Below are 136,046 nucleotides of genomic sequence, written 5' to 3'. Positions count from 1 at the left end.
ACATTTTAATATTTCTTAATACATTCCTTTTTTACTTTACTTTGTACTTTATACTTTTTACCTTAATGATGAGTATGTTAATACTTGAGTCCTTTTTTTCTGTTAATGTTTCATATGTACTGTTAACGGATGCACTTTTTATATGTATCGTATCTTGTGCTGACCCCGCACATCTGTCAAATTTTTAAAGTCAATGTGGCCCCCCGGGTCCAAAAGTTTGCCCACCCCTGGTCTAAACCTTGTAATTACCTGTGCAGGATTCTCCCATTTCTTTAGGAAATCTTCTTTGGCTTTGGCAAGAAATTCCTTCACTGTGATGGGGACACAAAGAACACAAATTGGGTAAGTCAAGCAGAGCACTTGCACTTATTTATTACCTTGAGGTCCAAGACACACCCCCAACGTGACACCACACACAATCTATATGCAGAGGTACATTTTTCTACACTCCTTATCTTTATGAGCCGAATCTCAGCTCTCTATGGCAACAAACTTGCCAATAACCAGTCCTTCCTCATTCCATTTGAGCATGTTTAAAAATAGTGGATGGACACATTGTTGGTTTTCATTGTCAAGATGAGGAAGAAAATCATCAAGGCATCAAAAGGACAACAGAAATATGTTTTGGCAGAGCACAAAGTGCTTAAGTAAAGTAGCGGAAAGCTACAGCGCATCGAGCATTTCAGGATCATGTGGGATTGTCGGAATAATCGATGTTGAACAACAGCCGGCGGCCAAATGGGCGCGCACAGCCTGTCAGGGGCACTTTCCAACTTTTCAACCATTGGTAAACACAGCCCATTTTTGACTCTCAAACTGCCAGGCTAAAGACAATTTGGGTAAATCCAAGTACAGTAATCCCTCAATTATCACTGCTTCACTACATAATGTTTTTTTCCCACTGGAGTTATTTTTTTTGTTAATTACCATATTTTTACAACTATAAGGCGCACCTTCAATGAATGACACATTTAAAAAATGTCCAAGTCCATAAAAATATGAAAATCCATGCTCAAATTCAGAAGCCACTCCCCTCTCCTCCACTTGGTACTAAGACCCAGCACTAAAGTAAAAAAAAAATGTATATATATATATATAGATAGATTTTTTTTCAATATGGGTGACCCTACTTTGCTGTTTTTCATTTATCGCCACCATGTCTGGTCTACATTAACCACGATAATCGAGGCATTACTGTAAAAATCCCTAGTCAAACCCTCCCAAGAGCAACTGTTGCCACATCGAAAAGACAAAATGGATTACATAAACAAGTTGAAAGCAAAACAAGCAGATGGTAAACAAAGAGCAGTCATTTCTCTGGAAAGTTGCTCAATTTCCTGACACAAATCGAATAGTTCCCCTCCAAATTTCTCACCATCCGGGATAACTACAGGCACCTCGGCGGAGTCCGCGGATCGCGAGGCGGATTCGGAGGAGCGCGATGACTCCTTCTTGCTAGCGTGCCTCCTGGAGCTCTTCCGGTCACACATGAGTGCGGCCGTCCAACGTCTCCAGGATGGCGGCGTCTCCGTTTAATCTCTTTTGATGGCGTTTGTTAACGTCGTTCGCGTGAATTAACTGGACCCTCTGCTGGGTGCGTATCAATATTTATTCTGGACACCACGTTCTCCCCCCCGCTGTTCTCTCTCGCATCAAACGAGCATGGATCCGTATTGATCTACGCAGAACCATTGGGCGGGGGGAGGGGCCTATTTGGTATACAGAAAAAAAAATCAAAGCAGTGTATTAGTGGACGAAATGGTTCAAAATCAAAATAAAGCTTTTGGGACGCGAACAATTAACATTTAATGAGGGAGGACGCTTACTAAGTTGCAGAGAAAGTATGTGGGGAAGCATATTAAACTTTATGCCATTTATATGAAAGAATATTGAAAAAAATGGAAATTTCATAACCAATTTTTGTTTTGGATTTATGTATGTGAATTCTTAGTTACATATATATCAATGTGGTTAAAGATCACGATGTAATGCTATGAATTTGACTTGACAACAATAAATAAGCATAATTGCAATAACTTTCCATTAAACAATAAAAGTGTCCACCACAAAAAAAAAATGATCTTAACACTTGAACAGATTTCGATAAGATTCTAAAAATAAAGTGAAGTACATTAATTAAAAGGGTTTAAACAGGTGCATTTTTTTGTAATCAAAATCAGCTGCGGCCTAATCGTCAGTGTAAGAACTCTGCCCGGCAACAAATTGCGACCCCCAACCACCACTTAACAGTATCTTATGTTATTCCAGTTATCAGATGAAAGACAAACCTAAAAAGGGAACATTCAAAATCACTAATCACTTGCCCACTTAAAAAAAAATGAACAAAATTTCTGAAGGGATAGCTAAAATATTTTTAAAAATAATAAAAAAATAAAAAATCCCAAATGAATCGGCCCCCCTCCACTAGGAAGCTTAGGGTTGAACTTGCCTGCTCTTTCACTTCCTGTAGCCGATCAGTTTCTTCCTGTGGGCCCAGCCTCTGTTTTCCCGTGACTGGTCTTATTCAAGCATGGAGGACGTCTTTCTACAAACCTTCACCACACTATTTTGCACTCAAACAAAATGGAACACCACAAATGTCCCCTTTCTCTTATATAAGACTAAAAAAATCAAGAGCCTATTGTATTAAAATGTTATGACCTTGGGTAGAATTTGATTACAAAACTACCAATGCTTTGACTCGACCACAAGTAACAAGAAATGTGTTGTCATGGGGTAAATTTTCATTTTGCACTACTGTTAATACTAATGGAGGATATTTTTGTATTTACCTTGGCCTGCCAACCTGCCATTGACTATATTAAATGTCCATATTATTTGTTTTAACTTTGCCAAAAAGTATGAGTACGCAAATGACAACTTCATGAATATAAAATGACGACCGCCATTTTTATTTACACATACAAACCTTCTTTGTTTGGCTTGAATCCAAATTTTGCACTCATATCAATTTACATGTCATTTTCCCCAAATTTGACAAAGTAAACAGGTAAAGGAATATAAAAATCCCGTCAGTTACGAGGGTGCCGTTGCCAAGTGTTTCAGATGTGGACCGGCGGCGAGCGTTCTTTCGCACGTACGCTCGAGCAGCAACTTGAAGTCGCTGCTCATTTCGCAGCTAGCTCTTCTCACTTGCGCGTCACTCGTGGTGTTATGAATAAAAACATAACACCGAGTTCTCTACGGCCTTCACCGGGGACCCGTGAACCGTGTCGCTATAGCAGAAGACCAGTGTCAGCTTCACAGGGTTCAAATCCCGGTCAGTTCACCTGTGTTGCGTTTGCTCGTTCTCCCCAGGCCTGTGTGGGTTTTCTCCAGGTACTCCGGTTTCCTCCCACATTCCAAAGACATCCATGGTAGGCTGATTGGACACTAAATGGCACTGAGTGTGAATGGTTGTCCATCTCCTGCAGCTCTACGATTGGCTAACCATCAGGGTGTCCTGTAGTTACCTCGGATTGACTCCAGCACCCCCCACACGTTTCAGAAAACGAATGAACGTATACTTACTCTGTTTTACTGCTAATTTTTACATTTTGATGAGACTATTGGAGAATGTTTAAATAAGAAAGAAAAATCATGCCTTTTATTGGTTTTGTACCAACCTCAGGTTGTCAATATGTTTGCTTACCTTATTGTTTATTTTATTCCCTTTTAATTTTATTCATACACCACAGGTTTGGGTCATGTGGTGACTTAGGACACTGTTTTTTCTTCTTCTTCTTTACAAATTCCTTGTGGCTTTTCTAGTGGTCTAGTAACAAAGTCAGCATTCACATAGTAAATGCCAAAAGTGACAATAGAAAATGTACTGATGTTCTCGCGGTATTCCAACTGACCTGCATGGCTGTGAATACTCACAAAGGGAATATTTGAGATATATATAACAGAAAAGACCTATGGAATGATGAAGTTAGACTAACAATTTTGTCTTTGAGAGTAGCCTGGATGGCATAAACAAGCACCCTTGTTCTTGAACATGTTTCATCACATGATGTTCAAGAGACTCCTTAGCTTCCAACTTTTGTGCCCGTGGAGAATCAGTGCACCGGCATCATATGACAACAATGTCCTATTCGTTGCAATCCAAACCCCACTTTTTTAACTCAAATTTTGCCATTCTACAAGACAAATGACCCCCGACTCTCAGATTAGTAGGTTTAATGATTAGCCTAGGCTCGACTTTCACAACAACGTGGAGGCCAAGTCAATGAAGGCTACTTGTCTTGTCATGAGTGCTACCCCTGAATGCACCTCGGGACCATTTTATCACGGGGTTTTAGCCACATAAATCTGCTGAGAACAAAATTCAAATCATCTTCTGTTCAATGGGAGGTGAGAATGAACAAATAGGTCACAATGACATTTAAATGACATATAAATATGGGGGTAAAATGGACTCACCACTCTCCATCTCATTGCCCTTCTTTGCGGTGGGCGTGTTGCCCATGATGGCAGCCTGTCAAGCGGACTCCTGGAGGTTCGGTAGAAACTTCGGGAGCTTTGTTAACCCAAAACCGACACTCGGCAGGGCTAAAAAAAAAATAAAGAACTGTCGGTCGCCCTTTAGCTGACGGTTTTCATTCTCAATGAACGTCTCGTAATATGTTTCCTCTTTTCCGACGTTTACTTTTTTCAGGAAAACTCTCACCGAGTCTTATGCTACACTTGGTGAATGCTAGCACGCTAGTAGGCTAGCAGGAGCGGCGAATGCGTGTTATCTAAGGTTGCTTGTGAAATATGTAATATTCAGCATGAAAAAATACGACTGTTCGTTTTGCTTAAAGTTATTCCGGAAAAATGAAACGTATTCAAAAGAATTACGTTGACGTTAAAAGGGTCGCTTTTTTCCAGTTTATGTGACAATCTGTTAGCGTCCCCCGTAGTCGTACAGTGGCCTATGAAAGCAGGCACTGTGTGGGCAGGCCCCTTCTTCTAGGCAGAAAAACAAAGATATCCAGGTTAATTCTTCGTTTCGCCCGCTGTCTTCTTTCTTATCCCCCCTCGTTCAGAAGCCAGCCTGGCCGAGTGCGACGGTTCCCCCGGAGCCGACCGTCTTACGGACAATTCCCAAATCGACAGAGCCTTTCCATTAATCTTTTAGAACGCAAGGGAAACTCCGGTCGCCTATCCAGTTAGCACAGCCCCCTACGGCTTCCAATTGGCCGATGTAGATGACAGGCGTAGTGATCCAAGCGCTGATTGGACACTAATTGACAGTGGAAGTCTTTACGTATTTCTGATTGGACAGTCCGTCACTTTTGTTAAGGCTTGTCTGTAGCCAATAGACGCACCGATTGTTACGGTGGCTGTTGTTTTTCCACCTTTTGTGTTAACTTAGCATATGTTGAAAATAATCATTCACAAGTCAAACATTTGATGAATAAACGTGTTAGGTGGTAAAATAACTCTATTGTTGTGAATGGTGATTTTGTGGAAGCATTTTGGAGTCAAAACAGCAACTGTTGCACTATCTGTCTGTGACTGGGCGTGACGTTGACACATTCTATTTTTGGCAACATGTGAAAACATACGGTATTACTCATACGTTGTTAAAAAATCGTAGTTTTCGGTGTGAAAAAAATGCTAAACACTTAAAGACAAAAACATGAGTCACAACACCCACACGCATAAATACAAATACATAGTTTTAATTGGAAAACAAAATCGCAAACATTAGAAAATCAACAAATGGAGGAAGTGACTTTTCATATTTTTCCACATCTGTCAGTTCAAGTGCCATCTTTGCATGGCAAATATTGCCATATATAAATGCATTTCGCCTCAGTTCTGAAATGAACGTGGTCCAAATCCAAAATGCGAGTGGTGGGAAGAGAATTTGAACCACAGCCAATTCTACAAAAAAAGAAATTGTAGGGTCAGAAGAGCAGTTGTAAGGCAAATGAGTCTGTACAGTTATGACATTGCAACCCACACCCCCACAAAAACAAAAAAATCCTCAGGACGTCTCTATAAGCAGTCCATTGAGTTGTCTGGTAGTATTCCCAAGGGTGGGGCTTTGCCGGGAAGACAAGACGGCGGGAGCATAGAGTTGGACGACGGGTCCACGTTCTCAGAGTCCTCCATACGCTCGGCGCAGCCTTCCCAATTGATGTGAAACCGGGTGACACGTGGGTTGGATGCCAGGATATTCCTCTGGAGCTGCAAACACACCAAGGAACATCAATTCTGGGTCCAATTTGGTGAAATGTGGAAAGGGGAGAGAGTTAAAAGTAAAACTTGGTCAGACCTGCGCGTAGTCTGGTTTGATGGGTGGATTCTCACGAAGCTCCTGGTCTGTATACTCATTGTTGACGTAGTAACCGATGCGGATGAATTCCTGACCTCGGTATGTGCAGGTGATAAGCACAACGGTGACGCCCACGGCGTCGCTTTCGGGAATCAGGCCCGTGTTTGGAGCATCTGCCTGTAAAGAGGAAGAAAATATAGTGGGAAAGGGAATTCTGGTTAATTGAGGATAGTAGTATGAACCAATTGAAAGTGCTCCAGTGACTATGAATAAAAGCTCTAGTGGGTTTTAATATTTTTTAAGCTCTTTGTTTTGCTGCTGTTTATTTGTAAGTGTTTTTAATAAACAAATTGTTCTAATACTCTAGCTTAAAATACAATTTGACAGCTGAACATCACCTGGAAGACAAACATATGCCGTCCAGCAGGGACAGGTCCTACTAGGACAGAGTCAAGGACTTGATCGTATTCCTCACTTTCTGCTGAACCCACATAAATGATCTTCCACTCCAGGTCTGTAAAAGCACAAAAAGGGTGTTATGTCAACAAGAAATTAGGCAATAACAAGTTAGTCTTGTATGAAAAATGTAAACAAAACATTAGAAATTACTAAAAAATTATTCAAAATACTTTTTGGTTTCTTAACTAATTGCCTGCCATTGACGTTGAGAGACGTTAAATTCAGTTTGCCTAGTGGAAGGAACTAATATTTTGTTTTGTGATGTAATTTCAAATTATTTTATGATATATATTTTTTTAATTACGGGCATTAGCTTCTTACTAATCGTTCGACTATACACCATCGGATACATTATTATTTTAACCGCCTCTTCGCTTGAATTCACCACTCGGGACAACAATCCTAAACAAAAGGTGACCCAGTCGAAAGTAGGCGACGTTAGCGGTTATGTGAACAACATGTCCGACAAAAACGGTGCTCACCTTCGGGCAGGTCCTCCATACACTCAAAGGTAATTTCGAACTGAAACGGGTTGCCGAAAGGACTCGGGTTATCCAGAACGGCCACATTTAACACCTGTACCTTCGCCATGATTGTAGTCGTTGGGCTTGTTTTGTTAGCACGGCGATGCTAAGCACAAAAACTCCTCAAAGTGAAACCCCTTTTCCCGGGGATTCCTTCAAAAGCTCGCTTCGTCGGCAAGCAAACGCAGTCACGACCGGATTTTCAAACAATGAAGGGTTTAGTTAAAAAAAACAGAATATGTTCAGTTCGGTCGCATAGTAGAAAAGCGAAGTTACTTTTTTGTGGAAATAAATAAAATGAATACAAATGTTTTGAGTGTGTTCTCTCCCGCCGCTTTGACAGCCGAACCCAAGATCCCCTGCGCTTAACCGGAAAACAAGGTAAGCTTCCGGTCACTTGTTACAGAGAAGCGCCACTCTGTGGTGAAGGTCAATAATGCACTTTAAGAGGTAATTAGTAGGCGAAAAAATACCATCAATTAAAAATGATTTGATTTGTTTTATATGATCTAAATTTTGTGTACATCATCATAAAATATGTATATGTATGTGTGTATATTTGATTTTGATTTGATATTCTTGCAGATTATTAGACCTTAATTGCCTTCTTTTCTAGTTGTTTTCCCTCCATAGAGATTAAATGTGGATTAGAGCACCGTGGTCTTGCTTGGCTGCAGTTTTTCATCCCAATAAATATTTCAGGAATGTCGCCATCCATTTTTTGGGTGGGCTGATGTAAGACAAACATCCACCTAGTAGGGGCGCTGTTTCCCACAAGTCAATTATTATAAAGAGGCAGGTTGCTAGGTGGTAAGGTCCAAAAGCAAAGTGGGAGTCGGACCTTACGCTTACAAACCTTGAAAGAAAAACATAGACTGGCCCCATAACTATATATTAGTTTTAATATTTCAAACCAAATCGTCAGAGTAGTGTTTTTTTTTAGCGAAACTAACCGGAATCTACACCGTTTTAAGTGGACTTTGCACAAAGGACGATCTGTGCTGGTGTATGAAGAAGGAAGGTGCGTTCAGGTAACGTTACACCGAGCAGGGTCACGTGATCGACGCTTCAAACTGCTTTCCCTAAAGAGGAAACCGCTTGTTCCCAAAGCAGGTGCGTTTCTTTTTTTTTCCTTTTTCGCCTTATTTTTATTAACATCGTGCTGAATGTGTTTGACTATTTGATGGTGAGTTTTGATAGTAGGAGACTGAAAGCAGCCTAATGTATTAGACGTCTATCTCTGTCACTGGCAGCCAATACCTTACCTTATTTATATAGCTTTTGTGTGTAAAGGATCTTTTTAATACAGAGGGGTGCCATAATTAACCCAGGAATCGTCGATTTATAATTGATAACTATTTTTGATAGTGGATGAATTGTTTAGGAAGCATTGTAATAAGTTTCCCTATTGGAAAAAGTGTTAAATGTTATTTTTCAACAAAAACAAACATGTAAATAATTATTACCGTTCTATTGAATGTTATAAGAATTTTATTACTTTTCCTTACAGTTACCTGACTACTTTATATTCATAGTCAGTAAAATACCACCAAACAATGTGATTTACTCCTTAATTAACATTCAACTCATCATTCCCAGACTTAACCTGCTGTATATTTTCCAAATTTTCTTCAATTTTGGTCATCTTCCATATTAGCAACCTTATGAAAAATATGCACACATTGATTTTGTGAATGAACAACCTTTAATCTGTCACATTACGACCAAATCAGCCACTCACCCAAAACCTGCTGTTACAGATGGACTTATCTTTGGTGTTTTTTTGCGGTGATTAAGCTTGACTCACTGTTTGTTCCTTGTCCCTGTTTAAAATAGTCACTAAGAGAACACTTCTTTTTGCTTCTCAAAGGAGGATTTAACCTAAAATGGATGCTAGCTGATGCTAACTAGCTAGCTACACGCCCGCACACCTTCAAGAAATGGACGGGTGGCCTCGCTCCCCTGGCGTTACGCAATGGAGGATCCTTATTCTTCTTCTGCTGGTTCTTGGCGTAAACTGCATACGAGGTGAGTCAACAAAATGTGAATGAAGTCAGCTGGGATAAGCTCCAGCACCCCTCGCGAACCTTATGAAGATAAGCGATTGAGAAAGATGAATGAAAGAATAAATGTGATAGGTATGGAAAGTTAAAAAAAATTGAAAGAAGTCTGCTGAGATAGGCTCCAGCACCCCCGCGAACCTTGTGAGGATAAGCGGTTGGGAAAGAAAAATGAAGGAATAAATGTGATGGGTGTGGAAAGTAAAAAAAAAAAAAAAAAGAATGTTGATGTGAATGCGGGAAAATGGGAATTGATGACAGCTGTAGGTCAAAGGTCAAGTTTTGGTCAAATGGTAGAAATGGGAATAATATGGTGAGTATTAGTATAGGGAAATAGTGTAATGGTAGTAGTAGTACACAATATGAATGTGAAAGAATGATGTCAAATGAGCCCATGATGATGAATGGAGATTTTTGGGGGGGATCAAAATGTGGCCTTTTGACAAATTTACAGAAAGTAGATGCATTTTAAAAGTATTCTCCCGGAAAATAGTATCCATTTGTTCTCTCGAATGTTTGGAAAAATGCCGAAAAACACATTTGACTTGAAACAAAGTAGCTTATCAAGCCTTAATTAAATTCATAAGGCCTTCTTGGTTTCTGTTCACTCCCTACATGCTTATCATGTTGCACTTTTGTCCATACTAACTTGACTAGTATTTACCCTGGTGAATTATTGACTACAGATTTAGCCGTGTGTGTGGTTTTGTTGTTGTAGTTGTTCTCCCATTTCCCCCCCAAAAAGTCCCTATTGTAGCAATTACTAGCTGCTGATCCCACAAAATGGATAAACTTTAGCTGTTTAATGTTGTTTTAGTCGTCTCATATCTGAGTTTGTGTTGGATTCAGAGGAGTGTGCAGTGATGCGGTGGTGGTGGCGGCGGCGTAGTCCACATTCCTAAGCCTCTTACTCCTCCTCTTCAAAGAGGTTACCGTGTCGTTTCGTGATGTCACCGAGTCATCACATGACTGCTCAAACGGATAAAAAAAATGCGGTATCAGTGAGCAGAATGTTCAGGACTCTCCTCTGTTGGGAGATAAAATCCTGCCAACAGTGCACATGCACTATTTGCACACTTGTAAGGGAAAATATATATTTATATATATTTGATTTTCATAACAATTGAGGATGCTATTACAGTCATACCTCTACTTATGAATGCCTCTAAGTGCAAAAGTTTCAGGTTATAAATGAGTTTTTATGCACATTTTTTTAAATTTCAAGACATTACTAAATTGACAAAAATATTTTTTCTCTTATTTTTGTGTTTCCTCACATATTTCATACAAAATTGGGACACTTTGACCAATTTTAAAGGGTTTAGTTGGTAGTTGTGTGAGGACCATTGAATGAATTAGACAATTTCTACTTATGAAATTTTCAACATGGAACCAATGCATTTTTAAGTAGATGTACGACTGTATTTTGATTGTTAACTAACCATGAATTATAAGTGAGAATCTTCTGTAATTTGATCAAATTAGATGAATTTTGCTTATATTAATGATGACTTTATCTTTTCTCTCTGCAGGGAATAGCACTGTATCCCGTGACTTCCGATCTCACAATGCTACAGTAAGTGAGAAACATGACTTTCAATGCCTAAATGACGAGAAAATCTTAATAAATGTGCTCCAAAATCAATTCTACAATTTACATTTCTCGAGCAAAATGTATAAATAAATTCATAACCTGATTCTTTTGCACCTAGAGCCATTTGTAAGTAGAGGTATGTATGCCTGTATTCTCAAACCTGATTCTCTGCCCGCAGGGGTCCGACCTGGCGGCCATTGTAGCCCCCACCGTCACATTGGGCCTCCTGGCCGTGGTGTCTGCCGCCGTGGGAGGATGGCTGCTGTGCGTAGTGAAGAGGAAGCGCCAAACAGAAGGCGCGTACCGGCCCAGCGCCGAGGAACAACGTGGAACTCATGCCACAACCGCCACCGACGTGCTCAAGCTCCCTAAGGAAGAAAGACTTATTTGAGGAGCCCTTTTTTGGGTGGCATCCCACTTGGATGACAACACATCGGCGTGCCAGTATTTTCTCGCCACCAGAACTTTTCCTCAAGTGGCTTTAATATGCTTTTATTGAGCACAGTTTAGTCAATTATGAGCACTTCCTATTTTTTACATAATTAGCGTGGGTCCATAAGTTGTATTACATGTCATTTCAAGGATATATTTTAATGTGGTTCTATTTTTCAAGTTAATTTATGCTTGTTGATCAATAAAAGGAACTTTTATTGAGGAAATTTTCAAGGTGAATGACGCAATAGGACACAATGTGACCTTTGAATTAAATGTTTTATTAATTCACAGTAAAACTTAGTTGCTAGGAAACAATGGCAAATGTGAGGGTGAATTTAGTTCGTTTACAACCACAAGCAAAATCTTCACTCGTTCGGAATCACTCATTTTAGCGTTTTGTCGGAATGATCAATAAATTTGATAGTTATACGTCTGTATTTCAGAAAAAAATACTGTACTGACTTATATTTATGTTTTTTTAACACATTGACAGCCACAGGATTGTTATGTTTTATTTTTTGGGCTATTTTTAATGTAAAGAAATCTCCACATTGTCAATGTGGTAGTCAAACATGCTGACTACTGAGCTAAAAGCTAGTTTGTAGCTCTAGAAAATTTAGAGTAACATTTAGAGTTATTGAAACAAAAATAATATTTCAACATGAGATGCCAGTGTAGATTTTTAATTGAACAGCTTGGTTTCAAAATAGAACTTTTTTTTAGCGTGTGCTCTGAAATAGTATTATGAATTTTAGTAGCTCGAATGAACGATTCCGAACGAAGCTAACATCGTGAAAATGGAGGGCCGAGGTGAGATGGTAGCCGCCATTGTCGGGGGAGGTTCTCAGTTTCCTTCTTCCTCGCCTTCCTCCTCGAACTCGCCCTCCTCGGCGGTGGCGTCTTGGTACTGCTGGTACTCGGACACCAGGTCGTTCATGTTGCTCTCGGCTTCGGTGAACTCCATCTCGTCCATTCCTTCGCCCGTGTACCAATGGAGGAAAGCCTTGCGTCGGAACATGGCTGTAAACTGCTCGGAGATACGCTTGAACAGCTCTTGGATGGCGGTACTGTTGCCAATGAAGGTAGCGGCCATCTTCAGACCACGTGGCGGGATATCGCACACGGCCGTCTTGACATTGTTGGGGATCCATTCCACGAAGTAGCTGCTATTCTTGTTCTGCACATTCAGCATCTGCTCATCCACCTCCTTCATGGACATGCGACCGCGGAAAACCGCCGCTACGGTCAGATAGCGGCCATGGCGTGGGTCGCAGGCCGCCATCATGTTCTTGGCATCGAACATTTGCTGGGTGAGCTCGGGAACTGACAAGGCGCGGTACTGCTGGCTCCCCCTGCTGGTCAAGGGGGCGAATCCCGGCATGAAGAAGTGCAGGCGAGGGAAGGGTACCATGTTGACGGCTAGCTTGCGCAAATCGGCGTTGAGTTGGCCGGGGAAACGCAGACAGGTGGTTACGCCGCTCATGGTGGCCGACACCAAGTGGTTGAGATCACCATAAGTGGGCGTGGTCAACTTCAGTGTACGGAAGCAGATGTCGTAGAGGGCCTCGTTATCGATGCAGTAGGTCTCGTCAGTGTTCTCAACCAGCTGGTGAACCGACAAGGTGGCGTTGTATGGTTCCACCACTGTGTCAGAGACTTTGGGTGAGGGTACCACGCTGAAGGTGTTCATGATGCGGTCCGGGTACTCTTCACGGATCTTGCTGATGAGGAGCGTGCCCATACCCGAGCCGGTTCCCCCGCCTAGAGAGTGGGTCAGCTGGAAGCCCTGCAGGCAATCACAACTCTCCGCCTCCTTCCTCACTACGTCCATGACCGAGTCTACAAGCTCCGCCCCCTCCGTGTAGTGGCCCTTGGCCCAGTTGTTGCCGGCACCACTCTGACCTGGAAAAGGGAAATCGAGGATGACGCCATGACGCCACCATGTCGAGGATTTTGGGGCGGGGCTTACCGAAAACAAAGTTGTCAGGTCTGAAGATCTGACCAAAAGGTCCGGACCTGACCGAGTCCATGGTTCCGGGCTCCAGATCCACCAGGATGGCACGGGGGACGTACTTTCCACCTGGTGGACAATTTAGGAAAAAGTTAAAACCACTTGAAATGTATATTTTGATCAAAAAATGAAGCACGCACACAGTATATTTAACTTTTTTTTTTAATTTAAAGGTATTTTTCAATGAAAAAGCAAGACACAGAAGACCAAGGGCGTCTAGAGTATTGTGTAAATGATTAATTATTAATTCTGGGGTACATTGCTTGTTTTTTTGTCTCATAATTGACTAATTGATTCATTTACCAGAGGCCTCATTGTAGTAGACGCTGATTCGGTCCAGCTGCAGGTCGCTGTCGCCATGGTAAGATCCGGTGGGATCAATACCGTGCTCGTCGCTGATCACCTCCCAGAACTTGGAAACAATGAGAAAATATGGATGACAATGAGCATCACTTCAAAAAAAAAAGCATTTTTAGCCCTTAAATCAATTGCATCAATTACAGAAAGAAATTCAACCTTTTGATATGGGATAATAAAACCAATGAAAACAGATTTGACGTTTAGGTGTGCATTTTTCAGAGAAAAAAAATACTTTTTAAAAAGAAAAATAGGTCATTAAAAAGAAGAGGGGGAAGGGCTCCATTCTGTGATTGAAGGTGATAGACTGAATTGAAATAAAAAATAGTTTTAATCAAGCAAAATGACCACAAAATGTTTGTTTTAGCAGCCATTTTGATTTTATGATTTAAATGAATAATGCATGCCAAAAAAGGCGTTATTCTAGAACATTCTGCAAGGATGGCTTCCACGAATGAACCAATGCACGCACGCACGCGCACGCGCAAGCACGCAGTAATCTGGGTGCGCCTAAAAATAGCTTGAAAAGGCGTGCAGCTTTACCTTAGCACCGATTTGGTTTCCGCACTGGCCGGCTTGCAGGTGGACAATTTCACGCATTTTGGGATGCGGATGATGGACAGGTCAGCTTGGAGAAGATGGAGAAAGAGGACACGGTGGTGGGAAGCGAAGATGGCTGTCTGGTGGTTTGCTGGATGACTGCAGAAGATTCTCTCCGTTCTCTCTCAGCACCTCCCACTCGGAACGCTTCTACTGGGCTGAAACGGTGGCGCAAGCTGACGTCATTACCATGGCAACCAAAGAGCGGAACCGAAGGGGGGCGTGGCTTCTGCATGAGATTGGATGCTGTTATTGTCTTCTCACGCACTCTACGAACTCTCTTCTTTTTTGTTATGGGGGGGAATTGTCAATATATAAATAAAGTAATCACGTGATTGACCTATTAAAAAATAGAACGCCTCGTTGTTTTTCAATTGCTATTTTTGGACTGCGTCACTTCTGAATTTTAATGGCCGCCGTTATCCATCTTCAATTTGGAAAAGCAATCATTGTCATGATAAAACCAGGTTGGTCTTTGTGTATGGATTTTGCATCTTAGCCCCGGGCTTGCGTGGGTTTTCTCCGGGTACTCCAGTTTCTGACTACATTCCAAAAACATCCATGGTAAGGCTTTTTGGACACTGTAAATAGGCCCGAGATATGAATTTGAGCCTGATTGGTTGGCCGACCTAACCCGCACTTGGTGCACGGAATACGCTCCAGCACCCCTGCGAACCTTGTGAAAATAAATGATTCCGAATATAAATGAATGAGTATATTATTAAATTTAAGCCGCATGTGGCTCCCGAGCCATAGGTTCCCATACTCTAAACTACTACACTACCATATTTGGGCATTGCTGCCCTAAAAAACTATTTTTGGAGTCATTAAATTCATTCCCAGCCTTTAAAATTCATTTGTATCAACCTTGCAGCAAAATATTGATGTTTCAAAGGGAGTGTGCAATAAATCAAACGTTTTGCCACGCGTGAAAACCTTAATGAGCATCCTGCGCGATCGCATTCCAAAGTTGTGCAAAGTAACCAGAAGGCAAGCAGCCAATGACGCTTCACTTCCTGCTTCTCAATAGCAGACACATTTTTGTATTGTCGTCCAACTCGGCGACACCCACGCCACTACCAGGCAGCGTAACCAAGTTCCCACAGGGTCCTGACCATGGGAGATTTTTAAAAGGCGGCTCCTAAAGTGGACCATGTCACTCTCGGAAGAGGACTTGACGTGCCCCATCTGCTGTGAGATCTTCACCGACCCGGTGGTGTTGTCGTGTAGTCACAGTTTTTGCAGGAAATGCCAAGAACGCTGTTGGAAGAAGGGTCTTTTGGAGTGCCCCATTTGCCGTAAGAAGAGCTCCAAGTCCGATTGCTACCCCAGTTTGACGTTGAAGAACATCTGCCAGGCTGTCTTGCAGACCCGAGAACTGGAGGAGACGCTGTTGTGTCCAAAACATGGAGAGAAGTTTAAACTTTTCTGTCTGGTGGAAAAGGAGCCCATTTGTGTGGTGTGTCAGTGCTCCAAGGACCACAAGGACCATCAATGCTTACCTGTGGAGGAGGCCGCACTCGACTGCCAGGTAAAAGGCCTTGAGAAGTTGACACTAAAAAATAGGATTTTTTTTTAAATGGCCAGTTCTGGGGTTCTGGGTTCAAATCCCGGTCATGTCCAATTGTGTGGAGTTTGCATTTTTGCTGTGTGGGTTAATCCGGGTACTCCAGGTTCCTCCCACATTGCAAAAACATGCATTGGGCACTTTAAATTGCCCCTAGCTAAGAGTGATTGGTTGTTTGTCTTCTTCTGCTCTGTGATTGGCTGGCTACTGATTGAGGGTGACCCCCACCTCTGGCTAGAAGTCAGCTGGGATAGGCTCCAGCACCCCTTGTGACCTTAGTGAGGATAAATTGGTTCAGGAAATTAAGTTATCTAATCTAATCTAAATTAATTTTCTCTGTGAAGACAAATATGACTAAGTTGAATGTATAGTATTTCCATAGACATTTTTTACAGTGGACTTTCTGACACAAATGTCCTCCTTTTTGAATCCATATTTGAAACTCATCCTCATTTTCTGTAAATTCACGTAGGCAGGCAAACACCCGCTCGTAGAATGTGGCTCATCTCGTCCATCCGTCCGTCATTACGTGTCTTGAAACATGTCCAAATGTTTGCTTTTACCTTTCAGGCTAAGCTGAACCAGTCCCTCAAGAGCCTAAAAGACAAATTGGACAAGCAAAAAAACACCCACAAGACCTCCGCCGACATTTTCCAGCACATCCAAGTGAGTCACGTTGCTCATATCTCCATTTGAACTGAGGATTCGAACCCAGAACCTCGCTTGTCCAGGAACAAGCGACAGAGACGCGACGTCTGATCCGGGTCCACTTCGAGGAGCTCCGTCAAATGCTGAGCCGGGACGAGGAGGCCCGATTGGCGGCGGTCGAGAGGGAAGAGAAGGAGAAAATGGCCGCCGCCAAGCGCAAGTTCGAAGACGTGGCGGCCGAGGCGCTCGTGCTGGCGGAGAGCGTAGCCGTGATTCATCAGCTCCTCGAGAAAGATGGCATCATAATGTTAAAGGTTAGCTCGCACTGGAAAAAAACTGAATTTCAGCATTAAATAAACAGAACAAAACCCTCATTTTTACCATCAAATGCTCTCTGCGGCAGTCAAGCATGCTGACTACTGAGGCAATAGCCTAGCATGCTAACATATACAGTTCTCATGCATAGCACTTAGCCCAACCTGTTTTAAATTAGGTCATCAGTCAGCATGCTCAATGCTATGGAAGGAAAATGCATAATAATGTCATTTTATATGTACAAAACTCATAATTGGATGTTTTTTTTTGTACCATTTCATCATAACTCCATTCTGCAATTCTGGTTGTGACATCACAACCAAAATGGATGATCATACCTGTCAACTGGTACGTTCTCGCCGTAATTGGTACAACTGAAAGCCCATTTTTATATTGGTACGCTGTACACATGAAAATGGTACGCTAAACGGTGATTTTGAGAAAAAAAAATAAATTAAGGCACTTTCTAGCCATTTTTCACCATCCGCCATTGTTTCTTCCCGGAAACGCATGTCTGCCAAGTGATATATGTACCGGCGCCTCTGATTGGCTAAAAAAAAAAGATCATGATAAACATTTCGTTTTGTAACACTTTCACCATGTGATTTCCGTTTCCTGTTCCCTTGTTTATGTTTACTTTCATTTTCACTTGTTGTTCGTGATTTTTTACAAAAAAGTAAAGTGGTAAGATTTTCCATGTATTTATACATATATGTAAGGGCGAAAACAAAATTTGGTAAGATCACAAATGGTTCGAGGTTGACAGGTATGGATGATCATTTCTAGCCTCTTAGAACTTGAACTTAAAAAACTATGAATAGTAGCATGCTAAAAATCTACAGCTCATTCCAAGTATGTCCATTTTTTTTCTTAGTGGGTGTGGCCAAGAAAACAACATTCTTTTAACATGTTTAACATTCAAATGTCTTTTCTTTACAGGAGTTTAAAGCTCATCAACACAGGTACAACATATTTTTTCACAAGTTGAACTGACATATGACTAAAACAGGTATGTGTTGATGACAGTAATCCAGAACTGGACTCGAACAACATGTGGGGGGTCCTCATGGACGTCAGCGGCCATCTTTCTAATCTCAAATATAGAGTATGGGAGAAAATATTAGAAAATATTGATTACAGTAAGTGTCAGGAAAGATGGTGGATGTGAGTTGGTGTATTTAAAGAGACATACACCCAATTTCCTGCCTTTCAGCCCCCGTGACCTTGGACCCCAACACGGCGCACCCGTGCCTCATCCTGTCCGACGACTTGACTTCCTTCCGCTATAACGACCAGATGAAGTGTTACCCCGACAACCCGGAGCGCTTCCATATGAGCGCCGAAGTAGCGGGCGCCGGCGTGCTTGGCCCCGGACGCCATCGCTGGGTGGTCGGCACACGCGGGAATCGGGATTGGCTACTGGGCGTGGCCTCGTCTTCCGTCCCCAGGGACGCTGAAGTCAACGCCAGGCCTGAAAATGGATTCTGGACGTTGTGTTTTAGGGATGGTCAAGTCAAGGCCATGACCTCGCCTCCGACCCCGCTACAGACGCGGGGGGTGCTAGAGCGGGTCGTAGTGGAGGTGGACTATGAGAGGGGAGAAGTGGCGTTCTGGGATGGCGAAGAGGACGCGCCGCTTTTTGTGTACAGGCAGGATTTTGAGGAAAAGTTGCTTCCGTATTTTTATACGCAGAGTAGCCAGCCGTTGACAATTTTGCCGGAAAGAGTTCATCTCGCTGTGCTTAATTCGTGAGTTGTTATTTAGCAAATGCATAACTCAAAAGATTTTTGTCTTTTGAGTGTGTTAACTTCTGGGAACTGCTTCATCGCACTTTATCAGCACTTTTTGAGAATATTTTGGGGGCTAAAAATGAATAAAAACAATTATAGGGCATTTTTTTCGGTTAAAATGAGCTAATTTGGGGTTCAAATCATCCAGGATTGGTCAATTTTCCAATAAAGAAAATGACCTTCATATGATAAGCAAGCAAATATATAATTATATAACACTAATACACAGGTACAAAAAAATAAACAGTCATTTGTCCATGATATTCCATTTATAAGCATAGGTTAACAAACAAATGAAATACAAATAGAAAAGTACAAACCTTGCATTAAAGGTCATCTATAAAAAAAAACAGAATATAAAATGATTTGCTAATCACATTCAGTGGACCTACAGTGAAGAAACATCACGTTACAAAGTAAGAATAGGCAAAAAAATCCAATGATATTCATGCTCTTTTCTGGTCGGACCCATTTGACCCCGGCTTAGTTTTGGCTTTAACCTCAGCGGCGCAGGGGCAACACTTGCGTACCCACTCATCCGGTAGAAATGGGACCTTCTCCAGTCGTGACAGGTAGACTAGTGGTTGAATAGTGCTGCTAATATTGAGGAAAGCGAAACCCACCGGCTGCACATAACAGCGAAAGACATCTGGCGAGTAGTAGTCCTCAAAGGGGAAGAGAGCTACGGGTGGTAAGTAGTTAACCACGATGATACAGAGGATGGACAGCACGATTTTGAAGGCCTTCCTCTTCATGGGGTGCATCTCGTCTTTACCCACGCCGCTGGACTTCTTTAGCGCCCACAGAATGCTGGCATTGCACACCACCATCCAAGTGAAGGTAGCCAAGATCTCGCCAGTGAAAACCTTCTCGAAATCTGGAAGGCCGCCGACTGTCTTAGCGGCCGAGTAGGCGAACGTCAACCCGAAGACCAGCACGGTCAGAGCCAGACGTTGTTTGAGCCCGTTAAGGCGGCCGAATGCTAACGGGAAGACGACGGCTACGAAGCGGTCCAAGCAGATGCAGGAGAGGAAGAGCGGCCCACTGGTGTCTTTTACACCGTAGGAGAATTTGAGGGCGGACCAGACCTCCTTGCTCTGCCAGTGGTAAAGGTTGAGGAAGCTGATAGGGGTCATGGAACCAAAATAGGCATCCATAAAGGCAAGTGAGCCAAGGTAGATGTCGGAGGTGGACGGGTCTTTGCGGTTGCGGGCCAGGATGGCGATGACCAGGATGTTGGCGGGGATCCCTACCGCTACGTTGATGCATTGCAGTGTCAGGTCGAAGAGGATGCCCTCTACTTGAGAGTCGCAGCCGTCAAAGACGCTAAAGGCTTTGGTCGTGGTGTTGTCCCACGCCGTTGTGTTCATTCGCCAGCTGGACATGGCGCCGCTTTCTGATTTTTAGGACACAAATGACTCAAAATGTTCAACTGTGAGAGTCAAAATTTAAGGCAAAAGCAGCTTAAAAACATTCCAATATGCCAAATTATCTGTTTTTAATGGGCCCTAATGAATTTGAGTGTGGTTTAGGACAGAATATTAATAAGAATGAAGTATACAAAATATGATAAGAAGCAAAGAGATGTATTTATTTTGGCTGGGAGCCGCATGAGGCTCAAGAGCCACGTGTTTGCCATCCCTATATAAGGAGAAGAGTGCAGGTGTATAAGGGGGGAGGCTATAATATCCATAACTCTTATTAATATCTGACTAAGGGGTGAATAAATATTTGAAAATAGTAACACTTGCTATTTGGAATAGTCATTTATTCCACTTTGTCCATAGGGGATCACTATCCTAGTCTATTTGGATGGAATTGTGAACAATTCTGAAATAGCAGTTATTGTTAGCCCACATTTTTGAAGTGGCTTTTGTAAACTGTTCCTAGCAAGTGACCCAAATTCAATAAATATGGACTTTTGTATTGACTGTATTGCCTTAATGAATTGGAATATAAAATAAGTAATAAATAGCAAGATTTGACTCCACAATGGCGAAATGTGGCGTTGAGAATAAACACTTTCCAAACACGGCGAGGGCTTCTGGCCTCGGGCTGTTATCTTGTTATTGTGACTGACACCGGCCCTCCTTTGGAGACCCGGAGACCTGTTTTCAGGGACGTCCTCGCCCCCGGGGACGACCTCTACGTCAAACTACGCCCATTTGGAAAGGAATAAAAGGGCCGCCGTCAACCACACGGATGGCGACGTTACACGTTTTGAAGACGGATTTGGATGGCATGGGTTTCCATGTTGGATTTTTTGGGACAATGAAGAACAAAAATTAATATGTTTCTTTTGATTTCTAAGAAATGTAAGAAATTGGCTCCACCCACTAGATTATTTCTACGTTCCCTTGATGGATGGTGGGTCCTCAAGTTGGCTTATTACGTCTCTCGTGGGACCAATCACGTCGAAGGATGATCCCCAAAGACGATATAAGGACTCAATTGTCATTTTAAGGATAAAGAAAAACTGAAAATGCCATATTTTTATGATAATGTAATGTTGCATTTTTCTGTTTTCTTTTATTTAGAATTATACTTTATTCCAGAACTTTTGACTTTACCTGAATGGGATTCTGTTTTTTTTTTTTTTTGATAATTCAAATAAATGACATTTGTGCCATCAAATATTATTTTGAAATCACATTTGAAGTACTATTTTACATAGTGTATTAAATATTGTGTATTATTTTGGCAATAGCGACTATGATTAAATAAACTTTTAAAGGCATGAAACATATGTACACAATGGTCCTGTTTTACTTTTCTCCATTAAGAACAATGTTAAATACTAATATCAATCATTTAGTATTTGTGTAAAATAATTTGTAGCCAATCAAGAAGTACTTTGAATTTTCAGATATGTGAGTCCATATTAGTATTACTAATTTTCCAGTTCATAATTTAGAACAATTAAAATAAACATACTATGAGTAAAACTTGATTATTCTTAAAAACAATAAAAAATGAGACACGAATAGACGCATTAAGTATTCATTCGCCTGAAAGAGAAGGAAAAAAAACTACAAAACTGTAATTATTTTTAGTGTTATATTTTAAGTTTATACTCACCGATTTGAACTGGAGTCGTTTGCGGACTGCAAAATTGTCCTCCAATGTCTCGGGGTTTCCTCCCTCTTATAAAGGGTGAGGGTCAGGGAGGATCTTGAATGTCACCTATTTTACAAACAGCCTTGTGTCAACATGTTTCGCTGCCATTGACGACAATACATGTTTAATTGACATAGATAAAATACTTTGGTTTTTATTGAAATGAATTGAAATCGATGCCTTTATTGTCATTAAGCAAGTGTAATGAGATTAAAAGATTCACCATGAAGTGCACACATACATTATCAATAAATATAAAAAAATATAAAAATTTGTAGTAGTAGTAGTGAAAGTAGTAGTAGTAATAGTAGTAGTAGTGGTAGTAGTGGTAGTAGTGGTATTAGTGGTAGTAGTGGTAGTAGTGGTAGTAGTGGTGTTAGTGGTAGTAGTGGTAGTAGTGGTAGTAGTAGTGGTATTAGTAGTAGTAGTGGTATTAGTAGTCGTAGTAGTAGTAGTAATAGTAGTAGTAGTAGAAGTAGTAGAAGTAGTAGAAGTAGTAGAAGTAGTAGAAGTAGTAGAAGTAGTAGTAGTAGTAGTAGTAGTAGTAGTAGTACCTAAATGAAATAAAAAGTGGAAGAAAATTAACATCAGTACAATTGGAGTGAATAATAAGTAGACAAAAAATGTTTTAGAATGAAAATCAAGAGGAATTTTGTTTTTATTTTTGAAATGTGAGAATTACACCTAATTGTTGTAATCGCACGTTTTCTGGCACGTGAGCCTTTCGATTGTTTTAGGGCCGGCCAAAAGCTGGCTAATTGGCAAATAATGGGACGGGCAGCCTGAGTGTGGACTTTGCCATCGTTTTATGGCTGTGAGCGCAGCTGACATACCGACCGACGCCCTGGCTCTGCTCACTGCGAAGAATTAGCAATACAGGACGGCCATGTCTCGATACCATAAAGCGGCCATCGATGGTTACTTGGATCTTTTAAAGGAGGCCACTAGGAAAGACTTGAACTCTCCGGACGAAGATGGCATGACGCCCACCCTGTTGGCCGCCTTTCACGGACACGTGGACGCGTTACAGCTCATTTGCAGCAGAGGGTGAATATTCTACCTTTTTTAAACCATGAATACTCTTTACAAGAACGTCATTGGCTAATTTGAGAAAACGCTCAAAACCAAGCAAACCTAATTAACGATTAATTGTAACCCCGGCTTGATTTGATTCTAGGAATTTGTCCATTGGCTTCAATGGAAAAATGTATCCGACATTTATGGAAGCTCTCCGTGGAAAAAAAACAAAACAATAGACCCTTTCTCTCATGACTGAATCACCCCCATCTCCAACCCTCATTGAACACCACAAAAGAGCCTGGTCACTAACTAGCACACATTTTTTTCTCTCACTCATTATCTTCCCATAGATGGTTAGCAAGGCTTGCTACTACAATCATTTGGTCATAAATAATTGGCACTTTTCGTTTATGACTTTTATTGCCGGGACACACCTTTAGAGGACTTTACATCTTAATGCCTTACTTATTAGTACTTATCTTACTCTCTTATGTGTATGCTTTGTGAATTTAAACAAAATTGCCTAAAGAAGTGCACTAAAAAAGCAGAAAAACACAAAAAGCTTACTGTTAAATTCAAAAATACTGCATAGCTTACCAACCATTGTGAAAGGTATATACTATATTAATAACATAATATATTTCTTACCTTCCAAATAGGATTCAAATTGTCACTGTGGCAGTCAAACGTGTTAACCGCTGAGCTAACTGTCCAATGTAGTTTCAGATGCCAAAATTTAAGTTTTCCTGACTTTCCAAAAGCTGATTTCCTTCAACTAACTTAATTAGCTCGGTAGTTAGTATGCTTGACTGCCATTTGAAAATAGCTACATGCTAACGCCATGGTTAGCCACTCATCCACTGCGTCCTGGTGCGTATTTTTATGATATTTTATTTTTATTCAACAGGGGGGATCCCAACAGAAGCGACATTTGGGGAAACACGCCACTCCACCACGCCGCCGCCAACGGTCACATGCACATCCTCAGTTTCCTAGTTAGCTTTGACGCTAACCTGTTCTCATTGGACAATGACTCCCACACAGCTATGGACGTGGCCGCCTCTCGAGACCGTATGGATTGCGTTCGATTCCTGGACGCCGCCGCTTCGCAACAGACCAACCAAAACCCCAAGAAGGTTGCCAGGTTGAGAAAAGAAGCCGGAAAGGAAGCAGAGAAACGAGTGAAACATTGCGAGAAGGTGAAGAAGCGACATCAAAATAAGATGGATAAGATGTACCGTGGTCCGGATGCGACCGGTTCGGAGGCTGGCGATTCGTCGATTTCGTCCGGCACGGTGAGGAGCGTCAACGAACAGTTCTCCAAACTCATCGCATCGGAGAAATCTGGCTCCCTGACCTCCAGGGTCAAAGGGACGTTGCAGATGAAGCTGGGGAAGAAGGATAAGGGAACCATGCAAAAATCTGCTGGGGACAATAACGTCATTTTCCTTAAGCCGGAGAACGCTGCGTCGGGAAATCCCGAGTTTTTGGATGTTTTCAACGAGCAGGATGAGAAGACCCTGGAAGAAGAAGTAGAAGAAGAAGAAGAAAATGAGGTCCATGACGGAGGTCTTGGCGAATCGGGCCTTGTCAAGCAGTCCATCTTCAACAGACCTGGCTTGGGTGGGCTTACCTTCATGAAGAGAATGAGCCTGGAGACGGAAGACGTCCTGAACGACGAAAACCTGGACTATCTTGTTCAGAACAAAAACCTGGAGGCAGAAGAAGACCTCTCGGCTTTAGCGGAGAATGCTAATGTGCCATGGGAGCAAGATGACCTGGGCTTGGATGACGATGAGGAAGAAACGTCTCCTCTGGAGGGCTTCTTGGCGTCCATCTCTTTGTTTGAGTTTGCTATGGCGTTCACTAAGGAGCACCTGGACCTGGAGGCGCTTACGCTCTGCTCAGATGAAGACCTGAAGGGTATTCGTATTCAGTTGGGACCTCGGAAGAAGATCTTGGATGCTGTTGCGCGTCGGAAAAAAGCGTTGGAGAGCCCAGGTGCGATGGGAGAGACCTCCTTGTGATAACATCAACAGAAGATGACTAAAAACCTGTAAACCTAGTTTCAAACTATAGAAAAATGTTGTTTCTGGTGTTTTGTGACTTGATCAATGAAGAATACATATTAGGGGGAACTTTGCATGAAATAAAATGTCAATTATGTGAGTCAAATGTTTTTACTTTCCATATAGAAACGATTTTCAGCAGTTTAATTAATTTTTAGCTCTTAATAGCAATTAAGTCATGAACATTGTGCATTGTCAACATCAAAATTCATTAAAAAAACAAATAACAATAATAAAAGTAAGTCATATTACCCAGCACTACTAAAATTTAATGAATTAATCTGTTAGTAATTTTTAATACATTTTCAATGCAAAATATTGTGTAGCACTATCTTTTTCGACCGCTAGGTCGCAGTATTAACTCGCCCAACAACACTATAAAACGAACAAGAAACAGGACGAAGCTTTGGAGTTCACCTGTGACGATTAAAAGTATTGTTTATCACTATTCTGCCTACTATGCCAACAGGTAATTACACTCTTGTTTTTAAATTCGCAATGTCACCACTCTCGTCTCCATTAAACTCTCAGGTAATCAATAACTAGTTCGTTCAACCCGCTGTTGAACTCTTACGGTTCCTCTGCTAATTTAAACCCAATTAGTGAGCCTTCTACATTAGCCAATTTGTTGTCGTCGCCCTTTTCGCTCTTAAAATGGAACATTTCTCGTAAATACAACGAGTTTACACCATTGACGAGTTTGTTTTCTTTTCTAACTATCTCGTTTGGACTCGCAGCTTTCATTGCCGGCTTCGTAAATGTCTGAATTTGTGGCTGCCGACAATGAGGATGAGACCAACTGTCTCTCCGCCCCGACGTCATCAGGTGGAGAAGACTACTTGTTTGTAGAATCCCGACACCCAAACACAGTCCTGCAGGGTCTCAACGCCCTGAGACTCGACAACTCCTTCTGTGATGTGACCCTGTGCTGTGGTGGACAGGAGTTTCCCTGCCACCGCCTTGTCCTGGCATCCTTCAGCACTTACTTTCAGGTACACATTTGTAAAAAAAAAAAAAAAAAAAAAACACATAGCCATTTTGGCTCTAATCCGGATAGTCTTGGTCACTGGTAGCAGATAAAAACGTACCGCCTTACTAACCATATTTTTTTGGGTACAACCAGGCCATGTTTAAAACAAACCTAAAGGAGTCCAAGCAGGATCGTGTAGCTATTAATGGTGAGCCACAGATGATTGGCATGTTGGTTAGCTACGCCTACACGTCGGAGGTCTTTATCACTAAAACAAATGTCCAGGTAGGTTTTCACCTTATACCTTTTTAAAAATATTTTTTTTTACTTGATGTAACTTGCAGGATTGCTAATGAGCTTCTTTTGGGCAGGCAATGTTGGCCACAGCTAATCTTTTGGACGTGAGGGCCGTGCGAGATGCCTGCTGTTGTTTTATGGAACGTCAAATGGATGAGACCAATTGTGTGGGGATCCACTGCTTTGCTGAGGCCCATTCCTGTAACCTCCTGGAGAAAAATAGCATGGATTACATCTTGAAGCATTTTAGCACTGTTTGTCTTCAGGTACAAGGCTGATGCTAGATGTATGTAGCGTGCAGTTGAGTAATTTAAATTCCACTAGAATTTATGTTTAACATATTTCCTACAGGAGGAGTTCTTGACCTTGTGTGCGGACAAGCTCATTGAAATCCTGGATAGCGACCATCTCAATGTGGCCAAAGAGGAGTTGGTGTTTGAAGCCGTCATGCTGTGGCTAAATAAATGTCCGACCCGCAATAAAAACTTTGAGAAGGTCAGATTTGGCCACATTGACTTTAAAAATTGGACAGATGGGCGGTGTCAGCACAAGATACGATACATATAAAAAAGTGTATCCGTTAACACTACATATGAAACATAAACTGAAAAAAGGACTAAAGGATTAACATACTCATCACTCATCATTAAAGTAAAAAGTATAAAGTACAATGTAAAGTAAAAAGGAATGTATTAAGAAATATTAAAATGTCATTTGAAAAAAGATAGGGCAATTTTTTTTTTAATCTGTTTTCAGGTCTTGGCGTACATCCGCCTGCCCCTCATCTGCCCCTACTACCTCCATGATGTAATTGAGTCTCACCATGTGGTAAAGGACAACCCAGTATGCCAGAATCTCATCTCCGAGGCCAAAGACTACTTGCTGCTAAAGGACCGTCGAAGGGAGCTCTACAGCTCCCGGGTACGGCCGCGCCGATCCACGGGTCAGTTTTGGATTATTTAAGACGTCATTGGGAGTTATTTCCCATTTGGAATTGAATTAATTGTACCCTGTTCCCCGCAGAGACATTGGAAGTCATCATAACAGTCGGAGGGGAGGACGATAAAGTGGTGTTGCGCAACGTGCAGAGCTTCAATCCCTTGACCAATGAGTGGCGAGAACACGCTCTCCTGCCGTTTGCTGTGAGCAAACACGGTCTGGTGGTGTCAGGTGGGCTGAGGAAATTGTCCTCAAATTTAATTTTTTTTAAGCGTAAATAGTCATCATGGTCAATGGCGAGTACTTGCACATTTAATTCTAACCCCGATTTCACCATGCCATATTATAATGTGGTTTCTTGTCTCGCCCGTAGACTCCATTTTGTATTTAGGCGGAGGCCAATTTCCCGACGGCTCGACAAGCAATGAAATGTGGCGATACGACCCGTGTTTCGACAGCTGGATGGAAATGGCTCCCATGATCTATCCCCGTTCTGAACTCGGTGCGTCCTGAGGTCGGGATGTCATGGACTTCTCGCACATACGCCACACACAGACGTTTCATTGTAGCGTATTTGTGATTACATCTATTTTTATATAACTTAACTCTTTCCTTGCAGGCCTGGTGATGCTAGACGGTTTAATTTACGCCGTGGGCGGCTGGGAAGGTGGCTCTCGTCTTGCCGAAGTAGAGTGCTACAACCCTCACACAAATACCTGGGAGTACACTGGGTCTGTCAAGATGGGCGTCACAAGTCCCGCTGTTGTGGCACTGGACGGTCTTCTTTTCGTTACCGGTAGGAAAAATCACGGATAGACCAAAAGACTGAACTAAACCTCTTCAAAATAAATGGTCCAACATGTGCGTTTTTCTCTTTTTAGGGGGCGCGGGTATGGATGACGGCGATGGGTCCGATCTTACACAAGTATTCAACCCTAAAACGAATCAGTGGACGGATGTGGCGCCCATGCAGATTCCCCGTTCTGGTTCGGCAGCTTGTACACTGAAGGGCAAGATATATGTCATAGGTACAGCGGAAACAGCGGATAAGACGTCTATATTGCCATCGATAGAATTTCCAATAATTCCCTGTTCAAATGCTTTTGACTTCAGGTGGATGGCACGCCACGAAGGAAAACACCAACAAGGTGGAGTGCTATGATCCCAAGACTAACCAGTGGACCATGTGCGCCCCCATGAAAGAACGACGTTACAGACCGGGCGTCGCCGTGGTGGATGGAAAGATCTACGTTCTGGGAGGAGAGGAAGGATGGGATAGGTAAGGCCTAAAAAACAAAAAAACAAATAATAAATCGATGCCACCGTCGCTTTCTGTAATGCCAGTATAACACCCGGCCGCCCTGTTTAGATATCACGACACGATCGAGAGGTTCTGCGACGTCACCGACACGTGGGAAATTGTCGGTGAGATGCCCACCAGTCGCAGCTGGCTCGGATGTGCGTCTCTAATGCTGAGGAAAAACTTTATAGCGCAGTCACCAAGTATGTCAAAAAGTAGCCCAGGCATGTGAGGATTGACTGAATGACCTCAGAGATGTTTATTTTTGAGCTTGGTGACCTAGATATTTCAATTGTCATACTGTTGGGATGGCCTGCTGAAATTGTATGTTGGGAACAAGATGCTGTATTTTTCCAACTGTGAAAAGGCTTTGCTGATGTTTCCATGCCCAGGATGTGGAATATACTTTGTATTGAAAATTGATTAGAAGTTTTGTACATTAACTTCATGTTGACTTTATATTTTCTAATGTCTCAAATGAATATAATAAAAGTTTAATTATATTTGGGAAGATATATCCTAACTTTTTCTACATCCCAAACAATTTAAGAGATATATTATAGGGGGGTGAAATCACTCTATACTATAAACTGGAACACGTCCACCGATGAAAGATGGCGACTACTTACCTACGCCGGCCACTACATCTTGAGTTGTCTGACCTTGTCTGTGGATGCCGTAATGGATTGTGGGAAGTGACGGCCCTGTCCACCATATTTGACGTATCCTGGCAGGACGAGATTGGAAGTCATGAGAGCAATTCGCCCTTTAAACAATCTCTCTGTGAGTGATATTTCCCATCTTTACGTCATTACATCACTTCTGTTAACTCGTTGTATCATTTCATATAGTTGCTTTACAAGACTAAATGTGACCTTGTAATTTGCCAGTAAGTAGTTAGCCCAGCGGCTAGTTAGCTCGATTATTGCGGCGTTTTGTCAAAAAAATCCACTATTCATTAACTTTCATATTCACTTTTTGCCATTATATCTCCGTGACACTTAAAATGTGCAAAATTACAAGTGTTTTTCTTAACGAAATCATACTTCTGAAGGTCAAATGACCTTTTTCTGGGCTGTGTTCCACATCCCCGAATATAAAATGTTGCATAAACCACCATAAAAAACACTAATTGTCTAATTCGACCTTCTGCAACTAACATCACCGGCCTCGGAAAACACCATTTCAATTATTCCACAATCCTGCACAGAACAGTATAAACTAAGATGTGTATTTTCTAGGAAGATTTTTCTGTCAATAACAGTTGTGTATTTTTTATTATCAATTTTTCAGAAACGGTTCTATGCTGCTGCCAAGCCAAACGAAGCCCTAACCGAGGCCTACGCAGGACACAAGTCACCTGCCGTATCACTTCCCGCACCTCAAAATGTCCAGGTCGGTTCTTTTTTTACCTCCACATTTGAGTTAACTTTCCCTGACCTCCATTAAAAAAATAACATCTCTGTTTTAGGTATCCAAACTCCCAAATGGCTTGGTCATCGCCTCCCTGGAGAACTATGCCCCGTTATCCAGCGTGGGCGTATTTGTCAAAGCGGGGAGTCGTTACGAGACGGCGGAAAACCAGGGTGCCGCTCATGTATTGCGGCTGGCTGCCAATATGGTCATTTCCACATTTTTTTGCATCATCACACAAAAAAAATGAGGAAAAATGAGCTTCAAATGTTGAATTCATTTTTTTTATGTTGCAGACTACTAAAGGTGTTTCAGCCTTCAAACTGTGCCGTGGTATTGAAGCACTTGGCGCCAGCCTCAGGTCAGTACTTCTTATATTTTCTATTAAATACGTCCACAAAAATGTAATGTATGTTGTTTTGGTCTGTAGTGCTACATTATCCAGGGAAACTATGGTCTACACGGCAGAGTGCTTTAGAGATGACCTGTAAGTATGAAAGGTTTCTTGAGGAGGGGATGCTGTGGCGTATGTTGACATATTATTATTTTTTGTGTGTGTTTTTAGAGATAATATTTTGGAGTATTTGGTCAATGTGACTACAGCACAGGAGTTCCGGCCTTGGGAAGTGAATGACTTAACTGCCAGGGTGAATGTTGACAAAGCTCGAGCAGGGCAGTCTCGTCAGATAGGTTTGTACCCAAATGGTTTTATGATCATAATAAAATGAAAAAAAAATTACAAAGTCTCCCATTTTGATGCATTTTAGGGCTGAATGATAGTGGATAAAACTGACATTCCAACTTTTTGAGGATTTTAAATATTAATGTTGACATAAAAATACAGAATATTTGATAGCCCCTCCCAAGAAATCTATTTAATAAACAAATTAACATCAACACAGTTGCAGTCAGACTGAAGTCAATAAAGTGCTAAGCTAATTTCATGATGAGTTAGATAGCAACATACATAATTTAGCCACAGGAAGGTTTAAAAGAAAAAAATTGAGGTTTTTATAGGCCGAAAAGTTAAGTTTCCTATAGCATGCAGTAATGCCTAATGAGTATTTTTGAAAGGTGCCCTTTTTGTTTCAGGTATAATTGAGAAGTTGCATGAAGCTGCTTACAAAAACGCCCTTTCTAACTCATTGCTCTGTCCGGACTTCATGGTTGGCAAGGTGTCTCCACAGCAAGTATGAATCTTTTTGTTTCTAAAAAATAATATGTTTTGTGTCCTTATTTATTTCTCTTGAATTCATTCTATTCCCAGTTTGGAATTTGTAAACATCAAGTCATAACTACAGTATAAAGGAATGCTTACTCTAAACCTCTTATGTTGTCTTCCACATGTAGCTGCACTCATTTGTGGAGGACCATTTCACAACCAGCAGAATGGCTGTTGTTGGCTTAGGTGAGTTCTTTTTATTTTAATTGTATTTTTTGTGACTGGTCATTTCTTATTCTGGTGTCCTTCAGGTGTCAATCACTCTGACCTGAAGGAGCTAGGTGAGAGGTTCCTCAGTGTGCGCGGTGGGTCCGGAGCACCGCTAGCAAAGGCATCTTACCGTGGGGGTAAGTGGACCGCAAAAATGGTCAACCACCCTGAAACATGACCATCTCACTTATTCCATTCCTCATAGGCGAGGTTCGCGTTCAAAACAAAAGCGACATGGTCCACGCCATGGTCGTCAGCGAAGGCGCCGTGGCGGGCAGCGCCGAGGCTAACTCATACGTCGTGCTGCAAAGGATCTTGGGAGCTGGGCCACATGTTAAGCGGGGTGCTGGGATTGGCAGCAAATTAAGCCAAGGTGTTGCCAAGGCAACCAAGCATCTTTTTGAAGTAAGATAAACCTTGGCTTGTTTAGTATGGATGGATGTTCCAATTAATTTTTTTTTTGTTTTCTTCAAGGTTTCTGCTTTTAACGCATTCTACTCCGACTCTGGTTTGTTTGGGGTATACAGCGTCTCGCAAGCTAACACAACTGGAGATGTGAGTATACAAACGCAAATACTTATTGAGAAATTTAAGCTTGCAGATCTGTAAACACACTTTTTTAAAAAAAATTCCTTGCACAGGTGATTCGAGCGGCCATTGCCGAAGTGGGAGCTGTAGCCCATGGTGCCGTGACGGCAGATGACGTCGCCAGAGCAAAGTGAGTTGGGGGCAAGATTTGAAGTCAAAGGGGTTATGTGGAGTGTTGTATTAGCTTGAAAAAAATGCACCATATCAAACCATGTTATGATTTCAAGTAAAGTCGATTTTGCTATTCATGATATGCTTTAAAGAATATTTATACATTCCAGCAATTTTGAGACATGAAAAATATATTTGTACCGTTTCTACTTGAAAATGTCTCAAAAGGATACAGTAGTTACAACCCAAATCCTGGTTAAATAATTGAACTGCATGTGCATACTAAAGTTAGCCACAGGAGGGCAGTATTACACAGAAACATGCATCATAGATTTAACGATGAACAACCTAGTCAACTAAGCTGCAATATTTGTCATTTTAATCTTTTTTTACAACACTTAGGGATAAAAATCAAAAGTGTAAAGATGTGTAATTAACTAATATTAAAAATATTCTGGACACAATACAAGAATTGGCCATGCACTTGCCCTTTATAGATCAAAATATGACTTCTATATATTTGGAGCCTTGTTCTGCAAATACATTAAATTGCAAGCTGTTTTTTTTCTGTGCAGAACTCAAGCCAAGGCGGATTATCTGATGTCAATTGAAAGCTCCAGTGGTTTAATGGCGGAAATGGGCGCACAGGCCCTGTCAGTCGGAACGTATCAGGCGCCCGAGATCATCCTACAGGCCATAGAAGCTGTCACTCAGGACGACGTGGTCAAGGTGAGTCACTTTTCATTAAAAATAAAAGGATTTATATCGGTGCCAATATTTGAATCCACTAACAAATCTTTCTTTTTCAGGCTGCAAGGAAATTTGTGGATGGCAAGAAGACCATGGCCGCCAGCGGACATCTTATCAATACCCCTTTTGTGGATGAGTTATGAAAACCATTCATTTTTTTCCCCAAAACTTGGCGTCAAAGGCTTCTATGTTTTTTTTCTGTGAATAGCTGTGTAAATTAAACATTATGAAACTCAACCAAGTGGTACTTTTATCATTTAAATCAATAAATCTACCTCTCAACACCTTTGGGGGGTGAAACGCATTTGACTTGCATCTAAAGTTGACTCACCATTCGATTTTTTTTTCCTCCAGATAGGGGTGAATTCATTGGAGTGGATAATTAAATGCAGATTTGGTTGATGGAAATGTGACAGAATTTCCCCCCCATGTGCAACTGCATACATTATCATAAAATAAAGATGTGCTAAATGCAAACTGCTTACAGTATTTAAAAAAAATTGTGTGTAGCTCATGTTTATCTGTAGCGTGGGGAATTCCATCTCATCTTTTGAACTGCTGAGATTGTGGGGGGTGCTGGAGCCTGTCCCAGCTGACTTTGGGCTTAGGGACATTATTTGACTAAAATTGCTAAAAAAATAGTTGAATGAAATCCATTTATTTTATCTAATGCTATCATATAGTACTACTATTTAATTAATGCAAAAGAACATAGAAAAGAAGTTTGCAATTGCATGTATTAATAAATTTATTGAAATTAATTCACAGATTAATTGTAATATCTTATTTTATGCTTACTTTGCATTATTTACAAATGATACATTTAGTGAATACATTTTAAATAAAGAAAATTAATATAACAAGACTGAAGTTGTGTATACTTCCTTTATATTAACTTCCCAGCCCTTTTGAAAAAAATAGTCGAGGTTAAATTCCAGAGACGGGGCAGCTCGGGACATGCCCCTGTCTTTTTTTGCGTCGGGAAGGGGGCGTCCTGTCGATATCGCGAGAGTTGATCAAGCCCCCCCGTTGGGCGAGAACACCGCGGGGCAGTGTGTGGAGTGGATGGGACCGAGTGGGTGTTCATGTTCGGCCTGATGTCATGAGGCGGAACGAGAGCCACGGCTAGCGGCGGGTGCTTGGCTTACTTCGCGCAATAACAACCACGGTGCCATTTGGCACCCCACCTTTCGGATCTTTAACGGCGTTTCGTGGACTCAAATACGGTCACTTCCCCTTGTCTCCCCTCCCCTCTACCGGTCCGAGAAAGAAGAACAAGGAGCGGGGTAGGAACGAGTGAGGCTGCCCTGCTAACCGAGCGGGACGCCACGGTGATGAGCACTCCACTTCCACCGTGATTTCGCTTCCCCCGCCCCCCAACAAAATAGCAACCGGAGACGACTTCGTTTCCCCCTTTTTTGGGCGTAAAATGCCCGGACATCCGAGGTCTGGACCACCGTACAGCTCCCGGAGCCCGAATATGGGATGTAGCTAGCCGCCTGCTAGTCACAGCTGCGCCCGATGCTCCCGGACGCATCCACGGGACGAGGCGAGCACTTTATCCGCCAGCTATCGTTTGCCGAGCGGGGCGTTTGAAATGTGATGCAACGGGGTCATAAAAAAGGGAGATAAAAACATTTAATGCCAAACATGCACCGTGGAAAGACAACAGCGGAGCTCCCGCTGAAGGGGGGCCGAGGTTAGACTGACGATAAGCCGGCCCAGCGTCTCTCCTCCCGGGGTCAGATTTTGGACAAGGACCGTTACGTTTGTCCTCTACTTTGAATTCCTGGCCCCATTCCCTCATCATCGCCGGGACTCTGGTCATTGACAGGTTCGTTGGATGAAGGAAAAAATATGGATAAACTGACTATTATTTCAGGGTGCCTGTTTCTGGCGGCGGATATCTTTGCCATCGCCAGCATTGCCAACCCGGATTGGATCAACACTGGAGAGTCAGCAGGTAAATAAATGGGCATGTATTTAGTACCAGAAATGAGTTTAAACTCTTATTTATTTGCTGTAATCATATGCAATTTGATGCCTCTTGAAGTAGTAGTTCTCAAGGCTTTTTTACCCGATCAATAATTGGACCTTCAGAGTGAATCATTACTATTTAGTTAACTAAATTGCACTGAGATCAGCAAGATTTTTTTTAACTGTTGTCATTACAGCTGCTCAGATTGACATCTCAAATAATGGATTGGACGCCTGTTGCTGTCAATGGCAGCCACAGAGTTTAACAAAAAAAGTCAGTTTAAATGTGTACAGAATAAAAACAACCCTAAAACAATTATTTTTAACAAAACAGCTCATCTAAAAACTGCCATTCAAAGTTTTATGTTTCAATTTAATTGACTGGTCACTTGACCAATCAATATATCATTCCAAATCAGTCTATCTTTACAACCTTATCATATATCTACTGACGTATGAGAATATTTACTAAATGACCTTCTTTATAATCATTAGTTTCTAAAAAATAAGTGTTTTTTTTGGTCTGACCCTGGTCATAAGAAGCTTGTCATTTTTCCCCGAAAAATGTATTCCAGTCAAAAATTAATACGTCAAAGCGCCTGTCCTGGAAACGTTAGTTTTGTTGATAGACAGCTGCGACTCTTTGTTCCCATTGCAGGATGACAGCTTAGTAAGTGGGTCAGGGAGGGTTCATCGTCAACAAACATGCTTTTTTTGCTACGCATTAGCGCCGTCGAATTAGCAATTTTGCACGTAATGAATTATAAGATGCGACTTAATGATGATAAATAAAACTCTGGCAGTCATGCTGTTATCATTTTTTTTGTCCCGCAGCCAAACTTGATGACAAAGCGGTGTTGTAACGCGGGTGTTGAGTAGTGACTAACTTCCTCTTGTGACGGACTGTCACAGATGTCACTTCCCTATCGCTACACGCCTTGTGTTTTGGATTTTTTTGCGTAAAAACAAGTGCAGGCATTTTTTTTGACCATTTTAACTCATTTAAAGTGATACACATCCCAATCCATTGCAGTTTTTCCTATGAAATCCAATGGCTAATGTTATGACATTTTTTGCAGTAGTTTTTTCCCTCTTACCAAAAATTTTAGTGAAAAAGTAAAACGTCCTTATGGATTTGAATCTTTTCTAGGCTCACTGAACTGAACTGAAGCGAAGAACGTGCAACGCCTTGATGCACACAACCTTTTCTGAACCTTTGCATACGGAAAGACAATTTTAGGATGGAAGCCTGGCATATGGTAGCATTTAATTCTGTTCTTTTTTAATCATTTATATCAGTTCAGTTGGAAAATTAACTTATTCAGAGCAATTATGTATATTTCAAGAGTTAGCAACTATTAAAATATACATTGTTCTCAATACTGGACTGACAAAACAATTACTAAGAAAAAAGCTATAAAAGTGTTTTAGTACTATTTAAAAAAATAGAATATTAAGGGATTTTTATTCAGTTAATGCGGCCCGCAAACCAACCCGAGTTAAGAAATAGCACAATATTTTCCATCAAATTATCCAGATTCACTGCTTATAATATATTTCAAAGATAAGAAAAGAACATTTGATCTAAACCAGATGTTATCTCATACCATTTTGAGAGATTCTTATCAGATCGTACCTGGCACGTTGTTAGCCTTAAGGTACCACGCCTAGTCGTTGCATCCAAATAATTCCATAATTTATTGTCAGAGTGGGATTTGGAGTGGATTTGAAAATATGTAAATCTAAAAAAAACTTCATAACACATAATACAGTAATCCCTCGAATATCACAGCTTCACTACATCGCTATTTTTTTTCTGGGGGATTTTTTTGTCAATTAAATTCTTATAAATTCCTAAAAATATGAAAATCCATGCTGAAACTTGCAAGCAGAAGCCACTCCCATGTTCTCCCCTTGAAGTAAAAAAATAATTCAAATAACGGGTTAGCAAACTTTGCTGTTTTTTGTTTATCGCGGCCATGTCTGCTCCACATGAAATGTGTTAATTGAGGGATTACTGCACCTCACAAAAAACAGCCATCATGAGATAGTTTAACCAAAAAGATCAGTGGAATCTTCACATCAGCGTGATCTCCTCAGGCAATAACACTTGAGACCCATTTCCCGTGCAGAGCCATTGTTGCCGCAGCCCACCGACAGAATGTGTGATTGTTGGCAGCTCTGCTTGACGACTGCCCTCCATATTCTTCCCTTAAAGTGGATAACGTCCCGCTCTAGAGCTCAATAACCTCTGAATCATTCTCATACACTTGCTCGTCTTCACGCCCATCTGAAAACTGCTAAAAACGTATCCAAGCATAGTCACACTTGTTTAGAAGTTATTTCCCAGAGACGGATTAGTATAACACGTAGCGTAGTAGTAGTACATATCATGCTGTTTTGTTTTTATTTGGATTTTTTATGAATGGTAGTTTCATTTCTTCATATTGAAGTGAAAGTTGTTGCTAATTCACAATGTAAACATCAAAAATGACTCATGTAAAAATGGATGGAAAAAAAGCTTTAAAAATAGTAAAAAAATAGATTTTTTTTAAATTAAGAGACTAATTGGTGCTAAAATTATCGAGTGAACTAGAAATTGGAATGCAGAAGAATGTGGGATGATCTAAAATAGTTTGGATATGGATAGTTTGAAATGATATAGTATGAAGTTAGATTATTTAAATAAAGTTGCGTACAGATTGAACTGATAAACTTTAAAGCTGAAAGATGACTGTTGTGTAATAAATGAGTTTTTCTTCCATTGGGAATAGAATCAAATTGATTTTTAAGGAATCCTAGAATATGAATGAAGGCTTTTTTTTACTGTAAAAATTGCAATACATTTTTTGGAGTGAAAGGTTGAATGAGTTTTAATAGTGTAGAATTAGACTATGTGACATAAGGTATGATTTGCATTAATATTGCATCAAGTCAGCTAATGTTGAATGAAGTGGAAAAATAATAGCTTATGTGAAATCATTTCAATAGTGTTAAATCTACCATGAAAATCAAAGTATATATATTTTTTCAATTGTGAGGAACTGCCATTTTTTTTTAAAGAAGAAAAATACCATGTAAAGGAATTTGAAACGATTGAGAATCATGTGGGAGAAACGAGTTGAATATTAATAGACTATGAAGGACAAACTGTACATGCTTTCAGTATATTCACACAATTAAAGTCTGTCTTATTCTCAATGGACAAAGTACCCCGATGTCACGAAATAGAAGCAAAGCACATATTTGCTGCCATTTTGGCTCTAGCAAATCCATTTGTGTGTTCTTCCAAATACATCTGAAGAAGAAAAAAACTAAAATGTGCTTCATTTTTAGTGAGCGCTGTTAAATTCCCCCTACGAGAAGCGAGGAAACAGCTGCCGGCTGCCGTCCTTTCTACACCAAAAACATGGTTGAGTCATTCTTTCAAAGTTTACAAACAGCAGTGCCCTCAATGCCCTGCTAATGATGGCATCGCCATGTTGGGGATAAGTGGTTAGCGTTGTCATTTCCTCTCATTTGCGCCGACGCATGGCGAGAAACTCGTTGTTATCCGAGCGAGTTAATTACGGGGCAGCGGGGGCACAATAGGGGGTGCGAGAGTTAGCAGCCCTTATCTTTGAAAATTGTCTGTAAACGATCGACGGGGAAGCGGTGGCTGCTAGCTAATGGGTGTGCGTTTTGGCAATTGCAGGTTGTAATGAGCGTGAGATGGAGGCCATGCAACATTGCCTTTATATCAGCCAATGAGATTTGGGCTAATGTTTTTTTGGGGCTTTTTAATTGGGTGTGTTTATTTTGTGGATATTTGCGAAGACAGGTTATGAGAGACGTCCAATCTGTTTTAATTGGGAATGTTGTCTATCAAAAAAAAAAATCTAGTTTTGGTTTTTGTGGGTCATAATTTTTTTGTAGTTTATTAGCTTTTAATGAGGATTTTTTTCCCCTTCAAAATAAAATGGAGTGAAATATGAGTAACAATTAGAGTCTACTTTTTATGATGTGTAGTATTTACTTCATATATGCATTAACATTTAATTTTGCTGTAGTTTTTAACGTTTTTGATAGATTTTTTTATATATCTTAGTCAAAATTTAATATAAAAATAAAGTTAAAAGGACAATCACCATAATAATTCTGACTGAACAATATCCTATCTCATTTTCTGAACTTCTTTATCCTCATTAGGGTCGCAGGGGGTGCTGGGGCCTAGCAATATACTTGTAAATATGTATGTATATATATTTGTGTGTATAAATGATGTTATTTATGTTTTTTTTGCTAGATGGCCTTACCAAAACTGTACAATCCCAAAGTCACCATGAATAACTCATTGTCCAGTTAAAATGTCTTAAATGCCCTTTTTTTTTAGCCACGACAATGTTTTAACCACTACACAAACTCCTTGTTAGCCTTTACATCATCTGTGTTAGCATATAGCGTGCCACGCATTTGCCCTCCGGTTAGTAGACATTCCATTGAGTGCCAGTGAATCAGCATGATCCCCAAAGATTCTGCGGAAATGCTTGTAAAGCGCTGCCATTAAGACCTTTATTCCCCTATTTATCTTCTCTTACCCTTCCTCAACATTGCCGGGGTTACTTTATAATAGGACGGGAGACTCTGGAAATAGTCTATAAGTCATTTTTTGACCTCCGTTTTCTTCCCCAGTTATTTTCAGAAGGGAAAAACTACCCTCTGCCACCATATTTTGCTGAAATTGAACATCACTATCAAAGAGGTTGTTTTTTTGTTCTTGCAGTTATAAGCAGAGCTATCACTACGTTGTATACAAAGAGCAGGATTTCCTCTTTAGTAGCAAAACTCACCACACCCGTAGGTTGACAATGTTTCCTTCCAAAATGGGCGTCCACTGATTTTTGATTTTTTTTCTTCCCGGAAACAGAGCAGTACCCGGTTATTTGTCTACGTCTGGTAATTACGTGTGACGGCTAACTTACTGATTGAAAGCACCAGCAGGCATCAAGTGCACTGCACTAATCTGCTTTTGCTTAGTCAGGTCGAAATTCCCCTTGAGGCACAGCCTAATTGAATTGCGCCATCTAGAGTGGCCGCAGTAGTGCCAGTGAGGCATGTCGCCGCTCTGACTGATGCTGACACTTTACCGTACTGCCGCTCTTTATCATTACTCTACCCGAGGCCAAACATTTTGCTCCCTATATGGTTATATCCGTATACGTTTGACGTCAAGGTTTGTGCTAAGTGCCTTTGAATGGAAGGCAATTTCCATTCTTAGCGCGATTATTGATTCATTATTATTACATTATTATCTACTTACGAAATTAATTGCTTCCAATACTCATTTAGTAACTTTTCGTAAGTAGTGGTGTACTTTATATGTAAATTCCACACACTAAACCCTTTAAAATTGGTCAAAGCCAAAATGAGCGATGATGAGATGCAGGAAAACACAGAGCTGACCCAGTAATATAGTTTTTATTTTTTTTATTCCTGGTAAATATATGTGTGGAAAGCTTACCTTATTAAAATGTCCTTAACCCACTGCCCCACTTGAAGACATGTTTTTCTTTTAAAATTCAAGCCCGAACATCTCTTCTCTTGGCAGGTGCCCTCACGGTCGGTCTAGTCCGGCAATGCCAGACCATCCACGGACGAGACCGGACGTGTATCCCTCCACGGCTTCCACCCGAGTGGGTCACCACACTCTTCTTCATCATCTTGGGCATCATTTCGTTGACCGTCACTTGCGGACTCCTCGTGGCATCGCATTGGCGCCGAGAAGCTACCAAATACGCTCGTTGGATCGCCTTCACTGGCAGTAAGTGAATCCACCTCAACACATCTAAAATTAAAATAAATCATATTTTTTTAGGCTTTTCATAGTCTTCCATATGAAAAAAAAATTCAGTTTTTTTATTAGATTTAAACCAGTTGAGCCAGAAAACGTTTTTTTTCCCCTCAATTTCTCTGTCAGTGACTGTGTTCTGCTTTTGTTTTGAACATTAGCCGTCTTTGTTGCCTTTTCTACACAATTTTAAAAGAGATGAACTTCTCCATAGCAATCTTTGACAAAGCCGCATTCATAAATCTGCTCGGGAGTTGAACGGTCGCTCCTTTGAGAGAATAGTCAACCACCAGCAGGCTTCTTTCTACACATTGCCCCGGCCGGCCTAGCCTCGTATGCAAATGTTGCATTGTTTGGCTGGCAGATGTGTTTTGTTATGCTGATTTTTGTGTTGAACTGTTTTGATAGCAAGGCTCCCTACTGTGTCTTATACTAGTCGAACATATGCATATCAGGCTTTAAAAAAAGCAAAGATTTTCTTTTGGTAGATTTTAATTGTTTACATTTTCAACTACTATATTTTCTCAGATATTAGCCGTACTCGCGTATAAGCCGTACTCTTAAAATTGCCTTAAAGTCATTGACTTTTGCAAATTTTCTTGTTTAAGATGCTCTGTGATTGACAATTTTCATGGTTCCATATGCATGGTTTTAATAGGGAGTACAAATGTGTTCATTTGAAGGGAAAATCTTAAGAAAAATCAACAAATGGGCTATTTCTGAGATACTGAATGAATCGAAATATAGTCTTTTCCATGTTCCAAAATTTGAGAGGATTTACTCCATGTAAAAATGGCAAATTACAATTAAAGAAAACCAATCCATTCACTTCCCTGATTAAATGAATTGGACATTTGGACAATATTTTAATAAATATTCACTTTCACATCTTCATGTTTTAAAGAACGCTGCCCAGTCCGTAATCCGTCATTTACCAATTACACTAAAAGGAAAATGGTTGCCATGGCGATTGCGAAAAAAAATTGCCTCCTGCGATGCCACCGGTGGTCAACAGAGACACAAGGAGTATTAATAGCTTACGACAGTTGTTTCCTCGCGGCGTCAAAGCGTGAAAATCAGACGTGGTTTTTAGCGAGGAGAACAAAATTGGTGCAGTATATATATCTATGCTGGCGGGGGGGACAAAAAGTACAAAGGTAGTGTTGTTCGGGCAATATTCTATTTTGGGATTCACAGGGATGAGGAGGCAGATCTGTTTTTTTGTTTGTCCTTTCAAGGTTGTTGATGATGAGCGGCACATTTTATAGACTGAAGAAGGGCAGTAGAGATTCAATTGCAGTCCTTACAACAACAGCAAAAATCTTACTATGCCCGAAAGCAGACAAAATAATAACTGCAAATGAGTCTCTATGCAACTAAGATAGCCTAATGTAATATATAACATGACACTGGCTAATTAGTGGAATTTGAGAGCAACTGAGGGAAACCACAAGGGACCCCTTAATCTCTGCACCGGTTCCTCCAATTAAATCAGAAGCAAATGGTCCAAGTCACTAGAAGGTAAATGTGTCGGGTCCATGGCATTGTCTTTAAAAGGAATGAAAACAAAGAGAAATGGGGGGAGGAAAATGGCAAACTGTGACATTCTCTTTTAATATCATGCCATCTATCATAGACTTTGAACTTGAATTTTAATTTTGCAATTGTCTTGCTTTCATTCAACTTTCAGAAGGGTTTCATGCTTCATCCGTCAGCGGAATCCTTTTGGGAACAGTATCTGATTGAAGGAATGCTAAAATGGGGTTGGGTTATTTTTAGAACAATGGCAATAGAACTGCACAAAAGCGATAAAGTCAGTGATTGGCCAAATGGGCTAAGCCGGTAGTGCGTCACTCACTTTAATATCAAGACTGTGTAGTTAACGATAAGCTTACCGTTCGTTCTACTGTGTTTTTTTGTGTAAATCCAGTTAAGGACATTAATAGTGTTTGTAATTTGGTTTCATTCTGTAGTTAATGTTTACTAAGTACTGTGCTGGGTGACGATAGACAGTGAGTTAATAAACACTCCATTCAGAAGGCTTAATTTTCTTATATTTACTGAAGTGTATTGTCCCGTACAGAAATTTGGTAATTGAAACAAAACAACAAATATTTACTATATTAAATTTAATCCATTTAATTTATTCAATTGGACAATTTACTAATACCATTTTGACATAGCGTTCAGTTTACTTTTACACAGTTATGTTCAATTTATTTGAAGTAATATTAAATCTCTATATTTAGGATTCATATTCAAACTGTTGAATACATTTTTCGGAATTTTTTTTAGCCCTTCGCCAATATGGTTAGATTAGATTAGATTATTCATCCCGTATTTGGGAAATTTTATTGTCACAGAAGTGGGTGAGAATACAGACACAGCAAAAGACATTTTAGACATAAATAGATGGGTAATAATTAATTAAATAAATAAATACACAAGTCAATATATAAATAACTAAATAAATAAATATCTAAATATATACATAATAAAGAAATACAATAAAATAATAAAATAATTACATTAATTAATTAAATAAAAATAAATATATACCTGTAATAATGCTTGTCTTACTTAATGTGACTTTACAAACTCCTAAAATGTGTGTTACTGGTAAATCTTATAAGGGGTGGCAAAACAGGTGATTAAAGGGGGGGGCAGAGGGTAGCCAGTCTGCCTAGTTGAGTGGTTGAACTGGGCTCTCGGCCACCAGTTTCTGAATGAAAAGCTTTGTGTGATCTACACAGACTGTTTCAGTGCAAACACGGGTTTCTTTTGGGTGTGACTGGTGGGAGTAGGGTGACACTACTATTACAAACAATCAAGACTAAATGCTATTTGCCATTTATCTATATTTTTTGGGGAGCGTTTTGATCAAAATTCATGTTTTTGCTACATTTTTTTTCAATCTTAAACATCACTAATGCGTCATTTTTCCACTTTAGATCGTAAGATTCCCCGCTGTGGGCTGGCATATTTTCCCCGTCAATGTTGCTCTTACTATTTTAAGCTACGTCTTACCTGGAATAAATAAACGTAACTGAGCCGTCCCCCTTTTGAAAGCTTTAAATGTGATTACTCCTTTTCATCTTTTCAGCTTTCCGAGGAATTTAAAGCTGTTATACAGCTAGAAGTGGTTTATAGAGCTTATTATTCAGCAACTGCGGGGCCAACGTTTATTGTGGGAATTCAGCTGGAGGATAGAAGGGATTATTTGGGCTTGATCCAAAACATCTAAATTTGATGGTTAAGGACGATGCTGTTTTCAATTACTTTGCGTAATAGTATAAAAAAGGATATCAATTTTCATGATAATGTCTCCTCTTGTAAAAAAATACAAAACACAACGTCTGTCTTCTTACAAAAAGACACAAACAAAAAATTGTTGTAATTCAGTGCAATGGCAAAGAACAGGGATGTTTTTTTTACATGTATTTTGCCATTTTGCTTCAAAACACATTACTGCACACTGTAAAAAGTGTGTTAAAATATGTAAACATCCTTTCAAAAGAATGTTTTAACCTGACGCGGGCACATAATAAACCCATTTTTTACATGTATTTTGCCATTTTGCTTCCAATCACATTACAGCACACTGTAAAAAGTGTGTTTAAATATGTAAACTTCCTTTCAAAAGAATGTTGTAATTCAGTGCAATGGCAAAGAGCAGGGACCTTTTTTTTACATGTATTTTGCCATTTTGCTTCCAAACACATTACAGGACACTGTAAAAAGTAGGTTAAAATATATATACTTCCTTCCAAAAGAATGTTGTAACCTGATACAGATGCAGAATAAATCTGGTGTCCCGCCAGGCTTATAAACCACTGTAAGAAACCCAACATTTATTGATTTTTTTTTCCCCCTCTCTTCTCTCTCCATCAGTGATCCTGTTCTGCATGGCGGCCCTCATCTTCCCCATTGGCTTTTACATCAACGAGGTGGGAGGCCAACCATACAAGCTCCCCAACAACACCGTGGTAGGCTCCTCCTACGTACTCTTCGTCCTTTCCATCTTCTTCACGATAGTGGGACTGCTTTTTGCCGGCAAAGTCTGCCTCCCTGGCTGAAGTCGGAAGCGTACCCGCCTCGAGACAATAACAAAATAGTTGGGATTTACAGGATGAGCATTTGAAGACGAGGGACTTTAAACCGGGACCCGGTCTAGTGTTGAACTACTTAAAGATGGCTGCCACGTCGACAGGTTCTATTTCAAATATGGCCCTCTGTGCGGTTTTGCCAGCGGGAAAGGTGCCACTCGCTGTCATGGCAACCGGTAGAACACGTCGTTGTGGAGGACCACCGGAGCCCTTGACTCCGCCCACGTCACTTGGCCCGGGCACGCGTCCACACCGTCACTGATGTACCCCCGATTTCTATTTTTGGGGGGCTCTTTGGTATTTCAGTGTTCTACTTTTTGGGGGGGATTTTCTGTTGTCGTACATTTGTGTTTGCCTTTCCACAGAAGTATTTGGAGCGTGAATGAGGACACCCTCATTCTGGCTGTTGACCCGGGTCGCCCTTTGTGTCACATGACCCTCCATGAGGAAGGTGGGTGGGGGACGAGCTGAAGAGGTGAGGGCGCGCACCACACGGGAGAATGCCACCGAAGGTTTTTGCTGCATTGGATAAAATGGCAGACACCTGAGATGAATGACAATTATTAACAAAAAAAAATTCTTTATTCCGTCAAAGCTATACAAATCAATGGTACGTTGAGTTGTTGACTTATTACCAAAATATTTCAAGTCCCACTAATATATAATGTATCATTTCAGATTTTTTTTATGCCTTATTTATAATCAGTTGAGATGCAGGACTTGAGTGTAGACAGTTTTTTTTCCCAAATTTTAATTGAATTAGGAGTCATTTAAAAAAAAAAAAAAATTTGGACACAACTGTAAATAATGAGAACATTTGGACATCAATAGTAGTTACATAGATCCATAAAATTTATATGATATGTATATGTATATATGTGTATGTATATGTATATGTATATATGTGTATATATATGTATATGTATATATGTATATATATATATATATGTATATGTATATGTGTATATATATGTATATGTATATATGTGTATATATATGTATATGTATATATGTGTATATATATGTATATGTATATATGTGTATATGTATATGTATATATATGTATATGTATATGTATATGTGTATATGTATATGTGTATATGTATATGTATATATGTGTATATGTATATGTGTATATGTATATGTATATATGTGTATATGTATATATATGTATATGTGTATATGTATATATATGTATATGTATATATTTGTATATATATGTATATGTGTATATGTATGTATGTATAGATATGTATATATATGCATATTTATATGTATATTTATATATATATATATATATATATATATATATATATATATATATATATATATATATATATATATATATATATATATATATATATATATATATATATATATATATATATATATATATATATATATATATATATATATATATATATATATATATATATATATATATATATATATATATATATATATATATATATATATATATATATATATATATATATATATATATATATATATATATATATATATATATATATATATATATATATATATATATATATATATATATATGAAAATACATTACAAGTAACATTTAGTTTTTTCCTTTTATTTCAACTATATTAAGATACATAAAATTCATGCTAATTTCCTGACGCACTTCTCGTCTATTCCTCAATGCTTTTGCTTGTATACAAAGCCAAGTCACAAAGACACACAAACCAAGGCACTCATTCCGTTAAATATAGCGCAAGGATATTGACTCCTTTTGACAACAACAACAACAAAAAAAACCCTGCCGTTGCATAAGGTGAGAATGTGAATGTTGACAGTCGGTGGTATTCTCCTGGAAGGTCAGCGCAGTGAGCGAGGAGCAGTTTTTTGCTCCTCTTTTGATATGATGACGAAGGCACTGGGACTGCTGGTCCGGTCCGTTAATGGGGCTGCGCCTCACTGTGCTGCTTTTTTGGAGATTTGTCAATGCAACACACACAAACACACACAAAAAAAAACACACATGTGTATGTGTGTACTTGTGTGATAACATTACCAAATCTCAATCACCGAGTCTTAAGAGTTTTGTATTGATTTCCCTTCATTTGTTTTCTTCTTCTGTTGGTTCAGTATTGTGCCATGGCCTGTTTTTCTTTCATTATGTACAGACACAAGACAGGTTTCTCTTGTATTAGGAAGGACTGTACATTCAACAGTAATAGCTTAAAAAAGGAATAGTTGCACAACAAACATGTTTAAAAAAAAAAGAAGAAGAAAAATGTAGGAAAAAAATAATAAGGAAAAAGAGAACTTCTTACCTCATTGTATTATTTTGAAGTGATGGCAAAGCGTGCCCTTTTTAATTTGTTTTTTTTTTTGCCTCAATTGGAAGTTTTCACATAAAGCCTATGGTCATAGGACATTATTTATCACTGAATAAAATCAGGAAACTGATTGTGTGTCACTGACAAATTGTGTGACTCTTTTTTTGACTAAAAAAAGAAAGTTTCACATGTACAATGTCACTTATTATCAGAAAAATCACATTTGGTGGAAAAGTCATTCAAAATACAATGTTTTTTTTCCTCTAATTTGTCCTTATTCAAAGTGTATCTCAAAATACTACAGTAAAATATATTTAACTAAGATTCCCACTTAACCACAGTTCTAAAAAGTGACAGTATCAGCCAATGAGAAAATTCTACCATATATTTGTATGCTATTTGGGGCTTTTCCCAGGCAGTTCTCCTCCTCCCTCTTATATGCACATATGGTGACGATAATGCTATTTGTCAGGAAGCCTCAGAGAAGGCTTGACCAGTTGGGCCTGACGAGGCTTCCTGATAGTCTCCCTAATGTGACGTATCGCCACTGACAGATTCCAAAACAGTCTCAGGCATTCAGATGGAATCCGAAAATATACACAAATCGGCTATTAAAATGCATTCTAATAATCTAAGAAGGAATTCAATTCCCATTTTAAACATTACTCAAGTCTTTAATTCACTTGAGTGGTTTTTATTGCTCACTATTAAAGATTTCTGTGCAATGTGAATTAAATGTTAACATATTTGTACTTCAATCAAAACAGATTGCTATGATTCCATTCCTCGTGCTTCCAGATTTGACCTCTTGGCGGCAGTAGGTAGTCTTAATACTGCCAAGCGGAAACAAAGAAGAATACTGTAAAAGTTTTTCCTCGCCAAAATGTAAGTAAAAAATACTGTAATATAATTAATTGTTGGTTTTTTATTGGGTATTATGAGAACTGTTTTTTTAAAATTGGAGCTTTAAAAATTCTAAAAATGGCAACTAAATATGATTTTTATCATCGTCTTTTTGCATTGTTAGCATTAAGCTACGCAAACATTTTCTTATCTTTATCGTAAACTTATCGATTTATGGATAAAAACAATTTAAAATGTTGCTTTTTTAATTATTGTTCTCTATTTGCCAAATATTTGCTTGCAAGTCAAAGCAAAATCCAGTATGGCGGTCACTTGTATCTCAAGGCAAAACTGTACACAGTATTCTATCGACAAAATATTCAAATTTGTCTGGCTTTTCAGGCCATAATGGCAGTCCACCACCACGGCTAAGACGACGGCGTGACATCCTACGTCCGTTCTTTTCATAAAGGTGAGCTGAAGATCGTTTCTAAGACATCATTGCTCGACACCCACAAGAGCGTTGACAGTTTGATGGCAAGCGTCGCGTGTCTGAGTACTTTTTGTCTACTTCCCGCATGACACATCTGTCATTTACAGCAGGGAAGGAGAGGGAGAGGGAAATGAATGACACCCAGAGGTTGCGTCATGTTCTGACTCATCGTTTATTGTCTCTTTTGGTTGGTTTTACACAACCACATTGAGATTTAAGTGTTTTGACATCAATTTAAGTCACATTTTAGCCCTTAAGTCAAAAGTCATAGACCCAACTTTAACTTTTGTTTTTTTTTTAAAGCAAAACCTTTTATATTTAGATAAAGTATTGTAGTATTCGACCTTCAGATTTGAGGTTTATTTTGAAATCTGAGATTTATATTGCAATTGAAACTGCATTTAGATTTAACCATGATTTATACTACATTATACCTATAAAATACTAAAAATAAAACTGATCTGGTAGTAAAAGTTCAATTAAATAATCATAATAACAGACAAAAATAGGCATTTTTTTCATAATTAGGTCTCAAATTGATAAAAATAATAATAAAAACATTAAAATGAATCTTCAGAGATTAGGTTTAATTCATATTTCAAATTGTTATTTAGATAGAACATTTTTATTTGACTTTTTGACTTTAACATTAAGATTTGAAAATGATATTTAATCGATATAAATTGCATTTTGGAATTTAAAATTAGAATTAATCTTCAACTAATACTATAACATTTTCCATCTATTATAATTGATAAATATCCGCAAAAGTAAAGTAGGTCAAAACTGCACCATTTCTCTAAACATGATTTGAAGCTAAATCTGCAAAAAAACAACAACAACACTGCTGTTGTTTTCCTATAAATCAAACAGCGCCCTATATATACTTCCACTTACCTCAATACATTTAAAAAATATCCCCTTTTAACAAGACCCACCAAATGCTTATCATGCAAGTCGAATCTTCTGTTGCATTTTCTTCTTGTGCAACTCGAGCATCCTCACAGCTATTGATTTTTGCAGGTGATGAATATTGAAAGCCTGGGCTCACATTCTCCAACGTTTTGCCTTATTCATTCATTTTCCATCCTGCTAATCCCCACAAAGGTGGCGCTACTCTGTTACAGAATATTAAAAATCCCTCTCTGGTTGATGCAATCTCCTACCTCAAGCATAGTTACACATCTTTTTATATTACTTGTCTTGCAACGTGTCCCATTTAGTGCTGCTATGCCTCGTCATTCCTTCGCATACTGGCTCTCAATGTCTTAGCTAATTGATTTAGCTGGAAATCCTCTTCAGAGTGCAGAAACGCAAGCCCCCGTCTTGACTTAAATGAGCATGAAATGAAAGGACTAATCCATTTTAATTAGTCATATGCACCTAAAATACACCATGCGGCACATTCCTTCTATTTTTGTCTATTTTTGTTGAAAGCAGTTAATAGAGAAAAATAAGCATTTTACCTTTTCGGAGGTGAACTTTTATTGGAATAAAAACAGAATTTGAATAAATAACGACAAAAGTTATGACAGAAATCACCATTTTTGGGGCTGCTTTGCTTCTCCAGGACCTGTAGCGCGAATATTTGTTAATGTTGACTGAAATGAGCATGAAATGAAATGACTAATCCACTTTAATTAGTCATATGCACCTAGAATACACATTCCTTCCATTTTTGTTTAATTAAAACCAGTTAATATGGAAGAAAAAGCATTTTACCTTTTAGTAGGTGAACTTTTATTGGTATAAAAATAGCATTTGAACAATAACAACAAAAGGTATGACAGAAATCAGCATTCTGGGGCTGCTATGCTTCTCCATAACCTGCAGCGCCAATATTTTTGTTCATTTTATTAGGTTTTCTCGTCTACTTTTTGATAAATTTAACGTTAACTAATGTAAGGTAGCAACCAAACATTTGTATTCCACCCATGTGCCTGACTTAGTCATTCACACCGTGTTGAAATAGGTTTCACACAGAGCAGTGCCCCCCTTTTTGTTTTTGACAGCTTTTCGTGACACTATATTTGTCACAATTTTTCCCCCAGGCTATCCTCTGCTGTCACTTTTTCTCAACATCATCGAGAATCCACACTGAATGCCACTTTTAAGAACACAAATCTACTTCCACCTTTGACATTTTTTTGCAAATTTGAGTTCATGCATCTTGCAAAACAAAACCCTTCAATCAAGGACCATCTCTTACTTCATTTTAACGGCCATTGTTGTTATATGGCGCCCCCTGCAACTAAAAATGACACATTGTAGGGCAATGGTCGAGAACCTTTTTGACAGAGAGAGCCATAAACAATTCATATTTTCAATTGTTATTCATTAAGAGCCATACTCAGAATTTACTAGAAGTAAAAATACATAAAAACCTGTGCATTTTTAGTCATTTCACTGCCTTTAAAGTAGAAAAAGTCCCAAAATTATATTGTCAAAATTATTAGAATTTTGCAGAAAGGTTTAATTAAAAACTGGAAAATTAAAGTGATTCTAGACATAGTGTCCAAATTTCAGCTCACAGTTTAACGGAAAGCCATAATCACCCATCCAAAAAGCCACATGTGGCTCCCGAGCCATAGGCTACCCCTGTTTTTGAGTATTAACTTAAAAAAAATTGAAGAATTTTATTTTCTACATTCAGACATGGAGTTTGAGACCCAGCATGTCCCCTAGAGGATTTTTTACTCCATCTTTGCTTGCTTGGCGGGTTGTACAAGGTTACCATCAACCCTTCTCCCCCCCCCTCTGATTGACTGATGAGTGTGGCAGACATCATTTATTGAGTGTCATTCACTCAAACACGCCCCTACCATCCATCACCAAGAGCTAAGGTAACAGACATATTTGGAGGAAGAACAACTGAAGGTGTGTGATTCCTCAAGATTGATATGCATCGAGTAGTATACTTGTGTAGTAGGAAGCAGGATTATAGACGGAATTGATGGATGGATGGCGGTGACGCTTGCTTGAGTGCTTTCCTGAGTTCTAGAGTCAGATGAGGTTATTGGGTTCGCCGGCTCTTAAATGAAACATGACGGCTCCCATTACATCCTCTCGGCCAACAAAGCCGGCGAGAAGAGAGTTCTGCTGCCGTCACTTTTACATGATTTAACAGGTTGAACTTTGGCGTTATCGCTAAAGGCGCTTCTTAGACGCTCGGTGTGGGAGCGGACTGTCCGTTGATTAGCGTCAGGTTTTTTGTATACTTTTGGATAACTTGCATAATATATATGAGGATAACTACCTGTCAAATTAACCCTTTTTTTTGGAACATTTTTTTATCTAATTGGCGAGATTAGTGTCATTAATGCTTTTGAAAGATGACCATTTATTGAATGAATTCAATATCTATGAACAAAAAGTACTTTTTCAATTATTTTGATTATCCATTACTTATATGTGGGTGCGAAGGGTTAATCATCAATGTGTTCTTTTTCAAATATTGTTATTTTTATTCAAGTAAACCGCATATATTCCTCATTTTATACATAATTGAAATCAAAACAAAAGGTGAACTTTTTTAAATGTATTTTTACCCTTTTAAATGTATTTTGACCCTTTAAATTTATATTTACCCTTTTAAATGTATTTTTACTCTTTTAAATTTATTTTTACCCTTTACATTTATTTTTACTCTCTTGTATTATTCCAAACCAAAAATAAGACTATGTAAATATTCTCCTTTTAAGTGTTTAAGTATATTTTGATGCAGGGGATTTCCCTTCTAATCTATCAAATTTACATATTTGTAAATATCTTCTTTATCTGGAAACAGTCACATCATATTCATTAATTAATCTTCTTGGTTTGAATGGATAGGACGTCTACCGTCGTCAAATCAAGCAGAGGATGTCCAACCTTCAGAAAGGGAGAGTCGGAAAGAAGCTGCTCTCAGCTGTCATGCATTACGGTAGCCGTGTATGCGCAGGTGGAGGTGTGCGCTTGACAGGTGACTGCACAAGACACTGTGGATGCTTTTGAGGTCACTTGGAAAAACTGTAAAATGGATGCAACTGGACCACTGCAATAACAAAGAGGTAAGCCCTTTCAAAATACAAGATTTGATTAGTTTACTTTGGGTTTTTTAAAGATATAGTCATAACATACTTGCTCAATTGTGGAATTATATGGTGATGTATTAATAACAATGATATATTTATGTATTTTCAGTTTATTTTGCTAGTTTTTGTATATACTACAATGGTGAAATATCACTATATTTTTTGTTAATGTAGCATGCACTAGCTTATTGCTCATTTATTTTCTATTATAATTTGTCATATATTTACTGTTAAGCACTCCATAATTATTCATTATTCAATGCACATACATTTTTGTTAATGCTAGAAAAATTGCTACATTTTGCATGAATTAAAAAAACAAGCGACCAAAAACACACATTACTGTATTTTAAGGTAATAATACTAAAATATGACACTTTTACTCTAAATAATCTGCTGGTTCTGATTAAATATGGCTTGAACACCAAAAAAAACAACATATAAAGATCAGCAGGAGATATATTTATATATTTTTGTATGCAAATGTAATCAATTCCAGACAGTAGAAGTACAAATCAGTAAAAATCTTGATCTCCATCCTTTCCAGAACATCAATGGAGCTTTGCAGTTCCAACATGAGAAAAACCAGCGCCTCCTTGTGCCAGGTGAAGCAACTCCCCAGCCCTAGCGTATCACTTTGCCGCCTCCAGTCCGGCGGTCCGACCCCACGCCACCTTTCCACTTTTACCCGCCCATCTCGGCCGGACCGCGAACCCCCTGGCCCCCGATACCGACCCCACGTGGACCGACAAGGCTCCTCCACTGCGAAAGTGGTGGTGACTGGAGGTGGTGGATACTTTGGCTTCAGGCTGGGGAGGGCGCTGGCCGCCCAGGGGATGGATGTCGTCCTACTGGACATCGATAAACCGTCGTGGGACATCCCTGACGGGGCCCTCTTCTCTCAGGTACTGGACAATAACTAAGAGTTGGTCTTTTTTTACTTGCCACATCTTTTTTTGTTCTCAAAGACCGACATACGGGATTATGCGGCCCTCTTCGACGTTTGCGATGGCATTGACTGCGTGTTTCACGCCGCATCTTACGGCATGTCTGGGCCAGAACAGGTAAATGTTACCTGGTTGTTTTTACCGTTTTATTTCAATTTGATTTGGATACTGAGATTGGTAATCAATGACAAATTGGCTCATGTATAATTCACTTTATTTACTGTCATATTATTGTGGGAACTTTTGCCATAAATAAGCATGGGGAAAAAAATGCTATGAAAAGCTATTATATAAATGCAATGGTGTTTTTAATTATTATTATTATTTTTTTTGGTATAAGTCGCTCAAGCAAAACAATACAAAATGAAGATAGAAAAAAAATATTAAGCATTTTTTGACAGGCAATTTTTTATTTGATCAGAAACCAAGGACAAAAAAAAGTTAAATTAACCATAATTAAATGGATAAAAAAACAGGCTGTTAACATAACAGAAAATCTGGCTATAAAAATATTTTAGTAAATAAAGACGAATATACATGTGAAAGAACATTTCCTAATTTGTTTCTCATTAAAAAATATTAAAAATGAAATAAAATAGTCATTATTTAAAAAATGTGAATCATATTTATCAAGTCATATTTCCTGTCATATTTGTTAACAGTTGAGAAAGGAGCACGTGGAGTCAGTCAACGTGGGCGGCACCAAAAACGTCATAAACGGTGAGAACCCATACAAAAAAACTAAAATACCCATGACCTTTTACAATTGAAACACATGACATTTCTTACAGTGTGCAAAGAAAGGAGCATCCCCCGACTTGTGTACACCAGCACCACCAACGCGGTATTTGCGGGGGAGCCCATCGAGGATGGAGACGAGGACTCCGTCCCCCACGTTCCCCCCGACCAAGTCTGTGAGCCCTCGCTATTATTCCAATCAAAATATGTTCTTATCAATGCATTTTTGTACTTTTCAGCATATCGATCATTACTCACGAACCAAAGCTATAGCAGAGCAAATGGTCCTTTCTGCCAATGGATGTCACCTTAAAGGTACACAATCTTCATTTTAAACTCATCTTTCATTTAAATTTTCTGTTGACTATTTTAAATTAATTAAATTAAGAAAAAATGACTTATCTGGGTCAAATGTGGGTTATTTTTGTTGAAATTCTGGTATGAAAATGATAGGTTGCCTCTTTAAAAATGATATGTTTTGATTTAATTTTTCCTAATTTTAATTATAATTTAGGAAAAAAAAATCAACACAGTCAACATCACTGTAAAGGCAAAAAATATATATATTTTAAAAATATTGCAACTTCACTAAAATACTTTTAAAAAAATGTCTCCATGCATAACCATGTTTACACTATTAATTCATATTTTGTTAAGGCTGAGCAATAAACAAAAATATACAAAATATTATATATAAAGATACTTTCTCCCTCCATTTTTTTCCTTACCTTACATTAAATTATTTAAAATCTCTTCATTTTATACGTAAAACACTTAAACAACTAAAATCAATTTTTGCCACAACACTGCGACAGAATCAAAACACGGACAACAACAACAAGAATGAATGAATGAATACTTAATGGATAAAAATCTGTTTTTTTGTGTGTTCTGTGTGTAGGCGGGGATATCCTAAGAACTTGTGTCTTGCGGCCTTGCGGCATTTACGGCCCCGAAGAGCGCCGACACCTACACAGAGTAATAGTGAGTAACGCAGACGCATATTTAACCCACCACGCGTTCCGACGGAATGTCTTACCACCAGCCGACTTGTGCAATATTGATGCCCCTCTCCAATTACACTCCGCCTTTCTTCCAGCGTTTTCTCTGCGGGAATGTAGAGCTTCTACTTTATTGTTAGTCAAGGCTAAGAATCTTGACTTTTTAATCACAATCAATATGTTACATTTTGACATGAATCGTTTTGGGTGCTTTTGTGTTCTTCTTCTTCTGTGGTTTTTATATAATTGACTGGCATCGATAGCCAGAGATGTTTCATTTGTTTCAGATTATGAATTGAGTTTTGTTGTACGGAAAGGTCAACGTGGAGCGCCGTTTGTTTAGTTTTCGATTTGGAGATCGGCGAGCACGGATGAATTGGGTTCATGTGGATAATTTGGTGTTGGCCCATACGTTGGCTGCAGAGGGGCTCACCATCCGTAAGAACGCCATTGCTGTAAGTTTGTACTATTGTTTATTTCTTAAACTAATCGCCAATTAATTTCCTATTTGGCTGACAAATACATTTTATTGGAAAAAAAGTTATACTATGAATATTATATCCTGGTTTTTATCTGCCTAATATATGTGAAAAGATGACTGTAGGAATAATAATACAAACGTAAAATGGGGGAGATTATCTTCCTGACCACTAGTGGGCAGTGGTGACCTTACAAGTTACTGTTACTACATTAGAACCTCTTAACCGTGATAAATGAGGTATTACTGTAATTTTATCATATTTTTCCGAAGCAAAAATTACATGTTTTTGATTGGTTAAGAGAAATCAGCCTACTTATTTCAAACTAAAATATAAACAAATAGTTTTTATTGTTTATTTCATTCATTTGATGATAGATTAGTTGTTAGTTTCATGATTAATCCCAGCAGCCCTAGTGTGTACTCTAATACTATTATAGTACTACTATATTAAATTTTAGCTCTTATTTCACATATTTAATGATGTATATATGTATTTTTTTGTTTCAATAGAGTGGAAAAGCCTATTTCATCAACGATGGCGTTTCAGTGAATCTCTTTGAGTGGTTAACACCTATAGTAAGTGCAAATATGTTTTTCTATGGCATAAATAATACATTATTGAAGTATTATTCCCCCACTGGCAATATTTATTCCTTTAATTACTTTTTAGAACGAGACCAACAACACTTTTATCCATTTTTATTCTATTTTTGAAAATCAATTTTCCCAAAATGAGTCGCTGAAGAACAAACTGTTGACAATAACAAAAATTTAAAATATGAACAGCCTGCTACGATTCATTTATTTTTTTCAATCAAATCCTACTGATGATTCATAGTTTGTTGTTTTTTATTCCAGTTTGAGATATTAGGCCACAGCAGACCCATAATAAACCTGCCCGTTTCTCTCATCTATTCAGCAGGTGCCATATTGCTTTTTTTAGTTCCGGGTTAGTCATTCCTACATACTTTAACATGACTTCTCTTTTCTTTTTCAGCCGTCCTGATGGAATATTTACACATATTTCTTCGACCTGTGATAGAGGTGCCACTCCTGTTCACCAGAAGTGAAGTAATTATCTCTTTTATTCACTCCTTTTCTTATTCAGAATGCTAAGTAAGTGAGCTACGGTAATTAAAGGGAGCATAGTGAGACTCTATTGGTACAACTAATGAAGTGTCAATGCTTATCTGCCTGCTTGAATGTGTGCCTGGTGGTGACGGATTCACATTACTTGTAACAATTCTTGTTCTGAGGCGATAAAGACACACCTCATTAAAAGGGGAGGCTTGTAGAATGAACTCTATGCATACATTTAAGTCAATTTCATTTACTTTACATACCTTAATCATTTATAAGAAGATACCAAAGAAGTTTACAAGCACATGATTAAAATGTAGAAGCTTTTTATCATGTTCATGGATAATGTTATATTGAAGAAATAGATGTAAAAGGGTAATAATAGGTATGAAATTGTATAGTGAATGAATAATAATAGTTTTATTTGTAGGATAAAAAATGATTAGGGATGAGGGTTAAAAAAATAAAAACAATTATAAGGGACAAAAAATATTCCATTTTTTTATTTTTTAAATGAGTAAATTGTCTAAATAGGCATTTAATTTAATCTTATACCTCTTAAATTCATTCAATTTTAACATTTTATGACTATTAAGTGTTCTAATATTTTAGATATTACAAAATTTTTCACATTTTCCCCAGACTTAAACTCTATCAAGTATGTCCGTTACCTTAGCTCAATTTAATGCTATAAAACATGTCATTTTAAATTAGCCATTTTTAAAAATTAGTAAATTGTCTAAATAGGCATTTAATTTAATCTTATACCTCTTAAATTAATTAAATTTTAACATTATATGACTTCTCTATGAAGTATTCTAATATCTTAGATCTTACAAAAAAAAATCACATTTTCCCCAGACTTAAACTCCATCAAGTATGTCCATTACCTTAGCTCAAATTAACACTATAAAACATGTCATTTTAAATTAACCACCTCCCACTTCTGACAAATTGGACTTCTCTCTTCATCAATGGAAGAAAATTAGTTCAACTCTGCAGTTTTCCCAGAAAATCGAGCGGACATCTGTCTGGAAAGGTCATCCTCATGAATACATGATGAGGCCGAAACCAAATCTGAGTCCGCCCGCACGGGGTGCCGCACCTGCAGCTCATTCCGTCAGACAGCTGCCGCCCGGCCGTACGATCGATGATGATCCTCGTGATTAAAACATGAGTTGCTCTCCAGCCAAAATAGAGTTTTAGCTCGCCATTTATACCCGATTTTGTGTTTATTCGACACAGGTGAGGAACATAGCAGTCAGCCACACTTTCAAGATCGACAAGGCCCGAAGAGAATTGGGATTCTGTCCCAAATCTTACAGCCTGGCCGATTCTGTGGACCAGTACCTGAAATCTCGCCAGGATACCCGGAGATGGCCAGTGATGGCGCTGTTGCCGATAATGATGATGATGATGATGGTGTTGAGCGGCGTGCTGTGGACAGTCAATTTTTGACTGTATGGTTTGTAAAATATAATCATAATAAAATACTATGTGGCCATGTGATTCAATTTTGCATTGACCAACATAGTTTCATTCATTTTACTTTAATTTAGCAGCTTATATTTATATTTTATTATTTTCTTTTTAGTCCTTTTAAAGCAGTTGTTATATTAATTCATTCCTAAAGTAGATACATTTGGCCATTTTATTTTAATTCATTGTTAGTTTTTTGGTTGAATTCTTTCCCCAAAAAAGTAGTTTATCATTTGATACCCTTAAATTAGCCCATTTTAAAGTTTTTTTTTAATTCTATAATTTAAAAATTCATATTGATGTTATTTTAATGACATTCTAATTTATTGTATCTAATTTCAGGTGATACACGGATGAGTTTACCACTACGCCATGATTGACATTTAATTTTGAGGGAGTATTTTATTTAATACACAATAGACTATTTTCCATGTGTAGAAAGTGTCAATCAAAATTTTGCATCCATAATCATTGTATTTAAAAAAAGACAAAAAACTGCACTTTAATTTTCATCTGATATTTAAATCATTATTTTTCAGCTATAACTTTTTTTTGCTGTTATTCTGCAGTGCATCTGTAGAGGGCAACATTGTGCTGCAAAAAAATAATACCCACACAAAGTATAATATGCTTAAAAAGCAGACCAGGTTTGATAAACACTTTTTAAATATTTTGCATATGTAATGTTAATCACAAGCATAATTTCATGACCACTGAGCAAAAAAAACTTAAATAAAAATCATTTAAAAAATACATAAAAGTGCTAAGCGTTCATTCGCCCTCTTTCCGAAGTCTCAGTGTACAAAAAACTACAATACAATAATCTAATAATCACAATCAACTGATATTTTTTCATCCTATTACAACATTCCAACATTTTTTTGCACATAAATCCCACATGCCAGATTTAAACTCTTAAGCATGGGTTAAATACTTGTAGATTAGCAGCTACATTATTGCAAAACAATTTTGTAAAATGCGAATAAAACCTCCAAAATAAAATATAGCCGCCATTGGACAGTGAAAGATTAGCAGTGGGAGAACGAATATTGTCGATATTTCAAATAAAAAAACAGACAAAAAAAATAGGAATCAGTGCTGAAAGACTAAAAAGCAAAGTAGCATTTAAAGTAAAGTTTGTAATCGCAATCACAGTGCTGAAGCACCCCTCACAAGCTTGTTATCGTGCAGGTCTTCTTTGGTCTTCCGGATGCAGGTGAAGATCTCCTCGAAGAGGATTTTGTACTCTGGTTGGTCCTGGACTAGCACCGGGTCTCGAGGGCTGCGAGGCGTTTGGACGGATTTGTGGTTGAATCCCGCGTTTGCCTGCTGACATCTTTGGAGGAGAGCGTCATATTTCAGCTGCAAAAAGTAGACAAAAAAATATGGAGGTAAATATTCACCCTTTTGTATTCACTCATTGGCTGCTATTGTATTTTCAGGATTATAAATCGCACTTGTTTTCATACTTTGGCAGGTGACCAATACTTAAGTGGGATTTTTTTCTGCACTTTGACCACTAAAAGCCTGTTATGCTGTTTTTTAGGCTTTAGTTATGAAAAAAACTTAATGTTACATTACCTGGGACTTTTTGGTACTTTTTTCCTCTTATATTTGTGCATTTTTTTGGCAGGTATGACTCAGTAAAAAAAAAAAAACGGTAATATAGAGTACACCAAATAATAATACACACTTGATTTTTTTGACTCTAAAAACTTCCCTATTTAAAAAAAACAACTGCATTTTTATTATCTGCATTGATGCTATCTTAACTTGCTTCTATTACTCAAAATAGTCACTTGCCCTGCTTCCTAGTTGTAAAAATAAGAGCTATCACGAGGGTCCATTGTTCCTACCTGCAGTGCACCATACTGTGCGTCCACTTCATTGAGCAGCAAAACACCCCTCCGCTTCACCACTTCTGCCCGCCGCACGCACATCTGAGCATGATCATCATCGGCATCAACATTCTCCCCCTCCTCCTCCTCTTCCTCCTCCAAGTCCACTTCAAGTTTGTCGTCTGAATTGAAGAGGACGGCGTCAAAATGAAGTAGTTGGACAGGTTTCCTGCTTTGGATAAGATCAGGGCAGAAGATAAAATCAAATTTACCTCCCTTATTTCCATGTTCCCAAAGGCCAAAATATACATTGACATAATGTTGTAATCCCAAAAAATATTGGAAAAAAATCATCAGTGCTTGTCTTCTTGATTGTAATATTTTGTCCTTTTTCCAATGCTAACCTGTTAGCACAATCGGCACGCCAAAGTATCCTGAGCCGCTCCACTTGGACCTGCAACTCCGACTGCCTGTCCCGACAAGTCGCCAGAGATTGGAGTCGCGTCTCCAAGTCTCGTTTGTCCTCGGTCGTCGACCGGCTTTCGGATTCCGCCGCCTCACGACGACTTTTTTCCGCCGCCAATTGGATGGTGAGAGTTCGGATGGAGCCGAGAAGGGCCTGACGTTCCTCTTCGGGGTCGCCATACGAGATGCTTTTCTTTGGAGACCACATTCCTTTAGGTCTTCTATCGTTATGGACACACCTGAATGGAGACAAAATGGAAAATCCAGGTATGTTTTTTTTATACATATATATATTATATTTAAATGTTATTGTTTCAGCATTTAGTTCAATATTTTAATTCTTATTTACATTTTTATTCAAAAAATGTTCACTGTAGTGGACATAAAAAGTAGAAAGTTTAGATGTTTTAACCCTTTGCATGGCAAGTGGTTACTTAAAAAAATATTAGACGTTATTGTTGTAATTGAATTTGTATTTTATTTTTTTATATGACTTATAAGTACATTTTAAATCTGTAGGTCAAAAAAAACAAAATTAGTGGAATTTAAAATGAATAATAACAGGTTATGAAGTATACTCTTAATGACAGAGTTGAATCGGTGCCCTGTTAGGGTAAAAAAATGTTATAATTTGTGTATTAAAGAGCTAATACTTAAAAATAATAATAATAATTATACATTACACTTATTTTTTTCTTTTTCAAACATTTTGGCACTTTCTCAGCCCCTCAAATTCAGGGACAGATACAATTATTGCATACTAATCATCAAAAACATGAATAGACAAATGTTGATATCAATTCATCTAACCAAAACGAAAGACATCCCTGTACATACCTCTCATTCCTCAAGTTATACAGTTCTTTAAGACAAGAAACACTGGCACTCGCACTGAGATTCCTTCGTTTTTCTTGCTCATTTTGCTCGGACTGGACCGACGTCAGTGCTTCGACTTTATTTTGAAGACCCTCCACTTGCATTAAAAGCTCGTCGATGGACTCGTCCAAGCTGGGGGAAAAAAACCCACAAAATAAGCCATATTCCTTGGAAAAAAAAACATTTTTTTGTACTTACCTGTTGATCTTCTTCTTCGCCAGATATTCATCCTGCACCAGTTTCTTATTGACCTTCTCCAAATCCCTGGTGGACACGTCCAGCTGTTCGTAAACTTTGGCGTGCTGCTCATTCATTCGACGTAACAGCTCCACTTGCTTGGCAAGATACTGAAACACCCCAAACAGGAAAGTGAGTTTATTCACCATTGCCAAAAACTAAAGACGTCATTGCCACTGTAGACATCCTGTCAGTGTGTTTATGTTTTTATGTGTGTGTGTGTGTGTGTGTGTGTGTCACCTCTATTTCCAGCAGCTGTTCTTGGTTGGTGGCGTAAATATCCTGCAACGCCTGTTCCAGTTCGCGGTTGCGGTCCAGAAGGGTTTTGCCCAGTTTGGCGGCCAAATGGAGATCTGTCCCAAACATGGTGTATAAACAGACCAAAAAAAAAACAGGTGAACCTTGGGTTATACATGTTTGACCCCTTGCTTTAAATCCAAATCTGTCTACTGATCAGGTCACCTAGATACTATAACTAATGCTATAGTATAAATCCACCCTGAGGATTACAATGTACACAGTATAGTGAGTGTGACATCATTGTAAAATGAGGCAACATTGTAAAAGGATGTGATTTAACAAGGGTTTTCAATGTTTTAACTTCTTTTTAAATATGTTTAATGTTAAATATAAGGAAAATCCCAGGTAGTTAATATGTAATAGGGAAATATTTCTATTAATTCATGTTTTACTGCCATTGACGGCCATAGACGACCAATTGAGTTTTAATTTGGTATTTCTTTTATCGCTAATGAGCTGAACACTCTAACATTAGATAGGGGGAAGTAAAATACGCATCTGTTTTTCTACTTTACTGACATTTTTGATGTAAAATGTGTCCCAAATAGAAAACCATTGCATTCCAGGGTAGGGCAGCTCTTACCGTTTTCGAGATTCCTTTGAACGCACCACGAGTCGTCATTTTTTTCCAAATCATCCTCCAGGCTCCCCTCGGTAAGCATTTTTACGAGCCAGTAAAGTGTTCTTATCAGGTGGCAAAGTGATTTCTTTTCTCTGTGTGTCACTGCCAAAACTCCACCGCCCTAGAAAACCTCCCCTTGTGTTGATGACAGACACGTGGCACCTCGCGAGAAAACAACAACCGCCGCCAGGGGGCACATAAACAGAAAAAAACTTTAAAATTTAAACAACGCGTATTATTAGGTGGCTATAATTAAGATTGGAAATTGAAAATGTTCAAATGTGAAATAAATGTACAGTTGAAAAATTAAAAAACTATTTCAAAGTAAACTTTCCATTCCATCCATCCAAAAGGTATGTAATTCATAGCGTATATTCCTGACACAAAATGGCCTCCAAGTGTCAACCTCTAACTTCCTTAACTCACAATGCTCGTGAGACACCCTAACATTATACACATGTCATCTATTTGTATTAGTACCAGCCAGGAAATAGAATACGTAAAACTGGTCCGACCAATGAAACGCTGCCCACATTGAAGCGGTGATTTCTTGACAAACTGCTGCTCAAATTTGCAATGTTGATCATTAGTAAACTCGCCTCGAGTGTAGCAACACTTGATACACGCATTCGCGAACTCACGACGCAATTTCAGCCACTTTTCATTACATTTTAGGACAAGCAGATGCCCAAGAAAATGTAAGTTTGATTCCTCCTGCACGTTTTGGAGAGCTTTACCTTGGGCTGTCATGGCCGCGGAGGTAAAAGGTGTGCGAAGCTTAATGAAGCTTCCCCGATATTTGGTCAATCTTGGACTCAACCATGCGGCTTTGGCATATGCCATGACCACTTTGGGGGCTTCCATGATCAACAACATCTTCAGTTTCTACTATGTTAAACTCTTCATCAACAAGTACCAGATATCTGAGGGCGCTTTTCACCAGTCTCAAGTGAGTATTGCAATATTCTGCTAATTGTCTTGTAGTAGTCTTGTCAAACAATTTACAAATAATCAAAGTAATCAACAGTTTTTTTATTGTGGTAGTTTAAAATAGGGGACAGCGGGGTTAGTTGCCACATTTTTCAATCTTGTGAATATCTTCCAATTACGTTATTTTTGCATACTGTGAAGTGGGTTGATACTGAATATGAATTCATGATCTTAAAAAGATGAAACTATGAAAATAATGCATTATGGTGTTAGGTTTTTTATTATAAAAAGAAACAATTTTAGAATTAAATACAGTTTAAAGTGCATTCACATTATGAGATTAGATTTTTTAGGGTGCATTTTTTTGTATCATAAAACAAAATGTTCCCATAGAAGTATTTTGTAACCTGTTTTAAATTTTAAAAGTTTTATCTGAAAGCTAATCCATCCCACCATTTCGCAGGTGGTGTACATGCTTTGGAACGCCATCAACGACCCTCTCTTCGGATACCTCCAAGACAACTCCAAAGTGGCGTGTTGCTCTCACCGCCGCCTCTCCATCTTATACGGCGCCCCGCTCTACTCATTGGCCTTTCTCATCGCCTGGTTCCCATGGAGGTCGTACGCTCCCGGCGACTGGTTAAGCGGCCTTCACCTGATGGTGGCGCTGTGCGCTTTTGACGGCCTGCTCACATTTGTGCTGCTAGCTCAGTGCGCACTTTTTGCAGAAATTTCCAGCCACCATGAAAACCGGCTTAGACTCATCAAGTATAGCCAGGTAACGATAAAAATTGCACTTTCATGCTAGCATTTTAAGCTAACTCTGTTTCTATAGAGCAGCCATGTTGTTTTTTTGGGGTCAGTGAGTTTTATTTGTGATTTCACAGGTGGCGTCCATGGTCGGTTCGTCCAGCGTCCTCTTCTGCGGCATGCTGTCCAAAAACATGGAGGACTTTGCCTCCTTCCAGGCCTTCAATGTAATGGTGGCCATCTTGAGCTGTGTCTGTATGATTTACACGGGCCTCCATAGCCAGAGCCAGTTCGACGACAAATCATCCGAGGATTCCGACGACTCGGACGCTGGCGATTCCAAGTTTTCCTCGCCCGGGGTGAAGACGCTCATGTGGCAAATCTTCATCAACAGGGACTTCCGACTTTTTGTCCTCATGAACTTTTTCCAGGTTTTCATGCTGGCTTTTTTTAGTAATTTTACGCTCATATTTGCCGAGCACCTGATCCCTCCTGATGTGCTTTCTTCACTAGCAAGGAGCATCATGTATGGCGCTGGATTTATTTGTCCTCAGGTACTGGCCAATCGTCAAGCCTTGTATTTTCACGGGTTCGAATCCTAACAGTTTTCTATCCATCTCAGCTGTTGGTGTTGAGCTGTAACAGACTTCTTCACAGTGTGGGCTACTACAGAATAATCCTATACAGCTTCTACCTGGAGGTCTTTATGGGGATTTTTATCCTTGCCCTTGGTCGTCACAACTATCGAATTCTGGCGTTATTTCTCACTCTGAGCATGTAAGAGACCAGGTTTCCTGTCTTTTTTATTTTTTATCTTAATCAATTTGAGAAAATGACACTGTTTGTCTTTATTTTTCCAGGGTGATGGTGCAAGCTTCCTTCAGTCTCTTCAGCTTGCCACTGGCCGATATCATTGACAGTGACATGCAAAAATACAAGCGGAGGTAAACGAGACTACTTCGGAAACACTTTAGTTTTTACACCATTTGTATTGCATTGGTTTGGTTAGGTTACAACTTTATTTCATTCCGTATTCGGGAAATTTCTTAGTTGCATTAGCAAGACAGATACAAGACACAGAAGACATTGTAGACCTAGTTCAAAAACTAAATACCAAAATGCAATAAAAAACAATTTTCAGAATCTTGAATTTAGTCCATACTGATTGGGCACCCTGTCCACTTTGGAGACAATTCTAGACTTAAGTGTGCCCAATGTAAATAAATGTAATTTTTTTTTTTTTTTTTAACAATTGAAAGCGTTTAAATATTCTTTCGTTCGTTACAATGGTTTGACGATTTTTTGTCAGTCTGGAGTCACCGTTTCTAAAGCCGTGTCGTTTTTCTTCAACTTATTAAGTTAAGTTATGTAAACATGTTGATGATTGCCAAAGTTAAAATAGAAACGGGCCGACATTTTGGACTTTGTTGGAACTTACTATAGAAGGTCATTCATTGTTTTAAGTGGAACTTTCAATGGTACTATGAAAGATAATAGTCTTGTCTTATTCTGGTCTATTTGTAGTACCCCCATTTCTTCTATGGTGTTTGGGACCAACGCCCTGTTTACCAAACCCGCCCAGTCATTGGCTCCAATGTTGGTGATTAACATTCTAAACCAGTTTGGTTATGAAGAGCTAAAGGACTCTGGAAAGGACGTAAACACAAGGTAATTACACAATATTACATTTTTTTTTTTACTTGACCTTCGTTGAATTCATAAAAAAATAGACAATATTTACAATTAGAAAAAAGTTTCTCAAAATGTCGGCAATTTTAAGACATTATTTTTCTTAAAATCTTATCAGGGCTGTATAAAACAAGCAATTTGCATAGTTAAATACTTGGTGCAATTGTACTAGGTTTAGTCTGTTCTATTTAAAACTTGTTAGTCTGTTTATTTTTCCTCCAATTGCAATTACATTGTAGTTTGTCATTTGCAGTGGCTTGGAGAATCTCCACAGTGTCATGTTCTACTTGGTATGTGTTTTGCCAATGTGTATCGCCGCCATCCAAGTTCTGGCGTGGAGACCTTTTTCCATACGAAACAGTCACACTGTGGATAGCAAGTATATTGACAGCTAAAAACAAAGCGCCATATCTTATTTTAAGCTAACATATCCAACAATTTTAATAAGGTAAAGCAAAAAAAATTCAAGGGAAAGTTTCTAGTGTACATATTGACTTTTACCAGAGTGAAACCAGTTGTCTTATTAGCTATCATAATGAGTTCAGGACCAAATAGTCTTGGATTATGCAGTTAAAACACGAGTGCAGTTGAGCATAAACTATTCTTTAATGCCTGAATTTCAGGTTTTGTTTTCAAGGCAGGAAGTTACTGTGCAATCTAATGTGCCTTTTTTGACATGTCTAATGATCAACTGTCTGACCAAATGACAAGCACAAGTTGGGTTTAATCTTTTATTAAAAAATAAGTCACTATTTACATATTCAGCTTCGTTGTCTGTGCAGTCATTCCCACAAAATGACATTTAGCAAAAACTAGGGCGTGTTTTGCTGAATTTGTACAAATAACTTGAACACAACTTGGCTAATTAATCACAGTTTTGTGGAGTTTTTATATTTGGAATGCCATGATGGACTGGATAAAAATTCCTTTTGAGATGGAAGGACGGTCTCAAAAAAGTCTCTACCTTGGGAAAATTGTGACCTCTTCCTGTCCAAGAAATGGGTTTTTCCATTTTTTTTAGGGATCCATTTAGTGCACGTTTTGATAGATGTCATCTGGTTCGCCATCTGACGCTGTCATGGTTGCCTGCCAAACAGATGCCACAAAAATGTCATTACAATAACGCACGTAAATGGCAAACTTGACTCGACACGTAAAAGTACCTCCGCCGAAGCCAGGTTTCCCTCCGCTGCCTCTTTATTTCTCTTGACTTCCCGTTTGTGGTGCATCTCTTGTAGGACATTGCGGAATTTTCTTTTGTCTGCGTTTTTCTACGTTACACCAAAGATAGGCTTGTTTAGCAAGATGTTATGCCATTGTTTGAAAACTTGCATAACAAACATTTCAGCTTCTGTTTTTTTTTTTTTGATCGATACCCAACATTGTTCCCTCAAAATCCCCAAAATGACAATAGGAAAAAAAGTACTTACTTTGCTACTTTTGTGTCTCCGTCTGCAGTAGCAGATATTGAGGCCATACTGAAATGTACATACACAGTGTCTGTCAAAATGCATATTTGTTGTAGCATATCAAATAGGAAACCCGTTTGGCTGCATAACTTGTTGGTACCTTTTTTTGCACGATCAAAGTCACAGTTGCCAAGCTGTAGATGGCCAAGACGACAAAGGTTAACCACAATAGAATATGACCCACCATGAACTTCATCTTTTCTGTAATGACAAAAAAACTTCCCTGAATCTGAAAATTACAACATTTTACATCAATTATCTAACCTGAACTCTCACGTCCGGGGACCAAACATCTGGGGACCAAACGTCCGGGGACCAAACGTCCGGGGACCAAACGTCCGGGGACCAAACGTCCGGGTACCAAACGTCCGGGTACCAAACGCCCGGGTACCAAACGCCCGGGTACCAATCGCCCGGGTACCAAACGCCCGGGGACCAAACGCCCGGGGACCAAATGTCCAAGGACTGGACTTTGATTTATTGTATTTTTTTTAGATTATAAAGTGCCTTAAACAGCATTTTTCATGATATGTTTATATTTGAAATTGCATTCACAGCCCAAAATTGACTAATTTAGGCGTAGAATATATTCCTAGTAGTACTATACAATGTGTAAATATCTTACCTTTTACAACAAGAGTGGTTCCCATCCCTATGTGTTGTGCCCCCGGCATTTGTTTTCCCGGCGACGTGGCGGCACAATAGTAAATCCCGCTGTCGTTGGGTTTCAGGTCCATCAGTTGTAAAGTAGACCCATGTAAATTGTATTTGTGACGGTTGTGACGGCTCAAATTTAGCCGCCCGTGACTTCTGTGTTGGAAAACAAACCACCGGTAATGCAGTCCCACAGAGGAACAGTCGGAACTGACGCCACATTGAATCTCGATGTCCCGTCCCGGCTCTCGCCAAATAAGTTGACTGGGTTGTGTGAGACAGCTCTGGGTTGCCGTCATACCTGATGGAAAGAAATTATCTTTTTTTTTTTTTAGGATATGGAATAAGTGTGCAGAAGTTAAGCACAAACCTTTGACTTGTGAGAAGGTGAGGAAAGCCAGAGAAAGGCAAAACAATAGCACCATGTCTGCGGACTCGCTGTGAATGATCTCATGATTCTGTGCACGAGGTCATGGAAGTGGGTGAATTCCACTTACTCAACATTTAGTTCCTTCCTCTTTTCTCATTTCGGTTAAGATCGAACAAAGCTCATCAGCATTGCTCAAAATAGCATTTGTAACAAGGCACATCATTAATATTCAAAGTCATTTAACAAAAATATTTCAAATTGTGTGTATGTATGTATTCCAATAGTTTTCATAGTATAGAGGTTAACTTACCTGTCACCCTTGTGGGCGACCTGGGTTTAAATCCCGGTCGGGAAATATTTTCCCTTAATTGTTTCTATATATTTGTAGTCAAGACCTTCTAATGATGACAAAGGAAAGTGCAGCCAATTCTAAGTCTTTTACCCCTTTGCTTAAATGAAAGTTTTCAATGACAATGTATAAGTGGGGTGCTACTATACTATGTCATTTTTTTAAAAAGAAATCCTGGTTTGCTCTGCCTTATAAGTCTATCTAACTTTTCCCACTTGAATGCACAATAAAGTACTAAGTATGAACTGGGAGTGAAAAGGGACAATACAACAAATACTACTCCCTAATCTTGGAGAGTGGTGGCCCAGTGGTTAAGTCATCAGTCTTCCACCTCTTTGGTTGTTTGTTCAAATCCCAGTGCCGGCAAAGATTTTCCCAATATTATTCAGTTAAAAGAATATGTTCTAATGCCTAAGTGTATAAGTATTCAGTGGTAGATGAAACATTTTGTCCAAAAAATGACTAAGTGTTTCACCCCATTTCCTTGGATAAAACGTTTCAACACCTACCTTCCCTCAAAGGGTGGTGGCCCAGTGGTTAAGTCATCAGTTTGCCAACTCTTTGGTCCCTGGTTCAATTCCCAGTGCAGGCAAAGATTTTCCCAATATTATTCAGTTAAAAGAATAAAGTCTAATGCCTAAGTGTTTAAGTGTATAAGTATTCAGTGGTGGATGAAACATTTTGTCCAAAAAATGACTAAGTGTTTCACCCCATTTCATACCTGTCAACCTCGAACCATTTGTGATCTTACCAAATTTTGTTTTCGCCCTTACATATATGTATAAATACATGGAAAATCTTACCACTTTACTTTTTTGTAAAAAATCACGAACAACAAGTGAAAATGAAAGTAAACATAAACAAGGGAACAGGAAACGGAAATCACATGGTGAAAGTGTTACAAAACGAAATGTTTATCATGATCTTTTTTTTTTAGCCAATCAGAGGCGCCGGTACATATATCACTTGGCAGACATGCGTTTCCGGGAAGAAACAATGGCGGATGGTGAAAAATGGCTAGAAAGTGCCTTAATTTATTTTTTTTCTCAAAATCACCGTTTAGCGTACCATTTTCATGTGTACAGCGTACCAATATAAAAATGGGCTTTCAGTTGTACCAATTACGGCGAGAACGTACCAGTTGACAGGTATGCCATTTCCTTGGATAAAACGTCTCAACACCTATGTATAAGTGGGGCACGAGTTGGTGTAGTGGGTTGCACACTCGCCTTTGCACCGAGAGAACGTGAGTTCGCTTCCCGGTGTCGGCGGTTCACTGACCAAGCAAGCGGTCGAGGGTCGGCCGAAGGCCGACCCGAGAACGCCTTTCGCACGGACAGGTCTATCAAGTGTCTTCCGAACTGCCGAAGGCAGTTCGGAATATAACCTTTTGCTGAAAATTATGACTAAGTGTTTAATATAAATTAAAAAGATTTTTCTTTTTTTTTTTCCTTCTTGTTCCATCTACCAATTCTTCTTTCCAAGTATTTTCAGCCAAACGACGGCAGCGGGAATCGAACCCTGGTCTCCCACACGGGAGTCCAGTGAACTAACCTCTGCGCCAACCAAGTGACTACACTTTTCTCTGTAATCATTTGAGTGTCTTGACAAGAAGTCCACAGAAACAACTAAGTGAAAAAGTGTACCAACCGGGATTTGAACCCAGGTCTCCCACATGGGAGTCCAGTGCACTAACCTCTGCGCCAACCAAGTGGCTCCACTTTCCTTTGTAATCATTTGAGTCTCTTGACAAGAAGTACATAGAAACAACAAAGGGAAAATGTGTTTCGACTGGGATTCGAACCCAGGTCTCCCAGTCGAGAGACAAGTGAGCTAACCACCAGGCCACAATTTGGCTACACTTTCCTTTGTCATCATTTGAATTTCTTGACTACAAATACACAGAAAAAACTTAGAGAAAATGTGTTCCAACCGGGATTTGAACCCCAGTCTCCCAGGTGGGAGTCAGGTGAGTTAACCTCTATGCCACAAACACACCTGCACACTATCTAACAGACAATTTGGAATTATCTTATAAGTATTGATGGACAAAATATAATATGTGAATAAGATCTAATATTTTTTTATTGAACAAATAAGCGACATTGGCGTTTTTTGGGACTTTCCCTACTAACATTTTATATTATTATTAGTCCTAGATTTTTTAACTTGCCTAAATGTATATCATTAAATGGAGCGTTTTATTTATTCCAATTAAATTCATCAACATTGAACGTTTCTTTTCATACGTGGTCGCACCCTAGTGACATGTCACTCACCCACTGAAGGCACTTCCTGAGGAGTTGTCAATCACGAGTCTTGTCCAATCGCATTCTCCTGTTGTGTTGTGTTCACGCCCCCTTCCACGTCGACCTGTACACGCCATATTTTCAAGCCGGAGCTCGCCGCCGCGTTGCTCCGATTGTTTGCCAAGTGAAAACGGACAATTAGATCATTCCTAGAAAGCACAAAAGCTCAAAATCGAGTTTAGGACTTAATACTTATTACAGTTAAGCGTTCGGGCTTTGAACTTTACCAACATGAACATCTTCCGCCTCACAGGAGACCTTTCTCACTTGGCAGCCATCATCATCCTGCTACTAAAGATATGGAAGAGCAGATCGTGTGCAGGTGAGTTCAGTCTACAATTAGTCATTTTACCTATTTGTAGAATTTTGGAGCTTTTTGGTTGAAAACAAACGCCTACATTATGCGCAAGGCAGTTTAAAAACCGAAAGCTACTTCCTAACTAAGCTAGCGACCCCCATTCATTCATGTGCGAAAATGACTAGCTTGCACGACTAGTATAACGGGAATATATCTACGTAACAATGATAAGACAACAGTTATTTTTTTATCAGTTAAAATCTATATATTTGCATGCATTCTTCGTGATATTTGGCCTAACCAGCGTTTAGATTGCCGGTGTTTGACTTGCTTTTACTCTGTGGCTGTAATAATATCGCCATATACTTTTTTTGCATTTAAGTACATACTGAACTGCACAGTTGTACGTATATGATAATATTTTAAATGCTTTTCCCCCTTGCAATTACCTTCTATGCACGCCTGTCGTGTGACGATCGGTGTTCGATTTTTTCTGTCTGGCGTCTGACGTGGCGTTCTCGAAGACGCTACGGAAATAGCCAGCGTGCTAACCTTTTTAGCTTTTTCACCTTGTCGCTAAAAAACGAACATGGTTTTTCCGACAACACTTAAAGTATCTAAAAACAGGAAGTCCTATGTGCTTTCACAATAAAATACTATTGAAGCCCCACACGAGGTAATTATATGTGCTGGCGTTGCTTTGTTAAAAAAGAGACGTAAAAAGCATCCCTGACATTTTTTGGACAGAAATTTGTCCTCTGTTTTGTTTGTAAATTACACTTTATAAAAGCCTTGCTTTTGTTTAAAACTAAAGCGCCACAGTGGGATTTTTTGAGCCATCGTTTCGTTGATAATTCCACGAGGTAGCGCTGTTTGACCAGGTTTAAGTGTCCTGCTTGCTTTTGAAGGGATCTCTGCAAAGAGTCAAATCCTGTTTGCCATTGTGTTCACCACGCGCTATCTGGACCTGCTCACTTCCTTCATCTCGCTCTACAACACGTGCATGAAGGTAAAACCAACACATTTGCAAAACCTTCTCTTCTAGTTCTCAATCTCATTTTGTCCTTTCCCCACACGTAGGTGATCTACATCGGCTGTGCGTACGCCACCGTCTACCTGATCTACGTCAAATTCCGGGCCACCTATGACGGCAACCACGACAGCTTCAGGGTGGAGTTCCTGCTAGTTCCCGTCGGGGGGTTGGCGGTCCTCATAAATCACGACTTTTCCCCACTTGAGGTGCGTTTTTCAGGAACAACCGTCATTTTTGAGTTTTTTTCTTTGCTTATTAAGCTATTTTTGTGTGTTCAGATTCTGTGGACCTTCTCCATCTACCTGGAGTCGGTGGCCATCCTCCCGCAACTCTTTATGATCAGCAAGACGGGCGAGGCAGAGACCATCACCACCCACTACCTGTTCTGCTTGGGCTTGTACCGAGCCCTCTACCTTTTCAACTGGATCTGGCGCTTCTACTTTGAGGGCTTCTTCGACATGATCGCTATTGTCGCCGGCGTGGTCCAGACAATCCTCTACTGCGACTTTTTCTACCTTTACATCACCAAAGGTTGGTTACACAAATATTTAGGTGTTTGGTCCCCCCCAAAAAATAGATTCTGTGATTTATACAAACCTCAAAAGAACTTTTGAATTGAATAAAATGCTTTTATTGTCATGATACAAGTAGAATGACATTTAAGGCTTTCACTACAAAGTGTACAAATAACAATACATAAGTATACAACGATAAATAAGTAGTACAAGTGTGATCAGCAGAGCAGATTGGCCATGTTCTGTCTGAAGTCCAGGGTTGAGTTCCATGGTTTTTGGAGACCATTCGCTGAGTCTATGGACTGATCAACAAACAGATGATCAGATTGTGTAGAAACGTTTCAAGTTTTTGTGTGTAACCTTTGGCATTTCTATCTTTTCAGGTTAAGAAATGCTGTTGACTTCAAAAGAAAAGGCATTTTGCAGCATGTTACTACGCAGAAAAACTTCACCAACCTGCTCCACTGTCTCAAAACTTTTGGCCTATGAAATGGGGTCAAAGACTTTGGTACATCCTGTATTTTCAGCCAAACTCAATGGAAAATGTGCACTGAACAGGTAAGAGTTTGGTTTTGCTAAAATTCCAAGTGTAACTACTCAAAGTATCAGAACTCATATCCTAGTTGGCCTTGCGGCATACTACTCTGAAGACACCTGAAGTTAAGCAGGGTTGGACCTGGTTAGTACTTGGATGGGGGACCGACTGCTTGGGAATACCAGGTACTGTAAACTCTAATTTTATGAAGGGAAATTACCTCAAGTGATCCCTTCGCCTGTGAGAAGCAGTAAGATCTCCCAGAGATGTCATGTAAAATGGCCTAATGGCCTCAGTAGTTAGTGCATTGTTACCCTTGCAACTGCACAGCTCTGGCTGTGTGGGTTCAAATCCCAGTCTCTGCTGTGTGGATTTTCCCCTGCAATCAGCTGGCTAAGGTTTTGAGTGTGTCCCCCTCCACCTACGGTAGGGGGAGGACACACCCAAAACCTTAAGCCAGCCGATTGCAGAGGAAAATCCACACATCAGCAACCGGGATTTGAACCCACACAGCCAGAGCTGTGAGGTGCCCAAGGGTATAATGCACTAACTAATTTCTATCTCTTCTAGATCCCACGGCTTCTCACAGGCTAAGCTAGTACTTGTGTTCTTTCCCCTTCATAAGATAAGAGCTTACAGAAGCTGGTATTATTCCCAGGCAGTTGGTTTTCCATCCAAATATCAACCAGGTCTGACCCCACTTAAAATCAGGTGTTTTCAGGGTAGAATGCTACAAGGCCAACAACCCTTAGGACATGAGTTCTGATACTTTGAGTAGTAATACTTGTAATTTTAGCAAAAACAAACTCTTACCTGTTTAGTGCACATTTTCCATTGAGTTATGCCAGAAATACAGGGTGTCCCATAATTTTTGACCCCATTTCATAGGCCAAAAGTTTTGAGACAGTGGAGCAAGTTGGTAAAGCCTTCCTGTGTGGTGACATAATGTAAAATGCCTTTTCTTGTGAAGTCAACAGCATTTCTTAACCTGAAAAGATAGAAATGCCAAATGTTACACACACTATCTTTCGCTATCGTCACACTAATAAACATTTTCAGGAGTTACAGATTATCTCCCGAAAATTTGAGACACCACAATCCCAAGACACGCACAAAGCAGATGTATTGAATTCGAGGAAATGAAAATTGCCATGTCCAAGTGTGATTACTTCCAATGCAAAGCACTCTTGTTTCTTTTGGCCTGTTGACGTCAGAAGGAAATTTTCCGTCACAAATTTGACATTTACCACCGACATGCTTCAGATTACATTTGTTAGGGTAAAAAAAAAAATGGTTACGCAAAATTATGAATTAATTGATTCTTTTTGGTTATGTTTTACAGTGTTGAAAGGCAAGAAGCTGAGCCTGCCGGCGTAAGACCGACTCTGGGGTCCGAAGACCGCCGACATTAACGGGAAAAACAAAACAATCCGAATCTTTTTCGATTGATGATTTTTTGGACGGATGGTAAACAGCAGCAGCGGCGCGACGCACATCGGAGCTGAACCACAACGTCACCACGAGGTTTAACATCAGATTTGTGTGTTCAGCATTCTTGCCTTAAAACTTCTTTTTCATTGCTATTCCAAATAGGAGGAAAGACCACCCCCCTGCCCCCTTACACGTGAGATGCAAACATTTATTATTTTTTGCCATGTTCTTTTTTTTACAAACACGCAAAATAGAGCGGCTCTCAGTAAAAGAAAATGCACAAATGTACAGTCTTATTAAAAAAAGAAAATTGCATCTTAGTGCCTCATAATAGCCATGTCGGATTTTTCCAAAGTATTTTTTCCCCCTTTATATTTTATATGCATTTTTTTATCACCATTTTTAAGACCAACAAACTTATTTTTTTTTATAATGGCTGAGTTAAAGTTAAATAGTTATAGGATTGCTTCCTAAGTACTTTTTCTTAATTTACAACTAGATAAAAACCACTTAAATTCCATTCCTTACCTAAGAAATGTGTACTATGTAGAAATATTATCAAGTTGGTTACTCCAAGGGTTATTACGGTTTTATTTTGCCATTTTGTTTCTTGTTGCATGATCTCCCCTCCATTAAAGATTTTACGAGAATCGCCATTTTTTGGGTTGGTCTTATTGCTATAAAAAAAATTAGCTTTTATTTCCACACTATGTCCATTAAAATTATTTAACATTATATTTTTATACTCGATCGAATACCTATTTTAGTAAATTATATTAGATTACAGAAACATATTTAAGCTTTTAAAACTATTTTAACAGTTTTGTCCCACTTTTACGCATTTTAAAAATTTAATCTGATTTGTAAAACTGGCCTTAACAATGAAAAATTAATTTAGAGTACTAAAACTTTAGTTGAACTGACCTGTATTTCCTTGCGAAAAAATTACTGTATTGTATTTTGCGTCATTTCATCCATGTCGCTTTTCTCATGTTCTTTGGCGACCTGTGGGCACAAATAAAAGTACATTTTTAACACTTAACTCTCGTAATTGTAGAGTTTTAAATATCCAACATTGCCAAAAAGATGCTAAATAATATTTTGTTGTATTCTTACCTTATTCAGATGAGGGTAGTAGTAGTTAAGGACGTTGGAGGTAACCATGTAAAAGGCAGCAACAAATGCCGATGCCACAAGTGAGAAAAACGCCACTCCGGACAGGATACACAGTAGACTCAAAGTGCCCATAAACAGCAAGAAACCTAAAAAATGTCAATTAGTTAAATCATTTCAATAAAGTATATAAAAAAAAAAACAACTAAATCCCAGAATCACACACTAAAACATTCACTACATGAAAAAAAATCCATACCATTAAATAGGAAACTAACCAATGGAGAATATACCTTGTAGTAAAATCTGAAATACTACCGTCTAAAAATAAACCCTTAATATTTCCCCCAAAAATTACCTTCAAATAAAAGAAAAGCACCAACTCCCATGACCAGCGTCACCACGGCGAAGAAGACGAATAGGCTGACCGGCACTACAGCCGTAGCGCAGAACGTCATGACCGCCAACGCCAACACCGGGTGGCCATTCAGGTATTGTACCGCTCTTGAGGTCATCAGTGCCGTCACCTGTCAAAAATCAGGCAATATTAACCAATGACAAATGTCTATTGCTTTCAATGACAGATGAGTGGAAGCTTACCTTGGGGTTGTTGTAGACTTGGTTGGAAATGGCGTTCCAACCTTCCCACATCTCATTACTGCTGCCGGCCTGCATCTTCACTCGTACTTCCTTGGACAGATAGAAGACAAGAAGAGGTCAACGGAAAAAATACTTCAAAATCTCAAGTGGATCAACTTTTAAGAAGTTTGAAGCTTGAACAAGAAAGTTACTGTGCTCTACAAGTTGTATGAAAAGAATGTTGGAAACTAATACCCAACACACCCAACACTCACTCACTCCTCCTCCATTTTTACTTCCTGCATTAAAGACTTGTTGATGAAACATTGCTGCCATCTACTGTTGTTATTATTGCAAAAACTCAGTTGGACTAAGAAAAAATATGTTGTCACCATTTGAGCTGCCCTAAATTGTTGTTAAATCATTTTTTTTAAGAAAGGCATTTTCCCCTGAAAATATGACAATGTATAGTATGGCTTTTTTAGAAATAAAAAATGACCATGTATAGTAAGGCTTTTTCAAAATAAAAATGACTTTAGTATGGCTTTTTTTCTAGAAATAAAAAATGACTATATATATATATATAAACATAGGTACCTATGTCGTTTTTTCCCCCGAAAAAAAACGACATAGGTACCTATGTCGTATTTCACTGAAAAAAAACGACATAGGTACCTATGTCGTTTCTTTTCGGGGAAAAAACGACATAGGTACCTATGTCGTTTTTTTCCCGAAAAAAAACGACATAGGTACCTATGTCGTTTTTTCCCCGAAAAAAACGACATAGGTACCTATGTCGTTTTTTCCCCGAAAAAAACGACATAGGTACCTATGTCGTATTTTCCCCGAAAAAAACGACATAGGTACCTATGTCGTATTTTCCCCGAAAAAAACGACATAGGTACCTATGTCGTATTTCACTGAAAAAAACGACATAGGTACCTATGTCGTTTCTTTTCGGGGAAAAAACGACATAGGTACCTATGTCGTTTTTTTCAGTGAAATACGACATAGGTACCTATGTCGTTTTATTCCCGAAAAGAAACGACATAGGTACCTATGTCGTTTTTTCCCCGAAAAGAAACGACATAGGTACCTATGTCGTTTCTTTTCGGGGAAAAAACGACATAGGTACCTATGTCGTTTCTTTTCGGGGAAAAAACGACATAGGTACCTATGTCGTTTTATTTCGGGGAAAAAACGACATAGGTACCTATGTCGTTTTTTCCCCGAAAAGAAACGACATAGGTACCTATGTCATTTTTTTCGGTGAAATACGACATAGGTACCTATGTCGTTTTTTTTCGGTGAAAAAAAAACGACATAGGTACCTATGTCGTATTTTCCCCGAAAACAACGACATAGGTACCTATGTCGTATTTTCCCCGAAAAAAACGACATAGGTACCTATGTCGTTTTCCCCCCGAAAAAAAACGACATAGGTACCTATGTCGTTTTTTCCCCGAAAAGAAACGACATAGGTACCTATGTCGTTTTTCCCCCGAAAAAAAACGACATAGGTACCTATGTCGTTTTTTTCAGTGAAATACGACATAGGTACCTATGTCGTATTTCACCAAAAAAAACGACATAGGTACCTATGTCGTTTCTTTTCGGGGAAAAAACGACATAGGTACCTATGTCGTTTTTTTCAGTGAAATACGACATAGGTACCTATGTCGTATTTCACTGAAAAAAACGACATAGGTACCTATGTCGTATTTCACTGAAAAAAACGACATAGGTACCTATGTCGTTTTTTTTCGGGGGAAAAACGACATAGGTACCTATGTCGTTTCTTTTCGGGGAAAAAACGACATAGGTACCTATGTCGTATTTCACTGAAAAAAACGACATAGGTACCTATGTCGTTTTTTTCACCGAAAAAAAACGACATAGGTACCTATGTCGTTTTTTTCGGGGAAAAAAACGACATAGGTACCTATGTCGTTTTTTTTTTCGGGGGAAAAACGACATAGGTACCTAAGTGGGCTGTTGTCCTTCAGAAGCAATTCAACAGAGGACGCTGCAGTCCACCATTGTCCTGCTCTATATTAAAATTGCCTCCAGGATGGAATGTGTACTTCCTCCTGTGATTTGTTCAACGGGTGACTGGTCTACAAATGAGTGGCGTCCAACACTAGCACCAATCATGGTAGCTGTTTTATGGCCTTTCTTCGCATATAGCTGCCGGCCAAAGCTTCCTAATCACGCCCTGTTGGATTGAACACAGCCACTGACATTTGTATTCCACTTTCCACCAAAAAGAACTCGGTGAACTCACAAAATGAACGGGAACGATATGACACTTTGCAGTGATTTGGAATCCCAATCGTCCCTGGTAGCAAACGAGATAAAATTTGATGCATTTTTATGTGATCAAATGTGCTTTAAGCACTTTCAAAAGTCAAAAAGTTGAATTAATTCCTTCAGTATGTTTAAAACTCTAAACATTTAGATCATAAATACATCTTCCCTCACTTTAATTCATCATTTCACCATTATAATTGCTAATTACAGATGCTAATTGTTAGCTATGTGCTTTTGGGGTTTCCCATTTTTGTTTTGAGCAAGTAAACGCAACACAACTTTCGGATTCTATCGGTTTTGTTGAATAAATTCACAAAAAACAGACCTAAAAAATATTAAAAAAAAAAAAAAATATATATATATATATATATATATATATATATATATATATTTATATATATATAATATATATATATATATATATATAATATATATATATATATATATATATATATATATATATATATATATATATATATATATTATATATATATATATATATATATATATATATATATATATATATATATATATATATATATATATATATATATATATATATATATATATATATATATATATATATATATATATATATATATATATATATATATATATATATATATATATATATATATATATATATATATATATTTTTTTTAAATCAATGCAAGTGACTGGTACTTCAAACAACTGTATTATTATCCCATGAAAGTAAAAGAGTTGTTCTTTGGCACTGCAATCTTTCATGTCGTAGCGTTTGATGAAAATGGATTATTCCTAATGTGTGTGTCTTACACACACACACACACACACACGCACACACCTAGATGTATGAGATGGTCCGCGAGCGTATCGACGGAACAATGTGTCAAGCGGCACGTGGCGCCCCCTACACGTGATTGATAGCTTGTCGTCCAATTCCAATTTGCATGGGCTGATTGGAAGAATCCAATCAGCTCAACAAGAGTTGAGGAGGGGGGTGTATGGAGGGATGGGTGGGGGTAAAAAGCATAAAATACCCACAAATCTCCCGTGTTTTCCCATCAGGGGTCAAGTTATTGACCCAGACCTGTTTGCTGATTTTGATGCTAATTGCTTCTATTAATGTGGTTCTAGCACCCCATGCAACCCTAGTGAGAATAAAGCGGTTCAGAAAATGAAAATTTTAAAAAATGATCAGAAGCAAAGAGCCACATTGATAGGCTCCAGCACCCCACGCAACCCTAGTGAGGATAAAGCAGTTCATAAAATGAAATTTGAAAAAATGCTAAGAATCCACAGATAGGCTCCAGCACCCCACAAAACCCTAGTGAGAATAAAGCAGTTCATAAAATGATTTTTTTTTTTTTAAATGATCAGATTGGCTTTGGCGGATGCGGCTCTCGAGCCCGTATTTGGCACCCTCCCCTCTTCCCTAGGGTGTTTTTGAAGTTGCACAGGAAGGTTCGGGGTTGCAGGCTGCCCACGCGGGAAGAACAAACGGATCTTTGCACATTGTCAGTGGTGGTCATTCCCTTCAATGGAGGGAGGGAGAGGACGGATTTGGCTTCCTCTCCTCCTGGCTCAAAGAGAACTCCCTGGCGTGCGCTAAAGGCCATCTCCACACACCACCGGGTCACAGATGACTTACACACTTGACATGATAGTTCTAAGCTTTGGCTTGTGGACACCAACCCATTCAGCCATTATGCTTGTTCAAATCCACATTTTTATGGATGCCACTAAGAAATGATAAAATATCATTTTGTGCTTTGTTAAGCTATACCTCATCATGCTAATTTATTCTTTTTCTGAACCCCGCTTATCCTCACAAGGTCCGCGGGGGGTGCCGGAGCCTATTACAGCCAACCAATTGCAGGGCACAACGATACAAAGGACAATCATTCACATCTAATGGCAATTTAAAGTCTTAAACAAGCCTACCTTGGATGTTTTGAGGGGTGTCGGAGGAAACTTGACGACCCGTAGAAAACCCAAGGAGAGCATGCAGACTCCACACATTTAGGACCAAGCTGGGTTCGAACCCTCAAGTCCAAAGCAGTGGGGCAGATACACTAACCACGAGTAAATCAGCAACAGCAGTCACTATAGGGGAGAAAATATGATCATAAAAATATGTACAACCACACCTGATGTCACCAAGTGTATTTCAATCCTTCCATAAAAGATCTAGTCCAAGGGTGGGCAAATCTTTGGGCCCGGGGGTGCCATATTGACTTTAAAAATTTGACAGATGGGCCGGATCAGCAGAAGATATGATACATATAAAAAAGTGCATCCGTTAACAGTACATATGAAACATAAACAGAAAAAAAGACTAAAGTATTAACATACTCATCACTCATCATTAAAGTAAAAAGTATAAAGTACAAAGTCAAGTAAAAGGTATTAAGAAATATTCCAATGAAGGCGCCATCTTGGGGAAAAAATAGTTTAAAAAACATTTGCTCAACGTCGGTGGGCCGGATTAAAAGGTCTAGCGGGCCGGATGTGGCCCGCGGGCCGTAGTTTGCCCATCTCTGGACAAACTATATATTGTTTTTATGTACATTTAATTATGTTGTCATTCCTTTTAAAGAACTTACACTTTAATTTTTAAAAGATGACAGAATTTGGACAAATGTAGGAATTAGATATATGATAAAGAGAGATTATTGTAAGGCTAAGTAAGAGAGAGTCCTCTATTGAGTATTTTTTTAAAAAAATAATAAAATATTGCTCACTAATAGCATTTTCAAACCCCAGCAGCCTTCATAACTAAAAACTTTTTTGCAGAAAAAGATGTAAAATCTATGAGGTGTTCCTGAATAATGAAGCAGAATGGAATCTGTGCAGGTCACTGAGTTTGTACGATAAAAAAAAAATGATGAAAAATGGAGCAGCCAAGCCCCAAATATGTAAGTTTGATGGATTATTATTTCTGCCAGTCTCATTTTAAAAAAAATGGATTAAGCAAGAAGGCGATTTTTAGTACGTGCTAAGTGCTCTCGAGAAGGAAGGAGAAGAGGTTGCTTGGGAAGGTCATGACAGTAATCACTTGCTGATCATTGACTCGTCCAAGTTTGACCTTTTTAAAATGTGGCATGAGGAGGGAGGAGGGAGGGCCGGCAAGGTAAAAACGACAAGTTGTTTTCATTAAATTATCGGCTGCCAACGATAGCTAATAAAAAAAATATCCACATACAGACTCCATTGGGAATATCATAACCTGATTAAACCCATTCACTTCTGCTTTATGTTGATTTTTTTTACCGATTCTATGTGCATCAAAAAGCCCATACAGTAAAAATTTAAAGGTATATATTACTTTTTTGATCTGGTATCGAACCTTTGACCCCAGAACTGTAAGGCTTAACCTAAGGGTGGGCAAGATTTTGGGCCTGGGGGGGGGGCTACATTGACTTTAAAAATTTGACCGATGGAGTCGGGTTAGTACAAGATAGGATACAAGTAAAAAAGTGCATCCGTTAACAGTATATATGAAAAATAAACAGAAAAAAAGGACTAAAGTATTAATGTACTCATCACTTATCATTAAAGTAAAAAGTATAAAGTACAAAGTAAAGTAAAAAGGAATGTATTAAGAAATATTAAAATGTCATTTAAAAAAAGATACGTTTTAGGGGCTGTAAAACACGAAAAACAAATAAGAGTGGACAGAGCTACTGCCACTGGCTTCCGCGTGCGGCGCCATCTTGGGGAAAAAAAAAATTTGGACAACTTTGGCGGGCCGGATTAAAAGGCCTAGCGGGCCATATGTGGCCCACGGGCCGTATATTTGCCCACACTGGCCAATCCCATGGCCTTATCCTATATAAATGTAACCACAAAACAAATCTATTACATTTTTTTAGCAAGAAAGGGTAAATAAGGAATGGCATGAAATGAATTCCTTTATGAAGAGCGCTAGTGGTGTCGCGAGGTAAAAGTCAAAGATAATCAGTTGCCACTGGAGAGACGCGTTGAAGCCTCGCAAATCCTCTTGTGTTGGTCTCCACAGCTGTCTGAATACCGGCCTGTCTAATCCATTAGACACCCCCCCCTCCCGACCCCCCAATCCACTTTCATCCAACAAACCACACTACTTTAATGTCATTGAACACAAAAGGTCATCCGGGAAGACGGACTCATTCAGTGCCAAAGACGGCGATAGACGTCCAATCCGTTTTGACTAAGATGCTATACATGGCGGTAATGTGCTATGCAGAGGATAAAGAATATAGACATGGATGGCTATTTAAGATAGCTGGCATCCCTCCACCAACTGGTGTTAATTTGGACTCATTTTGGTTGACTATCAGCACTTAACAGGCGCATCCATTTCTGACACGGTCGGACTTAATGTTAATGTCTGTCATCGCGGTATTTTATTAGCTGTACTGCAGTAAAAATATCGCTACTTTTTGCGAGAGGGGATAAAAAACAGATGTAGATTCTGGGAAATGGTTACAATAGTTAATCTGTTTTTCTACAAAAAAATGACCATGTATAGTAAGCCTGTTTTTCTACAAAAAAAAATGACCATGTATAGTAAACCTGTGTTTCTACAAAAAAACTACCATGTATAGTAAGCCTTTTTTCTTTAAAAAATGACCATGTATAGTAAGCCTGTGTTCCTAAATAAATGACCATGTATGGTAAACCTGTGTTTCTACAAAAATGACCATGTATAGTAAGCCTTTTTTCTTTAAAAAAATGACCATGTATAGTAAGCCTTTTTTCTTTAAAAAATGACCATGTATAGTAAGCCTGGGTTCCTAAATAAATGACCATGTTGAGTAAACCTGTGTTTCTACAAAAAATGACCATGTATAGTAAGCCATTTTTTCTTTAAAAAATTACCATTTCGTTCCCCCCCCATTTTTAGTCCAGTTTTTAGTTCTCAGGCCTGATTTTCAATCACATGATCATTATACCTCCAAATGAGTTTTTCTTGAAGCCCCTAATTTATTCCCTTCCATTGACAGTTATTAAGCACAAATCCATTTTAAAGGACGTCCAATCCAATTTTCCAGTCAAAATGGTTAGCCTGTCAATTACTTTCAATGGCAGCCAACAGCTTGACACTTGAAAAATTAAAACCATTTTAAAAAAACATATTGTGAGGATTTCAAGCACTGATATTTCTCTTTGGGACATCCCTTTTTATAGATGATGTCTTACTAAGGCAACTCTAATGAAGTTTGTTGTTGTGACACTATAATTCCTTCAAGGACACGCATGAGAAAAGCACGAAATCAACATTTGCATCGCCTGTCAAACCTTTACAAAACAAACCCTGCAGCTCTCTAATGAAAAACCTTACCTTACTGTATCTATCCATTCAAGTGCTTTGGCTTCGCCACCTTTTGAATCGAAAATTTAACCTTCACGGCTATTTGACAAACTTGCAGTTTTACATAAGTGCAACAGCAACAGTTGCTAAGGAAAAAAAAACACTAAAAAGAACCTTGAAGTGATTTTTTTGACCATTAAAATTGGAAATTTGGGGTAAAAAAATCAACTTTACAGTGTTATTAACCTAACCATAATGTTGCTTTTGTTTATAATTATTGTATTTGTAACACAGCGCCCCCTATGTATTGATTGGAACTGTCTTTAAAGACATAGTATCCCCAGAAATAGTTCTTTTCATTAAGGATTTGGTCAGAATTCCAATTTAACAATACTTCTCTTATTAATGGGCATTTTAAACAAAAAAAAAAGTGACAACTCACCATTTGGTCCCAACTGGAATGTTCTTCAAAGAGGTCTGACAATACAACAAAGCTTGGAAAAAAAACCAAAGCCTTTGCTTGACTTGGAAGTCTCCAACTGTGTCAGGAAGAATCTGATTGGCTGACAGAATGGCAGGCTTTTATTTCTGTCGAGGGGAAAAAGATAATAATTAGTATGACTAATGTTAGCTGCAAAAAATAGCCCAAACTCACCCTTTTAAAGCCCACTTTGATCTCACGTGGTATTTTTCTGAATCCACAAGAATGGAAAAGCAGCAATTATTTTCTTTGTTAAATAAAACCTTGAAAAAAACACAAGAAATAGTTTTAATGCCCAATACACAATGTAAATAAGTCCAAAAATGCAATGAAATAGTCTTTCTTACTCGATAAACACAACAAGTCTCAACGACTCTTTTCCATGAAGTCAATTAGGCCCATTTAGGATTCCTCCTTTCCATCTTCGGTTTCCACTATGCAGAGGCAAACTGCGAAAAAAATATATTTTTTTGATACAATTTCAAAAATCATGGTTCTGTATAAATCTTAATCTATTTTTAAATAAGTTTTAACAACATTCTATCATAATTTATTAGTAAAAAAACATGTTAGAAGTACTTTAAAGTGAGACAAATTAATTCAATCAACATCAATGATAACCAATGAGTTGTACCCTATTAAATTATTTTAAAAAATGGAATAACAGTTTTCTATATAAGTTAAAGTCATTCCTCTGCACTAAACGATGTCATCCATCTTTATTATGGCGGCCATCTCACACTTTCACATCTCATTAAAAGCCCTTTGCCCACCCTGTCAATCGTAAGAACGTGACATACCTTGAACAAACGTTTATCAGTTAGTTAATAGCATAGAAGGAGATGAAAAATTCAAATGGGGTTGACAGAACTAGGCCAATCGTCGGGGTGCTCTGAGGCACACGTTCCAAGCCATTCAACAGCTGGTGACCTTCTCGCTCTGGTGGCGAGGCGATTTCTTTGCTGAGAGGGGTGTTAATTAGCATATCGTCAACGGTGTGGATTGATAATTGGTGTTGTGTGGATATGTGTGATCGGGTTGGGGCTTGAGAACTTTGGTTAAGGTGAGAAAAGATGCAGAATAACTGAGAAATGCTTGGAAAAACTGTCATGGAGGTTTACCTGATGTTTCAGGGCCATTGACGGTGTAGATGTCAAATGCTATTGGATTGTTGTAATTGGAAGGTTGGGTTGATCAACACTGAAAAAGTCAAAAATATCAGCTTAAACGTGTATTTAAACATTGACAGAATTAAATAAAATGTAGTCATTTGAGTCAAATACAACAATTTCATTCATAACATGACATTTTTTTTTCCTAAATAAAATCCAGTGAAGTTTTACTTACCGTTATTTCATATGATTACACAAATAAATGAAAAATAACCGTAATATTTGAAGTTTTAGTCATTATTTCACTATTTTTCTATTTAGATTAATTTTACAGTCATTGCTTGTAGCGTCCACCACGTTTGTCACCCTTCACATTTGATACAACGCAGTGAGACACGCGCCTTCATTTCAAGACGCTAACAGCCGCCATGATAAATGACTAAGGATGGATCCGATTGCACGTGTTAATCTCCAATCTATTCCTCCACTGCGTCTTTAAATGAAGAGTGGGCTTTCAATATGAAATACCCCACGGCTTTCCTTTAATATACACAATGCATGCATGGAAGCTCATGCAGATCACGTGGAATATGAATAAACATAAATAAAGTAGCAAATTACATGTGGATGCTAAGTCGCAGGTGCACGAGGATTTTTATTCCCATCCACTGAAATTCAACCCTAATGAGTTTTTAGATGATGTTTTAAAAGTCCCCGAGACTATCGCGACAAACAAGATATCAAATCATAGTAGGTATTTCTGGTTACTCGGACATTTGGTCGCCGGACGTTTGGTCGCCCTGGAAGGACATGACAGTTTACTGTTGAAAAAAATTAGATTCACCAGGGTGACCAAATGTCCGGGCGACCAAACGTCCAGTCGACCAAACGTCCAGTCGACCAAACGTCCAGTCGACCAAACGTCCAGTCGACCAAACGTCCAGTCGGCCAAACGTCCAGTCGGCCAAACGTCCAGTCGACCAAACGTCCAGTCGACCAAACGTCCAGTCGACCAAACGTCCAGTCGACCAAACGTCCGGTCGACCAAACGTCCGGTCGACCAAACGTCCGGTCGACCAAACGTCCGGTCGACCAAACGTCCGGTCGACCAAACGTCCAGTCGACCAAACGTCCGGTCGACCAAACGTCCAGTCGACCAAACGTCCGGTCAACCAAAACGTCCAGAGACCAAACGTCCATTCATTTCTGTATTAAAGTTTGGAGTCAATATTATACAAACAAGACAAGCATCCCATTTTTTTTCTAGAGATACTGCTTTTTATTTCCTCCATAAAAATATCGTCTTTTCTGCATTTCCCACGTCACGATAATACATAACCTAGAAGTCGATAATACATTCATTAGCAGGAAACAGTTAATTATGCAAGCCTAAAGTCACTCCTGTACAATCTAAAAACAAAGTTTGTTTGTTGGAACGAAAAAAAGAACAGGCATTAATGGAGGTCAAAAATGTCTTGGAGTAGAAAATGACCAGTGGAAAAGCATCGCTTGTACATTCACAAACACGTGGTTTTACAATACTGTGCTGTATGTCATTCTAGCTGTCGTATAGTCGCCATTTATCAAGAATACATATTTGTTTTGATACATTCCTACTTGACTTGTTGTTAAAGCTTCTCTCTGTGTAGCGCTCACAGCGACCGACACACACTCATGCACACTAGCGTTAGGAGACAGCCAGAAAATGTCCTCTTGTGATTGATTGAAGAAGATGGCAAGATTTCAAGCGCAAAAGCCGACAACACCATTTCCAACTATGCCTTCCAACACACTTGGCTTTAACCAGACAAAAAAACTATATTATAACCATTTTATCCTTTATTTACCCGCACATTTTTTTAACGTTGTTATCGTTTGACCATTATTGGTACTTTCATTTAATTATTCAATATTAAAACGTTGAAACCAGCGGATTACAGTCAATAGTCGGGTGTAGTTTTTACTGCGCAATTAAATATATTTAAATTCTCACCTCATCTCATCTTATTTTATCCTCACCAGGATCGCAGGGGGTGCTGGAGCCCATCCCAGCTGACTATGGGCCAGAGGCGGGGGACACTACACCCTGAAGGACACAAGGAGACAAACAACCATTCACATTCATACCTATGGGCAATTTACAGCGTCCAATCAGCCTATCATATCTATTGGAATGTGGGAGAAAACCGTAGTACCCGGAGAAAACACAGGCCTGGTGAGAACATGCAATTTCTACACAGGTGGACCAACCTGGATTTGAACCCAGATCTCCTACAGCGAGTCCGACCGGGTATCCACTTCACCACCGAGCCACCTATATTTAAATGTTTTAAAAATCTTTTGTCACTTGAAATATAGAAGTTACCACGAGCCAAAAATAAGTAATAATAAGTATATTCATCAAATATTCAATAATTTTCTGAATCACTCGTCCTCACGTGGGTCACGGGGGGTGCTAGAGCAATCTCAGGGCACAAGGAGACAAAAGACAACAAATCATATCTAGGGGCAATTAAGAGTGTTCAACCAACCTAACATGTTTGTTTTGGGGATTTGGGAGAAAACCAGAGTACCCAGAGAAAACCCACTAAAGAACATGCAATCTCGGCACAATTAGGGCTTACCTGGGATTTAACCCTTTGGAAATATGTTGTGTTTTTTTACAGTTAGGTGCTAAAGGAAACATATAGGTAAAAAAAAACTTGGTATTACTCACCCGCCTAACTGCTCAAATTGTTGTTTTTTCGTTGTTTTTTGTTGTTTTTTGTTGGTTTCCCAGTGTGTCTGCTCCATTCCCAATGGTCCAGGGAAGGAAGAGACACCCTCTGACGCAAATGTCACATTAACATGGCTCCAAAGAGCACAAATGACTGTATGACTTGTTAAAAAATGCCAAAGCAAACTTAAGTCTACCATTATTGTGTGTGAATCTGACTCAATGATCACATTACAGTTACATGTACATTCCATTTGGTTCTTAATTATAGGGAACATTATTATTTATTTCAAAGCTGTAATTATCATAAAAATAATCCAGTGGAAAGTTGGGTTGTTGTTTTTTTTTCATTATATTTTTACAGCCTCACAGGTTTAATCAAAACGACCAAATAAATCGATTAATTATTTAGATTCTCTTATATATGTTAAACATTTTAAATCCAACAATAGCAAATATTCTGTTGAAAATTTTCTTAAAAAAAAAAAACTGGCAATATTTAAAAATTAGAGTAAATATTCTGCAAATAAATTTGAATTTTAATGATTATTTATATTTTATACTGTTAAAAAACAAAATATTTAAAAACTAATTATTTTCTAGTCCTCTTTTAAAGATTATCCTTCTAATGCATAAAAATAAAAGTATTTTTTAACCTATAAAAGAGTGTTGCCATGGTTACTAAACATTCATATTCATCTTTTCTTAGCGTAATAATTTTTTTTGCCTATTTCCAGTTAGCATGTAAAGCACAGGGTGATATAACACTAAAAAACATAAAAATAAATGGTCAATTGTTGTCTATAGAAGACTTTCATTTCATTCTACAGGTAAAAAAAGGCAGTTGATAAAATAAAAAAAGGGTGCGCAGGTGGGTCAGACATAAAGTGGAAGCAAAGAGTGCTTGTGGAACAACGGGAGGAAGCAGAGGAGCAGGTGGCAAAGGCCCATTCCCTCTTTTGCCTTGTAATTTCAAGAAAAATCAATTTGAGTGGAACAAAAACACGCCGATTGGAATAGCTGGACTCCTCGTTGGTTCTGACGCGTGACTGAAGAGAAACTGGGGAGCAGTTAGACTTAATGGAAAGAGACTAGAGGATCCTTAACTGTTGCGTTTTAGCTAGACGGGAATAAAAAAAGAAAGAAATTGCCAACATGTGGCATTTATGAGTCGGAAAGGACTGAGGAAATAACAGTCTTAATGTTATTGACTTTGTAGCTTTATAGGATCAAAATAATTTGTGTTTTTGTTAGATTTTTTGAGGTTTTGGAGGGTTTTTTCTAATGATTTGGGTTCAGTATTTGGTTATAGTATTGGATTTGTGCCATAGTTTTGTGTAAAATGGAAAATATTAGGCAAAAAATGTCTTTTTGATGGATAAGAATGTGTTTTGAATGCAAAAAAATAGTTATTTTGCTAGAAAATATCATTCTGTTTTGTTTAAATGTTGTTTTTTTCCCCTGTATAGGTATTTCAGTATTCACAATGCAGAGTATTATGATTGGCTGCTTATTATTCATAGGAAGAATACGGTTGATAACAGTGCAATTGTTATATTTATAAGTATTTCAAAATATGCTAAGTTTGCCGCTTACTTTTGTTTGGCTTCAAAATTGTTCTACACAATTTTGTGCCTAAAGAATAAGTCTTTTTTTGCTCAAAACACACTAAAATGCTCATTTATCATTTTTTTACATGCAATTATGGCATAGTTTTACACAATTTTGTGCTTAGAAAAGAAGTATTTTTTTGCTAAAAACATTAAAATGCTCATTATTTACGATTCTCTAAATGCAATTATGGCACAAATCCAACACCCAAAAACATGACCTTCCAAAATATGTAAAAATCCTACCTCTGGTAAACTGACTAACAATACAAACAGCATTTTTCTAGCTATGCGGTCACTATTAAAAGGTTAAAAAACAACAACGTTTTAATTGAAGTTGTATAACTATTTGCCAAGCTGGAATACACATGCGTAATAATATTTGAATGTGAAGATCTCAACTCAATCAGCCCACATCCATCGACCTCTGGGATTTTTTTGTCCATCCGACGGATGTGTCTAATCCCTGCAGGCGGGTATTAAGAAATGGCCGACTGATGAATGGATGACGGCGAGGACTGAAGATGTCTGCGGGACACATTTACAGACTCAACGCTCTCACTTCCTATGACGTGGAAGATAGATTTCCGACAAAGAACGAGCAGGGAATGTAACCCAGACGACAAAAACGAGAAAAAAAACCCTGCACAAGGTCATTAGCTCATTAGCTAGCGTTGACGGCAATAAGCATCACATCCATTTGAACACGGTTTGAATGTAGATTGCTTTCAATGGCAAATCAATGAGCCAGAAAATAAAAAACAAAACAAAGGAAAAGGAAAAAATGCCTGGGAAACCTTGTTTGCCTTGAGATAAGTTTAACGTTGCCGACAATTGCACTCTTAACTCAAATCGCTTCCATTTAAAGTCATTTGTATCGGAGTATAAATGGAAATGGCATTCATTTGTTCCATTGTAATGGATTGATGGCATTATATAAGATCATTTATATTTCTTTTAGTTTGAAATATAAAAATAATTTAACCATTGCAATACCTGTCTTGGCCAGATGGGGCAATACAAGACGAATATTTTTTTAACGGCATAGAGACTCAGCTCCTGGCAGAGGATGAAGAATATGACATGTGTATACTATAGTGTATATAATCGTTTACAATATGTCTATATATTTAAATACTATACTATTTATAACTTGTATGTGACATCTTAAAACCAACAAACCATTTTTTATAGTATGTTGACTAGTACCTGTTTATAACTGCTACAAAAAAGTACCAATAATGTAAAATTTGGAGTCAACGATAAAGCCAACTCGGATTAAACGATTCAATCACCGAAGAAAATGCACGCAAGCAACGGGGAAGAAAAACGTAAACCCCACATAAAGCCCGAGCCGATAATTTAAACCTAAACGCCGCCGTTTTGCCGATTTTAAATAACAAACCGCTTTCAGTTGTTCAAAATATGTAAAAAAACTGTTTTGCTTAGTGGAAACAAGGCTTTTTTGTACCTCATCCCAAATGGGTTGATAAAGGGTTAACGAGACATTCAATTATACATTCAATATTTTGGTCCAGGTAATGGCTGGCGGTTAATCATCCAGGGCCATTATTAGTTCAGAGAGGACTATCCACTAATGGTAGAAATTTCCTCTTCCTAATACTGGAAACGACGATAACTAGCTCACGGCCATAGCACTGAACAACTTGGTGAAGCTACAGTAACAGTCTATCTTGGATACATATTAGACCGACAATATACGGAGTTGTCACCACGGGTTTAGAACCTCCAGTACGAGCACCAGACGGATAAAATGTTCCATAGACCATAGACCAGGGGGTCGGGAACCTTCTTGACGAAGAGAGCCACAAATAATTCATATTTTCCAATGTTATTCCATGTGAGCCATACTACGAATTTAAAAGTCTTTTCAATTTTTTGTGTCATTGCACCACTTTTAAATTGGAAAAAAATAATATTTTTTAAAAGATTCTTATGCTGTTGCCAATCAAATGAGAGGATGACTTCCAGAAGAGTCTAAAGTGAAAAAAATGAAGATTAAAGCAGTTCTAGATGTAGTATTTCAATTCGGTCACTAGTATTTTCCATATTTTAGCTCACAGGTTAGCAAAGAGCCAGATGTGGCTCCTGAGCCATAGGTTCCCTACCCCTGCCATAGACCATAGACCATAGTCCATTGACCATAGTCCATTGACTATAGTCTATTGACCATAGACCAAAGACCATAGTCCATTGACCATAGTCCATAGTCCATTGACCATAGCCCATAGACCATAGCCCATAGACCATAGACCATAGACCATAGACCATAGACCATAGACCACAGACCATAGTCCATAGAGGAAACTATTCTATGGTCTTAAAAATCAGAAAGAAGCCTTTAGTGTTGTTACCAATCCCGATCGGGCTAACTGGAACATTCTGGTTTGCAACGTAGCAGGTGTTCAAAGTCGCCAACTGCTGAACTCGTGGCAACAAAGGCTCTTACGTCTCCCGTTGAGATTAAACTTGGTGGGTACAGATGGTGACCCGTAAAAGGAGGGGAAAGGGGATGGGATTAGTCAGTGGTCAAGAGTTTGGAGACTGGATTTTTTGCTAAGAGATGCTGGTAGCAACTTTTGTGGTCTGAGCACGGTCAGATCGGGAAATGGTGCCGTTGTGGTTTGTAGGGATGGAAAGATCCATTGGATGATTGAAGCAGAACCCTCAAGAGGAAATACAAATGGGTTTCCCGTTCTTGTCGTACTGGTACACCAACATTTTGATGCAGTGGGAGTTAGCCGGAGAGATCCAAGGACTACTTGTGATGGAGAAATTATGGCTGGCGTAAAACGGTTTGGGATGTTTCCGGCAGTGGATCAGCGCGTGGAGAACGTTGGCCGCCATTGCCCGGAAACGCTTGCTGATGAAGCAGTAGAGGAAAAAGTTGACGCCAGTATTGAGTAAGGCTAGCATGTTGGCCAAGTCCGTCAGAACGTGAAGGAGGCGTCCGGCGCCGGGTGAGGCCGGAGGCGCCGAGTAGAAGTGGTAAAGGATCATGAGGGTACGAGGTGCCCACAACACTGCGAAAATGGAGGTGATGGCTAGCAAGATGGCCGTGGTTTTGCCGGTGGAGTAGCCACGCATCCGGAAGCAACTTCGCCGACGGCGGAGTTTGCGTACGATGACGGCGTTGAGGGTGAAGAAGACGCCGCAAGGGAGGAGGTAGACGGTGGCGCAGTGGGCCCATACCAGGACGTGATGTGCCGCGGTTCGAGCGCCGATTTGGGCGCCGCTCGAACCGTGCCATAACTCGGGCCACCAGTAGTAGGGCGCGGCGGATAGTAGGCAGCCGATGTAAACGGCGAAGATCACCCTCCGCGTACGGGCCGGGTAGGAGACGGTGTGGTAGCGTAGCGGGTGGCAAACGGCGATGTAGCGGTCCACGGTGAGGGGGACGGTGATCCAGATGGAGGTGTGGATGGAGCAGAATTCCATGACCTGAACGGCGCTGTTGATTGAGGGTGGGAGGGGCGTGGCTAGAATGAAGTCTTCTAAGATGAAGTCCACAAAGACAATGAGGAGCAGGACCATGATGTCGGCGGCTGCCAGTGCTAGCAGGTAATTGTAGGATGACTTCTGACGACGTAGAACCAGCTGGGATAGGATGACCACTGTCAAGATGTTCGCTGGAGGTGGGTGGGGGTGACGGAATGGTAATGGTTGCGACCAGTTAGTAGGGAATGATAGGAAAGGGGTGAGTGATAGATGCGGATGAAGGGGAAACAGAGTTTAAGATGTTAGTAGGTTGCTACTTGGAAAAGGGACATAGCAGGTAGACACAAAGTGAGGCAAAATCGCAATGTGTTCATTGGCTAAGGATTTTCGGGCATTTTGGGATGGTGTTGTTTATTATTTGTATTATTAAAGTAGTAAAACTAAATTTGATACTATTTTATTAGGGGAGGGAGGGTAGGTTAGATTTTGTTTGCTGTGGCTGCCGGTAAAATAGCCTTAAATTTAGATTGGGGGAAACTATGCCATCTACTGGTAGTTGTAGGTCATTGGAATTGTGGCATTAGGCATTTTGAAGTCGTATTTTGGAAGATTTAATCAGGAGGATTATAATGCTTTGTATGGATGTAGAAAAGTAGTTTTAATGCATATTTGGGGGAATATTAAGGGAATCAATCACATATTTTTGGAAGTTGTGGTGAGTAGTGATAACTCATATTTTGGTGGTATAGTTGAACACTGTTTTTTGGAAAATTATATTACTTTAAATGTTTTTTCTTTAGTAGCTGACTAAAGGAATAAGGACACAAATTGTTGAAATATTTTTAGGGGTTACGGTTGTATAAATAAGTCAAATTAGAGAGTACATATGATAGTATTCTTAATTTTTTCGGAGTACTAACAATTCACTAAGCGACACCATCCATTACTCTCAACTTTTGGCTTACAATTAAAGGCCAAAAAACCCTTTTTGTGAGAATAATACTACATCTATATACACACTAAGTAAATGACTTCATTATCTATAAAAACAATTTGCCTCACTCTAGCTACATTTTTTTGTGTCATAGCAAAAATCACCTGTCTTTGCCTTTGGCAAAACACTTAAAAATTTTGCCTCTAGCAAAAAAGCTCCTATAAACAAAAGACAAGGACATCCCATCATTCTGGGCTGTCTTCCCTTCTTTTTTTTGCCAAGTAGAAGAAGAAGAAATCCTCTAAAAAGATTTATCACAGCAATAACTTTATGCGCAGTAGACAGGAGCAACGCTATTGGTCTACGCCATAAATGATGACTGTTTGTTTTTGAAGGCCTGACACGTCACCTGACCTCAATTTTGTACTCGTATCATCTTGACAGCGTCAGCTTGCCAGATAAGAAACATTACTTTGATTTTCTGCCATTGACTGGGATTGACGTCCAATCCATTTGGTGGAGCGCCAATCTCGTAACAGATAAAATGCATTTTGTCATTGATTTGCATTCCGCTATGTACTGCACTTAGCTAAGTGTCTTGTTTTTTTTGCGTGTATTGCGGTGGTCCCGCCCTAGGTTTCTTAATAGAAGGGAGATGGGATTAAAAGCGGCCATTTTTAAGTCTTTGACATGGCACTTCACAGCCACTCTTAGCTAATTAAAAATGACAAATTCAGCACCATTTACAACGTCCTTGCTAGACTTCAGGGGATGACAAACTTGCGTACTTCCAAGACAAGAAATTTGGGTTCAACAAGTATGTGATGATGCTTTGCCAGAGTTGAATGGCTCTCAGGAATAATTTATCGACTATTAAGGCACTTGTTTTTCTACATTTGGTTTCCAATCAATGGCGAGAAATGCAGGTGAATAAACATGTAAAGAAATTCTAACATGGAAAAAAAGCTTTTGAATAGCCCTCCCAGTTCAAATGGATTGGACTTTTATCGCCACTAACATGTTGTCTATGACACGGATTAACACCAATTAGAAATATGTGACGGTATACAAGAGATGGTTCACATTAGCATTAAAAATGATAAATTCAGCGCCATTTACAACGTCCTTGCTAGACTTTGGGATGACAAAATGCTAACTTCAAGACAGAAATTTGGGTTCAACAGTCATTCAAGACAGAAATTTGGGTTCAACAGCCATTCAAGACAGAAATTTGGGTTTAACAGTCACATGGTGATGCTTTGCCATAGTTGATTGGCTCTCAGTTGAAATTTGCATCGATTAATTTATCAATTTGTTTTCATTAAGGCGTCATGACTTGTTTTTCTTCATCTGGTTTCCATTCAATGGCAAAAAATGTGAGTTAGTTCACGTTAGCGTTCACTCCATTGAATCTAGATGTGTTTTTTATGGAGTCCCCATCATTGACTTGACCTTTCTCCAATCCACATGCCAATTATCTTACTTTGCCCAGTAAATTCCACCAGAAAAAACGTCGGTAAAACGGCAATGGCGCCCGAATGCTGTTGACCGTCGTTTGGGCTTCGGGTATTATTCCCATTCGGGCTCCCCTGAGATGGACAAAAGGGATTCACGGTGAGTTTGACATTTCCATTTCAGCTCGCCCAAGCCGTTTTAATGAACAACGTCGCGTTGGGGATGAAAATGCTCGTCATTTTGCAGATTTGCGGTAAGAAAAAAAGGGGCTTCGTCTTAAATTAGTCGTCTCTTGGCTAGAAAATGTTACTTGGACGGGTGAATTGTCTTTACCTCACACACACAAAAAGGTCTACTTTCAAAAAGTCCCCATCTGTAAATTCGGGTAATAAGAGGGGTTGTCTCCAGTGGAGAGGCCATTACAACGACCTGAGGGACAGATAATGGGACACAGTGTGTGTTTCATTGTGTTTTTTAAGCAGGTGTGGGTTGGCATAGGTCAGTCCTTGCCGTCTATACGCCTGCGGGTTCTTGTCATGGCCTCGCGCCACTCCTGCTGCTCTCGAGCTATAACGAGGCCAGGCTCCGTTGACGTTAAGTGAAGACACAGCGTGAGACGCCGGGACGCGTAACTCGTCTGACTCATTCTCGGCAACGGAAGGTTCAGGTGATGCCAAAACTAACAGAGCGACTGTTTAAAGCTGTGATAAAAATACGCCACGTGAAGAAACTCTAACATAGAAATAAAAAACATTTGTTTAGCCCTCCCAGTTCAAATGGATTGGACATTTATCGCCACAAACTTCTCTATGACGTCGATTAACACCAATTAGAAATCTGTGACGTTACCCAAGAGATGGAAACCCAGTTTTTCTCTTAAAGCTCTTGTAATGTCAAATTAAAATGAATAATAATGTAAATAAAGACTTTTGTTAACAAGCCTACATATTTTAACAAGTATAAATATAAATAAGTGACTACATGTTAATAGGGCTTAAAAACAGCTAATTTACTGTCAGTCAACATTGCTAGCGTTGATGCTAATGTCATTAAAATAATTGTTAAATAGTAGTAGTGGTTAAATGTCTATAAAATAGTGTTTGAAAACATTTTTGTGGCTGTTAATCATTATTTCCTCATTTTTTGGCAGCTTAGATAACGTCAACATGTTTTAAAAAGTGACTTTTAACTTAAAGTAATATATTAAATCCAAGTAATAATTAAGCAGTGACGACAATTAATGAATTAAGCAGAAAAATCATCATAACGACTTTACAGAACCAAAAAAAAACAATTCCAACAAACTATTTTCCCTTGCCAGTCATTTCAAAAAATTAAAAATTAGTTTCTCAGAAGCTAATGAGCGCTTAAGAAGAAATCCAACTAAGAAACGAGCCAATTGAAAGAGAAGTAAAAGATGTAACTGAACAAAAAAAAAAAGATACAGAAAAGCCTGACGACGTGGCCCAAAAAAAAAAAGAAAACTACACACAGAAAGGGTGAATATCAAAGCCGCCTTTTAAAGGTCACATGCACTTTGTAATGATGACAAGCCTTTTTTCTGGTCGCCTTTTGTCTCCTCTAAGTGTCAGGGCGGACAGAAAGCAGGTCCGAAGCTCTTAATGCAAAAAAAAAGCAGTCACATCACAGGTGCAAAGCATTAAAAAAAATGAAGAAGAAAGGCAACTAGATGAAATAAGCATGGAACATTTCCCCCGTGAGGACAGACAAGCAAGCGTGATGTGTAGTCATTAACTAAGAAGAAAGACAGCAGACAAATCTTCTCAAAGGGATTCAAGACAGCGTTCTCATTATTTTTGCATATTTGATTGCCCTGACCAAGAAGACAAAGCCTGGCTCTTCATTAGAAGGCCAATGCGCTATTTGATTATCCTCATTACCAAAGATGACTTGGAATACAAAAACAAATATCCAGAAGGCAAAATCTAACGTCATTGCGGATCTCCTCGGTTTCAAACGTTTCATGTAGGAATTAATCATATCATCTAATGACACTCAAATTAATTTAGCCTTACACTAAACTCAAGTCTAATTTTGTTTAAAATTTTGATAGTTTTCTTCCCATTTTGGCTCTATTGGCCCCGCCCCCCACCCTGACTTTCAGATGCAACCTTGTTTGCTTTTGTATTCCCTTCAAAATATTCTGAAAATGATGCACACAATTGTCCTCACAATAGGATAACACATAACCAATTGCCAATTGGATATAAATATAAAACTCCTCATTTAATTTCACCCATATGCAATAGACACTCAACCATTGACTCACTCATTGAGAAAAAATGACTGATTTCAATTCAATGGCTAACCTCAAAAACTTTTGCCCACTGACTCATTGACTGACTCATTTCATCCCTTTTTTTAAATAAGAAAAAAGTCATTTAAATTCACAATCTCACATTGTCTAGGCTCACTCAATTCCATGTACCGTATTTTCACGACTATAAGGCGCACCCTCAATGAATGACATTTTTTCCATATATAAGGCACACTGTATTATAAGGCGCACTGTATTATAAGGCGCACTGTATTATAAGGCACACTGTATTATAAGGCGCACTGTATTATAAGGCGCACTGTACTATAAGGCGCACTGTACTATAAGGCGCACTGTACTATAAGGCACACTGTACTATAAGGCACACTGTACTATAAGGTGCACTGTATTATAAGGCGCACTGTATTATAAGGCGCACTGTATTATAAGGCGCACTGTATTATGAGGCGCACTGTATTATGAGGCGCACTGTATTATGAGGCGCACTGTATTATGAGGCGCACTGTATTATAAGGCGCACTGTATTATAAGGCGCACTGTATTATAAGGCGCACTGTCTATTTTGGAGAAAGACTTTTAAGTGCGCCTTATAGTCGTGAAAATACGTTAAACTTATTTTTTGAGTGTGTCTGAATCATAATCCAAATTCATTTAAATTTATTTATGTTATGTTACGAGCGCGCTGCCGTGCAAAGACCTGAAATGAACCTGTATTTGCAATTGAATGAGTTTTAATAGTATATTTTATCACTAAGTGGATGAATGAGTGAGTTTATTTGAATGTAGGAGCTTGTGAAGGAATCCACTGCATATGAATTATGAATTTAAAAAAAGCTAGCGCAAAGAAAGACAGCACATTAAGACGATAAGGTGAGTTTACTGCAGGTGAAATATTGACGCCACTGCAGTGATCTTCAATGGCCCCAAGCTACCTTTCCTGTTCAACTCTAGCTTTACTGCTCTTGCAATACAATCAGTAGGCGACTTTACATGAATCTTGTTTATCTTGGAACGAATCCGCTAGATATGAGGTGAATCCAGGTGATTCCGGATAAAAAAGCTAATGTAGCCATGAAGGAAACATTGACGGCTTTTGCTGGCTTTTTTTGCTGTCAGCTGTTCAAACAAAATGAGCCTAAACAGCAGAGCAGATTTACAGCTTCAATGGCGCAGACCTCCCAATTGTACATCAGACACTTCATTGATTTGAACCGAATATTCATTTTCCTCACTTGTGTAACAACAATAGCACAATAGTGGCGTCCTCTATGTCTTCTTTACGTTAACAACGTGGTCACGCTATCCGAGATTGGCAGATCGATAACTTAAACTGAAAATCAATCAGGGCCATCCCTTCATTAAGTGTCGTGATGCTGGCTTTGGCGGCTTGGCGTGGAAAGATCTGGGTTGTTAAGCGCTTAGCAGCTGTGACCTAAATGAGCGTTTATTTTATTTGACTTTTATGTGGGAGATAATAGAAATTAATCTTTATCGACGAGGTCAGGATGTTTTAATTTGATTTTTTCCTTTATTCATGTACCAAAACGGCAAAATATTTCTAGGACAGGTGTAATAAATGATATACTAGATCAGGTGTGGGCAAACTACGGCCCGTGGGCCGCATCTGGACCCGCTAGACTCTTTAATCCGGTCCGCCAACGTTGTCCAATTTTTATTTTATTTTTTTGTTTATTTTACTTTTGTATTTATATTTTTTTTACCCAAGATGGCGCCATCACGCGGAAGCCATTGGCAATAGCTTTGTCCACTATTATTTGTTTTTTGGGTTTTACAGCCCTTCTATCTTCTTTAAATGACATTTTAATATTTCTTAATACATTCCTTTTTACTTTACTTTGTACTTTATAATTTTTACTTTAAAGTGATGAGTATGTTGATACTTTAGTCCTTTTTTTCCTGTTTATGTTTCATATGTACTATTAACGGATGCACTTTTTTATGTGTATCGTATCTTGTGCTGACCCCGCCCATCTGTCAAATTTTTAAAGTCAATATGGCCACCCGGGCTGAAAAGTTTTCCCACCCCTTGTACTAGATGTAAAACGATCTATTAATCCGGGTGGTTATTTCTTTGACAACTACCGCTCAAAATTGAATAGAAACTGAGAAGTGTGATATGAAAATTATTCATAACGGCTCGGGAAAGTGTTAAATTTTGTCGTTTGATGGCTGAGTTCAAATCAAAACAGAATTTTTGCCTGGTTTGGAAAAATGTTATAAAAGAACTAGAGGTGGGTAAAATTACATTAATACTTAAACATGTTGTGTTTATGGGGACTGCGCATTTATGAAAACACTATATTTTGGTGATTGTATCGTTTGTAAGTGATGCGATTTTCTTGAAATGAATGGCGATTGGCAAATCAAATTTAGAAAATGATCACCAGGCAGATATTTTGGTGATGATGATGACTAACACTCCGATGGTGATAATTGTGCAGTGTTAGATTGGATGTTCACACCACAGGTGATTTGACAGTCATTTTCATTTGCAAATAATGCTGCCAATTGTGAGTTGGAGCTCTTGTGTTCGTATCAAAGTCGACAAAAGAGTGGATTTGAGTGTTTTTTGGAGTGTAAATGAGTCATAGTTTTTTGTGTGATGGGATTCTGTGAATGAGTGGAAAAATGATGTATTTTTAATGAATATGAACAATGGGTGAGGTACAAATTGAACAAATGGAAATTCAGGTATTTTTAATAAAAAGGGATGTAACTGTGGACTATTTTAGATATAATATTTAGATTTTTTTTTGATAAATTGATTAAAAGAACTGGATTAAATGCCCTGAATATTCCGTTTAGCTATTTTTATATATTTTTAGATTCTACAAAGTGATTTTTGAACTAAAAACACAGAAAAAAATTATTAAAAATGACAATTATTGATTTAAAAGGCTGAAAATCAGGAAATTTAATATAAATCTATACTCTTCATTTAAATTTGATCCTAAAACAGAAAGCCAGCACTCATAATTTACTTTCCCGGGCCACACAAAATGATGCAGCGGACCAGATTTGGCCCGCGGGCCGCTACTTTGACACCTGTGCCATGAAAAGCATTCATTTCTACGTCATGGCAAAAGAACTTATAATATCAATGGTGCCAAAACAGATTGTGACACCATTAATTAAAAAGGTGACAATTTGTCTCAGCTCAGCTGTTGTCTACAACACCCCCTTTAAACCCCGCCCCCCATCTCCCCTTTATATCACAAAGGTGCAACTTGACTGTTTTGCCCTTATTAAAAATCTCCCATCTTCCTTCTGATAGCAACCAACAGTCTTTTATCCCTCATACGCCATGTCGGGGGGTTTAGTAATCATTTCCCGCTACTTGACTGCACGTAATCTCATTTCCCATCACCCTCAGTCGCCCTTACACCGACCGGTGCGATCAACGTGACCTCCACGAAAGGTCAAATACGAAAAAAAAGCAGATCCATTCAAATTGGGAAGCCATTCCGGTTCGAATGAATCGAAACGCGCTTGTCGCCGTCAATGGCGTCTAACCAATACACCGGTTACGCCTCCTCGCCGCACGCTCATGAAACATTCATAGCCCCGGCTGGAGGGCGACGAACAGAGTCAGAATGATTGAATAAGTTGCGGCGACGGCGGCGTCCGCCTCAAAGTATCGGACCGCCACCGCCACGGCGGAGTCGGCCATTAATTCAGACAACCGTTGCTGGATTCCATCACTCTCTCAGGTTATGCTGATTAAACAAACAGCCGGCCGCCATTGCCGTGGCGGTGAGGTGGAATAAAACGAGGGTGCCGGAGGCAATTGGTCATGCGGTATCTCGAGGGGAAGAATTAGGGAGCGGAGAGATTTGATTTAAATGAGAAATGTGGGTTTGTATCTTGAGAATGTCACTGCCATTGGGATTTGAACCTAAAACCTTCTCTGATTGCCTTTGAATAAGATATTTTTCAGATAATTTTGAAGATTAGGCTTTAAAATGGTTTGCCAGGGTTCAATTCGACTTTGATTACATTAAATTCTGGCACCCTTTAGTCTTATTTTCTTCATTTTTTGGGGGTGTTCATTCGAACACCTGCTTTGGAGGGTGTTTTTTTACCATTTTTATTTAAGGGTACCACTTTAGTATATTTTGCTTCCATTATGTCATCCCTTAGTCCAGGTTTTGGTGTACTTTGTTGTAAATAAATGATCACTGATACTACTTGCATTGTGTGTCTAGCTCATCATTGACTGAATCCTTCTGCTGTAGTAGTTACAACTCCCTACCATATCTTACCATCAGGGGGAGTCCTAACACCCTGACTGACTAACAACCGGTTTAGGGTTGTCCACCTATGGCTCAAAGTCAACTCTGCTAGGCTCCAGCACCCCCCTGACTATGACTAGCACAAGCAGTGTTAAAAATTCATGAGCTATCTTACAATACTACTCATTCATAAAGACTGTAGGGTTAAAAATATGGATTGAAAAGCAACTATTTAGTAATTATTTGGCAATTAGTCGATTAATTGTATCATAGAAATAATACATTGACTTTGCAGTAAATGTGGATTTTAGCTTAAAATGATATTTTCTGAGTAAAGTTGGACTAGCAATACCATGAAAGTGAGTCACTGTTTGGAAATGTATTATTATTCTGCAGAAATATGACTGTTTAAATTAATTCAATGAATTATATTATCGAAAAGAGACAGAAATGAGTATAATTATTGTTAAGAGGCTGGGAAAATAGTCATTCTATACTTTTTAGGTAAAGTATGTCATGACGTGAGTATATTTAGTCATCAAAATAGTCATATGTTAATTTGATGATGGATTAGTTGTTAAAATAAAATTGAATAAACAAGAAAATAGAGCAGTCTGGCTTATTTTATCAATAATAAACTTTTGGTAAACCTCAATTATTTGGTTAATTACGTCCTTAATTGACTATATGTAACATGAAAAAGTGCCAAGTTATGACGACCAAATAAGGTCATGACTTTGGGAAATGTCACATCAAATGGAATTTTGATTGACTGACAAAGAAAAAGCTTGACATTAAACTCAAAGGATTTCAACCAGCAACCACAGAACTACGCAACAGCCTGCCTTATCCCTTTCAACACACCTCGCCAACGACACAATAAACCTTAGATCGCCATCAAAGCTGGTAATCATGAAAAGCTTTTATGAATTTTACCCAATGGGGCTGCGCCATTCCTCCTCTTTCATCTGACCTCCACGCTTCTTGTCGGTGTCACTCACATGAGAGAGACGGGCCAACACGTTAATTTACCTCCCGTGGCGCCCAGGAAATAACGTTTAGGTGATCGCGGCGAGGGGACGGCGACACTAAACGAATCCGATTAAACGACGTCGTTGTGTGCTTGTCACAGAGGTCAAATCCCAAAGCATATGTTCTGCATTTCAGGACATTTTTAAGGACATTTTTTTAAATAAATGCATATCTGGAATGGTTAAAAAACGGCAAGGGTTTAAACGGCGAGTGTTAAAGTACACGGACGCGTACGGGTTGCGTTTGTCACAAGGTCAGGGCGACGTATGGGGACGAAATCAACTTTTGAGACGCCACGTGAAAGATGTACGTTTCTTACCGGGTAGTCCGAGACATAGCAGAACGCTGTAGTAGATGACGGGTAGTGGTCCGAGGGGACACCCGGGGGTGGCCTCTGGGGGATGTTGTCCCACGCTCCAGCTGCTTTCGTTGGGGGCGGAGACGGGGAAGATGTGGCTGTGCTCCATGGTTGGCGTCTGGACGCCGCCGCCGGCCAACGGTGACGCCGACCGCCGCTCGGCCAGCCGCTCGGGCACGTGCGAGCGAGTCGGGGAGGTGGACGGGACGGGGGGGAGGTAGGTGGAGGGGAGGCGGGAGGGTCGGCGGGAGGGTCGGGTAGGGGGGGAGAGGGCGGCGGGATGAGAAAGGTGAGATGTGCCGGTGGATGAGGGAAGAGGAAGGAGGAGAGATGAGTGAGAAGGGGAGGATGCCGGCCCGACTGTGTGAGGGAGATGGGAAGGCGGAGGGGAGAACATACTCGCGGGAGGTAGAGAGAGAGAGAGAGAGAGGGAGAGATGGATGGTGGGAGGGGGGGAGGGATCGGGGGAATGTGGGAGAAGGTAAGACACGTGATGGTGGAAGATGGGGGGGTTTGTGAGCAATCCAAAGGTGATGGAATGATGGGAAGAAACTATGGAAGAAAAACAAAGACAAGAAATAAGTGGTTAATGTTATGTAACTAAAGGTTGTAGGTTACTTTTGGGCTGTATTGGGGAAAAAATGGGGGGAATTTGGGGGAGTAGTTGGAGATTTTTGGGGATAGTGGCCAACTGTGTTTTTTGTGTTGGTTATTATGGTAGGCAATGCATTTGAAAGATGGATGCAGTGTTTTTACATATTACTGCCACAATGTGTTTTTTCAGTTGAAAGCTATATTTCTGTCTATTTTGTTGTTGTTTGATTCCTATTGTTTTTTTTTTTTTAAAGATAATTTTCCTTACACATTGTTGCAATTTTTACCTTCACTGCTAGGAAGCTGTAAATAAAACATATCCATCTGATGTTCAGTCATATAAATAAAAGAAAAAAGAATAAATGGCCCAAAAATGGGCCAAAACCAGTGAGCAATATTAAAGAGAGCTCCCTCCCCATGGGGCCTCAACCTTAGAGCATATTCTTCCAACATCATGCCACATTATTGCTGTTCCCCAACACAAAACAATTCGATTCCACATAATTGTGTGGCACATGATGGTGGCGTGATTTCATTTTGATTCCACTGCAACCCAGTTGTACTTTCAAGCAAAGCAGGCCAGCTGACACGGGGACGCTATTGTTTGTCCTTAGTGACTTGATTACAGGTCATTGGGACAAACCGTTTGTCTTAATAATACATTATATCACAACATTATGCCATTAAATGTCAACTTAAATAAGCTAAAACTACATTAGTGGTGTCAAAGAACCACATTTATTGTTGGGAATGTCTCAAAAGTATGTTTTTCCTATTTCACAAATAACCGAATTTCGAATAAACTCTTACATCAGAAAGTTTCACTTCAAATTTCATGTTGTTTGAGTGTACTATTGTCAAAAACCACCAAAAGCAGCTAAAATAGGCTAAATTTTAGACTATTTTTGCAGACTTTAGGGTCTTTTTTTACTCAAATTTAATGCAAAAACTTTTTTGCTGTTTTGGAATGACCCCAAAAACATTTTTTTTAGCAAATGGAACTAGTGACAGTAGGCATAATTCCTCAATGTCAAATAAACATCTTTTTGTTCTATTAAACATATTTTTTTTACCTGATCTTCCCATCTTAAAGCGAACAAACGACACAAAATGAAAAAAAAAACATGGCGAAGCATTGAATAAATAATTCTCATGTCGTAACATTCATCAAGGTTGTCAAACATTCATTAAATATTGACATGCCGCTGTTATGGATGAATGTTAACAACAGCATGAATAGAAAAACACCAGACAAAAATTCCTTACCGCCATCTAAAAAACTAATGAAGACAATCTTAAGCAAAAACACAATAAAAAATCCACTTGAATAAAACATAAGCTGAAGAAAAAGAAGAATAATGGATGTCTTTTTAGTTAGAAATGAGCACCATAATGTTCATTTCTACCTCTAACTGGACATAGCGAGTTTTCCTGGGGGGTCTTGGCGGACTATAATGTGCCCCCCTCGTTTGCCCAGTACTGAGGTATCAGCTGTGGGTAGCTCGGCGTTATTATTCTGTCGTTATTGGATCCGCAGATGAGGCCAAGAACCCTGCAGTTGGACTGCAAATGATGTGGTTCATTTTTTTCTTCTTCTTCTATTGGCTAATGATGTGCTTTGTATTACATTGTATTTTTGGAGATAGTTTTATTTTCTCGAAAAGGATCATAGCTGGTATTGTAGTTGGTTTTTTTGGGGGGGGAAATAATTGCGTGTCCCTGGACAGGCTCACTGAAGCACGGCTATTATTCTGTTTTATTTATTTATATTTTTTGTTTTAGTTCATGTTGTTGCTGCAAATGGGTTTTTAGTGTTATTATTTTGTTTGGCTGTTATAGATGGGGGGGGGACAGATGTCCAATTTATTTTGACAATGAGGGAGGGCAGATAAGTGCATTCAGTTTCGTTGTAAATAAAAATAGTTGCAGGACAAAAACTTTTAAATTGTTGAAAATAATTTTTGTTATGCAATTGGGTAGTTTATATTATAATTTGAAAAAATAATGGATGAGAAAATGTTATAACATTACATATTTTGTTCTACTATCATTACTTTATCTTGTGTAGTAATGTGTAGTAATTTGTTGAACATTTACTCATTACTGCCAACCTTCCCACTTTAACTAACTTGGACATCCACCCACAACAATCGACCCCCTCACCCCTTGGTCAGGGGAGCCAACGACTTAGACTGCAAAAAACAGTGGTCATGAAAATTATACTAGGTGTAGTACTATTTTTGTATAGGTGCAAAAACATGTAGTATAGTAGTAGTACTAATAGGGGTGATCCTACATCGCGTGTTTTTCGAATATCGCTACATCATCCGTGATATTCGAGGGATTACAGTATTTTTTTTACATTTATCGAAATTAACATTAGAAAAATAGGGAAATCTAACTTATAATCTTATTATTTTGAAAATATTGAGGGTAGAGTTTGTATTTAATGTGAAATAATATTTAAAGTAACATTAGACTACAAATACTACATATTGTAGTATCCTTACTAGCTGCAAACAGGGATAAAGTGTCATTGTACCAGAGCGACCTCTTCTGGTAGGTTTGTTCTATTACATCTGCTGAAATTAAACCGTCAGTCGATCTAACGGTGCTGACGTCTCATCACTGGTGTTAAACTATCAACCTTCAGCTGATTTACTTTGGGAAACGACAGCTTATAAAAATCACGTTGCATCATTTGATCGAGGTGAGTGATAAATCCCCCGATTGTGACATCATCGATTATGATTTTTCTGCAGATTTCCATATTTGCTCGTGCTAGAGCTAATGCTAAAGGTGATGCAGCAATATTAGGGAATATTTTCGCATCGTGACAGATTTTGTTGTCATTGAGGTCATCTATATTTGCATGGGAAGGGCAAGTACACAATGTACACAGTCAGTATACAACCGGGCCTACAGGCAACATGACAGTCAAAACAACAGGCAAAGTCACGCCCAATGGACAGCAGCAATATTTAACTTTCTATATTTTAGGATAGGCATGCCTTTAAATACAAGTATTGTCTTTTCCTTTTAAAAATTGTAGATTTTTTGGGGGGAAATTTAAGATAAATAGGATGGAAATGGAAGTCCATTGCAGATTTCTGCCAAATATATATACATATATTTATATTATTTTATTTTAGATATTTGTGATGAAAGAGGACAAAACCTATTATTTGAATGGAATGAAAAATAAAATAAGAGGGAAAGCAAGTAGTCTCTTAAATATTTTGTCTATTAGTAAACAGTAAAGGTTATTATGTTGTTTATTTTTTTTAAGGAATATATTTCAAACAAAATGGAAAGTATAAATAGTAATTATTTAGTTTACGTCGTCCTCAATGAATGCAGTTAATTATTTTTTAAATAAATACTCTGATCATCTAATTCTGCTTTGCATCATTACATAGTACTTACTACTCAGAGTACTTTTCTTAAAAATACTAAAAACACACAAAAAAGTGATTTACATGACAAATCACAAAAATAATCTAAATTAACTATCAAAACAATTTTTTTATAACACTATCCATGTGACTTTTTCCACTCTTCTGTATTATTGACATTATCTTTTTACTATACAGGTTCCCATTCCACTGTACTGGTCCGCGACCTGCGGGGTGCCGCAACCCTCCACGTCATCATGCACACTTCAACCAAATTTGCCATTTTTTCATGTCTCCTGACACTCGCCGTGGCTGCCCTCCACAGCCCTCCGCAGACAGGTTTCAATCTCCAAAAACACTAAATTTTCCCCTCACATGACCTATTACTAAAAATTCTCTAAAACTATGCTTATTTGTGTGGGGCCGGGTTTTTCCTTCTCAAGTCTTCTTGGACAAACAGCAGGCAAACTCAGTCATCTGGCGTCCAAAAAGGAGCGTGGACGCTGCCACCCAACAACGTCCATCCAACCTGGAGCAAGCCTGTATGGAACGAGTATGCACATACGAAGAAGCCCGTAAACACTTCCAGGATTCGTACCGCACAGTGAGCTCTACACGCTTTCCAAACCACATGATTTTGCACCTTAACTAATCATCTTCTCTTCCAGGACATCTTCTGGGCCGTCTATGTCGGTAAGTGCCAATTTCCGAGGTGTTCTTCTACTAAAATGACACAAATTCCATCCCCTGACTTAAAAAGATGGAGACCAGTGCGCGGAGAAGCCATGCAAAAATGGCGCGCTCTGTTCCGATAGCGTGGGCGGCTACGATTGCGTCTGTAAGGCGGGATTTTCGGGGATCCACTGCGAAACCGGTACGTCAGGATGGATTTTTACCCACTTAACGGTCTTCAGGGCTTTTAAACCCACAATAATGCCATGTTTTTTTGTTTTAGACCAGACGGTTTGCGTGGTGGAGAAGGACAAAGGCTGTTCCCAGTTCTGCAAACCAGGCTATACCTCCTACGAATGCTCCTGCGCTATTGGTTGGAAGCTCCTTCGTACAGATAAGGATAAGTGCCAGCCTGCAGGTAAAGCCAAGTTTTGGGACAGTTCCGCCGCCATTGAGACGGTAACATGTATTTGTCGTCTTGCACAGTGCGCTATCCTTGTGGGAAGGTCGGCAGTTTGAGTCGTTGGGAGGAGAGACAGACCACAATTGTCCAGAGCGACTTTCAGCCACTGGATTGCACTTCGGGGGAGTGTCCTTGGCAGGTAGGAATGATAAAGCCGTAATCATGGACTTCAGAAGTCCATGTAGGGTTTTTTGATGGAAAAATCGGGTGGTACTGCGCAATACTTAAAGAACTGACTAAAAAAGTTGAGCAAATCTTTACGTTCTGGTGCAAGAAGAGTTGGATATATCACTATAAACCACGAGAAAAAAATGTGGGTTGCATTCCAGGTGGTTTGAATGAGAGCGTGTAAAGTCGTTTGTCTTTTTGTGGGCCCTATGACTGACTGACTGGCGACCAGTCTTGGGTCAAGTCTGCTTTTTGCTCAAAGTAAGCTGGGGTTGGACCTAGCAATCCTTTTAAGGATGTTTGGTATGGAAAATGAATAAGTGAATATATGTATATTTAAAATATATTTAACCAATTATTACCAGTCACTAGTTTAGTTTTATAGCAAAAAAGGATTTTTTTAAACTGCTTTTGACCCTGGTCTGTATTTTTAAAATTATTTTATAAATATCCTGAGATTTTTGTAATCCTTGTTAAAACCATATTAACATTGCAACTAAACAGCTTTTTTGGGGGTGCAAAAATGCTACAAATTGAGTTATACGTACATATTAATCCCCCAAATTTTCCCAACACATTGTCATTAATTCCTCCTCAATTTTAAGCAAAAACCATTGTAAACTTTACTCAATTTTCCCAACCCGATTACCCAATGACAAACCCACCATACACTTTTAACCCACCTCATACTTATGTACTCACCATTTTCAGGCTCTCCTCAAAAGCTCCCAATCCGACGGCTTCTGTAGCGGCGTCATCCTCAAAGAAAACCTGGTTCTGACCTCCGCCCAATGCACCAGCAAATACGACTCCTTCCAAGTATCCGTCGGTGCGTAACACCCACAAAATCCACTCCCCATCTCCATCCCAACATTCCACTCCATCCATTCCTCCTCCAGGCAAGCGTAAGACGACACTCGAGGAGGGCGAGCAGACATCTTTGGTGAAGGCGGTCCACCGTCACCCCCGTTACGTGGCGGGCCGTCCCGACTACGACTTGGCAGTGGTGGAGCTCCTTGACCGCCTCGTCTTTAAGAAAGAAGTAACAAGCGCCTGCCTTCCGGAGAAGGACTTTGCCGACAGCGTTCTGACCAGTGGGGAACTCCCCGCCGTGGTGACGGGTTGGAAAGACCCCCAAGCTCCGGGGTCTTCCTTCCAGGGGTCTCTCACCATCAACCAGTTGGCGTATAAAAGCTTGCCTCAGTGCCTGGAGACACATCCCAATTTGGTGAGTAATAAAATGGGTTGCACGGCCGCTCGGGCTAATGCGGACTGCGGCGTGGGGTCCGGAAGCCCCTTACTCACCTTGTATAGGGAGGTGTTCTTCCTCACTGGGGTGGTCAGCCAGCCAGAAGGGTCCGAGTGTAGCAAGGGTTTTATTTTTCAGAAAGTTTCACGACATCTGGGTTGGATTCAAAAGCTTGTGAGTTCTCTGTAGAGGAAATAATAGGAAAGTTGTATTGGAATATGCATTGTCTGTTTAACATATTCACAACTGTTATCTAAATGTAGAGCTCATGGTTTACACCGCAAGGTGGCGCTATAGTAAAGGAGAATTAGGATGCACTGATTTATGTTACTCGGCATGTGTTTTAAGTGTTGTTGTCGGAACTACTTGTACACGTGCATGTCATGTACTCACCATTATTGAAATAAACCATATGTGATGTCATTGTGTGTCATTTTTGAGAAAAACTGAGAAAGTTACCAAAAAAAACATTATTTTTGCTTAGATTATATTTAACAGCTACAAATAATGGAATCTTGACTTAATCTAGTTGAAATATAAAAAACTGTATGTCATATTTTCAATACATTTACAAAATCTATCATGTTCAATTCATCATTTTAGGAGTAATTTAATTTTTTAACCCCAATTGTTTTTTACACAACATATGGTGACCCCCTAATCAGACAATAAACAACATCCTAATATTTCCCTTAAGATAAAACCTCCCTAAAAAACATGTTGACAGCAATTACTTCCCAAAAATAACACTTTAACTAACTAAAATCCTCCTGTTGTCTTTTCTATTTTGACTTCCAACAAGGCGATTAATCTATTTCCTATAATCCCCTTTATTTTGTTTGTTCACGTGCTAATAATAATAAGCTTTGTACCCCCCCACCCCTCAAAATATTTTGCCCAAATACACAGAGGCATTTACAGGGGGTGCTTTACTTCACAATTCCTATATAGTTTACTTTTTTTAACTAGCATGCATTAGAATAAATTGCCCTTCATGGCCTTCTATTTGTTTGGCAAGATTTTCCCACGAGTACCCCAACTTCTTCCCATTAGTCTCACTGTCACATGGGGGGGGGGGGGGGGGGGGACAAAAAGGAGGAAAAACTACTAACAAGGAGCGTAAAAGAGTAAAAAAAACCTGGCCTGAAAAGACCAGCATCAAATTCCAGGGCCCCACATTGCCCGTTGCCATGGTTCTCACCTAGGAGACGACCGTTTATCCCGAAAGATTGGTCGCACTACAGATTTACGGGGGCACAAACACAATCCTGAGCCTAGAAATACATTTAAACCAGAATATCCTAATTTACAGGTGAAAGTGTGACCACATTTGGGGTACAATCTGGTTCCTGTCCTACTAAAACTGTAATCCGTCACCCCCAAATCCTAGTGTGCGCTAAATATACGCATAACACGTCCTGAAAACAGACTATTTGTGGGGGATTATCTGTCTGTGTGGTGTCTGATTCCACACTGGGGGGTTAACAGTGCCCTCCCACTTGCTATTTACACACACAAAAAAATGGCGTTCTGCAACTGGCTTCTTCTTGATTGGGTAATTGTGCAACGAGGGTGAAGGCGACACTCCACCAGAGGTGGAGGGAGGTCAAAGCCTGGTCTGATGTAGAATGAGAGAGGCAGGCCGCAGACTTGAAGGGGATTGGAGGAAATGTTTCAAGTCAGAATTCTCAATAACAATGGGGGAGGATTGTGTTGGTGAAATAAATCATGAATAAACTCGCATATCAGATGTTTTTACTTCAAGGTTGACTTTGTAAAATATATCTGGACTGTTTTTTTCTTTGTAAAGCTATTTTTTAACTCGTGGCTGTTGGTAATTTGACTCAAAATGGGTTAACTATGCATGAGAATCACTCCCAAAGATAAATGGAGTACCACAAGGCTCTATTCTTAGACAACTGTTATTTGGCTTAAACAACAATTTTGACAATAAAATTAAATATAGTGTTTAATTTACGTGATATAATCAACGGATCATTGGGGTCGGGAACCTTTTTGAAAGAGAGATCCATAAACAATTCCTATTTTCAAATATTATTCCTTAAGAGCTATACTCACAATTTAAAAGTCAAAATACATGAAATTTTGCAGTCATTTTATCATTTTTAAAAGTACAAAGTCTCTGAATTCCTTTGACAACGTTGTTACACTGTTGCTAATCAATGAATATCAATGAGTTCAACGTATATCAATGAACTCAATGACACAGTCCCAACATGACGTTCCTATTGGTGCATTTGGGACTCTGCTCTCTCACCATTGGTTTCCATATTTTAGCTATTTGAGCCATATGCACCCATCATAAGAGCCTTATGCACCCATCATAAGAGCCACATGTGGCTCCCGAGCCATAGGTTCCTTAACCCTGAGTTAGCGCATTCGTAAGTAGTGGTATTAGGAGAAATTTCATTTAGTAATCACAACAATATGGTCATGTGACAGGCTCAGACTCTAACTCTCAAACTCGGAGCCGATTTAAAGCTCACGAGTGTAAATGGGAACAACAATTTGTTGCGTTTTTGTGCATCTGTTTCCGGAAAACGACGCCGGGATAAAAGCCAGGATGTCTGAACGATGACAGGACGCAGTTGTCCAAAATTAGCAGGAAGAGTCTAATTTTAAACACACACACTTTGTTTTTTTCCAGATGCTCCTCCCATTTCAAACCGACTCTTTTCTTATGGCTCAACATGAATCCAGTTTTTGAATTGTCAGCATATTTGTCTCCAACAGCCAATGATAGCAAATGATTAAAAAAAACAACAATACAAACAAAACAAGGTAAAAAAATATGAATTTGTGTTATCTCATAGATACACACAGCTTTTTATCTGGTCTACCCAGTCGTACTCGAAAGCTGAGTCACTTTGATTTAGTGAATCTGATTAGCTCTATTCTGTCCTCATGTTTCTCAAATGGTTGCAAACAGGATTTAACCCTTGATAGGTCAGAGTAAGGTCAATGGAATAAAGGCGTCTATAGGATTTACCTTCTTCTTTTATACTCTAAAAACCTGTGACCATACGTTTAGAATGACTTACTGTCTTTTAAGCCTTAAAAGGTCATTGGGTTGTTAAGACAATTCAATGCAATAAAACCAAGATGGACGGTATAAGATAAGGGGAGAAAATAAGGGGAGTGGTATATTTGGTTGAATAAACTTAAACAAAGTCTTTGTTAGGCTTTTAGTTTGAGTCAGCTGTATCGATTGAGTTAGGGAATAAAAATTCAGCATAAACAGAACTAAGTCAGAATAAAATAAGATTTAAAATGTTTTTTTTGGTTCATTTCAGGAGGCGTTATTATTTTTATTCATTTTCTATACTGCTTATCCTCACACGGGTTGCGGGGGGTGCTAGAGCCTATGCCAGCTAACTATGGGGATGTGAATTGGTAGCCAGCCAATCACAGGGACAAGGAGACAAATATTCAAGCACATATCTATATATCTATATATATATCTAATGCTAATGTAAAAGGCCATATAATGAATAAGCTATGGTTAATATATATAAGAAAGATGATGATTTAAGGAGAGCAGGATGCCAATTTTTTTTTCTCCACATGGCAACAAATGGAATGATGGGTAAGCCAGTGTGAGTGTGGGGGTCGTCATCCTAAAAAAGACCCCCCATGTGAGATGGAGTGGAGCAGCTGAGACGACCACAATAACAAACACCACAGCAGCTTTGACAAGTACACGGAGATAACAAGGCATTAAACAGGAAATAAAATCTTTCACAATAAGACAGGGTTTTCTAACAAGTGGGAGGTGAGGTTGGACATTATGTATGCATATTTCATAAAGTGGTTGAATATGGCAGCTGGATTTTTGAATGTGGCCTGCAATGGACGTGCATGGAACATTTTTAGAACTAGTGACTCAGAAAAAAATGTAAATGGAAACAGACTGTAATCGACAAAAATAAATATATATGCTTTTGCATCAGCAACATAACTAATCAGTGTAGTCCAATCAGTTTAAACGCCTATTTCTGTCAACTGCCCTGAAAGCTTGTATAATATTCTTGATATTTAGGAGTTCAGTTCTGTTAAATGAAAAAATATACGATATAAAACAAATATTTAGTGATTTTGTGATGCCCCATATTTAGTAAATTGTGTCTGCCATGGCAGCTTTACTTTGAAAGACAACTGGAAGTCAATTGCCCATCAATTTAGTCACTTTCAATGCTCCATTATATGATTTCATTGTAAAAATAATAAATTACAATCATAAAAACCATTCATTCGACTGCCAAAACAGTCCTTAAGATAATTCCAACTGTCTGAAAGACTGTCCAACTCTCCAGCTTGCAAGTATAGTATTCTAAACCCTTTTTTTGTCTTGTCTGTCAGTCAGTCAGCAATCCGAAGGACGTGTGTAGTCAATCTATGTCTTTGGGTGGGTGTGTGCACGCGCAAAGTGGGAGGAGGGGGCTGCTTTTGGGGGGGCTGCTAATCTGCACGCGCGTTATGCGGAGCGCAGTTTCAGCTCGACCGGTTCGGCACCTCGCCGCTTCCTCCCAACTGGCTTTTATTTTCTATTTTTCACATTCAACACAGCAAGATGCTTAACCCCAGGATTTAGACACCACCTAAAAGGGAATATATCGAATCAATTTCGGTTTAATGTTTTCATGCCATCCGGGTTACTACGACCCCCGCCGGTTCTGAGAGCGAGGCAGTCGGACACATCAGGGCCGGCGGTGAGCGCGTCTAATCGGACACTGAGGAAGCGGACGACTCGGGGGACGCGGCGGTGCTTTCCGGAGCTTTCCGAAATGTGACATTTCGTGCAAGGATTGTCATCTTTTTATCGCACCTCCTTCCCAATTTCACACAGCGGAGGATCCATTTGCATCGATTAGAAAAGGTCGGTCTTCATGCCTACCCTAAACGAGCTTTATTCCATTTTTTTTAACCCTAACCTGCATATAATTCTAATATATTCCTATTTCTTTACAAATGGCATTGGTTCTTTTTGCATACACCCCCCCCCCCCAACCCCTGCCACCAACACACCCACACACACACTATACAGTGGGATATTTTGGGGAGCGTCAAGCAGTCCATCATTGTGAAGAGGTTAGGTGTCATTCTTTATTCCAGGCACACACACACTAACATACACATACATATATACTACACACATATACACACATTTGAAACAATGCTACCTCAAACAAACACTCTTCTGGAATGCCCTGGGGAACCTCCATGTGGCCACCATTGGGAGGGGGGTACTAGAAAAAGAGCATTCTCTCTCTACATGTGTGTTTTTGCATTCAGCTGCTCTTTAGGTCAGCTAAATCCAAGAGTTAGACCCCCCCAATATACACACACACACATATACACCTATTTTTTTAGGGAACCCCACAAAACAACTAACCATGCTCAAATAGTCACCCAGGAGCCATTACAAAGGATCTTTGGGGGGTAATGAGCATCCAGGGATGCATAAACACGAGTGTAGGTCAAGTCTTTGACTGCCATAGATGGTTATTGACGTCATTGTTTGTTTTGTTTATGGATTGCGTGTTTAAATTTTGGGGTTATTTATTACAGTGTGCAAGGTTGTTGGTGTGTAGGGGCATTGAGGGCTTTAGAGTGGACTATAGTGTATTTTGTTTTTGTAATATGTTGTTAAAATGGTGAGTAAATAGTAGTAGTAGGTAGATTTCACCAGATTACATCGTTTTTTTGGTGATATTTATCTTACATAGTACTATGTCAAGGTAAACAAAACAAAGAGGGCTACGTCTACTGTAGTTCAGGATGATTTAGCTAATGCTAACAAGCTAAGGTAAAGTTTCTGAGGTAAGAGTTTATCCAAATACTGCCGTCAGATGCCAAAGGCCAAAAATAAAATATCAATATCCATTGAAATGGGAAAAAAATCGAAATACGTCCAATCTACTTCAATTGGGATGATTAACAGCAAAAAAATCTTAGCCAATGAGTTAAAGTTGTTGTTTTTAAAGAATCCAAAACTGGGTTATTTTACTTCACTAATATTTATGTGAAATGAAAGATGAATTATATATGGGCATCCCGGGGAAATAAAATTTTCACCAGCTTTGAAAGCAACTTCTCATCATGTTTTCCCTCATTTCAAATCATTTTTCTAAAAAAAATACATAAAAATTTAATCTAACTAATGGTTCGCAAATCTGCAGTTGTGGGTTCGAATCTGTCATGTACTTCCCCTTTAAATTGCATCTCTTCCATACACAAAGACCCTAAAATCGCCACCAAAAGCATTAAAATCAAAACCACACATTTCATCTTTTACTGTATACTATGTCAACAATGTCCTGCAACTCCAGTGGGTTTATTTACGTCCCGTGAAACAGTCTACACTGACCACATGACTTGTAGGCTATAAACATGACTCGTAGTCTATCTTAAATACTTTAGGAAAACCCGCAATACGAATCCCTCAACCATAGTAGGCGTAACCATAGCGCTTTGAGATTAATCACTAGCACTGTTAATTGCCAAGTCAATTAGCATATGGTCCTGCCGCAATGCTAATGAGCCCTAATTAGTACGGCGGGGGTCGCCCGGAAGAAACTGGCAAATCTACTTTCAATTTCAGTTCAGTTACTTCTTCCACCGGTGAAATTTCATCATAAACTGTTTAAGTAGATAAAAATAAAGATGGATGACATAATGGCAAGAGAGTAGAATCAAATAATTGTGTGATGTTGTTGTCATTGTGTCTCGTAAAGGGCACGAATGTCAGGCAAAGAAAATAAAAGGCACGAAGAGCAAACAAGGGCGATATTGTGTAAAAAAAAAAAAAAAAAAAGTCCCTCCCAGTAAGCATGTGTCATGTCAGCAGGTCCGTGAGGAACAAGACTTAATGTTCAAATTGTCCTAACTCACAAGTTGTTCTCACTCAAAACACTACAAGATAAGAAAAAATACTTCTTTTAAATGATGGAAAATATCATCCATTAGCAGTCGCTAAGTTAAATAAATAATAATAATAAATAAGTATTTTGACAGTTTAAGTATGGGGTGCCTGGTTAAAAAAATATTTTTTATAGCTATGAATGACTAAATTACATGTATTTAAGTAATCTGTAATCACAATTTAGTATTTTGTAGTCAGATTACTAAAATATACAGAAGGTTTAGTCATTTTTCTATCCATATTTTTGTATTTGTTTGTATTAGTATGAATGGGTATGACCCACAAATGGTTATTGGTCATATTGGGTACATTTGTGCATTTGTAGGGGGTGCTGGAGCCTATCTCAGTCAACTATGGGGTCTAGGGAGGGGACACCCTGAATTGTGGCAGGCTAATTATAGGTATTGGGTACAGTTTATTAATATATATAACATAATAAAATATTTTCTCGCTTCAGTGATTATTTTTTAGCAATGTGATGTTTTTTAGTCGGTAAAAAATCATGTAAATATTTTTTTCGTATGTATACTAGTATACTATAAGGGTACTCTTGATACTTTTTTCCAAGGCATTTAAAACATTAGACAATATTGATTAATATTTAAAAGAAGGTTTTAAACAATACTATAAGGGATTAAGAGTAGTTGTCGATTAATATATTTACTCTCAAGTTTTCATTGATTTATATTTATCATAAATTCATTCGCTGCCAACCCTCCCACTTCAAATTTAACGGCAAATCTACTATATGTACTGAAAGAGTTATGGTACTTGTAATTCAAATGTAAACATGTCCCTTTTGTTTGAAGATAGCAATAGACGAGCGAACAACTAAGTTAGAGTGACATTCCTAGGTGAGTGAGAGCTTACCAGAAGCAAACATCGGATTCAGCTGCAATCCCCAGTGGCGTCCGTTCCTCGGCGTCCATTCCTCGGCAAAATGACCCGGTCGCTTCACCAGCTGGATCGATATGTCGCCAGATACACTCGTAGACACACACACACGTGTGTAAGCTCTAAAACAGATGGTAACACAATTAGTATATGCAAATAATCCACTAAATACACTATATAAATATACTATGGTGTCAAAGTGGCGGCCCGTGGGCCAAATGTGGCCCTCCGCATCATTTTTTTGCGGCCCGGAAAAGTAAATCATGAGTGTCGACTTTCTATTTTAGGATCAAATTAAAATAGAGTGTAAATGTATATCAAATTTCCTGATTTTCCCCCTTTTAAATTAATAATTGTCATTTTTAAATCATTTTTTTCTGTTTTTAGTTCAAAAATCATCTAAAATATATTTTAAAAAGCTCAAATAAACATTGTTTTAGATCTATAAAAAACTGAATATTCAGGGCTTTTAATCCAGTTCTTTTAATCCATTTATAGAAAAGAAAATGGAAATATTATATCTAAAATGGCCCACATGAAATTGAGTTGACGTTAAAGCCTTGTAATACACTGTATAGTAAAATGTGATAATTTATGGTGCTGTTTCAGCACCTTTGACAACAATGGACGTCCAATCGGCTTTGGCAAGACCAGTCAAAATAGATTGGACGTTTATTATTGTCACCAAGATGTTTTTTTTCTTCTTCTATGTATGGCATATATAGTGGATTGGGATTGAATCCCAACATAGCCTATGCACAACTGGCAGAAGCTGGATCCTTCCCCCCATCTCGGTTACATAAGATGCACAGAATGGAGGCAAAGAAGTGCAGTGGGGGGTGGGGTTGGTTGGCTGGGAGTGGGGGGGGGGGTACTAAGCTGAAATGGCATAGAGAGAGAGGCAAGGGATGTAATTGGGAAGGAGACGCAGACATGCAGTGTTGTGTTGAAAGCACAAAAGACGAGATGGAAAAAAAAATGGAGGATGGAAGAGAAACAACAGGAAGCAGACCTTGCAAATGATTTTTTTTCTTCCTCTTGAGCATCAGTTTGCTTGTATTGTTCTCCAAAAATAAGGGTTGTTGGTTTCAAGTTGGTTGTCACTTCCAGTTGTTGTTTACTGTAGAAATGAGACAAAATGAGAAAATTAAACAATGCATTACACTATTTACTTGATTTATTCAACATATTATTTTTTTATGGGCTTTGAGGAAGCTAAATTACCTTGGAATAATACCAAAATATATAAATAAAAACTTAATTTCAAAGTAATAATACTTTTTGAGGAGCACTAAACAAAAATAAAACATTACACACTCTGTTAAAAGATTCAGGCTTATTTTTTCGTCTTATTTTTAGACATAGAAGAATTTTACAAAGACAAATGGATTTTTGTTTTGTTTTTGGTAGTCATAGTAAATAATAAACCACAAAATACTATTCCATGCATTCTATTCTTCATTAATTTTTTCCCCGACTGCTATTGGCTATCCCACCTCATCAAAAACAGAAAAATAACATGATTCCCATCTTATTTACGACATTTTTTGGGTGAATCCGAAGGTCTATTTTGCGATTTTTTTGCACGTGACCTCTCCCATGTGATTGTGTGTGTGTGTGTATCACCACTGGCTCTTTGGCGCTTGTGTGTAATGCGTCTTCCCTTCAGCCAGAACAACCATCTGTGTGAGGAGTGACAGTGTAACAAGTCGGGTGGGGGGGGGGGGGGACTTAAGGGGTCTTCCCTCCTCACATGGCGAGGGTCTCTGCACTCTTCTTCGTCTTCGTTCTCGTTAATTAGAAGCCGACAAAGAAGGACGGCATCAAATCGAGGATGAAAACGCAAGAGGTGGAGCTGTCCTCTCGGCTTGATACGGACGAGGCGAGTGGTCTCGTCTCTGTCAAGGTGGGGGGGGGGGGAGGTAACTATGGTTACCAAGGGGGATGGGGGGTTCAGGGGGAACAACGCTTTTGAGCTGGAGTGCATCTACAATGGGAAATCGGAGTGCGCATTGCAAACGGCTGTTTTAGTGAGCAAGGAGGGGGTCTCCCTTTCCAAAGCAGGGCAATGGGGAGGGACAAGTTGAGCTGGTGTAAATCTCTGCAGGGTACATGAAAGTGTTGTAAATATACATGAATATGCATATTTTAAGTCTCCTGAGGTGCAAAAAGATGTGGAGGAGGATTTGGCTTAGGCGTTGCAATAAGTTTGGGAGAATTTATTAATGTGTTGGCGGCCATTGGTGGGAGTAGGTACTCATTTTGAGTTGAGTTCCATTGTAGGATTTGGTAGAGGTGAGGTGATGTCATCATAGAAGAGTGTGATGTCATTGGAAATGTCATTTTAAAAAGCTTTGTGATGGGGATTGGAGTCATTTAGGAGTGTTGTAGTATAGAAATATGAATAGTAGTACTGAAAGGGTTGAGAGTTGGATGTGAATTCTTCAAGTTATTGTGTTTATTCTGTAAAATTTGAGTTTGTAGGGGGCTAAGATTGTGGAAAACATTGTTGGAGGGGTTGAAAAGTGTTTGGGTTTCAGAAATGTTTGACTAAAGTATCAGGATATACTTTATGGAAAACTAGTGGCAGTACTTCTGCGCTTAGGGTTTGGTACTTAGCAGTGGCTACTGCTAAGAATGATGGAAACTAATGGAAAACGAGTAACTTTGCAGTATTTGGGACATCATGATGGAAATTTGGGAGTAAAAGTTTCTGAGGTGAGAATTTATCCTTGCTAATAAATCTCTTAGAATGAATTGGGCATCTATGGCGATAGCAGTAGCCAAAATAACATTGACAGTAAAAGTTTTGGTTGATTTGGCCTTTTAAAAAATAGAGTGGAAAACAGCATTTTGTTTCAAAGGTCACTTTGCTTTTCTTCGACTTCTGCGACCAGAATCGCCGCTTACGGACATTTTTCCGTCTGACATAACTGTCTTGTTTAGTCTTCCTTCTCTCTCAATAAAAAATGCATTTTTTTGGGTACATTCCCCATCTAACATCTCTTATTTTATTGATATTTCCTCCAGAAAAATGCATTTTTTTTGTGCATTTCCCATCTGACATCTCTTATTTTCTTCCCTCCAGAGAAATGGCGTTTCCTCTGGTCCTATTCCTGCTTCTGGTCACCGGCGGGACTAACGGCCAAGACCCCGAGGACCCCGAGGCTCTCCCCCGGGGTTGCGGCTGGGGCCTGGGGCGCCCTTACACCCTCCTCTGCGACCTGGACGCCGTTTGGGGCGTAGCTGTAGAGAGCGTCGCGGCGGGTGGGACCCTTGCAGCCATCCTTCTCGCCTTGGTCCTACTTTGCCGTGTACGCCACATCGGCGAAGCGGAGAAACGAAGTGGCGTGGGGCCCCTCCTACTCCTACTCCTTGGCACGGTGGGCTTATTCGGCCTAAGCTTCGCCTACCTGATCGAGCGAGATGAATCCTTATGTCTTCTTCAGCGAGCGCTTTGGGGTCTCCTGTTCGCGTTATGCTTCTCCTGTTTGCTAGTCCAAGGCGTACGCCTTCGCCGGGTGGGCCGGGAGCACCGTGGTCCAGGGGGCTGCGCCCTAACTGGCTTGGCGTTGGGTTTGAGCGCCGTCCAAGGCATCATCGCCGCCGAATGGCTCCTGCTGACCGTTTTGAGGGAGGGTCGTGCCGCCTGCCAATACCTCCCCGTGGACTTTTCGCTAGCTTGTAGCTACGTGCTAGCCTTGCTGCTAGCCGCCTCGGCTGCGGCGGCGTTGGCTTTGTGCGGCAAAACGAGGCAATGGCGTTGCCATGCCGCCTGGTTGTTGGTCACATGCCTGCTGTCGTTGCTGTTGTGGGTAGCTTGGGTGGGATTCTATCTCTACGGCAACGCCTGGTTGGGGAAGTCGCCGGAATGGAACGAACCGGCGTTGGCAGTGGCGTTGGTGGCGCAGGGTTGGATTCTACTGCTATTCCACGCCATCCCCGAGGCGCATCTGTGTATGAAGCCGCCGCCGCAACCAACGGCGCCGGACTACTTTGATACGTCGCAGAGTTCAACGCGGATGAGGGAGACCAGTTTTGATGAAGATATCCCACTCTCGCATAGGCAATTTGTGGAGAATCAAGGCTATGGATACAATGATGACAACACTGCAGGTACGAAGCCATTGTAAGGGGGCCAGAGAGGGGGGGGGGGGTTTGTTGGGATGAAAATTATGGATTTTTCGGGAAATGTGTGGGAAGATGGGGCGAATTTGTTAAATAGATTGAGGTATAACTTACTTTTATTCACAGTTTAGGTAGTTGCCATCTTTTGTTTTGTCAATTTGATCTCATTGGAGTCTGGTTGGTCACCTAAAAAGACAAGAAAGCAAATGTGATTAGGACTAAAGTTTAATTGAATGTCAATCTTTATGATGAATTTTTTAAAGAATAATGCACAGGTATCTAAGTGGCGGCCCGGGGGCCAAATGTGGTCCGGGGAAAGTAAATGATGAGTGCCGACTTTCTGTTTTAGGATCAAATTAAAATGAAAAGTATAGATGTATATTACATTTTATCATTTTTTCTGTGTTTTTAGTTCACAAAACATTTTGTAAAATCTAAAAAAACATAAAAAAAGCTAAAATAAACATTGTTTTAAATCTATAAAAAAATGAATATTCAGGGCTTTTAATCCAGTTCTTTTAATCCATTTATAAAAAAAAATCTAAATATTATATCTAAAATTCTTTAAAAGATGGTGCTGATTAAAGTGAGCTAAATACAACTTTTTCCTTACCATTTTTTGCATATAAAAATATAATTAAAACCAATAAATTGCAAGAAATTACTATACCGATGCTATAAATCCAAATTCCAATGACTTATCCTATTTTCTAGCCCACAAACCCCCTCAGACTTGCCCTCAAGCTGAACAAGTTCACCTCCATTCATCCCAATGTCCTTCTGAAAGATGCCTTTTCTCTACTCATTCCACCAATTCCCTCTGCTTGCTCATCTCCAAACGTCTACTGCCTCCTCAAGTCAAGGAATGACTTAATATTTCCGTCTAGGCCTGAGAAGGAGTGGCGGTGACGGCCCACACAACAGCGGCGTTGGCGGCGTTGGCGGCGTTGGCGGGGGCGGCGCCAGGCCTAGCGCCCCCTTCCGTAGCAACGTCTACCAACCCACCGAGATGACCATGATTCTAAACGGGGGAGCGGTGAGTACATCCTCCCAATCACAGGTACAAAAGCCGATTACATGCCGCTGCGACCAATCGACCGACCGATCGCCAACTGGACTGCATGCACAATCATGTGTGCGTCCCCTAGAAAAAGCAAGGTTGCAGTCTAAAGTGTGTGTGCATGTTTTGGAATGGTTTTTGGAAGATATTTGAGCATTTATTTGGACATTTTTTAAGATTATTTAAGGATTTTGACAGTGTTTTGCAACTATTTACTTACTAATCTCAACATTGGAATTAATGAAGAGCAGAAATGATTGCTTAAAATGGAATAAATCATTCATTATTTTAAGATGTGATTTATACTGGTAGTAATTTATTTATTAAAATTTGTATTGATTGTATTGAAGTTTGATTTATTTGCATTTTTTGTTTATTTAAAAATGTTCATTTTATAGTTTTTTTATGTATTTTGGTGTTTAAATAGATAAAATGTTCACCAAATTTAAATAAAAAAGTAATTGGGATGAAATGTTGAAATAAATGTCAATAGAAATATAAAAATATTGAATTATATTTTGAAAAAGTCCAAAAATAATATTTGAAATAAGTCAAATATTCAAATACTATGAATAAATATAATTAAGAATAATATTGTGTATAGTCAAAAAAATATTTGAAATAAATCAAATAGAAAAATGCTATGAATAAATACAATTAAAAATAACAAAAAAATGGAAATACTGTTAATAAAAATAATTTTAAATACATTTAGCAATAATAGGCATTTTCTTTTTAATTTAACATCCAGATTCTCTAAAATAAAGATTTCAGCACACATAAAAAATGTCAAAACGCATCTTTTCCACTAAACTAGTTCATCTAATAGCAAAAAAATGAGAGAATAAATGCTCAAATGCGTTTTTTTTGTAAGCACACGCATGAACAGACTTTAACACAAACGGTCACTCAGCTGACTTTGATTTGTGTCTGGCCCATCGTGTAAATAAGCCGCAACGTTCATTAAACACGACGAATGGCCGCTCTGCTTTTTCCATTTAGCTGCTATGCAACTACTACTAAATTACCCCCTTTGCACTTAGCGTCTAAAATATATCTCCTTGTCGCTATTTTTAGCCATACTATAGTTTCTCTCATAGTATTGCTGAACACTACAAAACGATTTGTTGTATTCACTTAACTGCAATAACATTATTACATTAATATTCCCATTGAGTACTGTCATTGAATTCAATACAACAATTATTTATACATTTTTCAATATCCTTCATACACTGATTGTGCATGTGTTGAATGGAGTGACCAATATGCACTTTTAATATGCATGCATTTTGTATTTTACTTATATTTGATTATGCAGCCTATTACGCAAGGCGTGTCCAAACATTACAACATTTATTCATATTTCTTGATAAGATATGAGAAGTAAGTATATGTAGAAAAGCAATTTGTCTTCGAAAATTCAACGCCAGGTAAACTAAAATGCTTTATATCACATTAAAAACAATAAAATTAACATGCAGAAAAGCTACCTTTAAAAAAGTTTAAATGCTAAAAAGCTACACAGAAGCAGACCTTGATTTTGACTACTTTAATTAAAATATTTTTTCTAATCCTGCTTCTACTAATGCCATTTTCAACATATGGACGGCGGGCCATAACTGGGCCCTCAAGTGAGACTTTGGACACGTCTTTCGTTATAGATGGATCATATTTCAAACTACAAATTGACCAATTTGTACATGCCAACAAACTTAAATAACTACCTTCTCATGCCCCACGCCATAGGTCCCATCAGCCCCGCCCACTTACACGGGAAGGCAGCTGTGGTGAGCTTGATGACGACGAGGGACCGACATGGAGTTCCCAAAGGGATCGTACAAAAAAAAAATGAAAAATAAAATACACGGATGCCACTATTACTCTGTACAGACGCTGTGCCAATCAAATCCTATCAAAACAAGGCCATGGAGGACAGAGCCAATCATCTTTGAGCACACAAATTTCAACCAGCATATCTAAAAAATATATATACATATATAAAACATTTTTAAAGTGCTTTTTCTTAAGCTTCCTTCAAACTGTGAACATATTTCATCCGGCTCTGTCCTCCATCAGTCTTAGCGGTATCAAAATGACGACCCCTTTTCGCGAAACTCCGCCCCTTTTTCGCGAAACTCCGCCCCATTTATGTTTTTTTTGCATGGACACAAAAAGTGACAAGAAAAAAAAACATCACCCGCACAAAAGCTATGGAAGCGAGGTAACTTTATCGCACGGGAGGACGTTTCTGCAAGACGACGCTGTTTTTCAAGAAAAGTTTGTGTGGGTTTTGCTGTGGGAGAAAGACTTTGGAAAGCTGTGTACATACTGTAGTAGTGATATATATATATTTAAATATATATGTCTAAGTATATACATTTTTGGGGGGAAAAAGTCCTGCTTGCTTGTTTACTTAATTTTGCATTATGAATTCATGAATTATGTTGAAATCAGTGTTTCCCAACGTTAATTGAAGCACATTTTTCATTTTTTCATGCCAGCATTTTTTATAGTGTGGTGATTTTACTTAAAAAACTATTGGAAGTATTTTTTTGCCATTTTTTGGGGGTATTTGTTTCTGTTAAATCACTATTATAATGCAATTTTTTAAAGTGGGCATTTTTACTATTTTTGGTCAGCACAATTTGATCCTCAAAAAAAGTAGTTATGGATATTGATGATAATTATTCATAATTAAAAAATACAACATATTGAAAATGACCTAATTAGGAAATGTCGCTGATTGCAATATTTGGGTTTTAGTTGTGTTTTAATATTTATTTTACTCTTCATTATATAATTTTTAAAATTAATTTGGTGATTCACAGATAAATAAACAATCTTTTACCCCCCAAAATATTCAGAAATTAGGAAACTAGTTCTTAATAAAAACAGTACAGTAAAAAGACGAAGAATAAATACACTTTACAATAATGTGCTGAGATTTAAGCGGTTGGGAATCACTGTTTTTTTTTTACAGAATACGATATGACAACTGCTATTATCATTTTTTATGGTTGCTTTGCATTCATGCATTTATTTGCGTGCCGTTGTTTTACAATTTTTATTTGCAGAGCATATCTTTTTACGCATTTGATGACAAAATGGCTGTGAATAATAATGAGTGGCACTTCACGCGCTAAAAAAAATAAACAAAAAAAGACAAAAAAACTGAAACAAGCGCATTAACTGACTTTGAGGCCAAGACAGGGTTAACATATTCAGGAATAATTGTTTGGAAACGAGGACTAATAATGAATTATAATTCTAATTGCAAAAAAAATGGCAGCCAATGAGTTAACATGCAGGAATTTGGGTTAATAGCACAGGCTTCTTTCAATTCATTGACTACTTGAACATAAAGTGAGTGTAATTTCCCAACTTTTTTCAACACTTGATGTGGTTGTCGGGTTGAAAATATTAACATCACATGACTGTACATTTTCCACTGTCAACTACCTTCCAGTATGTGTGCATGCTCGGCACCATTTCTACATGTGGACGTATTTTTCAATACTATTTATGTGGAGGTCATGTGACAACATTTCAGTGTATACGTGGGTTGACGACCAATCAGAGTGCTCGAAAGAAACGGACATCCAATGGACCCAATCAGAACTTTATGGACTTTTCCATCTCATCATCAATTGTCCGTGTTATAAATGTAGTGAATTTTGCACAATTCTATGTTAAGCAAAAATGGGGGCGGGGCAATCATACTGACCCCGCCTCCTAGGTTTGGGGTGATCTAGGTTTTCACAGCGTCGTAGCATGCTAACGTAGATTTCCATTCAAATCGACTTTCAAAACCACTACTAGCAAAAATACGATGATTAAAAAAAACACTTAACTCTTTCTGTAACTAATTCAGGAAAAAAAATAAAAGTGTCATGTTTAGTACGTTTGATTAAATGTCAATTTCTTGTCAATGTCATTTTTTACCCAAAAAGTGGCCTGGCGAATCTAGCAGGCATTTTAACACTGATATTTTATAATATTTTTGCATTTTACCCAACAAAAACCACTTAACGTATTTTAAAAATGGGGGCCCGGGTCCCGCTACACCCCCCAAAAAGTCCGCCCCTGGTCTGTAACTCATCTTGTAGCCCACAAATGTGATTTACTCGATTTTTTTTGCACAGATTGCCCAGCAAATGGCTGCTATCCGGTTTCAGCCGAGCCCATATTGGACTTAGTGCTATCAAATGTCCTCAGAATGAAATAGATCATTTAATCACGCCACCCAACAAGAGAGGCAGCTGTCTCTCATGCCCCAGAATGAGCGTGGTGGGAGATCCGTGACCCTTATCTGGCTTTCTGAAGCCCAGCACATTGGCGGTTTATCACCAGCAGACCACACTGAAGAAAAGCGGCATATTTTGTGGTGCTAGGAAGGACAGAAAATGGCTAACATGGCTCATATGGCATAGAAAAGAGGCGAAACACTCCTGAAAACGAATCAATCGTGTATATACCAAGGGCCGTATTAACGTCAACTTGGTTTCATGTGGGTTGGACCATTTTAGATATAATATTTAATTTTTCTTGTATAAATGGATTAAAGGAACTGGATGAAAATCCCTGAATATTCAGTTTTTTATAGATCTAAAAGAATGTTTATTTTAGGGGTTTTTTTCAATATATTTTTAGATTTTACTAAATGATTTTTGAATTAAAAACACAGAAAAATGATTAAAAATTACAATTATGGATTTAAAAGTGGGAAAATTCAATTTGAATATCTTGCTCTATCATCTTTATCAAAAAAGATGTTTTTTTTGAGTAACACGATCATTAAAAAAATGGCAATACTATTCAACATCAAAACATTTTGAGTTTCAATGACAATCCAAAAGGAAAAAGGTGCATATTTGTTATTTTCCCCCTTTTTCTCTATCACCTGCTTCCTCACTTGGATCATTTCCTGCTAAACAATGAGTCTCCCTTTTCCGCTGCACACTTCCTGGCTTCAGTGGAACTATTTTTTTATGTTTTTTTAGTACGGAAATACGTGACAAAATGACATTTTGATGGTCTGTGAATCTCAAGCCTTGAGAGATGATCACATTTATGAAGGCAATCACTTGATTGGATGCTCCTATCATAACATAAATCCCCGCTTGGTTGCTTTTGATTGGTTACAAGCGTTTTAATGCCCCGTTAGTGGCCTTGTAAATGTTAATAGAAATTAGCACTTAACATAATGTCACAACTAAAAAAATTCAATAGTTTTATTGCCATAGAGCTGGCAGGGATTTTTTTGTGTGTATTTGACAAATATATGAATTTGACAATGATATATAATATTTTTAAATGACTTTTTGATGAGATTAAGGGAAAAAACTGTATTTTTAGCAAAAAAAATCCATTGAAAATGATGTTTCTACCAGCAAAATGTTAAAAATTTGTTTCTAGTGACGTTAAATTTTGAAATTTATAACATTTTTCGAAAATAGAAATGTAAATGTTTTGTGACACACCTCCAATATGTCCTTTAAGTGGACATGGACGACGACTTGGAAGTGGACTCGGTGCGGCTCAGCTCGTCCAAATCGGGCCGTCCGTGCATTAGAATATCGCTTCCGTCTGGGGTGATCAGCGGGGTGGGCAAAGCCGTACTCAGCAGGGTGGGCGATAACACCGTGACACACACGTCAGAAATTTCGGATTCTGTGCTTTCTGTTGTTTCCTGTGTCATGGATGTGCCAACTGTGAACCAACAAAAGGAACTTTTAGGTCACAAAATAAGTCCAACTTGTACATAGTCCTCAAAAATCACTGTTACAGTTGTTCACTCTAAAACAAGAGTTTTAATTTGAGTCTCCGCATTTTTCTGAACCACTTTATAATCATTAGGGGGTGATGGAGCCTATCCTAGCTGACTCTGGGCTAGAGACGTTGGCCAGCCAATCACAGGGCACAAGGAGAGAAACAGACAACCAATCAGTCTTAGCTAAGGGCAATTTAGAGTGTCCAATCAGTCTACTATGCATGTTTTTGCAATGTAGGAGTTAACTGGAGTACCCGGAAAAAACCCACCGGGCCCGGGGTAAAGGTGCAAACTCCACATAGATGGACCTAACCTGGATTTGAACCCAGGACCCCAGAGCTGCGAGGCCGATATGCTAACCACTAGCTCCACCGGCCCGCACTTTAGTTTTTGTTGATTTGGTAGAAAAACACAGCCTTTATTTATATGTATATACATGTGTATACAAGTGTATACAAGTGTATACAAGTGTATACAAGTGTATACAAGTGTATACAAGTGTATACAAGTGTATACAAGTGTATACAAGTGTATGCAAGTGTAGACAAGTGTATACAAGTGTATGCAAGTGTATGCAAGTGTATACATTAAAGGTACCAAGACTGCTGTCATTTTACTGCAAGTATTTTTTAAAACAGTGCATTTTAATCATTTATATTTACCATTGACAGTGATAGATGTCTAAGGATGACAGCCAATGAAAACTAGTCACAAATGACTATAAACTGATTGGACGTCTATCTATTTTTATTGACAAAGTCAACATATATTCCGCCAATGACGGCGGCACCTGTTGCCGGTTCCGTCACCCCCGTGCCCTCCCCGGGTCACTGATTGTTTTTACACCAGTGCAACTTGGACACCGTGCTGTGAAATGTGGAATGGCAGCTGTTCCCGGTTCACCTTGGAAGGGGAAAAGAGGGGCCACAAGGGGGGCTTCCCAAAAAAACAAGTCCACTTTTCTATCCCTTTTTTCCCTTCTCTCGTCACACTTGAAACATAAGTGGAATTAAAGCCATTTGACCAGCATGCTGATCTGACTATTTGCAAAAAAAGGGGGGTGGGCTTAGTAGACTGAAGCCCCTCCCTCTTAGATAGAATGTCAGGTCAGCAGCCGTGGCACGGCGAGGAATGTGCGCCAGTTGAAAGCGGCGGTCAATGCACGAGAAGCGCTTTGCTTTTTTTTAGTGGCTTTTGGCGTTAAGCTCTCACACGATCCGCCATGTTGTAAAAAAATGGTTGACGGGGGTCTCACCTCGTCTCTCGACGCGAGCCCAGAAGTCTGAAACGGCCTTGGAAATGTCCCGGGTTTCCCTCAAGGTTCTTTGCCATCGGCGAAGTTCCTGTACGTGAGGTTGTGCCCGGATCTAAAAAAAAAAACATTAAAAAAACATCATTAAATACTTATTATTTACTCATTTACTTCCATTGGTGTCCAATCTGTTTGGCATGGGAGAGTTGGCAGTGAATGATCTCAGCTCAATGGTTAGGATGTCGAAAGTTGTCAATGGGAACCAATTAATGAATATTTTTGATACTTTTTACAGTGTTGGAATGTTACATAAAGCGTGCAGGGATTGTTAATTAATTTATGATGCTGACAGTTTGAATTAGGGACACATTAATTAACATTATTTCCTATGGGAGTTCAGTCTCATATTGGATTCTCTTGACGTGGGTGGTTCCACTTATTTTAAGAAGAGTAGAAAAGTACTTTGAAAATAAGAATGAATGCATATCGAAATTTAAAAAAAAATGCATTTTAAATCCAATTACACAACAACACAGCAGTAAAAAACATCTTATGAATATATGAAAATTGGAGAATTTTTCTACTCTAACAATGGAGAAAACAATATTTCAACACTAAAAAAAATACAGTTTTGTGTTTACGTACATTTAATAATGGGTATTAATGACGACCCAAGAAATATTGGTATTTTGGTACTTTTTTTCTCCACTTTTTTGAATTAATTAGGTCACATCATCAAGGGAGCTTTTGGTTTTATCAACCAAGTCTTACAGGACACATTCCTGCCTGCGTTGCGCTTCAGCCTTTCTTTTCAAACATTTCATTGGGCAAGTCATTGAGGCGGAAACACAGACCCACTTTTACCGTTGACTCCACAGCGAACTGGGTGATTGCCAGTATGTGTGTGTGTGAGTGTGTGTGTGTGTGTGTGTGTGTGTGTGTATGTGTGTACCACTCTCAGCTCTTTTCGCCCTTATGTCAAGTAGAATCAGCATTCACCCTGCCCTACTTTTTTTTTTTAACAATACACGAGAAGCACAGAAAATGAATGAATGTGGACTCCATCCAATAGAAACCTGAAAGACTTGTGATCTCCAAAACTTCAAGAACTTATAAAGTCTCTATTTCGAAAAGGTCATAGAGGTCAGAAATTGGTTTGTATTCAAGGTATGAAACAGAAGAGGTGAATATACATTTTTGGGCAAAGAGGTCAGAGGTCACTGGGGTCAGAAAATGAATTTTGTGATAGCATGATAATGAAATAGGCTATATAACTCAAATTTGAAGGACAATGATAAGTGTATGATTGGAGGTTGTGGGAAGAAAGTGCCCAAATATGGTGATGCTTTGAATTTGGCTGCTTAGACTGTCTGCTTTTTATTCCTCGAGTACATAGATCTATCTCTGAGTATGTTTTATGATATAATAAGGCCTCACATCAGGTTTATTGGGATTACTAGAACCATGTGCCTTACCTTCATATTCCTAAAATACCAAAATTCCAAATTAATGCCCCTTTTAAAACATCTCTTGTCACCAATCCTACTGGAAATCAGCATACATGTTAAGCTACTTCGAAATATGCACATTTCAACTCTTTAACTGTCACTCACAACGACAATATGCCCAATCTGGATTAAACCAACTCCAATCAATCTGATTGGACGTCAATCCCTATCAAGACATCATCAATTTCCTTCTCAAAATAAGCAACAAGCCCTCTAAAAAGTCAACGACATCCACGTGACTTGTAGAAGCCGAAAGCTAAACCCCGACCGCTTTCTCGCGGATCCTTTGAATTATTAAAGGCTTTACATAATTTCTTTGCTGACGACTAGCTTTTCTATTTTTTCCCATCCGAATCACATGCTCGGCTTCTAAACCTCCCGACAAACGTTTTGACAGTTTTTTTTTTTTCTGGCTAAAACTGTGAACTCTAGGATGTCTTATCCATCAACTCAATGAGTGTGTATATCCATACGAGTTAGCGTAACATTCTAACGGACCAATGGATTAGCAGGCAGTGTTAAAGGCACACACGGCGTAAAGACGATTATGTAATAATACATTGAGACCTTCTTGCTGGAGTTTGACAGGACCAGAGACGAGAGACAATCGCATTAAGAGAGCTTGTTTTCCACTTGTGAACACTGTGTGCAATGTTTTTATATAGATGTGAAATATACAACACATACGCACACAAAAACACACACAAAAAAACCCATTTTTTTTCCTTCGTTACACTGCAGTCAAAGCTGCGTCACGGTTGGTTATATAACAAACCAAAAAGGGTAAAAATGTGTGTGTATGAGAGCTCCAGGCTGACGAAAGCGAAAAATTTGCTCGACTACAAACGATAATCCTGCAGGGATATGCTAAAGTCAGAAATCGGGAATATTTCCCGTCTTTTTTTAAAAGCACGAAATATAAAAGTATCTGGTAACTTATTGTTGGGAATTGTGCTACAACTCATCTAATCCTGTTGTCCCTTTGCTAAGCAGAAGATTAGAACCAGCTCTGGATAATTAATACCTTTTAACAATGTCAGTTAAAAGGGAACATTTGTATGTGATCAAATGATTTTTTTTGCAAGAGAACAATGTGACAGATGCACAACACTGAGCCTTTGGGGTGCCTAAAATATCTTGTGTATTTTAAATAAATAATGAGGCGTTTGTGTCCTCAAAGACACCAAAACCCTCAGTCAACCCTGCAGTTTTTTTTAAATTTTTTATACCGCATTCAGTAAAAAACTGCTGTGTCTTCTTTAAAAAAAGGGTAAAGGACGTGCTATTAAAAGTAAAAGTTACTTTTTATATATAATAAATTTACCTGCAACATATGCAGTATTCACCAAAGGCATCAAAGAGAGCTATATAGTCTGTAGGGATGTTTAAAATCTATTTTAAATGATTATATAAGTGATAAAAATAGGGTGGGGGGTTAATATATACAGTAATATAAAATTATCTGTATTTTAGTGGGTTGTGAGCAAATGAATATATTTGAACTAGATAGCTACTGAAGGGATGTGTTTATGTTATATGTTTTAGCGCCCTCTAACGGTTTTGCAAAGGTAGTATTGATTTTTGGATTTGGGGATTTTTTGTGTGGTTTCATTTACCTTATAGCCCCTCCAAAAAGACTGGATGAGCAAGGCAGCTTGGTCGTCACTCAGCTGGAGGTAGAGAGGGATGGGTGGTCTTGGACTAGGTGTGGGGGGGGTTTGGAGACAAAAATACATAAAAAAAATGAATGAAATCACTGAGAAATGTTCATTCGCAATAGTAGCATTCCCAATTTAAATATGTTGAATGTGTAATAAGGGTGGAAGTCATTATGCATGTGTTTTTTAAGAGATGTGTATTATTGTCAATTGGAGGATTTTAGATACATATTTCTGTGATGAAAAATGGGACTTACTGCATACTAAGCCAAGCTCGGACAAATGGGATGTTGTTAAATTGGCGTGGGGGTTGGCCTTTTCTCCGAGGGTTGTGACTAGGAAAGGAAAGAGGAATATATATCAGAATGGATGAATGGAAATGATGAAAAATATTAATAGTATGTAACTTACTTGTAGAGCCACTCCACTAAGAAGTCAATGGGATTAAATGTGATGACTTTTTTCTGAAAGACAAAATCAAGGTGGAAAATTAACATTTGAAAATTGTCAGATCTGAAATTTTGTGTTTGTTATTTGGTCTATTCATTTTGAATTTATATATTTATCATTGTTTGGGTCTGATCTTTTGCCCATTTCACATCAAAATAATAACATCTTCCTATATTGTGTGTCTTGGAAGAAGGAGCAAAATATTGTTTTTAAATATCTTTTCATTATGCATACACGAGGAGGACATATTCATTAAGTGCATAATATTTTCGTAGGATAAGAAGATAAGCCCTTTGCCATTCCCAAGAGGCCTCATTTACATATTATTCCAATTGCGAAAATTGACTTTGACGGCATCGTGTGGAAGAAGGACGCTTTTGTTGAGCCTCTCGGGGGGGAATCTTTACAGCTTTTCCTATTTCTTAGAAAGCAAACTTTATCTTGATTGGAGGAGGGGTAAAAAATACAATGAACTCACGGCTTATGGACCAATAGAGGTCAAAATAAGACTATAAAGCCCATTAAAAGCACAAAAAATGGCTAAATCTGCAGCAAAGAAATAAGTGAAGACAAATTATACACTTTGTAGTTGTTTTACTATATAAATATATTAAAAAAATATTAAAATGATGCATGAATATTGAGTAAATGGTTGTGTGTTTATATGTAGTCTGCGTGCGATTGGCTGGCAAGATATGCTCCAGCACCCCCACGACCCTTGAGGATACGTAGTTCAGAAGAGGAATGAATTGAGAAATTACAGAACAAAATAAGAGGAATGCTAATTGTAATTTTAAATAATTCATAGCTTAGCTTTAGCTAAGATGTGCATTTTTTGGGAAAAAATGAATATGAATTTATCATTTTGCAAACCTGCAAACATCCTTGTTTTTTTGCTTCTTTTAGCACCGCCTCCAGTGCAGGTAAAAGCACAGGGAAGACTTTGTCTTCCATATATTGTGTGACGGGATCTGTCGGACAAAAACAAAAGAGTGGATGCTGATGATAAACTGACAAACTTGGATGGATGGTTGCCTTACGTTGAAAGGGTTGCGGGTAAAAAGGAGGTTGAGCTCCTTTTCGGTGGCTGACGGGAGGAGGAACCCCAAAAACGGAGAACCCTGCATGGGCTGGGTGGTGAAGAAGGGGGTCCAGGTCTAATAGAAGGGTGTTTTCATCCTCTTCGTCATCATCCTGGAAGCTCTGAAAATTGGAAAACAATTGATTTATTTAAAAAAAAAAAATGAAAACAATGTATCTATTTGATCCCAGGGTTAAAATGGGGCTTTATTTTGATCAGATTTTAGGTGATATATGTTGGCTAGTCAAATTAATATGTATATATTATTTGTAGAGTTCAGTTGTATTTCACTTTATTTTAGGTTTTGTTACCTTGGAGGAGGTGTTGTCATCCTTCGAGGCTTCTGAACCGGTCCGATCTGGAGGAATGGGTTGTTTTGCTTCAAACTCTGCAAAAAAAAAAAACCCATTTTGATTTCATTAATTTACTTCTTTGGCAAGTATACATGATAATTCGACTCCTTGAAAAGTAATTAATCATTAGACATATGAAAAGCTTTTTTTTAGGTACTTAACAGTAAATATTCAGATTTATATCTTCAAGTCTTGTTTTAGTTTACGTTACTGTTATAGGAAAACACATTTTTGTCCATAAAATGTTATTAAAAATTCTTATATTCGTAGCCCTAACTCATTAAATGTACAAATAATAATGTGGGATAATCTTACCAGCACACACCTCTTCCCAAATAGATTTTTTGACATTTTGTGTGTTTAACATTCGAGAAGACTCCTCAGTTAGGTGACAAAACATATTCATCCTCTAAAAAAACAACTATATGGTCTCCTTAATTAAAAAAAAGAATACTGCAAATACAGTCTCACTGCCTGTTTTGTTTCCAAGTGGTTGCTAGGGAGTCAATCGTTGCTAAGGAATACAAAACACTAAAGAAAGACCAAAGCACCTCCTTAGATGAACACGAGAGGGCTGTAAAGGACAATTTTTTTTAGCTCAATGTAAATTGACTCATTCACTGCCATTGACGTTAAGAGACGTCCAATACAGTTCAATTTATGCTTTTAATTAAACCTTTTCTTATCTCTAAAATTGACAGATATTCGAAAGGCTGAAAAATAAAACAAAATCCCAAACAATAAGAACAAAA

The 136,046-nt window shown here is 38.8% G+C and overlaps 20 protein-coding genes and 1 long non-coding RNA gene across 30 annotated transcripts in view; 12 read left to right on the top strand and 9 right to left on the bottom strand.

The window, feature by feature from the left end:
* The window catches only part of LOC144208455 (cAMP-dependent protein kinase catalytic subunit alpha-like), a 9,053-nt gene extending 3,897 nt beyond the window's left edge, over window positions 1–5,156 (bottom strand). The window contains exons 1-2 of one of the 2 annotated variants that reach the window (XM_077734314.1): window positions 4,426–5,156; window positions 250–311 (exon numbers count right to left, since the gene is read on the bottom strand). In XM_077734314.1, coding sequence (XP_077590440.1) covers window positions 250–311; window positions 4,426–4,471 — 108 coding nt within the window. In that variant the 5' untranslated portion in view covers window positions 4,472–5,156. Of the gene's footprint in view, window positions 1–249; window positions 312–1,375; window positions 1,637–4,425 lie in introns of those variants that run through there. The other variant, XM_077734313.1, reaches the window with a different exon arrangement.
* Window positions 5,157–5,656: 500 nt separating this feature from the next.
* On the bottom strand, window positions 5,657–7,655 carry LOC144208535 (histone chaperone asf1b-B). Its single transcript, XM_077734440.1, has 4 exons — window positions 7,213–7,655; window positions 6,670–6,785; window positions 6,272–6,448; window positions 5,657–6,183 (listed from the first exon to the last, which is right to left on the bottom strand). Exons 1-4 carry the CDS (start codon window positions 7,319–7,321, stop codon window positions 5,992–5,994), a joined length of 594 nt encoding a protein of 197 aa, XP_077590566.1. The 5' UTR covers window positions 7,322–7,655; the 3' UTR covers window positions 5,657–5,991.
* A 407-nt stretch (window positions 7,656–8,062) lies between these two features.
* crb3a (crumbs homolog 3a) lies at window positions 8,063–11,995 on the top strand. Of its 2 annotated transcripts, none has more exons than XM_077733992.1 (4): window positions 8,063–8,367; window positions 9,125–9,282; window positions 10,847–10,890; window positions 11,087–11,995. In XM_077733992.1, the coding sequence occupies exons 2-4, from the start codon at window positions 9,195–9,197 to the stop codon at window positions 11,297–11,299; spliced, it is 345 nt and encodes a 114-aa protein (XP_077590118.1). In that variant the 5' UTR covers window positions 8,063–8,367; window positions 9,125–9,194; the 3' UTR covers window positions 11,300–11,995. The 2 variants fall into 2 exon arrangements, with proteins under 2 accessions (XP_077590118.1, XP_077590119.1); XM_077733993.1 differs by having other exon boundaries at window positions 8,349–8,440.
* On the bottom strand, window positions 11,601–14,477 carry LOC144208246 (tubulin beta-4B chain-like). Its single transcript, XM_077733991.1, has 4 exons — window positions 14,255–14,477; window positions 13,658–13,766; window positions 13,313–13,423; window positions 11,601–13,245 (listed from the first exon to the last, which is right to left on the bottom strand). The coding sequence occupies exons 1-4, from the start codon at window positions 14,309–14,311 to the stop codon at window positions 12,188–12,190; spliced, it is 1,335 nt and encodes a 444-aa protein (XP_077590117.1). The 5' UTR covers window positions 14,312–14,477; the 3' UTR covers window positions 11,601–12,187.
* LOC144208244 (E3 ubiquitin-protein ligase TRIM35) lies at window positions 14,222–18,734 on the top strand. Its single transcript, XM_077733990.1, has 6 exons — window positions 14,222–15,842; window positions 16,449–16,544; window positions 16,610–16,840; window positions 17,781–17,803; window positions 17,868–17,980; window positions 18,055–18,734. The coding sequence occupies exons 1-6, from the start codon at window positions 15,465–15,467 to the stop codon at window positions 18,591–18,593; spliced, it is 1,380 nt and encodes a 459-aa protein (XP_077590116.1). The 5' UTR covers window positions 14,222–15,464; the 3' UTR covers window positions 18,594–18,734.
* Window positions 18,735–19,077: 343 nt separating this feature from the next.
* On the bottom strand, window positions 19,078–20,016 carry LOC144208601 (G-protein coupled receptor 4). Its single transcript, XM_077734535.1, has one exon. The coding sequence runs from the start codon at window positions 20,014–20,016 to the stop codon at window positions 19,078–19,080; it is 939 nt and encodes a 312-aa protein (XP_077590661.1).
* A 2,531-nt stretch (window positions 20,017–22,547) lies between these two features.
* anks4b (ankyrin repeat and sterile alpha motif domain containing 4B) lies at window positions 22,548–24,796 on the top strand. The gene is made up of 2 exons (XM_077734832.1): window positions 22,548–22,795; window positions 23,676–24,796. Exons 1-2 carry the CDS (start codon window positions 22,635–22,637, stop codon window positions 24,793–24,795), a joined length of 1,281 nt encoding a protein of 426 aa, XP_077590958.1. The 5' UTR covers window positions 22,548–22,634; the 3' UTR covers window position 24,796.
* Window positions 24,797–25,177: 381 nt separating this feature from the next.
* On the top strand, window positions 25,178–28,846 carry LOC144209119 (kelch-like protein 24). Its single transcript, XM_077735342.1, has 12 exons — window positions 25,178–25,306; window positions 25,575–25,829; window positions 25,961–26,092; window positions 26,179–26,370; window positions 26,456–26,599; window positions 26,861–27,047; window positions 27,128–27,274; window positions 27,417–27,545; window positions 27,663–27,839; window positions 27,925–28,071; window positions 28,157–28,322; window positions 28,413–28,846. Exons 2-12 carry the CDS (start codon window positions 25,596–25,598, stop codon window positions 28,573–28,575), a joined length of 1,818 nt encoding a protein of 605 aa, XP_077591468.1. The 5' UTR covers window positions 25,178–25,306; window positions 25,575–25,595; the 3' UTR covers window positions 28,576–28,846.
* A 144-nt stretch (window positions 28,847–28,990) lies between these two features.
* Window positions 28,991–32,941, top strand: uqcrc2a (ubiquinol-cytochrome c reductase core protein 2a). Its single transcript, XM_077734326.1, has 14 exons — window positions 28,991–29,126; window positions 29,637–29,738; window positions 29,815–29,964; window positions 30,053–30,117; window positions 30,187–30,243; window positions 30,322–30,446; window positions 30,849–30,946; window positions 31,107–31,164; window positions 31,230–31,325; window positions 31,394–31,593; window positions 31,663–31,743; window positions 31,830–31,906; window positions 32,463–32,616; window positions 32,697–32,941. The coding sequence occupies exons 1-14, from the start codon at window positions 29,094–29,096 to the stop codon at window positions 32,778–32,780; spliced, it is 1,380 nt and encodes a 459-aa protein (XP_077590452.1). The 5' UTR covers window positions 28,991–29,093; the 3' UTR covers window positions 32,781–32,941.
* A 722-nt stretch (window positions 32,942–33,663) lies between these two features.
* Window positions 33,664–45,388, top strand: mosmoa (modulator of smoothened a). Its single transcript, XM_077735424.1, has 3 exons — window positions 33,664–34,600; window positions 40,202–40,414; window positions 44,333–45,388. The coding sequence occupies exons 1-3, from the start codon at window positions 34,495–34,497 to the stop codon at window positions 44,515–44,517; spliced, it is 504 nt and encodes a 167-aa protein (XP_077591550.1). The 5' UTR covers window positions 33,664–34,494; the 3' UTR covers window positions 44,518–45,388.
* A 5,633-nt stretch (window positions 45,389–51,021) lies between these two features.
* sdr42e2 (short chain dehydrogenase/reductase family 42E, member 2) lies at window positions 51,022–58,982 on the top strand. Its single transcript, XM_077735400.1, has 14 exons — window positions 51,022–51,072; window positions 52,027–52,244; window positions 52,816–53,173; window positions 53,237–53,332; window positions 53,878–53,935; window positions 54,007–54,125; window positions 54,193–54,268; window positions 54,855–54,937; window positions 55,272–55,409; window positions 55,946–56,011; window positions 56,294–56,357; window positions 56,433–56,506; window positions 57,761–57,980; window positions 58,337–58,982. Exons 3-13 carry the CDS (start codon window positions 52,823–52,825, stop codon window positions 57,971–57,973), a joined length of 1,338 nt encoding a protein of 445 aa, XP_077591526.1. The 5' UTR covers window positions 51,022–51,072; window positions 52,027–52,244; window positions 52,816–52,822; the 3' UTR covers window positions 57,974–57,980; window positions 58,337–58,982.
* Window positions 58,643–62,445, bottom strand: cdr2a (cerebellar degeneration-related protein 2a). Its single transcript, XM_077735401.1, has 7 exons — window positions 62,294–62,445; window positions 61,651–61,763; window positions 61,372–61,520; window positions 61,135–61,305; window positions 60,237–60,536; window positions 59,851–60,064; window positions 58,643–59,356 (listed from the first exon to the last, which is right to left on the bottom strand). The coding sequence occupies exons 1-7, from the start codon at window positions 62,370–62,372 to the stop codon at window positions 59,144–59,146; spliced, it is 1,239 nt and encodes a 412-aa protein (XP_077591527.1). The 5' UTR covers window positions 62,373–62,445; the 3' UTR covers window positions 58,643–59,143.
* On the top strand, window positions 60,242–62,551 carry LOC144209162 (uncharacterized). Its single transcript, XR_013329015.1, has 3 exons — window positions 60,242–60,564; window positions 61,395–61,542; window positions 61,663–62,551. It is a non-coding gene; the product is annotated as an uncharacterized LOC144209162 (long non-coding RNA).
* A 288-nt stretch (window positions 62,552–62,839) lies between these two features.
* On the top strand, window positions 62,840–66,465 carry mfsd13al (major facilitator superfamily domain containing 13a-like). The gene is made up of 7 exons (XM_077734255.1): window positions 62,840–63,281; window positions 63,726–64,040; window positions 64,150–64,566; window positions 64,635–64,789; window positions 64,873–64,956; window positions 65,537–65,680; window positions 65,955–66,465. Exons 1-7 carry the CDS (start codon window positions 63,081–63,083, stop codon window positions 66,094–66,096), a joined length of 1,458 nt encoding a protein of 485 aa, XP_077590381.1. The 5' UTR covers window positions 62,840–63,080; the 3' UTR covers window positions 66,097–66,465.
* On the bottom strand, window positions 66,405–71,316 carry LOC144208428 (immunoglobulin superfamily member 6). Of its 5 annotated transcripts, XM_077734259.1 has the most exons (7): window positions 70,823–71,299; window positions 68,195–68,282; window positions 67,796–68,125; window positions 67,271–67,371; window positions 67,132–67,179; window positions 66,865–66,972; window positions 66,409–66,787 (listed from the first exon to the last, which is right to left on the bottom strand). In XM_077734259.1, exons 2-7 carry the CDS (start codon window positions 68,247–68,249, stop codon window positions 66,731–66,733), a joined length of 699 nt encoding a protein of 232 aa, XP_077590385.1. In that variant the 5' UTR covers window positions 68,250–68,282; window positions 70,823–71,299; the 3' UTR covers window positions 66,409–66,730. The 5 variants fall into 5 exon arrangements, with proteins under 5 accessions (XP_077590384.1, XP_077590386.1, XP_077590383.1 ...); XM_077734258.1 differs by lacking the exon at window positions 70,823–71,299 and having other exon boundaries at window positions 66,405–66,787; window positions 67,796–68,143; window positions 68,195–68,539; XM_077734260.1 differs by lacking the exon at window positions 68,195–68,282 and having other exon boundaries at window positions 66,406–66,787; window positions 70,823–71,316.
* On the top strand, window positions 70,895–75,320 carry LOC144208429 (ER lumen protein-retaining receptor 2). The gene is made up of 5 exons (XM_077734262.1): window positions 70,895–71,174; window positions 72,059–72,159; window positions 72,231–72,389; window positions 72,462–72,714; window positions 74,576–75,320. Exons 1-5 carry the CDS (start codon window positions 71,084–71,086, stop codon window positions 74,608–74,610), a joined length of 639 nt encoding a protein of 212 aa, XP_077590388.1. The 5' UTR covers window positions 70,895–71,083; the 3' UTR covers window positions 74,611–75,320.
* LOC144208430 (lipid droplet assembly factor 1-like) lies at window positions 72,799–84,188 on the bottom strand. The gene is made up of 7 exons (XM_077734263.1): window positions 83,975–84,188; window positions 80,593–80,754; window positions 76,378–76,467; window positions 76,136–76,304; window positions 75,781–75,926; window positions 75,589–75,669; window positions 72,799–73,000 (listed from the first exon to the last, which is right to left on the bottom strand). Exons 2-6 carry the CDS (start codon window positions 80,668–80,670, stop codon window positions 75,610–75,612), a joined length of 543 nt encoding a protein of 180 aa, XP_077590389.1. The 5' UTR covers window positions 80,671–80,754; window positions 83,975–84,188; the 3' UTR covers window positions 72,799–73,000; window positions 75,589–75,609.
* Window positions 84,189–92,130: 7,942 nt separating this feature from the next.
* gpr139 (G protein-coupled receptor 139) lies at window positions 92,131–104,066 on the bottom strand. Its single transcript, XM_077734706.1, has 2 exons — window positions 103,615–104,066; window positions 92,131–93,513 (listed from the first exon to the last, which is right to left on the bottom strand). The coding sequence occupies exons 1-2, from the start codon at window positions 104,048–104,050 to the stop codon at window positions 92,552–92,554; spliced, it is 1,398 nt and encodes a 465-aa protein (XP_077590832.1). The 5' UTR covers window positions 104,051–104,066; the 3' UTR covers window positions 92,131–92,551.
* A 2,741-nt stretch (window positions 104,067–106,807) lies between these two features.
* proza (protein Z, vitamin K-dependent plasma glycoprotein a) lies at window positions 106,808–110,617 on the top strand. The gene is made up of 9 exons (XM_077735399.1): window positions 106,808–106,957; window positions 107,841–107,981; window positions 108,086–108,246; window positions 108,311–108,335; window positions 108,403–108,516; window positions 108,598–108,732; window positions 108,801–108,916; window positions 109,657–109,774; window positions 109,845–110,617. Exons 2-9 carry the CDS (start codon window positions 107,900–107,902, stop codon window positions 110,381–110,383), a joined length of 1,290 nt encoding a protein of 429 aa, XP_077591525.1. The 5' UTR covers window positions 106,808–106,957; window positions 107,841–107,899; the 3' UTR covers window positions 110,384–110,617.
* Window positions 110,618–114,674: 4,057 nt separating this feature from the next.
* gprc5ba (G protein-coupled receptor, class C, group 5, member Ba) lies at window positions 114,675–127,107 on the top strand. Of its 4 annotated transcripts, none has more exons than XM_077734320.1 (4): window positions 114,677–115,091; window positions 121,120–122,147; window positions 123,047–123,219; window positions 124,969–127,101. In XM_077734320.1, the coding sequence occupies exons 2-4, from the start codon at window positions 121,124–121,126 to the stop codon at window positions 125,011–125,013; spliced, it is 1,242 nt and encodes a 413-aa protein (XP_077590446.1). In that variant the 5' UTR covers window positions 114,677–115,091; window positions 121,120–121,123; the 3' UTR covers window positions 125,014–127,101. The 4 variants fall into 4 exon arrangements, with proteins under 4 accessions (XP_077590450.1, XP_077590446.1, XP_077590448.1 ...); XM_077734322.1 differs by having other exon boundaries at window positions 123,047–123,195; window positions 124,969–127,097; XM_077734321.1 differs by lacking the exon at window positions 114,677–115,091 and adding an exon at window positions 120,439–120,749 and having other exon boundaries at window positions 124,969–127,107.
* Window positions 127,108–127,823: 716 nt separating this feature from the next.
* Window positions 127,824–135,783, bottom strand: iqck (IQ motif containing K). The gene is made up of 9 exons (XM_077734325.1): window positions 135,610–135,783; window positions 135,253–135,329; window positions 134,901–135,063; window positions 134,734–134,831; window positions 133,822–133,874; window positions 133,668–133,745; window positions 133,369–133,453; window positions 130,248–130,359; window positions 127,824–128,931 (listed from the first exon to the last, which is right to left on the bottom strand). The coding sequence occupies exons 1-9, from the start codon at window positions 135,698–135,700 to the stop codon at window positions 128,717–128,719; spliced, it is 972 nt and encodes a 323-aa protein (XP_077590451.1). The 5' UTR covers window positions 135,701–135,783; the 3' UTR covers window positions 127,824–128,716.
* Between the last annotated feature and the right edge of the window lie 263 nt (window positions 135,784–136,046).

Source organism: Stigmatopora nigra, chromosome 15 (genome assembly GCF_051989575.1).
Source record: "Stigmatopora nigra isolate UIUO_SnigA chromosome 15, RoL_Snig_1.1, whole genome shotgun sequence".
Classification (NCBI taxonomy): domain Eukaryota; kingdom Metazoa; phylum Chordata; class Actinopteri; order Syngnathiformes; family Syngnathidae; genus Stigmatopora; species Stigmatopora nigra.
This window is presented reverse-complemented; position numbering and strand designations above follow the sequence as displayed.

What these genes read in the sequence shown, in the direction of transcription:
- sdr42e2 (XM_077735400.1), top strand. Translation starts at nt 52,823, where the DNA reads ATGGAGCTTTGCAGTTCCAACATGAGAAAAACCAGCGCCTCCTTGTGC. An exon ending in CACCAAAAACGTCATAAACG is followed by an intron (nt 53,936 to 54,006) that starts GTGAGAACCCAT and finishes CATTTCTTACAG; the next exon opens with TGTGCAAAGAAAGGAGCATC. An exon ending in TTCTCTCATCTATTCAGCAG is followed by an intron (nt 56,358 to 56,432) that starts GTGCCATATTGC and finishes TTTCTTTTTCAG; the next exon opens with CCGTCCTGATGGAATATTTA.
- iqck (XM_077734325.1), bottom strand. Translation starts at nt 135,700, where the DNA reads ATGAATATGTTTTGTCACCTAACTGAGGAGTCTTCTCGAATGTTAAAC. An exon ending in TTGGGAAGAGGTGTGTGCTG is followed by an intron (nt 135,330 to 135,609) that starts GTAAGATTATCC and finishes TTTTTTTTGCAG; the next exon opens with AGTTTGAAGCAAAACAACCC. An exon ending in CTTTTTGGAGGGGCTATAAG is followed by an intron (nt 130,360 to 133,368) that starts GTAAATGAAACC and finishes TTTTTTTTTTAG; the next exon opens with ATCCGGGCACAACCTCACGT.
- crb3a (XM_077733992.1), top strand. Translation starts at nt 9,195, where the DNA reads ATGGACGGGTGGCCTCGCTCCCCTGGCGTTACGCAATGGAGGATCCTT. An exon ending in TGGCGTAAACTGCATACGAG is followed by an intron (nt 9,283 to 10,846) that starts GTGAGTCAACAA and finishes TTCTCTCTGCAG; the next exon opens with GGAATAGCACTGTATCCCGT. An exon ending in TCCGATCTCACAATGCTACA is followed by an intron (nt 10,891 to 11,086) that starts GTAAGTGAGAAA and finishes CTCTGCCCGCAG; the next exon opens with GGGTCCGACCTGGCGGCCAT.
- mosmoa (XM_077735424.1), top strand. Translation starts at nt 34,495, where the DNA reads ATGGATAAACTGACTATTATTTCAGGGTGCCTGTTTCTGGCGGCGGAT. An exon ending in CAACACTGGAGAGTCAGCAG is followed by an intron (nt 34,601 to 40,201) that starts GTAAATAAATGG and finishes TTCTCTTGGCAG; the next exon opens with GTGCCCTCACGGTCGGTCTA. An exon ending in TTGGATCGCCTTCACTGGCA is followed by an intron (nt 40,415 to 44,332) that starts GTAAGTGAATCC and finishes TCTCTCCATCAG; the next exon opens with TGATCCTGTTCTGCATGGCG.
- anks4b (XM_077734832.1), top strand. Translation starts at nt 22,635, where the DNA reads ATGTCTCGATACCATAAAGCGGCCATCGATGGTTACTTGGATCTTTTA. An exon ending in CAGCTCATTTGCAGCAGAGG is followed by an intron (nt 22,796 to 23,675) that starts GTGAATATTCTA and finishes TTTATTCAACAG; the next exon opens with GGGGGATCCCAACAGAAGCG.
- LOC144208244 (XM_077733990.1), top strand. Translation starts at nt 15,465, where the DNA reads ATGTCACTCTCGGAAGAGGACTTGACGTGCCCCATCTGCTGTGAGATC. An exon ending in ATGGCATCATAATGTTAAAG is followed by an intron (nt 16,841 to 17,780) that starts GTTAGCTCGCAC and finishes TTTTCTTTACAG; the next exon opens with GAGTTTAAAGCTCATCAACA. An exon ending in TTTAAAGCTCATCAACACAG is followed by an intron (nt 17,804 to 17,867) that starts GTACAACATATT and finishes TGTTGATGACAG; the next exon opens with TAATCCAGAACTGGACTCGA.
- LOC144208246 (XM_077733991.1), bottom strand. Translation starts at nt 14,311, where the DNA reads ATGCGTGAAATTGTCCACCTGCAAGCCGGCCAGTGCGGAAACCAAATC. An exon ending in GAAACCAAATCGGTGCTAAG is followed by an intron (nt 13,767 to 14,254) that starts GTAAAGCTGCAC and finishes ATTGTTTCCAAG; the next exon opens with TTCTGGGAGGTGATCAGCGA. An exon ending in CTACTACAATGAGGCCTCTG is followed by an intron (nt 13,424 to 13,657) that starts GTAAATGAATCA and finishes ATTGTCCACCAG; the next exon opens with GTGGAAAGTACGTCCCCCGT.
- LOC144208430 (XM_077734263.1), bottom strand. Translation starts at nt 80,670, where the DNA reads ATGTGTGGAGTCTGCATGCTCTCCTTGGGTTTTCTACGGGTCGTCAAG. An exon ending in CACCCCTCAAAACATCCAAG is followed by an intron (nt 76,468 to 80,592) that starts GTAGGCTTGTTT and finishes TATCTGTCCAAG; the next exon opens with GAAGTACGAGTGAAGATGCA. An exon ending in ACTACCCTCATCTGAATAAG is followed by an intron (nt 75,670 to 75,780) that starts GTAAGAATACAA and finishes TTGTGCCCACAG; the next exon opens with GTCGCCAAAGAACATGAGAA.
- proza (XM_077735399.1), top strand. Translation starts at nt 107,900, where the DNA reads ATGCACACTTCAACCAAATTTGCCATTTTTTCATGTCTCCTGACACTC. An exon ending in CCACAGCCCTCCGCAGACAG is followed by an intron (nt 107,982 to 108,085) that starts GTTTCAATCTCC and finishes TTCCTTCTCAAG; the next exon opens with TCTTCTTGGACAAACAGCAG. An exon ending in GGATAAGTGCCAGCCTGCAG is followed by an intron (nt 108,733 to 108,800) that starts GTAAAGCCAAGT and finishes CGTCTTGCACAG; the next exon opens with TGCGCTATCCTTGTGGGAAG.
- gprc5ba (XM_077734321.1), top strand. Translation starts at nt 121,124, where the DNA reads ATGGCGTTTCCTCTGGTCCTATTCCTGCTTCTGGTCACCGGCGGGACT. An exon ending in CAATGATGACAACACTGCAG is followed by an intron (nt 122,148 to 123,046) that starts GTACGAAGCCAT and finishes ATTTCCGTCTAG; the next exon opens with GCCTGAGAAGGAGTGGCGGT. An exon ending in GTACATCCTCCCAATCACAG is followed by an intron (nt 123,220 to 124,968) that starts GTACAAAAGCCG and finishes CCCACGCCATAG; the next exon opens with GTCCCATCAGCCCCGCCCAC.
- LOC144208428 (XM_077734257.1), bottom strand. Translation starts at nt 68,249, where the DNA reads ATGGTGCTATTGTTTTGCCTTTCTCTGGCTTTCCTCACCTTCTCACAA. An exon ending in AACCACTCTTGTTGTAAAAG is followed by an intron (nt 67,372 to 67,795) that starts GTAAGATATTTA and finishes TTGTCATTACAG; the next exon opens with AAAAGATGAAGTTCATGGTG. An exon ending in GAAACCTGGCTTCGGCGGAG is followed by an intron (nt 66,788 to 66,864) that starts GTACTTTTACGT and finishes TCTGTTTGGCAG; the next exon opens with GCAACCATGACAGCGTCAGA.
- gpr139 (XM_077734706.1), bottom strand. Translation starts at nt 104,050, where the DNA reads ATGTTCTCCCCTCCGCCTTCCCATCTCCCTCACACAGTCGGGCCGGCA. An exon ending in GCTATGTCTCGGACTACCCG is followed by an intron (nt 93,514 to 103,614) that starts GTAAGAAACGTA and finishes ACCCACCTCCAG; the next exon opens with CGAACATCTTGACAGTGGTC.
- LOC144208601 (XM_077734535.1), bottom strand. Translation starts at nt 20,016, where the DNA reads ATGTCCAGCTGGCGAATGAACACAACGGCGTGGGACAACACCACGACC.
- LOC144208535 (XM_077734440.1), bottom strand. Translation starts at nt 7,321, where the DNA reads ATGGCGAAGGTACAGGTGTTAAATGTGGCCGTTCTGGATAACCCGAGT. An exon ending in GGCATATGTTTGTCTTCCAG is followed by an intron (nt 6,449 to 6,669) that starts GTGATGTTCAGC and finishes TCCTCTTTACAG; the next exon opens with GCAGATGCTCCAAACACGGG. An exon ending in TCAAACCAGACTACGCGCAG is followed by an intron (nt 6,184 to 6,271) that starts GTCTGACCAAGT and finishes GTGTGTTTGCAG; the next exon opens with CTCCAGAGGAATATCCTGGC.
- uqcrc2a (XM_077734326.1), top strand. Translation starts at nt 29,094, where the DNA reads ATGAGAGCAATTCGCCCTTTAAACAATCTCTCT. An exon ending in CCGCACCTCAAAATGTCCAG is followed by an intron (nt 29,739 to 29,814) that starts GTCGGTTCTTTT and finishes TCTCTGTTTTAG; the next exon opens with GTATCCAAACTCCCAAATGG. An exon ending in TGCGGCTGGCTGCCAATATG is followed by an intron (nt 29,965 to 30,052) that starts GTCATTTCCACA and finishes TTTATGTTGCAG; the next exon opens with ACTACTAAAGGTGTTTCAGC.
- cdr2a (XM_077735401.1), bottom strand. Translation starts at nt 62,372, where the DNA reads ATGCTTACCGAGGGGAGCCTGGAGGATGATTTGGAAAAAAATGACGAC. An exon ending in TCAAAGGAATCTCGAAAACG is followed by an intron (nt 61,764 to 62,293) that starts GTAAGAGCTGCC and finishes TGTTTGGGACAG; the next exon opens with ATCTCCATTTGGCCGCCAAA. An exon ending in TATAACTTGAGGAATGAGAG is followed by an intron (nt 60,537 to 61,134) that starts GTATGTACAGGG and finishes GTCTCCATTCAG; the next exon opens with GTGTGTCCATAACGATAGAA.
- mfsd13al (XM_077734255.1), top strand. Translation starts at nt 63,081, where the DNA reads ATGGCCGCGGAGGTAAAAGGTGTGCGAAGCTTAATGAAGCTTCCCCGA. An exon ending in GACTCATCAAGTATAGCCAG is followed by an intron (nt 64,041 to 64,149) that starts GTAACGATAAAA and finishes GTGATTTCACAG; the next exon opens with GTGGCGTCCATGGTCGGTTC. An exon ending in TTATTTCTCACTCTGAGCAT is followed by an intron (nt 64,790 to 64,872) that starts GTAAGAGACCAG and finishes TTATTTTTCCAG; the next exon opens with GGTGATGGTGCAAGCTTCCT.
- LOC144209119 (XM_077735342.1), top strand. Translation starts at nt 25,596, where the DNA reads ATGTCTGAATTTGTGGCTGCCGACAATGAGGATGAGACCAACTGTCTC. An exon ending in TCACTAAAACAAATGTCCAG is followed by an intron (nt 26,093 to 26,178) that starts GTAGGTTTTCAC and finishes TCTTTTGGGCAG; the next exon opens with GCAATGTTGGCCACAGCTAA. An exon ending in CTATCCCCGTTCTGAACTCG is followed by an intron (nt 27,546 to 27,662) that starts GTGCGTCCTGAG and finishes CTTTCCTTGCAG; the next exon opens with GCCTGGTGATGCTAGACGGT.
- LOC144208429 (XM_077734262.1), top strand. Translation starts at nt 71,084, where the DNA reads ATGAACATCTTCCGCCTCACAGGAGACCTTTCTCACTTGGCAGCCATC. An exon ending in ACGACTTTTCCCCACTTGAG is followed by an intron (nt 72,390 to 72,461) that starts GTGCGTTTTTCA and finishes TTGTGTGTTCAG; the next exon opens with ATTCTGTGGACCTTCTCCAT. An exon ending in CTACCTTTACATCACCAAAG is followed by an intron (nt 72,715 to 74,575) that starts GTTGGTTACACA and finishes TATGTTTTACAG; the next exon opens with TGTTGAAAGGCAAGAAGCTG.